The sequence below is a fragment of the Hoplias malabaricus genome, chromosome 4 (genome assembly GCF_029633855.1).
Source record: "Hoplias malabaricus isolate fHopMal1 chromosome 4, fHopMal1.hap1, whole genome shotgun sequence".
In the NCBI taxonomy this organism is placed as follows: Eukaryota; Metazoa; Chordata; class Actinopteri; order Characiformes; family Erythrinidae; genus Hoplias; species Hoplias malabaricus.
Genome location: NC_089803.1, coordinates 6,139,489 through 6,283,667, shown reverse-complemented (window position 1 = coordinate 6,283,667; position 144,179 = coordinate 6,139,489). Strand labels below are relative to the sequence as shown.

Here is a 144,179-nt window from a genome sequence, read left to right as displayed (position 1 = left end):
TTTTGTCTGATGTAGACAGTAGAATTGAATGTTATAAAGGAGACATCTAATGAATGTCTAAAGAAAATGCAGTAAAGGAGGTTCTTAACACCCATCTTGCACGCTAACCATGGGTGCCAATATGTAAGGATTGAATATATGGAAGATAATATTCATGTCATTAGGTAACTAGATTGATTGTAGTAAATACTTTTTTGAAAACATAATTCATTTGAATAAAAATAAGAGTAAATATTTTAAACTTTTATTTAATTGTGATTGAACGTCTTTCAGTGTGGACCATATAGAGTCTCCAGAACCCAGCGGTGTGTCTGTGAAGAGTGATGTGTCCATGACAGAACCTCTAAAGATGAGCATGGGAGAGGGAGAACCCACCTGTGTGTCTCAGAAGAATGCTTCATCCATTACAGAACCTCCAGAACCAAGTAGAGGAGAGGGAGAACCCAGCTGTGTGTCTCGAAAGAGTGCTTCATCCATGACAGAACCTCCAGAGATAAGCAGTGAAGGGGGAGGACCCAGCTATGCGACTTTTACGAATAACCGGTAATTGTCTGACCCTGCTGATTTTAACAATGAACCTGTGCCTAATGTAGGGTGAGTTAGTACAGTTTAGTTATGAGTCTGTTCTTACACATCACAATATATTGAAAAAGCATTGATTTAATAGGGATTAGTAATGAAGTGAATTGGTAATGAATAGGTTAGTTTATATCTTAATAACTCTAGCTGTGTATGAACTGCTAATAAATTAGTAAGCTGTCCTCTCATCAGGAAACAGTTGATTTATTTCAGTAATTCCTTTCAAAAAGAGAAACTTGTATATTATACTCATTCATTAAACACATCCTGATATATTTCAAGTGTTTATTTCTTTTAATTTGATGATTATAATTGACAACTAATGAAAACCCCAAATTCAGTATTTCAGAAAATTAGAATATTACTAAAGAACATTACAAAAAAAATGATTTTTAGAAAAAAAACGCTGGCCAACTGAAAAGTATGAACATGAAAAGTATGAGCATGTACAGCACTCAATACTTAGCTGGGGCTCCTTTTCCCGAATTACTCTTCTGCTCTTCTGCATTGTTGGGTCTGGCATATTGCATCTTCCTCTTCACAATACCCCATAGATTTTCTATAGGGTTATGGTCAGGTGAGTTTGCTGGACAATTAAGAACAGGGATATTATTGTCCTTTAACCAGGTACTGGTAGCTTTAGCACTGTGTGCAAGTCCTGTTGGAAAATGCATCTTCATAAAGTTGGTCAGCAGCAGGAAGCATGAAGTGCTCTAAAACTTCCTGGTAGACAGCTGCGTTGACCTTGGACCTCAGAAAACACAGTGGACCAACACCAGCAGATGACATGGCAACCCAAACCATCACTGACTGTGGAAACTTTACACTGGACCTCAAGCAATGTGGATTCGGGGCCTCTCCTCACTTCCTCCAGACTCTGGAACCTTGATTTCCAAAGGAAATGCAAAATTTACTTTCATCAGAGAACATAACTTTGGACCACTCAGCAGCAGTCCAGTCCTTTTTGGAAGTTAAACTAGCTTCTGACTCTGTCTCTTGTTCAAGAGTGGCTTGACACAAGGAATGTGACAGCTGAAACCCATGTCTTGCATACGTCTGTGCATGGTGGTTCTTCAAGCACTGACTCCAGCTGCAGTCCAGTCTTTAGGAATCTCCCCCAAATTTTTAATGGGTTTGTTTCACAATCCTCTCCAGGGTGCGGTTATCCCTATTGCTTGTACACTTTTTTCTACCACATGTTTTCCTTCCCTTCACCTCTCTATTAATGTGTTTGGACACAGAACTCGGTGAACATCCAGCCTCCTTATATTGACCTTTTGTGTCTTGCCCTGATTGTGTAAGGTGTCAATGGTTGTCTTTTAGACAACTGTCAAGTCAGCAGTCTTCCCCATGATTGTGTATCCTACAGAACTAGACTGAGAGACTAGTTTTAAAGGCCTTTGCATTTAAAGGTCTTTGCAGGTGTTTTGAGTTAATTATCTGATTAGAGTGTGGCACCAGGTATCTTCAATATTGAACCTTTTCACAATATTCAAATTTTCTGAGATACTAAATGTGGGGTTTTCATTAGTTGTCAATTATAATAATCAAATTAAAAGAAATAAACACTTGACATATATCAGTCTGTGTGTAATGAATGAGTATAATGTACAAGTTTCACTTTTTGAATGGAACTACTGAAATAAATCAACTTTTTCATGATATTCTAATTTTATGACCATCACCTGTACCTTGTTAGTTGCTGGTTCACTAAAAGTGCTAAGCTTCTATGCCATGATGTTCTTTGACTATAAAGGTCTTGTTATGGTGCCTTAAAATGATAATTTCTAGTGTCTTTACCTGTCCAATTTCAGGTTGGACAAGGAGGCAATCATGTTGGGTGATATTACATGTAATATAGTGGGATTAGCTCTAAATAATAATTATTAATTAATTACTATGCTCATTGACCAGCTGAAGGGTTCTTGGCTCTGAAATTGAATCTGACCAGAAAGTGAGAGTAGTGAACACATAAATAGATAAACCAAGGATTGATTTTATCAGAGTATATTAAATGTAATATCAAGTATTGAATATTGATTATATACTGAACAAAAATATAAACGCAACACTTCCACACCTGTGAGGTGGATGGATTATCTTGACAAAGGACAAATGCTCACTAAAACAGATTTAGACAAATTTGTGTACAATCTTTGAGAGAAAAAAGGCCTTTTGTGTACATAGAAAATGTCTTACATCTTTGAGGTCAGCCCATGAAAAATGGGAGCAAAAACAAAAGTGTTGCATTTATATTTTTGTTAATTATACATTCATATAATGAAATGGACTACATTATATGAGGGAGGAGGGAGATTAAAACATGAGGGAATTTTCTGTGATAACTACCCTAAATTCTAAAAGTGAACTATAGTTTATCCAGAAATATACTTGACATCAACCTCTGAGTTTTGAAATGGACCAGGTGACCTTATTTTATCCCTGGAGATGTGCAAGCAGAGGACTTCACAGACATGCAGGGCTTTCTGGAACTCCTTGTAGCCATGGGCCTTGTTGCAATGCAGCAAAGTTCATCCACTCTTCCTCTTCATCCCAGGGCTTTGCTCAGGGACACAGCCTTAGTAGGGGACCACTCTGAGGGAGCTGGTGGTGTCCTCCATCACAGGTTCTGCATCCTTTGGTGAATCACAGGCATGTCTGTCCTAGGCAACAGAGTCTGAAGCTTGTTCCACAACTTTCAGGTCTGAAGCCTTCTTCATGCTCAGGGCATGTTGTCGAGCATCACTGGACTAAATGACAACTTCATAATTTGTTAATATAAACAGAGAAATAAAAATGGAATCGCTATTGCCTTGAGGCAATGGCTGTAAACTTATTTTAAGTAGGTAAATTCACACTGGAATGAATCCCTTATTCTCCTCTTTCAATTAATTCTGCTCTCTTATTTTCTGGACTGAACTAGTCTACAATGCATTCTATTGAACTACATTTCCTTCTCTAATCTGAGTTCTCTGAGAAACTGAACCGAACCGGTCAGCACCCCATATTCAAATCTCTTCTCTTCTGTCTTCAGATTAGAGTCATGCTGAATCCTTTCTCTTCCTTCTTAGCATTACTTCTGAAAATGCTCACTGACTGCTTTGCATAAAAAAAAATGCTTCAGCACCAATGGTTTAAACTAGGCATTATAACTAATGCCTTAAAGCCCCGATTGTTCCTTAGTGATTGAGGGTGGAGAATCCCCTCCCTTATTCTAATTCTGATTGGAGGTTTTTGGAGGTCTTCAGACTAAAACTTCCCTAAAGTGAAGACATCACAAGTAATTTATGTCCTTTGACAGGACAAAGGAAAAATATGAAGCTTGTGTTTGTGCCTTTCTTGGCTGTTTATGCAGCTGCAATAAGTCTTCACAAAGCTCTTTCCTTTTCTTTCCTTCATGTGAAGTATTGCATTAGGAAAGGATATAAATTTAATTACTGTATTCTCTGTATGTTGTGATGACACTATATATTTGATGACATGTCACTATAATTAATGTTTCTCTCTAATCATTGTGTCTTTTATGACCAATGTTTTGTTTTCTATCAGAGTGCAGAACTCAGCTCAACTTACCAGGAGAAATATGTCCTTATTCGAGGTGCGTGTCTGTATGTGTGTTTAAGTACTGTTATATATTGATATTTGTTAGGTTAGCAACACCAGCTTTTGTTTTTTCATTTGTAGCTGAATAAATCTAAATCGAAATGTTCCATTTAAATTCTGTTGATGCCACTAGTTGAGACTTTTTGTTCATTTAATAATATAAAATTATTATAATGACTTTATATGTAAACAAATCAGTATGTTCATTTAAGTGTAGTTTTGTGTGAGACTGAATGAGTAAACATGCACAGAAATGAATCAATAATGCCAAATAAATATTATTCTACACCACTCAACTATAATCAGGAACTGGAGAACAAAGTGATCTCTCTGGTAAAGAAACACCTTAAAAAGTTTGCCAAGGACCTGAATCTGGAATGCCCATCATGCACTGAGAGCGAGATGGAGGAAGATGAGGATCAAACCAGTGTCAGAGAGGGAGTGCTGAAGATCACTTTGACTGTCCTGAGGACAATGAACCAAACCGACCTTGCTAACAAGCTACAGAGCAGTAATACTTTAGATCACTCATTCAATTCAATTTTAAATTATACATATTTTCTTAATTAAATTATTGTTTACGCTTTTTGTTATTTAAACTACACACACACATATCTTTGTGCTAATGAATTTTTAACATGTATTAATAGTGCTGCTTCTTTCTGCAGAACTGGCTCCTCCTTGTCACCAAAGACTCAAATCAACACTTAGGGAAAAGTTTCAGAAAATGAATGAAGGAATCGTAAAACCTGGAACCCCAACCCTTCTGAATGATATCTACACAGAGCTCTACATCACAGAGGGAGGAAGTAGAGAGGTCAACAATGAACATGAGATGAGACAGATTACAATAGCATCCAGAAGACAAACAACACATGAAAAAGCTATCAAATGCACTGACCTCTTTAAAGACAACCCCATCAGAACAGTGCTGACTAAAGGAATGGCTGGAATTGGAAAAACAGTCTCTGTGCAGAAGTTCATTCTGGACTGGGCGGAAGGAAAAGAAAACCAGGACATCCTCTTCATATTTCCTCTTCCTTTCAGAGAGCTGAACTTGATGATGAGACAGAAACTTAGTCTGTTGGCTCTACTTCACCATTTTTTCACAGACATTAAAGAATTAAATCCATCTGATTACTATCAATACAAAATCCTGCTCATTTTCGATGGCTTAGATGAATGTCGACTTCCTCTAGATTTCAAGAACAATGAGAAAGTTTCCGATGTAACACAGTCAGCCTCAGTGGATGTGTTACTTACGAACCTCATCAAGGGAAATCTGCTTCCCTCTGCTCTCCTGTGGATAACTACTCGACCAGCTGCAGTCAACCAACTACCTTCAGAATTAATCAATCTGGTAACAGAAGTACAAGGGTTCAGTGATCCTCAGATTGAGGAATACTTCAGGAAAAGGATCAGTGATCACAGCCTTACAGAAACCATTATCTCCCACGTGAAGTCCTCAAGAAGACTCTACATCATGTGTCACATCCCCGTTTTCTGTTGGATTGCAGTCACTGTTCTAGTGGAGGTGCTGGGTAAAGCAGAGACTGGAGAAATCCCTAAGACACTGACAGAAATGTTCACACATTTTCTGCTCTTTCAAATCAAACACAGCAGCCAAAAATACCAAGGACACAGTGATCTTGATCATACTCAGACAAGGCAGATTATTCTGGCACTGGGAAAACTGGCTTTCCAACAACTGGAAAAAGGCAACCTGATATTTTATGAGGATGAGCTGAGAGAGTGTGCCACTGATGACAAAGTTATTTTGGCCTCTGGAGTTTGCACACAAATATTCAAAGAGGAGTTGGGTAATGTTTTCAACTTTGTGCACCTGAGTGTTCAGGAGTTTCTGGCTGCTATATATGCCTTTATCTGCTTCGTCTCCAACAACAGCAATGTACTGCAACAGCAAGCCAGAGGATTGTTATGTTCCTACAGGAAGTTAACAATGTCTGACTTCCTCCAGTCTGCAGTGGACAAAGCTTTAGAAAGTGAGAGTGGACACTTGGACCTTTTCCTCTGCTTCCTTCTGGGCCTCTCCCTGAAGTCCAATCAGACTCTTCTTCAAGATCTACTTACAGAGTCAGGAAACTGCTCTTACAATACACATGAAATAGTACAATACATCAAGCAGAGGATTAGGGAGAATCCCTCTCCAGAGAAATCCATTAGTCTGTTCCATTGTCTGAATGAACTGAATGATGATTCTCTGGTACAGGAAGTTCAAACGTACTTGACCAGAGAAGGTTCCAGTAGTTTTAGTGGAGCTAAGCTCTCTCCTGATCAGTGGTCAGCTGTGGCATTTGTCTTACTGAATTCAGAGAAGGAAATATCTGAATTTGACCTAAGGCAATATGACAGATCAGAAGATTGCCTTTTAAGGCTGTTGCCAGTAATCAAAGCATCCAAAAATATTAAGTAAGTATTTTCTTTTATAAATGTTTTGTTGATACAATTACGAAATATACATTCCTTACAGGGCGGCATGATGGAGCAGCAGGTAGTGTTACACTCAGACAGCTCCAGGGACCTGGAGGTTGTGGGTTCGAGTCCTGCTCCAGGTGACTGTTTGTGAGGAGTTTAGGAGTTCTTTGTGTCTGGGTAGTTTTCCTCTAGGTGCTCCAGTTTCAGCCCACGGTCCAAAAAAATACGTTGGTAGGTTGTTTGGTGACTCAAGAGTGTCCATAGGTTTGAATGAGTGAGTGTGTGCCGTCCTGTGCAGGACTGGTGCCCCCTCCAAGTTTTGTCCCTGCCTTGCACCCAGTGATTCTGGGTAGGCTCCGGACACACTGTGAGCCTGCACTGGATAAGCAGTTATAGACAATGAATGAACGAATGAACATTCCTTATAATATTCCATGAATTATTGTTTTTTTTTCTTCTCAGGAGGACTTCTCATTTGTGTATACATTATATAGCATTATATATTTTATGAAGGAAATCTTTTTTCAATTTCCAGTTTGATTGGTTTGTCATTTGTTATATTCACAAACTATTTTAGTTTCTGTTCTACCTAGTACATTATAGTTAAATTTGCAAATCACCTTAGAAAACAATCATTTCATGATACAAGCATTACTAAAAAGATGGCCTAATTGATTGGCCAGCATGGACATTAGAGTTTAATGTTACATACTATCAGAGGTGGATAGTAACGCTCTACATTTACTCTGTTGAATATACTTGATTCATTTTTGGATAAATTGTTCTTATAAGAGTAGTTTTAATGCAGTATATTTTTGCTTTTGCTTGAGTATAATTCTGAAGAAGAAGCAGTACTTTTACTCTAAGACTGTTATCTACATTCTGCTGGCTATTTGCTACTTATTTTTATTGCTTCATCCAATCCACAATTTATTTATTTATTTGTTTGTTATTTGAACAGGGACACTGTCACATGACTGCATCTCATAAATCAAATGTTTACACTGGCGATGTTTGACTCAGTTTCATCACATGACCTCACACAAAATCCCTGTGGCCAACACAGGCAGAAAAGAGCACAGAAGCACAGTAAAATGGCATGCATTTCAAAAGCACTTGAAGAGACACAGCACCCCTAGCCCCACATAAAATAAGTTATTGTGGCTGAATTTAATTTATGTTAATATGTAAAGATATAAATTATTATCGTTTTAGTTATTTAAGAGATATTTCTCCAGCTCTGATTTGTTCATTGCTGTTTAATATTTTTATGCATTCAGGTCTATTCTTTGACATCCTGATTATTAAACAAAGATGTTATTGATCAGTTACTCAGTACTTGATTAGTTTCTTCACTTAGTAACTTTTACTCGTAATCAAATAATTAATTGGGTGAATACTTTTTACCTTTACTTGAGTCAAATTATTCTAACATAACAATACTCTTACTTGAGTAAAATTTTAGGCTATACTCTACCCACCTCTGCTTGCTAGTTACAAATTTATATAACACATATGACACATAATATGATATAAAATACAGTAAGACAACAGCAGATTTCAGGAAAAGTAACACATTTCAATTCCAAAAGTCTTTTTTCTAGATAGATAGATAGAGATAGATAGACTTTATTGTCATTGCACATGTACAACAAAATTGAGCACCAATCCTTAAAGTGCATAACAACAAAAACAGTAGAAACATGCAGTTTTTTTTTACAATATAAATAACAAATTATTGCACTAGCCCTGAGTAGTTGAAGAGATTAATGTGCATGTGTTTGCTGTGTATTGCACAGGCCCTGAGTGGCTTAAGAGGTTTGTGTGTTCAGTTCCCGTACAGCACTGGGGTAAAAGCTGTTTTTCAGTCTGTTTGTCCTGGATGTGATGGACCTGAAGCATTTTCCTGAGGGCAACTGTTAAAAGAAATGGTGTCCAGAGTGGGAGGAGTCTTTCAGTATATTGGCTGCCCTGCTGAGGCAGCGGGAGCTGAATAGATCCTCCAGCCTGGGCAGTGGACAGCCGAATATCTTCTGGGCCATGTTGAGCACTCTCTGTAGAGCTCTCCTTTCTGCCACTGAGCAGATGCTGTACCATGTTGAGATGCAGTAGGTCAGTACACTCTTGATGGCACAGCAGTGGTAGGACACCAGCAGCTTCTCCTGAAGGTTGTTTTTCCTGAGAGTTCTCAGGAAATAGAGTCTCTGCTGTGCCTTTCTAACCACAGCTGTGGTGTTGGTGGTCCAGGAGAGATCTTCAGAGATGTGCATACCCAGAAGTCTGAAGGAAGGGACTCTTTCCACACAGTCCCCATTTATGATGAGTGGTGTGGGGTCTATGCATTTCCTCCGGAAGTCTATGACCAGTGCTTTTGTTTTGGTGGAGTTCAGGGAGAGATTGTTCTCTGCACACCACTCCTCCAGTCCCAGGACTTCATCCCTGTAGGCGGTCTCATCTCCACCAGATATGAGTCCCACCACGGTTGTGTCATCTGCGAACTTGATAATCATGTTGCTGGAGTGGGTGGGGTTGCAGTCGTGGGTGTAGAATGCGTAAAGGAGAGGACTCAGCATGCAGCCCTTTGGAGCTCCAGTGCTGAGTGTTACCCTGGAGGACTGATGGCGGCCTAATCTAACAGACTGGGTGCGGTTTGTTAAAAAGTCCTTAATCCAGATGCATGTGGATTGAGAAAGTCCAAGGTCTATGAGTTTGGTCACCAGTCTGCTGGGGGTTACCGTATTAAAGGTGGAGCTAAAGTCTATAAATAGTATTCTTACATAGTTTCCCTGGTGTTCCAAGTGTGTGAGTGCTGTGTGACGGGTAGTATTTCATCAGTGGACCTGTTTGCTTTGTAAGCAAACTGATGTGGATCCAAGCTGGGAGGGAGAGTGGCTCTGATGTGCTGTAGAACCAGTCTCTCAAAGCACTTCATTATAACCGGTGTGAGTGCGACTGGACGGTAGTCATTGAGGTCACTGATGGTGTTCTTTTTGGGCAGCGGGATGATGGTGGCAGACTTCAGACATGGTGGTATGATGGATTTTGATAGGGACAGGTTGAAGATTTTTGTGAAAATGCCACAGAGCTGGTCTGCACATATTTTCAGCACCTTTCCTGTCACACCATCCGGACCAGCAGCTTTCCTGGTGTTCACTGCTTTAAGTACACGTCTCACCTCTTGTTCTTGCACCGTGAGCATGTGGTTATTGGAGACTGGTGGAGGTCTTGTGTTTGTCTCCACTGCTTCCACCTCATAGCGAGCAAACATACAAACGAAAACACAAAAACCAGCACCTAATCGGAGAGCGTTGAGCCGCTGCGTCTATGAGCACCGCCATCTTGCCTTGTCTGTAATAATTGAACAAGATTTTTTTTTCAATTAGACATTTAAACAAACATTCCATTTCAATTCTAGGCTGATGAGTTGCAATCTTACCATGGAATCCTGTGAAGCCCTCTGCTCTGTGCTACAATCAACACACTCCTCTTTAACAGAAATGGACCTCAGTAACAATGACCTGCAGGATGCAGGAGTAGAGCTGCTATCTGACGGGCTGAAGAGTTCACATTGTAAACTAGAGATACTCAGGTAAATTTTCTCTAAATATATTCTTAAATATTTCAAGCCTTTGTTTGAATGTTTTAATGTGGAGACAAGCAAAATCCCCTTGCAGCTTAACTGTCCCCCTAATCCTAACTTGGGTTATCAACTTGGCTGTCAAAAATGTCCAGGGAAGGAAACAGACAGGCTTTAACAGTTAGATTACACTTTATTAAAACACAGAATACAAAAAGGGGAAGACAAATATTTGGACAGTCCAATCCCTCAGTCCATCAGAAGGTCCAAAAACAGTCAATAAACAAACCAGTCCGGTGCTTCTCCACTCAAGACATAAAAGAAAGGAGAAAAACACAAAAGGGTGCAGTCAACCTCTAAAATGGTTATTAAGCAAAGAGCTTTCTAACACTCTAAATGAATGAAATTACTTAAAAAAAAAATAAATAAATGTCCCCACATGCTTCCAAATACCCAGTAAATAAAATGGTATCACCGAAACTCCTGTCACAGCAAGTATTTTAAGACTTAACCACAGAAAACAAAAGCAAGTTTAAATAAAGTACACACCACAGTACACTCATACACTACAACCTAAATTGGACAGCACTTTTACACGAGGGACAAAATTTACCCATATTTTTGGACTGAGGGAAGGGCAGTTAGTTCCTCAAAAAATAAATATTAAAATATTTTATAATGATAAATTCAATCAATTTTAAGATCACCAAAGATATCACCAAAATGTACTATAAAACCATAAAAGCTCTGCACTGCAACACCTATACTTGGGGAATACTGCTAAGCCATTCAGGGACACAGATGACTCAAAAGAGGAAGTGAAATGAAGGAGAATTAGAGAGGGTTAGCGTCCTCAACCCCCCCTTTTTCCTTCACAGCACGTGATCCTGTTTCCCTCTATACTTCTGTCTGCATGTGGCTGGTTCCACTCCTCACACCATTCTAAAGGATCCCCTCCCTCTTGAGCTTCTCTCGCTTTGGCCAGTTCAAGCATCTCCACTGTTCTGCAGTGAATTGCTGTAACAGACAACATGCTCACCATGCTCAGACATCACCCACTCTCAACACTGAATCATTTATGATGAATATAGGTACTTATCTCAACAAGTCACTCATATGCTTGATCACACAGCTTCTCTGATGAGTCAAACAAACCCTCACCTCCCCCTACCACTTCTGTAACTTGTTCTCGTGCCTCACACACCAGCCACTATTTTCCAGGGCCAGCTCCCCTTATGGATTATTCCTGGAGATGTACTCCCCCTGCTTCTTTGCCTATATAGCTATTTTGCTATTCCGTTTTTTTTTGTCAGGGCCTCTTTCAGTTGCATTTAAACAGTAATTATGTGACATAGCCATATTCAATATGTTGTTTTATTTTCTAAAGAACCTTTGCTACTGAAATATGTAATCACTTGAGGTTTTCATGCTGACCGATAAATCAATTTTTCTATAAATTTTACCTAGCGCCTGCTTTTTTTTTTTTTTTTTTCATATTTCTCAATGTACAGCCTTGAAATCATACTCCCACATCGGATATCTTGACACAGATTGTTAGTGTGAGGTGTCTGTTAGTTGAAAACGTACAAATTTTTTATGCTAATTTATTACATGTCATATGACTGTGACAAAATAAATTTGTAGCATCAGACGGACATATTTTTCTTGATATTCTAAGCTCTGGGATGTATGACTGATAACGTTCTGACAGTCACAGCAGGCCCAGACTTTCAGGAATTTAGTTCAGGGCAAATATGAGCAATATCCCAACAAATAAAAAACATTTTGGTACTTTGGCAGTTTTCTCAGATGCTGATAATATTTACAATTATTATTATTATTATTATTATTATTATTATTATTATAATAATACTTGTTACTTAATAATACTTGTTTATTTAGAAAACACACAATAAATAATTATTTAAGCTTTTTAGTTTATATTTGTTGATCTAATGCAGTATTATTTGATGTGAAACCTACAAAAACCTTGAAAAACTATAAATCAATAATAGGAATATGCTTTCGCTGATGACTCATATTTTTCTGCCCAGAGACAGCGTGGGTTGACGTTATGTGAGTTAAAACGAAACTGAAAGTAAACACCATCTTTCTTGTCCCTTTACAGCGTCTTTTTTTCTGATTTTAGCGAATATCATTAGAATCTTTCATGACAAGGACATAAGACAAAAATTTTGAAGGAGCGCCTTTATTTTTAGGTGGTTTTTCATACTGGATTACTCCCAGAGGCTTCACAGCACCGCGATAAGAGCGCTATTTTTAGAAACGGTAGGATCTGCGCTTTCTAACGGTATACGGAACTCACAGACGCATTCAGACATTCAAGACTTACAAAGCTGATTATATAAGGTGTGTTTTTCACCCCGCAAAATGCGGGATTCGTGTTAAAAATGTGTTAAAACCTGCTTCCGGTGTGACCGTACTCTGCTAGAGTGATCACTCTACTACTTTTAAAAGGTTCCGCTTTTGTGCGTTACTTCCTTTCCACCAATCAGTTTTCTTGGGCTCAAAAAAAGGAAAAGGTATCAAGTTTGTCACCACTGAAAACCTCTCACCACATGTATTCACATCAGCCCATACAAACATGGTAAACAGATCTGTAATCACTTATCTGTCGGATGTTACAGGGACTGATGGAATCTTTTCCTCAGGCCTAGCCTTACAAAAATCACAACATGACCAAAAACGTACAAAATCTTTTACCGTACTCACCATCCCTATAGCTTATAAAACTGACAAATACGTTAGCATTTTCATGGCCTGGACAATACTTTATTTGAGGTTATAATTGGCTGTATAATTGAACTGTGCTACCCACCTCAGCTTGACTGCTCTTAGTACATGGACACAGTGAACTGCATACCCCACAAATAATCCTTAAATTTCTCTACCACCTACCAATGTGTGTTTTTGGACCATTGGAGGAAACCGGTTCACCCAGAAGAAACCCAAGTGGACACAGGGAGAACCCACCAAACTCCTCACAGACAGTCACATGGAGTGGGATTAAAACTCACAACCTCCAGTTCCTGGAGCTGTGTGACTGTGACACTACCTGCTGCGCCACCATGCAAAAATAATGGCCTGCTGGAATTTTATCTCACATTCTGATGTCCACTCAATCTGAGGACAACTCTTCCTCTTTTGCTTACCTGTACCTCCCAGCACCACATTTAGTGGCTTAGAAAAATCCTTAATAAACTTCCTGTAATAACCGACAAAGCCTAAAAATGATCAAACCTGACTGTCCTTGCAGCCACCCATTCCTGGACAACAGGAACCTTTTCAGGATCTGGTGAATCTCCTTGACAACTCACAATGCCCCAAGAACTTGACCTCCCTCTGTAGGAGCTAACACTTTTTTGGTCAAAGTTTCAGGCCATACTGTTCTAGTGACTGGAACACTGCATCCAGTTTGGCCAGGTAAGCTGCAAAATCTACACAAATATGATCATTACATCGTCCAAATAAACAGGGTGGATTCAGCTAACAGACCACTTAGACACCTCTGCATTAACCTAAGAAATGTGGCCGGTGCATTACAAAGACCGAATTGCATATGCTATCATTCCTATAACCTAAAAGGTTTTGTGGAAGTGGTCTTATTCCTATCACGCTCGTCCATTTTCACTTGCCAATAATCACTAGCATCCTGCCTAGTTATGTGGTTTAGCTTAAGATAATCTATACAAAAATTCTCTTAATTGGCACATCTGCTCATCGGGCAGTTCATCTTCGGAGGGGTGTACTTCTGACCCTACCTGGATAATGCCTACATCAACAATGCCAGTGCCCACTTCTGTTAGTACAATATCCTTCTGTTCGTGTACTTGTTGTGTGTCCACTAGGAACATTCTGTCTAGCCTCTGATTTCTATAAAGCATAACAGGAACAGAATTAATGTTTTGCACTCTAGTGTAGTAAGCTCATTCTACTTCTTCATACACTTCTTCCCCACCAGACTCAACCATAACACAACCTCCATGGTACGTTCCCCTGCAACTTGGCCCACTACACATCTTTACTGGAGGCAGGAACAATCACCGCATAACAACAAGCCACATGTGCAGAATCATACTTCTCTTGCTGACATAGAGTCATTTTGATTCAATTGCAATCAGTGAAAATGTTCTTCCAGCCTGCTCAGCGACTTCAATCTTCTTGACTGTGAAGGCAAAATCTAATCACTTTGAAAAAGCTCCTCCCAACAGTCAGAAATCATACCCAATATGGCCCGCTGTGTTCCTAAACAAAATCACCCCTACCTATCTATCTATCTATCTATATATATATATATATATACCCGAGTCAGTGGCGGATGCTGGTCTTTCAAGGAGGGGAAGCTCAATTTCGGCCTACATCATAAAATGTGTTGGTTTATTTATACGTACATTCTACCCTCCGTTCCTTTTCAAGAAAATGATCTGTGACCCTGTCATACCAACAAGGCGTCTTTTCCAGGGACTTGACTAGTGTCCTCTCAATAGCCAGCAGAGCTAGGCTGCTTAAACGGCCTTGGCCCATGTGAAGTGTGTCCGCCTGTGAGTGCTTTGTAACGGTGGAGGGGCTCAGCAGCACCCGCTGGACAGAAACTGCGATAGAAGTCAGAAAGAGTGATAGAAGTCAGTCTCCAAACACAAGCAGCTACAAAAAACCCACCAGAAATAGAAGCTCGATTTGTCGCTAGTCATTTTTAACAAAGAAAGGGCCGCTAAGAGGTTTAAGAAAGTCTGGTTCAACTCAGAACAGAGTGAAAATGTAATGCTCCCATGGATCTTTACACCAAAGGATCGCTGATTTGCTTATTTCGCTGTCAATCAAAAAGGGATTCCGCCTCAGACAGATCATCCAATCATCATGCAGAAGCTGAGCGTCCGGGCCAGCCCACTGCCCCATAGACCCCCAGAGACGCTGAGCGTCCGATGGGCGGGACAAAGCCCAGCATTTAACCAATCGCTCATCTCGTTTCGCTGCACTTCGCTGCTTCGCTATTGTACTCTGTGGACGCTCAGCGTCCGCACTGTTTAAAGGACCGTGAATCTGCGGGAAAGCCGCGTCTTTACCAGTGATAAGAAGCTGATTCTGAACAAAAGTTGAGTACGTTGTAGTGCATATTTATTCAATGATATGTACACACAACAGTATATATTTGGTAACTTATTTTTTGACATTTTAGGGGAAGCTGAACTTCCCTTGCAGTCTTAGAGCCTCTGACCTGTGTATATATATTAGCATTAGCTGCCCTCAAGATAAGCCACAGAATCTCCTTGACTCCTCCCAGTTCAGCAAACAAAGTGACCTGGGAACCAATACCCACTAAGAATTAGAAGAAGCAGCATTACATCTCGTGTCTACTTTTACCTCTATTAAAGGGAATAGACATAGCAGCATGTGAAACCAATAGGGGGTCTATGAGGGGTCAACTTCTGGCCTAAAATTTCTACCAATGTGTCCAGCCTGTCCACACTTAGTAAAAATTGGTCGTCCCTGTGGCAGATCTATCTGAGGGCCTATTACTCCTCCACCTACCTGCAGGGGGATTATTTTCCTGGGAAGAGCACTGGTGACTATGCAGTTCCTCAAGAAGAATCTTAGATATTTCTGATAGCTGCTCCTTAACCTCTTCCATGACTTCACTCCGGAGCTTCAATTTCCAATCACCTGTCAACTATGGGACAAAGAAAAGCACCTTTTAAAAAATTTGGTAGCAGGATTTGGTATTGCAGATGATAGCTTGCCTAGTTAATAAGTTTGACTTTTGGAAATGGTATATGAACCAATTGTCTAAAGGTCTAAAAAGGAGGTGAACCATCCATCAACCTTTCCCCAGGTGAAGATGTTAGATTTGAAGTATGTCATAGAGAGGCTGTAACAGGAACTTCATGCAGAGGAGCTCAGCATGCCATAATTCTGCCAAGAAGATCTTGTGATCCAATGCCTTTTCAAATCTCAGCCATGCTCCCTGTTTATTCATGTTTATCATCTGGACTACACTCAGCACTTTGAACCTGAATCTCACCTCTGTTAGTGAAAATGGTGCTTGTCTTTACCCTCAGCTTGGTCATAACAGGTTGACGTAGAATGGCCCTACTCTTCCTGAAATCAATGTCTTCTGCTTCCACAGGTGTGATTCTGCCTTGTCCATCCTGTTCTTCCATTTCCTTCATATTTTTTAACCCGTGTGCCAGCCTGGGAGACTTTTGGGGTCACAGGACTGCCTATACTGCAGCACATTCATTGCACAAGTTACTATGTATATGAAATATTTTTGAGTACTAGCCACATTAAACTGACACATAAAACTGAAGTTTGCTGACTGACTGGGAACTAACCTCATCAGAGTTAAAAAATGAAAGACTGAGATTCAGATTAAAATGTAATTATTGGGAAATTATCTGTTGACTAGAAATCTGATATCAAATAAAACTTATTTTGTGGTGAAGAAGAAAAATAATTATTGGTTTACCTCAAATGCTGAGTGCAATCAGTTTCATTTTTTTTTCTGCACAGGAATAAATTACATTACATGCATGCTAGGTCCAAGTTATTCTCAGTACAACATTCTTGTTGTGTTTTTGTTCAGTCCACAGTTGATATAAGAATGTGAATTCTGTAGGATTTATTGCCTGTGTTATTTGTTCTATAGCTCTCCTGGTATTTGTTTTGTGCAAAGTTGTAAATGTAATATCTTTTATCTTTCTTGCAGGTTGTCTGGATGCATGATTACAGATGCTGGTTGTTCATTTCTTGCTTCAGCTCTGAAATCAAACCCTTCATACCTGAGAGAACTTGATCTGACCTATAATCACCCAGGGGAGTCTGGAGTGAAACTGTTGTCTGATCTACTTCGGGATCCACTTTATAGACTGGAAAAGCTACTGTAAGTTACAGATTTGCTTTCTGTATATTGTACCAATGTTAGGAAACGAAATAAGTCAGCATCTGAGTAGAACAGGGACAGATATCAACAATCTAGTCAACAATTATTAGTGGAAAATCCCCATATAAAATAGATGCTTGACTTTCTATTTAAGTGATTATGTAACAATAAAAGTGGTGTGTCCTTTCAGCCCCAAGTTTATTAAGCCATTGGGTAGTTACACTACAGCAAGTGTAATAAAAGATTGAAAATGTAAACAAAGTCCCATTCCAGTATTCACTGTTGATGCAAACATGTTTTTTTAAGCATATTTGTGCTACAATAAATGTGTATTTGCTATGGACCATGCCTGCGAAGACTAAAAATTGTGATGTGAACGCAGATATAATTTTTGGGCTGGAGTTCAGGGTTGTTTATAATGTTTGTGAAGCTAAGTGCCACCACCCCACCCCTTCATCTGATAGGTGTATGCAAGCAAAGTGAAAGGTGGAGATGGGACGGAGGTAGGAGGGAGTTTGTCTGACACAATGTTGAGGGAAGGAGTTTGGCTTTGCTACTACTCTCAAAATGTTATTATTACATGAGTCCAATTTGCTAGTACAGACCATGCACATGAAGGCTGAAATGGGGAGGTGAACTTGGATGCAATTTTTGGGCAGGAGTTGAGGGTGGCTTCAGAATGGGTTTATGTGCCGCAGAATGGTCATGGATGCAAGTGCCTGTCTAAAAATGACAAGTGAGAAGGCTGTTTGATGAGGATCTGTTTGGTGCTCTGGATCCTGAGTAGTTGAGCAGAAGGGGATTAGTGAGTTTCAAGGATTTACTGCCTTTAATAATCTGAAGAGTGATCTAGAGTGATGAAACTGAGAAGCCCTAAAGGGAAGCTAATATTTGGCACTGTTAGTGGGAGAAGAGCCGTGACTGCACACGGATCCAGTGGGGCAGAACCAGAATAAGCTGAAGAGCTTGGAGCTGCTGGAGTAGCATGGAAAGTGGGCATGGCAATGGTTGAATGCTGCTTCAAAGCACAAGGCACCAGATCAGTAGATGAGAGACCAGAAGCAGAAGAGCGAGCTCACATTCTGAAGCAACAAAGTTAAGGTCCGTTACAAGAACAGCAAAACAGAGTGAAGCAAGTTGATCTGTCATATAAATTGCGGGCTTGGGGAAGGAGTTCTAGCATAGACCTACTCCCAAAATTTACAAAATTAAATTACATAACTGCAAATAGTATTAGATATATAGTAGATTTGATTACTAAAAGTTCAGCAATACCTGAATATTTTTTAATGTTTTAGTGTAGATAAATCTTTCTTATGATGATACAATGGTTTGGGCATGTGTTTACAGCTACACTGAATACTAAACTTTTCTATTGCAGTAGTTATGGGAGAATATCCTTTTCTTGAATAATGTTTATTGTTTAGTACAAAACAGGTCACTTTTGTTTGTGTTTTTTCTTCTTAAGGATGGAACATGGGGGGCCAATCAGGATGAAACGTGGACTGAAGAAATGTATACATACACACACACACACACACACACACACACACACACACACACACACACATTTTTAAATATATAATCAATGCTTACTTATCTAGAGTTTTCAAAACTACACACATTTCATGTCACCATAAATGTGATGAATTGGTTTAGATGAGCATTTACTTCTATTTATAATTTAGAAAAAAAAAAAACTTATTTTCTATATTAGATTTACAATGGGCCAAATACTTATATACACTTAGTATTGGTGGCTTGCAATTTTACTTGTTTGTGAGTTGTATTTCATTATGCCAACTAACTTCTGAGTTCCTCCATTCCCCATGTTTCAAACATGAAATCGCTGATGTTTATGGCCATAGAGTTCAAAGGGTGCCTGAAAGTTTGACTCAAGATAAGCATTTATAAAGTTTGCAAATACAAACCAGATTCCAAAAAAGTTGGGACACTAAAGAAATTGTGAATAAAAACTGAATGCAATGATGTGAAGATGGGAAATGTCAATATTTTATTCGTAACAGAACATAGATGACAGATCAAAAGTTTAATCTGAGTAAATATAACATTTTAAAGGAAAAATATGTTGATTCAAAATTTCATAGTGTCAACAAATCCCCAAGAATTTGGGACAAGTAGCAATAAGTGGCTGGAAAAAGGAAATTGAGCATATAACGAACAGCTGGAAGACAAATTAACACTAATTATTACCAATACCAATTCCACCATTGTTGCGCAGAAAGATAGTACAGTAATACCAGAATGGTGTTACCCAGCGTAAAATAGCAAAGACTTTTAAGTTATCATCATAAACCATGCATAACATCATCAAAAGATTCAGAGAATCTGGAACAATTGCTGTGCGTAAGGGTCAAGGCTGTGAAACTCTACTGGAGGCTCGTGATCTCCGGGCCCATAAACGTCACTGCACCTCAAACAGGAATGCCACTGTCAAGATAATAAAAGAATGGGCTCAGGAGTACTTCCAGAAAGTATTGTCAGTGAACACAATCCACCGTGCCATCTGCCGTTGCCAGCTGAATCTCTACAGTGCAAAGAGGAAGCCATTTCTAAGCAAGCTCCACAAGCTTAGACGTTTGCACTGGGCCAGGGGTCTTTTAAAATGGAGTGTGGCAAAATGGAAGACTGTTCTGTGGTCAGATGAGTCACGATTTGAAGTTCTTTATGGAACACTGGGACGCCATGTCATCTGGACCAGAGAGGACAAGGATAACCCAAGTTGTTATCAACGCTCCGTTCAGAAGCCTGCATCACTGATGGTATGGGGTTGCATGAGTGCTTGTGGCATGGGCAGCTTGCATGTCTGGAAAGGCACCATTAATGCAGAGAACTATGTCCAGGTTCTAGAACAACATATGCTCCCATCTAGACGTCATCTCTTTCAGGGAAGACCCTGCATTTTTCAACAAGATAATGCCAGACCACATTCTGCAGCAATCACAACATCATGGCTACGTAGGAGAAGAATCCGAGTACTGAAATGGCCAGCCTGCAGTCCAGATCTTTCACCTATAGAGAACATTTGGCGCATCATAAAGAGGAAGGTGCGACAAAGAAGGCCCAAGACGATTGAACAGTTAGAGGACTGTATTAGACATGAATGGGAGCGCATTCCTATTTCTAAACTTGAGAAACTGGTCTCCTCTGTCCCCAGACGTCTGTTGAGTGTTGTAAGAAGAAGAAGGGGGGGGGGGGGGGTTGGGATTTGTTGACGCCATGAAATTTTGAAACAACACATTTTTCCCTTAAAAAGATACATTCTCTCAGTATAAACTTTTGATCTATGATTTGTGTTCTATTCTGAATAAAATATTAGATATTGGCACCTCCACATCATTGCATTCAGTTTTTATTTACAATTTGTTTAGTGTCCCAACTTTTTTGGAATCCGGTTTGTACTTACGCATTGTATGTAGAATATTAATCCGTTGAAAACTGATGCATGAAGCAAATCCTGAAATAAGTTTCTAAGCAAGTATTGTGAAATTACTTGAAAATGAATAAGCCCTAATTTAACTAACACATTAATGGAGTGGTTAAATGAAATATGTGAAAAACTATGTTTGAATATCTTTAGCCTATGCCTATGTAATCTTGTGACCTTAAGTTGATATACCGTACTGTGTGTATGTTTGTGTGTTGACAGATGCCTGTGAACTCACTCTGGACCCAAACACTGCGCACACCTATCTTTATTTGTCTGAGGACAACAAAAAGGTGGAGTGTCTTAGAGTGAAGCAGCCATATCCTCATCATCAGGACAGATTTGATTATTTCCCTCAGGTTCTGAGTGTGGAGAGTTTTAGTGGGCGCTGTTACTGGGAGGTAGAGTTTAGTGGATCTGAGGTTGCTATTTCAGTTTCATACAGAGGAATCAAGAGGAAAGGAGACGGTTTAGACTGTCTACTGGGATCCAATAATCAGTCATGGAGGTTAGACTGCTCTAATGATCGATACTTTGTGAAACATGATAACCAGGAAATAGCTGTGTCTGTGCCCCCTTCTTCCTCCAAGAGGGTGGGAGTGTATCTGGACTGGGAGGAAGGCACACTCTCCTTCTACAAAGTCTCAACTAACAAACGCAGAATGTCTCAAAAACGTCCCATTATGTTCTCTGAGCCACACAGACAAACACAGCATATTGCCAACATCCCATTAACCGAGGCAAAAAAACCCACATTGACCTGGGCACGAGCACCCCGCTCTCAACACACACATTCATTCAAAAACACATTTCCCAAATCACGTGCACCCAGGAACCCACGTATTGAAGAATACACACACACACTGACACACTTATACACATTCCATACCCAATTCACAGAGCCACTCTACAGTGGGTTTTGGGTTTGGGGTAATGACTTCTCTGTGCGTGTTTGTACAAAAGAATGACCTCTACAAGTGTTTTAGAGATACTGCTGTCATTAACATGAGCTGGACTTTAGTTTAGAACTAAGTATGAATCATGCCTGATTTATCTTTTAAAGCATAATGTATACACCTGAGCATTTTATCTCTTCTACTAAATATTCTGTTTTTATTCTTGCTTTCTTTAACTGTTTTCAGGGTCAATACCGAAATTTTGTAAAAAATCTATGCATGTTGCTCACTTACAGGAACTTTTAGGCAGTAGATGGATTATGCTGCTTTAAATCCGATTATACCTTTATTTCAAAATTTTAGGCACATGCCAAAATTTAAAGATTTAGAGATTTAAAACCTATTTATCTGAGGAGAATGAGGATATTTGCTCACAAAACACTTTGATATTAAAATAAAACATAAAATTGATAATGATAATTTGTGTATTTGTTGTTTTAAATCTTTCCACACTTCTCCTCATGGCAGTCCCGTATTATCTGAGATTAACACACAATCCATAGTTTTTATGGCTAATCAATTTTTAATTATGTCAAATAATGTGTTCTGTTGATTTAACAAATTCATATGATCAAAGAGATAATCTGGAAACAAATTTTGTTCTTTACACCCTCTCAACACAACTACTACTTTTTTAAAAAAGTGTATTTTATTGTATTTATATTTTTATATTTATTTTAATATATATTTGTTGTCCAATGAAAAGCATATCTGCATTTTTGTACATGTACATACTACATCATTTGATGTGAAAATTGCATAATGAATGGACCAATAGAAACACGCCAGTTACTTGGTATAAAATATTTTTACATTCACTTCCATTGAAATGTAAGAAGGTATTTCCTTGTCCTTTTCAGGATATGTCCTTCTCTTGTTTTGATCTCATTTCCACTTTGTTCTCATGTGTTGTTTTGATTTGGTTTCCTCCTCCTTTTGTGTCTTTAGCCATGCCCCTCATCTATGAACCTTGATTGAGATTGCTCCCAGGTGCCCTTAGATTGGTGTTCATTATGTTTCCTACTCCTGTCTGGTTGTTTTTGTGTTACTAAGTTTTAGTGTGTTTTGTTCATTAAAATTAGTTTATTTATCAAATCTACATTTACACATGTGCTTTCTCTTGTCCCATGCACCCTTTGACACTCCTGTAAATTTGCTATTTTCCTTGGACAGTGAGGATATATCATTTTATTCATGCACCACACTTATTAAGAAAATAAATTGTTTTACATAGTAATGATTTTAAGATATTTGCTCATTACCGCACAATCCTTGAAGTTTGTACTGCATGATTCTGCAAAAAGTACAGGAATCTGCATAGAAGTTAAAGACATTAATTTCTGATAAAACCTTGTCATATTGAGCTGTTTGACTACCTCTATAGTATGAGGACCCTGGCTTCAGCATTTTTAACTTGTTGAAATATACTTACATTTCTGCTTGTACATCCTGACAGTAGTATGTTACAGTAGTCAAGCCTTGAAGTAATAAAGGCATGTACTAATGTTTCTGTGTCCTGCAGGGATAAGGCCTTTCTTATCCTGGCAAATGTTGCATATGTAGTGGATATTACTAAATATTATATTATATTCATTATTAATGGGGAAACTATATCAGGTTTATTCAATTTCAATGACTGTGTATGATTGTTTTTATTGTTATTATTATTTACTCTATGGAAAGTAATATAAATAATGTTATCATTATGAATTACATTTGCAGACAGAAAATCAGACAGAAACGAAAGAAAAATAAGAATTAGAGGTGCAAAACATTTTACAGCATTTCATTAAATCCCTAGTGGAAGTCTTGCATGGTACCCATGGTAAACAGTTCGCCTGGGAATGTTCCTGCTTGAATTTTAGGTTTCTGTACACTGTGAACATTAATCATAGTGCATGCTCACAGTGTAACATCAGTCTAATCAGTTACAAGTCAGGTGGCAGAGAACTGAAATCAAGTCTGATGATGAAATAGCTTTAAATTTTTTAATATAACTTGTAAAGAAGCTTGCTTTTGCTGAAAATCAGACTTAAAGTTTCTGTATGTGAGCACTTTATCTCTTGAGTTCCACAAGATTTTTTTTTTTTTTTTTTTTTTTTTTACATTTTATGTAGCTGTATTAGGCTAGATAACATTTATAGATGACAGAAAAAATAAGGGAGCCCAACATTTCCATGCAGTATTTTATAAAGTATTAAAATATTGCAATTACAATTATCCATGGATTACGCTACAAATGGCATTTTTAAAGCAGCAAAACCTCTGAAATGAAAATCAAGACACTTAAAGGCTAAGCACCAGCTATATTAAAGTATCAAACAAATAAATACAGTGAAATTTGAGTTCCTAACTTGTCAGAAAACATGTTATTTCTTACTAATTCAAGGAATAAGGTTTAAAAGACCGTTGGTCCACCCCCCAACGGTGTTCAGAAACTCTAATAGGCGTATTGCATGTGACATAGATGGTGGACAACAAGTTGCACTTAATTTAATGCCAAATGACAAAAAGGTGTTGCTTTTGGCTGCAATAATTCAATGTACAGTGGGACATCTGTGCACAAATTGCCCAAAGATCCCAAAATATCACTGGACTAAATTTGTCAACTTTAAACGAGCACCAAGCCGCCTCAACAATGGAGGCACGGAACATGGCCCATTCGGACTCAATGTCACCAGCCTCCCCCGGGATGCAGTCAAAGTTCTGCCGGATGTGGGAGTTGAAGATCTTTCTGACAGGTTCCTCTACCAAATATTCCCAGCAAACCCTCAGCACATGTTTAGGCCTGCCAGGTCTGTCCGGCATCATCCCCCGCCATCTGATCCAACTCACCACCAGGTGGTGATCAGTTGACAGCTCAGCACATCTCTTCACCCGAGTGTCCAGAACATATGGCCGCAGGTCCGATGATACGACTATAAAGTCAATCATCAAAATGCAGCCTAGGGTATCCTGATGCCAGATGTACTTGTGGACACCCTTATGCTCGAACATGGTGTTCATAATGGAAAAACTGTGATGGGCACAGAAATCTAATAACTGAACACCACTTGGGTTCAGATCAGTGGGGCCCTTCCTCCCAATCACACCCCTCCAGGTCTCACTGCCATTACCCACGTGAGCGTTGAAGTCCCTCAGAGAGGTTATGTTCCATGTTTGAAAGTCCAGTTTCGGTAAACGAGGATCAGAATGCCAGGGCCCCCGAACCCCAGCTGCCACCCAATCCACCAGACCCGGATTACTACCTCTCCCACAGGTAGTGGGCCCATGGGAGAGCCTTTCAAAATATGAGACTTAAAACAAGAGGGTAATTTATTTATAGGCAAAATTGGCAAATTTTCCCCTACCTCTTTGCTTGGCAGAAGTCAGACACTTTTAGAACACTTTCCACCAGGAATCCCATTGTGAGTGTGAAAAAATGGATTTTCAAACATAAAAAACTCTGTAAGAGTTTAAGAAGATTTGAAGAATTAAATGTACATAAGGGATGTGTGTGTATGCCAATTTTTTGGCATGCTAGTGTATGTCTAAATCTGGATTTAAACTTTGCTGGATCATCATGGTTGTGTTCTGAATTGCATTGACCCCGAGTTCCCTTGTAGTCTGTTGCATATCTCCTGTGTTGTCTTTTCCTTTAATACCTGGGTTGTCTCTGTCCTCTTCTCCACTCCTGTCTTTTCCCTGAAATCCTGAGTTATCGCTGTCCTCTTCTCCTGTGCCGTCTTTTTCCTGAAATCCTGAGTTATCTCTGTCCTCTTTTCCTGTGCCGTCTTTTTCCTGAAATCCTGAGTTATCTCTGTCCTCTTCTCCTGGGTTGTCTCTGCCAATACGTTTTGGGTCTGAGTGGCTTGGTACACTTGTTGCTTGTTATTGGCAGGCTAAGTCATTCGGTATATTGGCTACTTGTGTTGTTTGGGCAGGAAGGCAATAGCATGCAGAAAACCACAAATCTATATGCCTATTGATATAATGCATGCACATAATAAACTATCATTCTAATCATGGACATGTCTGCACAATGACTAGTCTGATTCAAAGTGAGCAGATGCAGACAGGAATGTGAATGGATTAAGCACTGGCACTGATGCTAGATGGTGTGGGCAAGCTTAGGCATGAGTGAGGCTAGATTTTGAGGGTGGGCACAGGCGTGATTGTGGCAAAGTGCGCAAACAGTCAAATACTTCTGTGACTGAATACTTTCTGAATCCACAGACATGTACAGAGTTGTACTTACCAAGTGAACTGAACAGAAACAAGCAGTCTTCCTCTCTCTCTCCTTGTACAAGTGGGCATGCAAGATATTCCTTTTCCCCTCCTAGGAAGGCCTCAGTAAATTAAGAAGTTCCAAAAAGTTAATTAAATCAATCTGTCACTCCCCCTTGCCCTCAGAGCAGCAATACAGTACATTTCCCCTCCTATTAGAACAGCACTGTTACACTACACAGTACATTTTTGCCTTAAGTGCAGCATTAAGCAATAAAATAGTAATTAAAATATTAAATAAGCATAAGTTACCCTCCAAAAACACAGTACCCAAGAACATTTCTCTCCATGTATACTTCTGATAGGCAGCACTCCTGCCCCAAAAGCAGCACCCACCCCACACTGTTTAGTATGATAAGGGCTAATAAGCCAAGTTATCTACTGGGTTTTCTATGGTCCACAATACTCAGTTATTTTCAAATAATTCAATCCCAAATATATAAGGATGCCTAGCATGGGGTTGCATGTAAACACGTAGCTAACATAGCTACCAGTCAACACTGATTTCACTGTCATTGCAATTAGCTTATTTTGCTATAGCTAACTAAGCTCTCAGATGCAAGCTTCATTTCTTGTTTCTCCACCAAATCATGCTAGTAAAGTTATGTCTGAAATGTTACCAAAGGGACATAATTTTACTTGCTGGCTGATATCAGTGAAACTACTGTTAACTATGAGGCAAATCAGCTAAAATGCACTCATTTAGTTTGCTTAATTGAAGCTCAAATAACCAAATGAAAATGAAATTCTAACATTTTGTGAAAATATGCTCCAATTTTCTCAGCTGCACAACCACTATCTTGGCCTGCGGGAGTGTTATTTATTATTATTATTTTTTGCCTTTCAAATTTTTGTTACACCTATTTTGCCCCACCCCCACTACAATTTGACTGGTTATCTCCGTGAAACAATATTTCTTTCTGCCCTCAGAACAAGTTTGTGTAACTAAAACTCCCATCTGCCATTTTTGCCCAGTCTCTTTCTTATGGTGGAGTCGCTGACCTTAATCAAGGAAAGTGAGGCTTGCAGTTATTGGATGTTGTGGGTTCTTTTGTGACCTCTTGGATAAGTCATCACTGCGCTCTTGGGGTAAATTTTTGATCAGCCGGCCACTCTTGGGTAGGTTCACTGCTGTTCCATGTTTTCACCATTTGTAGATAATGACTCTCATTGTGGTTCACTGAAGTCCCAAAACTTTAGAAATGGCTTCATAACCTTTTCCAGCCAGATAGAAAATAATTGAGGTCTTTCTCATTTGTTTCTGAATTTCTTTGGATCTTTGCATGATGTTTCGCTTTTGAGGATCATTTGTCCTACTTTGCTTTGTCAGGTAGGTCTTATTTAAGTGATTTCTTGATTTAGAACAGGTGTGGCAGTAATCAGGCCTGGGTGGGGCTAGAGAAATTGAACTCAGGTGATAAACCACAGTTATGTTTTAACTGAGGGGCAAACACTTTTTCACACAGGGCCATGTTATTTTGGATTTTTTTCTCCCTTAATATTAAAAACCTTCATTTAAAACCTGCATTTTTTTTGTTTATTGTGTTGCCTTTGACTAATATTTAAATTTGTTTGCTGATCAGAAACATGTAAAAGTGACAAATATGCAAAAAAATAAGAAGTCATGAAGGGGCAAACACTTTTTAACACCATTGTATGTGAAGTTACCATTGATGTGGAGGATCATATTTGTATTTTGGGGGACATATGCTACCATCAAGACAATGACCTTTCTCCGTAACTCTATGTCTTTTTCATTAAGACTATGATAGGCCTTGTTACAACACCATAGCTTCAAAAGTATAACGTAATTCCGCCTGACTGGCTTGCTTACGGTCCAGATTTATCTCTTATTGGAAATGTATGCCTCATCATGTAGAGTCTACCACAGGATTCTGAGCAGCACAGGTATTGTATAAACCACGAACGGGCAAATATCTAATTGTAAAAATTTGACAATTAAACACCAATTTCTAAATCATTAAAACATGTAATTATCATAAAGGTTGTTGTGTAAAAATGCCCCTGTCTTTTTTTGCATGTTGCATGCATCGATTTATACATTTGTTTATATTCATCAAATAAATTTAAATTTGTCATTGAAAAATAATGAAAATTGTTTCTCTCCTCCCTGTTTTTTTAAAGAAATGGTGAAGTGAATTAACATATTACAGATTTAATTTATTTGTATATGTAAATGTACAGTACAGTAAACGTAAATGTATAGATGTAGTATCCACTATCATTTTCCTGCTTACGTCAACATGTCTGTAGGCCTCTGTCATTGACTGCACACTTTGCACAGCCAGAAGGGCTTTCTAAGATTAAAATTCCATCCTCCAGTTTCAGAACTTTAAAACAAACCAAAGCTCATCCTGGACAACATTTTACTCAATCCTGTGTGTCAAATCTGAAATAGTGAATATATCTGCATTGCTATACCAGTTTTACCTAATAAGAAATCAGGATATTTAGCTATTTTAAATTTGTAAATATAGAATAAATAACAATCATTTATATGACAGTTAATTATCATGCAAATCAAATCCATTAGAATGTGCATATATTAAAACAAAACAACAACAGCAAAAAATGTTTTATATCATTTGATTTGTTGTTTCTGTACCAGTTTTAAATAAACATAAGGTTTAAATGATATGCATATCTTTTAATTCTGGTTTTTAAAAATGTAAAGATTTAAAGAATGAAATTGCTGCAAAATCTGCTGAGACATCCGGAACCAAACTTGATTGTTCAAACTAGCACACTATGTAGAAGATCAAAACAATTAAAAAAAAATTATGCATTCCCCACTCTAATCTCAAATTTAGCAGGATATCAGTAGTGATGGGGCCTTGTATTCTGTGAGACATGTGATTGTTTCATTTTGAGTGTCGCTAACGCATAAAGAGGGTTCAAGCCTTGCGGCACTTTGAGGCTTTTATTCATGTTTATATCAGCTAGCACTGACCTTTTTATGCACTCCAGCCTTCAGTACTATGTGAAAATGTATTCTCTAAAGATGGGAATATTGTATCAGAAAAAAAAGGAATCACCTGTACCCCAGTACATTTAAAAGTTTTTGAATAATAATCAATAAGTTGTATTTGTTCTTTTACTCATAGTGCTATGTTACAGTTGACTGTTCTTCACTCGCAGTTCCAAGCACCGAGTATTCAGTATCAGTGTAATTCATTGATTAATTTATTTTTGAGTGTTCACCATCACAAACATTACACTCAACTAATAATATTTCTATGCAAACACACACTTATGTTCATTCAGACAGAATGGCAAAGACATAGACATTCAACGATACCCTGGCTCAGGTTTAATATAGCCTTTGCACAGCAGGTGTCACTAGTGAGAATGATTCAATGTAATGAATCTTTTTGTGAACCTTTGGGCTGGAAAGCCCCATTGGTTCATAAAATCTCATATTGCCATCACTATCAGTTATCAGACCAAAGCCCAGTCCTGTGTTTTCTTTAGGATTTTTGCAGCAGTTGTGGCAGGCTGTGATGATATCAGTTTCATCTGCCCCATCACCAAGACTGGAGATTCACATTAATGAATGTATTCCTGTATTACTGCCTACCTTGTTTCTCTGATCCTGTTCCTGAGGGAATGGCGGCGGCACATTTTCTGTCTTTCTTTGTACTAGCCGAAGGGCCCCTGGTGAAGTATAGAGGGAGAGGGAGAGCTGAATCCAGGAATATGTACAAACCGGATTCCAAAAAAGTTGGGACACTAAAATTGTGAATAAAAACTGAATGCAATGATGTGGAGGTGCCAACATCTAATATTTTATTCAGAATAGAACACAAATCACAGATCAAAAGTTTAAACTGAGAGAATGTATCATTTTAAGGGAAAAATGTGTTGTTTCAAAATTTCATGGCGTCAACAAATCCCAAAAAAGTTATGACAATGCCATTTTTTACCACTGTGTGGCATGCCCCCTTCTTCTTACAACACTCACCAGACGTCTGGGGACAGAGGAGACCAGTTTCTCAAGTTTAGAAATAGGAATGCTCTCCCATTCATGTCTAATACAGTCCTCTAACTGTTCAATCATCTTGGGCCTTCTTTGTCACACCTTCCTCTTTATGATGCGCCAAATGTTCTCTATAGGTGAAAGATCTGGACTGCAGGCTGGCCATTTCAGTACCCAGATCCTACGTAGCCATGATGTTGTTATTGCTGCAGAATGTGGTCTGGCATCATCATGTTGAAAAATGCAGGGTCTTCCCTGAAAGAGATGATGTCTAGATGGGAGCATATGTTGTTCTAGAACCTGAACATAGTTCTCTGCATTAATGGTACCTTTCCAGACATGCAAGCTGCCCATGCCACAAGCACTCATGCAACCCCATACCATCAGTGATGCAGGCTTCTGAATGGAGCGTTGATAACAACTTGGGTTATCCTTGTCCTCTCTGGTCCGGATGACATGGCGTCCCAGTGTTCCATAAAGAACTTAAAATCGTGACTCATCTGACCACAGAACAGTTTTCCATTTTGCCACACTCCATTTTAAAAGACCCCTGGCCCAGTGCAAACGTCTGAGCTTGTGGAGCGTGCTTAGAAATGGCTTCCTCTTTGCACTGTAGAGATTCAGCTGGCAACGGCAGATGGCACGGTGGATTGTGTTCACTGACAATGCTTTCTGGAAGTATTCCTGAGCCCATTCTGTTATTTCCTTGACAGTGGCATTCTTGTTTGAGGTGTAGTGACGTTTAAGGGCCCAGAGATCATGAGAATCCAGTAGAGTTTCACGGCCTTGACCCTTACACACAGAAATTGTTCCAGATTCTCTGAATCTTTTGATGATGTTATGCACGGTTTATGATGATAATTTAAAAGTCTTTGCTATTTTACGCTGGGTAACACCATTCTGGTATTGCTGTACTATCTTTCTGCGCAACAATGGTGGAATTGGTGATCCTCTTACCATCTTGGCTTCAGAGAGACACTGACACTCTGAGAAGCTCTTTTTATACCCAATCATGTTGTCAATTGACCTAATTAGTGTTAATTGGTCTTCCAGTTGTTCGTTATATGCTCAATTTCCTTTTTCCAGCCACTTGTTTATGGCTACTTGTTTTTGGGATTTGTTGACACTGTGAAATTTTGAATCAACATATTTTTCCTTTAAAACGTTACATTTACTCAGATTAAACTTTTGATCTGTCATCTATGTTCTGTTACAGATAAAATATTGACATTTGCCATCTCCACATCATTGCATTCAGTTTTTATTCACAATTTGTTTAGTGTCCCAACTATCCTACTATCCAACTATTTTGGAATCCGGTCTGTAAAAGAGAAAAAGTAAACCAGTAACAAGTTAAAAACTATATATATATATATATATATAGGTAAATTATCTGGTGTAGTAGAAATAGGATGTGTATTTAATATCTGTCAACTGTTGTATTGTGTGTATAAATGTCTTCCTGTTGCTAACTTTGTTACCTCATAGCCAGAGTTGGGTTAGTCCAATTAGAAGAGGGGCAAGGCTCAGTTACTAAAAGGGGACAGAAACCTGCAGTAAGGAAGAGCTGGGGGAATAGACACAAGGTTGTAGACCTACAGCACAGTGTCTAATAGACTTCACAGTCTCTGAGCTTCAAAGTCTCTCTGACTTGGTCAGTGAAAGTGGATGGGACTGTGATTCTGACAAACTGGTCAGTTTGGTCCTAACCTGCTGTTTTTAATTATATTCTTTTTGTTATGGTACCGCTCTTACTATGACATCATCATGTATTTTTATGGAATAAATTAGCACTGCGTGAGTCACTTTCACATCCCTCCTGCTCACCTTTTCACAAATGCTCACCACACTCCAATTTAGACATCAAGCTTTCTCAGGCTCAAGCTTTCTCGTCCATTTAAATAGGAAAGGCCTCTCTCTTCTGCATAGAACTGTGTATGTGTGTGTGTAGAAGCCCAACTCCACTTTGACGTACTGATACCTAGAATAGCTGTGAGTATTTATGGACTCCACAGTGTTCCACAGTGAGTCTTTCCTGTGTGTTTTGTAATAGTTTTTGTGATGTCCAACACAGGTCACCATAGTTCAGCACCAGCATGTCTCTAAGTCTTGTATCGCTTGTTACAAGTTGAAATCTCTCTGGTGTTTTGTCTTTTTGATAATGTAACAAAGTTCTGAGGCAGTGGCAACAGTAATTTTGCTGCAAAAAGCAGAATTGTGGTGTTTATTAGTTGTTATTGTTAAAAAAAAGCTATTTTAGCACTTCAAATGGAATTCTGATTATATTCCTTATTTGAGTGTTCTAGTTTTACTACTGTAATGCTGCGGAATTGCAAGTGGAAATGCAAAGTGGGATTTATACAAGAGGTTGTTTACACATTTAATAATATTAAAAAGACATTGCGCCTATGTTTTTACTTAATGCAACTCAGAGCTATTAATCTGTCAAGTGGAAACACTGGACTGATTTGGACATCGGTAATTTACTTGATGATACTCAAATCTGGACCGGGGCAAAAAACCTGAACATGCTAACACAGATGCTGCCCCATGCCTGAAAATCTCTAGCTGTATGCTACATGTGTGTAAAGGGAAATAAGGTTTATATGGGGACATGGCCTATGTTTCATAATCACTTGCTTAATATAGCTGCTTACATTTCATTTGTATATACTTTTAGTAGATGGTTCTACACTCACCAAAAACATAAGTATTCAGACAAAGATGTCTTCCAAAGTGGTTAGGAGTTAGTTCTAGGTTTATTAAATACAAATCAAAAATGCTAAAAAGTGTTAAAAAAAATAAATAAGTAAAAGGGAAAAAAAATCTAAAGATCAAAAGCAAATAGTGGCCAAAGCCAAAAACCAGGAAATCGATATTGATATTAATTTATATTGGGCAATCTTTAAATAACTCACTGGAAGAAGCCATAGAAAAATGGTAAAAATATGGGTTAATTGCTGTCTCATGTAGTAATTGATCCTCATTCTGACCTTTTCCAGGTATAAAATGATTCATGCTCCTTGAGGATTAAGCAGAGAGCTGGACTTATATGGAGTTGGATTAAACTGTATATTCTACTTTTGGCCACAAGAGGGAAGCACAGTCAAAACATATCAGTACCATAGAACTGACTTTTTTTTATTTGGACTGTCAGTTTTGTACATTCACCAAATGTCAAGCAGTAGGATTAAAACTACACATTTATATAAAAAACCCAGATACAATCAAGTCATAAAACAAAAAATTATAGATAAAATAATACAATAATAAAAACGTGTACAAGCAACTGGTGTGTTCATGCCTTGCACAGTGATTCCAGGTCAGTTTCAGTAGTCAGGTACCCTAAGCAACTGAAATCTGTGAAGAATTCTACAAGCACATATAAATGAAAAAAAGATAGAGAGCAGTGAAGTAAAACATGTTTTGCATTAACAGTACTGAATCTTCCCCTTTCTCCCAGAATAGAGCAGCATGTTCACCAGATGTTCAGCTTAATTTTATCAGCTTGTCTTTTCTCAGACCTGTCAGAAACTAACTGAAGAACAATAGGTGTTTGTCCCAAATATGGCACATCTGCATTTCTCTTAGGGGTCACCACTGGATTTAAATAGTGGTGTTGATTAAGAACCAAATTTCAGATGTTTTGTGGACTACGGGCCATAACCCATGTCAAGCCAACTCATGACCACTGGCCCATATACCCCAGTGGCACAGATTAAACACATTGGTGAGGCGATCATGGGTGTGGATAAATCACATATTTTACAATGACTTGAATCAGATTTTTAGGACCAGAAATATCTGTTTTAAAACACAATATTGGGTAGACTTCCACCCAATAAACAGCATTAAAACTTGAGTAGCTTACAGAAAATGACCTCACACTGCAGTCTGTAGAACGATAAATGCAGTCACATCTCTGCATGATGCTTTTCCTCCAATAAAATGGAATACTGTATTGAATGTATTTTTTTTGCTGCATCTGTGAAAAAAGTTGACCTATTAGAATGGCATTAACAAGTCCTTCTTTTTGCAGCACTGGAATGTCATTCCCACATAGTTGCATAGAGTTTGGTATGAGTAGAACATAACACGCATTCCATGATCATAGATTTGGCATTACTGTGATAGATTTTCCTGATTAACTCACGGTGGTGAGAATGAGTTTTAGCCACTAAACTACTGAGAGTCCAAAACTGATTCCCACTGATGAAGAATCTATAACTCACTCTCTTTAGTGTAAAGTCCATTCTACCTACAGCTTTTATGAAGCCAAGATTTTAATCCAAGTAATCTTGAGGAATGTTTGCTTTTCAATGCTGGTAGTGGAACACAGGAATGGAGAAAGTCTCCAACGTCCAAATATTCTCTGTGCTCCAGAGTCTCTCTGTAATATTATTTGTGCTCCAGAGTCTTTCTGTAATATTCTGCTCTACTACTCTACAGTAGTCTGCTCTTGAGTCTCTCCTGTTGGTTAATTCTACCCAGACAAAGTCCCAGAACGGCTATCCAAGGTTTCACTTTCTAGTTTCCCCCTGTAGATAGCTGTCCCATTACATTTCTCATGTTAATTTACTTTGTATAACAAAATTTAGTTTTGATTTGTTTGTTGTTTTTGGGAATAAACTTATCATTGATGTTTTTGCTGCATAATAAATAAAAGGCTTGTATGATTTACAGTGGTTGTTTGTGCTTTGTCTGGGTACAGTGCATGAGGGAAGGGATTTGTCCATCTTATATTTGGACTAACATGTCCAGCCATAACAAAATACCAAATTTAAAGTGAAACACCACATGTTTGAAATATCCTTCAACACCTTTGACAAGGTTGAAATGGAATGGAGGATGAGGTCTGACTTGTTTCTCTCTGTCTAAGGATAACTAAGTTCAGCCATATTATCCGTTTAGAAGAACAGGATGTGTGTTCAGGTGTGATCTGGAGTTAAATGTTTCACTGGATTCTGAAATATGATGAATTACAGCAAAACATCTGTCTTGTAGCTTCTGCTGCTGTAGATAAAAACAGATGACATCCAGTTGAACTGTCTCACTGAAGGCATCTAGACAAAGCTCAGCAAAAGGTAACAATGTTCTCCCTCTTTCACATATCAATATAAAAGATTCTCTGTTTTTGGTTATTAACTGAACTCACAAATGGGACGAGAAGACAGTCAGTGTTTCTTGCTGTGGGTGAAATCATATTTGATTTATATTTTATGTCACACCCTCGTCCTGTCTCTGGTCAGTCCGCCTCATGTTCCTGACAGTTTGAGTCTGAAATCATCATGATGTGACTGAACACAGCAGGACAGTGTCTGAAAACTGGAAAATTATGGCTGGCGTCTAGAAATGAAGGTGCTCTGTAAATGGTATTGTTTCCAGAAGGAGGTTGGAACTTTATCGTGAGTTGATTGTGATTTTTACCCTTTGTTTTTCAGCACTAGGGGGCTCTGTGAGTTTGTGTGGTCTGGTATTTCATGTTGGAGTTGTTTGTGCCCCTGAAGATTCTGAATTTATTTGCAGCGAAATGATCCTGTCTTTGTGCCCTATTTAAAGTATTGGATCCCTCTGCTTAAGTAGCTTTCTACTGCCGGCGTGTGTCTAAGGCTACTACATGGCAGTGTGATTGGATTTGTACAATTGTACATGGTGAGTGTGGCTGAAAAACCTCAACTCACAATGAACCATCACAATTTCTGCCAAACTGTAGATGTGACAAATTCTGAACCTTAATATTTAATGGATTCTAACTTTTTATATATTCATACATTTATTTACCAGAACCAATGTGTCTGAGGTAGAGAATGTGCTTGGAATTTTGCTTGGAAGATTGTATGTCATTATCTAGAAATTACACAAAAATTTCCCCACCTCCAATTAATGAATGAATGAATGAACCTTAGTGAATGAATGAATGAACCTGTATTGTAATTGTACATTTTACTTATACAACGAAATTGGGTTACAGCCCCTTCTCCCCTTGGTGCAATTAAGAGACAATTAAACAAAACCATAACTGTTTATACATTAACTATTTGGTATTTAAGAGCATTTAAAATCATAAAATAAATAATTGCCTATGAGTTCTCCAATGTACACAGTCCACAACTGCAATTGCTTATGTAACTTTAGCAGCATCCGTTATTGCCCTGAACCCGTTTAAACAAAACCAGAACTGTTTATACCTGAACTATTTGGTGTTTGTTTAATAAAGATATGGCCCTGTTGTAAAAACTGTCCCTCAAACGGTTTGTCCTTGTTTTAAATTGTCTGTAACGTCTGCCAGAAGGCAGCAGTTTAAACATCTGGTGTCCTGGGTGTGTACAGTCCTTGATAATAGTGTAAGCCCTCCTGAGGCAGCGCGTGCTGTAAAAGTCCTCCAGGGAGGGGAGAGAATTTTTTTATCATCAGCTATTGAATGATCTTGGCTATGAATATTTTATATTTATAACTTGTTAAGGACATGTACTGGGAAGAGAATCACAATTACACAATTATACTAATATACACATATATAGTTTAGTTAGGTGAGTGAACACACTCCCTAGACATATTTAGAAATTTCCATTACCTCCCTGACCACCGGTAAGAGCCTTCACCCTGTCCAATGTCTCTCTCTACCAGCTATGAGCCCTGTGTGTGTGTGTGTTTGTGTGTGTTTCCCCTGACCTTACTCACACTGCTGGCAGCCTGCTGCAGGCCCTCTCCCAGCTCCTCTGACACCTCTCTGGGTGGTTGCTGAAAAAGCCTACAACACCTTCTTTGAATATATAAGATAATATTTTCTGGATTAATAGGGCATATCTGGTGGTATTTGACTCACATTTTGGGTGCACTTGGCCAGGTGTGTATGGTCTTCTGGGCATTAGGAGCCCTAAGTGGATCTTTGCTGGTTATCTTTGTTGGTTTCCCACTTTTTGTTTAAGACCTGTGTTTGTTTTTTTTAGAAAGGCATAGCTAAAACATTCATTATCTGTAACCACTTATCCAGTTCAGGGTTGCGGTGGGTCCAGAGCATACCTGGAATCATTGGGCGCAAGGCAGGAATACATCCTGAAGGGGGCACCAGTCCTTCATAGGGCAACACACACACACACATTCACAGTGAATTTTGAGTTGCCAATCCACCTATCAACGTGTGTTTTTGGACTGTGTGAGGAAACCTGAGCACCCGGAGGAAACCCATGCGGACACGGGGAGAACACACCAATTCCTCACAGACAGTCACCCGGAGCAGGAATTGAACCCACAACCTTCAGGTCCCTGGACCTGTGTGATTGCGACACTACCTGCTGTGCCACCGTGCCGCCCTTCTTTAGAAAATAAAACAACATATTGAATATGGCTATGTCACATAATTACTGTTTAAATACAACTGAAATAGGCACTGAAAAAACAGAATAGCTATATACATAGGGTCCATAGGTTTAACACATATATTCATAACACTTAAGTTGCAGATTTATTTAGAACAGCAGCACTCTTCATTCATTATCTGTAACCGCTTGTCCAGTTCAGGGTCGCGGTGGGTCCAGAGCCTACCTGGAAACATTGGGCGCAAGGCAGGAATACACCCTGGAGGGGGCGCCAGTCCTTCCCAGGGCAACACAGACACACATTCACTCACACACTTTTAAGTCGCAAATCCAACGTGTGTTTTTGGACTGTGGGAGGAAACCGGAGCACCCAGAGGAAACCCACTCGGACACGGGGAGAACACACCAAACTCTTCTGGAGCTGTGTGACTGCGACACTACCAGCTGCGCCACCATGCCGCCCCAGCAGCACTCTTGCCTTTAATTAACCACAAACAATAAAAATCAAGGACTAAGATGCAAACTATGATAGCATTAATGAAAAAAAATGTTTAATTAGACATCTCATATTAATTAACTAATTTTGTAGTGATTATTATATCCACTGTGGCAGTCTTGGGTTGTGGTGAGATAGATGAAATATTATTGATTAATCTCAAATGTTGAATGCAATCAGTTCTATTTCTTATCTGCACAGGAATAAATTACATTATATTCACACACCCCAGTTACTCTCAGTAGAACAAAAAGCTCTTAAATGTACTTAAATGTAATTGATATAAAAAAAGTAAATTCTGTAAATATTGCCTGTGTTTTTTGTACTAAAACACTCCTGTTATTTGTTTTGTGCAAAGGTGTATATGTAACCGTTTTTATCTTTATTTCTGGATTTTTATATTTTTATTTGTTTGTCTGGATGTATGATTACAGACAAAGGCTGTTCTTTTCTTTCTTCAGCTCTGAAATCCAACACCTCACACCTCAAAGAACTTATAACCTATAATAACCCAGGGGTGTCTGGAGTGAAACTGCTGTCTGATCTACTTCAGGATCCACTCTATAGTCTGGAGAATCTACTGCGAGTTACTGACTTGTTTTATCTGTATTTTGTAGCTAAATTAATGAAGGAAATAAGTCATCATCTGGCTGAAACAGGAACAGGTCATGGCAATCCAGTTAACAATTATTAGTGGAGAATCCCCTAGTAAAGTTGATGTTTGACTTTATGAGAAAGTGTTTATGTAACAATAAAACCTGTGCTTCCATTCAGCCCCAGGTTTATTAAGTTAATGGAAATTTGCACTGATCTAGTATCAATATTTACTGAATTAAATTGATATTTCCTGATTATTTATTCCCGCGACCCTGAATTGGATAAGCGGTTACAGATAATGAAAGAATGATTATTTATTCATTAAATATTGAACATATAAATATAGGTAAAACTAACTTTTCTGTTCCAGATTTATGTGCCCCAATTGATTTCACATCTGTACCATTTAGTGTCGAATAAACTATTTTTAATAGTATTAATATATATATATAGAATAAACTATTATACAGTACACAGTGAAATGAGACTGCGTTTCTCCAGGACCAAGGTGCTACATAAGACAATACACAACATTAAAGTGCAACTAGTGCAAAGCTAGTGCAACATAAAACAGTGCATACACATTAAAGTGCAAAAGATATGGCTAATAAAATACAAAACAATGTCCATTCAGTACAATACAATACAATGCAATACAAGACAATGCAAAACCATAAGTACGGAGGGGGTGAGGGAGAGAGACACTGCAATTTAAAGTGTATTTGTGCTGTAAACGGTAACTGGATGTAACCATGACGTAAACAGGATATGTGTAAACAGTACACTAATTTTCAGTCCAACAGACCAGTGTTTGTGTGAAGAAGTGTGTGTGTGCTTCTTCAGTCCAGTCTCAGTCTCTAGGTGTTCAGGAGTCTGATAGCATGTGGGAAGAAGCTGTTACGGAGTCTGGATGTGAGGGCTCGGATGCTTCGATACCTTTTTCCAGATGGCAGTAGGTTGAGGAGTGTGTGTGAAGGGTGTGTGTGATCTCCCACAATGCTGAGTGCTTTGCGGGTGCAGCGAGTGGTGTAGATGTCTGTAATAGAGGGAAGAGACACACCGATAATCTTCTCAGCTGTCCTCACGATCCGCTGGAGGGACTTGCGATCTGCCACAGTGCAGTTTCCAAACCAGACAGTGATGCAGCTGGTCATGATGCTCTCGATGACTCCTCTTTAGAAAGTGGTGAGAATTGGAGGGGGGAGATGAGCCTTCTTCAGCCTTCACACAAAGTAGAGGCATTGCTGGGCTTTCTTTTTGATGTTACTGGTGTTAGTAGACCAGGTGAGATCATCCGCTAGGTGAACACCATGGAATTTGGTATTCCTGACAATCTCCACAGCAGAGTTATCGATGTTCAGCGGCGAGTGCTCACCCCTTGTTTTTGTGAAGTCTACAACCATCTCTTTGGTTTTGTCCACGTTCAGAGACAGGTTGTTGACTTCACACCAGTCAGTTAGCCGCTGCACCTCCTCTCTGTATGCTGACTCATCGTTTTTACTGATGAGACCCACCACAGTCGTGTCATCAGCGAACTTGATGGCACAGTCATGGGTCAGCATTGTGAACAGCAGTGGACTGAGCACGCAGCCCTGGAGTATCTGGAGTTACTCTTGATAAGAGTGTCTGCAAAATGCTGTAAATATTACTGAGCACAGCTTGGATTGTGTCCCTCCTCACCTCCAGAGTGTTTTCCAGCACCTCTTTGATGCCACCCAAATGAAATTCTACATGGCTTCTCATAACTCCTCCCATGCTCTGGATTTGGATTTTGCAACTGCCACAGCTGCATTCTTTTTTGTCTGCTGGTACCGTGGAGTCTGGATTTCCCTGAGACAGCCAAGTTTGAAAAGCCTCTTTCTTCCATTTGACAGCTTCTCGCACCCTGGTGTCCACTAAAAGGTTCTTGGGTTGCCACCATAACAGGCACCAACAAATTTGGAGCACATCTATATGCAGCCACTTTCACAGTTGAAGTCCAGAACAGGGTACATTCAGACTCCATGGCCCCTATGTCTCCATTGATTTCCCCCCAGCAAAACCATAGTGTCAGTGCATGGAATCCTCTCCAGAACTCTACACACTACCTCCATGAAGGCTGAATACTCTGAGCTGCTTATAGATGCACATGCACACACAGCATTAAAAGTTTTCCTCACTGCGAACCAAAGCTGCAATGAGGTCACCCTCTCGTTTATCGGGACAAAATCCAACTGTAAAGGCACCAGCCAGGGACTTTTGAGGCCTCTCTCCTGAGTAAGAGAAGACCAACCTCTATTGAGGAGTTTGGTTCCAGAGCCCACACTCTGTGTAGAGGTGAGCCCAACTATTTCTAGCTGATATCTCTCAACCTTCTGCACCAGCTCTGGGTCATTCTCCCACAGTGGTTATGTTACATGTGCCTAGAACCAGATTCTTCTGCCAAGTTCCACAACACCAGGGACCCATTCGCACCCGCAAATGACCTAAATATTTATGCATTTTAATATTCAGTTCCAAGCAGATCTCAAATGTCTTGATATGGCATGCTAACACTAAAATATAAACGGTTAAAAATATTTAAATCCAGACTGATCTAATGTGGTAAACATTGTTAGTAATTTAACTCATTACTGTATATTCAAGTGTCCTGCTAATCAGAAGTCACTATGAACCAGCTATAAATTTACAGAGAGCAGGCCAGGATGCAACTGCATTATTGAATTTAGCTATCATTTATACATTAATAAGCACTCCCTAAAGGTACCTCAGTGGCTATGATAGGTGAATTAGTAATACTTTACGTATGGTCTTGCAAATTCCTTAATAAATAAAAAACAAATCTTTTTTTTTAATGTAGGTTGCTCATTATAAACTATTTCCAAAACATTAATAAGTGCTTGTAATTGAGAATGGGTATGTTCTACTTTAGTTTTACAATTACAATAAAAATTATTTTCAGTCTAATATCCAGTGAAATGTTACACCTGAAGATAAAAGAAGCTGCTGTAAATACACAATATGCTCCTTGATATCTACAATAATAGTGAATATGACATGCAGTTAAAACTGTAGCTGAAGCTAGTGTTTATAAAACTGATAAAACTGCCTAATAATCAGATGCTAACAAATGTAGTCTCATTGAACTGAGAGCTGAAGCTGTGTTTCACAGTGAGGAATTATGTCACACAACCACACACAAACCACAAATTAAAACACATTAGCAGTTTTTTTAAAGCTACATAAGAAATGTATTATGGCTGGTAAAATTTAAAAACATTATGGTGTATTTTTGAGATTTAGCATGTTAATAAATGATTTCCCTCATGCCTAGACAAATAAAGTCTAGGAATAAATAGTCAAATATTATTAGTTATTTATATAATTGCTTTATTTTGACAACACATCAACATATTTGTTTGAAAAGATAAACATATAAAAATGTAATGAATGCAGTTGAAAAATGATAAGACAGCAACAAACAGTACAGGACTGTATTTACTGAGACACTAATTCTTTAGACTGTATTGTGACAGCAGCTGTTGTGTAGATCTGAGCATTAATCAGAGACATGTTTGAACACACTAAAGATGAAGAGGAGCTCTATCAGCTCCAACACAGGTGTGGACCCTCACTGTCCAGTGCACTGATCTCTCTTCAGTGTTTCACTGACAGTAGTCTGGCCTCCTTTGGTGGCCTCACAGGTCACTGTCTTCTTCATCCACTCGGTCTCCTGGAGGGTCAGGGTGCTGCTCCAGCTGTAGAGGCCAGTGTCCTTCTGCAGAAGCCCAGGACTCTGACTAAACCCCGAGGTCAGAGGGTTTCCACCCACCTTCCAGCTCAGCTTCCAGTCTGAGGGGAAGCCCTTGTTGGCCAAACACACCAGTGTGGTCTTCCCCTGCCCCAGACTGGAGGAGGGCAGGACTGTGAGGGTGGGGCGGGTCGGAGCTAGGACACACACACACACACACACACACACACACACACACACACACAGTTTCATTTCCCTTATTTCTAACACAGCACAAATGACTTCAGTGATGCAGTAAAAATCACACTCTAATTACAACCTTCAACTCAACCACTTTCACATATAAACTCATATTTACAATTACATTCAGAGGAGGATTTCAGTTTCATTAAATATTACAGAGTTTACACTTACAAACATCTACAGAACATTATGATTTCACCAGGCGTCCCCAAACATTTGCATATTACTGTTTTTCTAACAGAGCAGAACTGAGTTCAGTGAAGCATTAAAATAACGCTCTAATTATAACCTTAAACTGAACCGCTTCGAATATGAACTAATATTTACAATTACATTAATAGATACATTTCATTCAGAATACTTTTTAAACTATTTCTTTCATTTAATTCATTATAATTGTAATATTACACACATCCCATGATGTGAAAGTTTAAAACATGATTTGATTTCCTCCAAAACAGTAAATAATCAATAACTAAATCAAGCTGCAGTCTCCATGTACTACGTCTTCAAAGCTTTAGAACAGAAAACACTGCTCATAATAACCTCCACATTGTGGCGTCCAGATGGAGACAGAACGGCTCTAATCACCCAACACTGACTCTACAATCCAGCTTTACATTTGATCTTTTTAAAAGGAAATGTCATCACTGAACACTTCACAGGAAACCTTTAGGAAATATTTGTATTTTAAAGAAAAGAAATCCAGTTCAGAAACAGGAGCTGGTGGTGAAACCTAAAGCTCCACACTCTCCACACTTCAGAGCAGTTCTAATTAAATACATTCACATTTGGATTATCATTTATTCAGAAGATCATCAAGTGCATCTCTACTGTTGTCCAGAATCATTTAAATTAAAGATTCCTTTTGAATAAAGAGTAAAAGTGGACTTACTTCCAACATCCAGTTTTGTTCCTCCACCAAAAGCCCACCACAGTGATACAAACTCGTTTACTGGCCGTACAAAAACCTCCTGCTCTAAACACACCACTCTCTTCAGCCTTTACACACACTATTTCTGAACTAGAACACAATATTAATGGATTCTGCAGCTATTAATAATGGAAAACACTCCCAAACTGTAGAAGCTACAGATTCTCAACAAGGATTATTTTATAAACATTAAAATGTCTAAACCCAGGACACACTTTGTTCTTTTGTATTTCCACAACAGACAAACACTTGATATAAAAGTATAAAACTACATGTAGAAACATGTTTTCATCTCAGATTCCAATTACAATCACAGATACAATCATATCAACTAATATTAAAACCAGATCCAATTAATGACAATAATAAAAACATGCTCCACTCTCTGTGTTGGTGATTATATGTTCACTTTCATCAGAAGTGTTCATAAATAATTCAATCAGTAAAAATTAGAGCTGCTGTTGAAAACTGTTCAACATTCATTAATAGTTTAAAAGATTCTTACTGTTATCATTGTGTTTCCTCCACCCAAAAGTCCTCCAGCCCTGATCCAGACAGATGGAGCCGCAGTAGCAGCTGCAGAAAACCTCAAATGAAAGGCAGAGACAGTTAGAGTTTAGGATTTTAAACATGAGACTCCACACTGAGCAGAAATGTTTGATCAAACAATATCAAATAAATATGATGATCTTTCCTCAGTGTTGTTAGAAAGATGATTTCCATAGAGAGGGTCCACTTTGCATCATGAGCCCATGCTTCAGTGCTCTGCTAGTGTTTATAGTCCTGTGAGTTTAACACTTCATGACTGAGAGCTGCTGCCCCACAAACTTCACCCACAGCAACCATGACTTTGGTCTCCATCTTCATCTGGACACTGGCGCTCTGGACGAGAGGTAACACACATGAATGTGTTTTGTGGAGATTTCTATGTGTGATGTAAGAATAGCATTTTTTTTTATTTAAGTCTGATTTGGAATTGAAAAGGATGGTGATATTTCTACATATCAATTCTAAATGTTATGGAAAAATAATGAATTAATTTAAATATTTTTATTGCTTTTTATCTTAGGATCAAATGGTCAAGTCACTGTGACTCAGAGTCCAGAAGTGACAACTGTTTCTATGGGACAAACTGTTTCCATTAAGTGCAGAACCAGCGCTGCAGTATATTGGGATAGTTCTTATGGTGACCATATGGGCTGGTATCAGCAGAAACCTGGAGAAGCTCCTAAACCCCTGGTCTACTTTGTTAACACTAGACAGTCAGGTATTTCAGATCGTTTCAGTGGCAGTGGATCTGGATCTGACTTCACTCTGACCATCAGTAACGTCCAGACTGAAGATGCAGGAGATTATTACTGTCAGAGTGCACACAGTGGACCAGTGTTCACACAGTGAAATAGAGTCGTACAAAAACCTCCCTCAGTCAGAGACTGCACAGAGACGGCACTGCTGCAGCTGCACCCTACTGCAGGTGCTGAGGGGGAGGATGATACACACAATAACACACTCTGTGGAGGAGAGACACACACCTCACTAACACACACCTCCACACACAATAACACACTCTGGAGGAGAGACACACCTCACTAACACACACCTCCACACACAATAACACACTCTGTGGAGGAGAGACACACACTTCACTAACACACACCTCCACACACAATAACACACTCTGTGGAGGAGAGACACACACCTCACTAACACACACCTCCACACACACAATAACACACTCTGTGGCAGAGAGACACACTTCACTTTGAAGTACAGACAGATAGATAGATAAATAGATAGATAGGTAGATCACAGTTTGAATTCCCATTATAAGTAACACACTTATGCTCTTACTCAAATAAGACACTAATGTTAAGTGTAATCCTGGCTAATACAGCCATTATATGGAGCTATATTAGGGTCAAAAGTTTTGTTCATTTAAAAAAAAAATCTGAAACTGAAAATTCAAATCTTGAGATTGAACTTTGAAAAATACAACAATGTTTAATTTAAAGCACAATTTAAGGTGGAACGGAAAATCAGACTACGAACCTGGGGAATAAGGTGCTTATTCGGATTCTATTTCAGCTCACTACAGCTCTGTCCTGATGGAGTGGACTTCATTACCAGCAAAGTGCTGGGAAAATAAAGTGTGGCTGTGGAACTTCACACTCCAACAGTTTAGGAGTTTATAGCTCTTTTACTGAGATTGGTGCCGAATGTTGTCTAAAAGAGCTCACTATAAAGGACTTTGTCACTAAAGTCAATGTTTTACACTGAGTATTGTGTATAACGTGAGTATTCATTTATATTTCTCATAGTCAACACTGAGGAAGGTCCTCCGCCTTCATTGCTATGCTGTCAGTCATTAGACCACGCCCCTCTCTGCTGATGTCCCACCTCCCACGCGAGAAAAGGGCCAGAAGTGTGAAACTGAAAAACTAAGATCCAAAAGTTAAAAAAAAGGATCTGAAAGTGAAAATAAGATCTGTGACTGAAAAAAATGTTATGAAACAAACAAATAAATAAATAAATCAGAATCTGAAAACATAAAATCTGCAACTGAAAAATATAAGACTTCAAATATCAAAATATACAGGAAAGTGAAAAATGAAAATAAATGATTTATTAAAAAAAAAAAAATTGAATCAGAATTCTATTTAAACTGAAAAAAATCATCCTACCCTTATTTTAATTCTGAATACATTGTTGTATTTTTCAAAGTTCAATCTCAAGATTTGAACTTTCAGTTTCAGATTTTTTATTCAAATAACAAAACTTTTGACTCTAATATAGCTCCATACCATTAGACATTGTATAATCTACAGACTGTAAACAACCTGTCGTTGACCGTCCTGAAAAGCTGAACTGATCCTCAACAACATGTGAATACATCTGTCTTTCAACAAATGTGTCATCAACACAATCAACACCCTGTAGGTTTAGTAACTAAGAACGCAAGACATTTTAATGAGGCTGTCAACAAACTGTCCACATAAACTTTATAGACACTTTATGGCCTTCAATTAATTTTAGATTTATTCAGATAAAATTGTTTTAATATCAACCACCTATCATTAATTACTCATACGTAATAGGTACATGGTGCATTATTGGTGAGTCCCATTTCTTAGATTTTACAAATTCCCCTTCTGTTCAAATGTCCTCCTGACCCTTGGCACTGAGGTACAGTCTGTAATGTTTAAAATTTCTACGATACGGAACCACAATTCAAGAGTTTGATATGTCTTCAAAACACAAAAATAAACCAGCACTTGAGTGGTTCTCTACTGTCGGTCTGCTGTGATAACAGAGATCTGCTGTGTTCAGTTCCACAGTAAATTTTGCAGTAGCCACAGGTGCTAGAGCATTGCTTTCCCATTTATTGTGGAACTGGAATTCCAAGATATCAGCAACATACTAGCTTTGTTAAATGTTGATATTACATATATTCTGCTTGTCATGAAGGAGCATAGTGCACTGAAATTACATTAAACTCAGATAATACACTGGTGATCATAGTTTTTATAGAAGAAAATACTGACATTTGTGGCTTTCTTTTTTTTGCTTGTGCCACCATCTTGCCACTGATTCACAAATCATTCATTGCCCTTCATTTGAAGTGTGTCCCTGGAAAATCTCAGTTTCAAGTTGAATATAAAACACTCTACTCTAAAATTACATTACTCTTCATGTTGTACATTTTAATCAGGTATAAATAAACATATTTACATTTCTTTTTTTAACAAATTAAATTCCATGACAAAAATAAGCACATGTAATTCAGCTAAAAGAAAGAATACATTCGTCATAAAAATATAATGAGTATACAGTTCTTTACATGTGAAAAAATCACATCAGGAGCACGAGCATTTTAAATAACTGCACCAGGTTTGACACTTTGAACTAAATGTGTACACTGCAATGATTGCTGAAGAGTTTTATACAAATTCAGAAGTTATGTTTATGGTTTTGATATCCCTGTCTACATGTAATTATTGCTTTAATCACAGAACACATCTTGCACATCTTGTCAAAACACATGACCAACATGCACATCACAATGTCTAGGCTTTATAATATTTTAAATGTTCTAAGTTAACATCAAAGGAATATTTCTTAGTCTGTGTGACTAAATATACACATGTGTTGTTAAATTAGACACATCTCATTTGAATAAGTCCCATTCAGTGTGTTTTTAGAGATTTTAGAGTTTTCTAGATCTGTATAATCCAGCTGTCCTCTGTGAGCATTTGTTTTGAGGAAATACTCACCATTTGCATTCGACCATCACCACGGGCAGACATTTCCTCCATAATCATATTTAATTTCATCTCCTTTTCTGATGTCTTCTATTGCAAACAAGCAGAGGGCTTCCATTGACATCAGTCTTCTTCATTGTACAGTTGGGGTGCTTGTGATCATCACTTACCAGTCTTCCTAATGATCCATCTTCTTTTGCATCATCAGTACTTTATAAATGTGACAGGAAGTAAAAATACAATTAAATACATATTAACTATGAATTTTCTAAAAAAATGTATGAATCTTATTTTAATCCCCTATTACCCTCATGTTTCCCCCACACATGTGCCTTATGTACATGGACAAACATGAATTGTATATTTGTAATTAATGTTCCTAATGTAGACACAGATAAAACCATAATGACACTGCTGACCACTGACTGCATGTTCCATATGGAAAATAACCCACAATGGAATGGTAAGGCAAAAGGTCCAATAATTAAATTCATTTTTGCCTATATCCCCACTTTAGAACAGATCCTCCTGTTCAGCTTACCACCATATTTTGTTATTTCACTTAAATTCTAACATGAACACAGTGCAGAGAGTGTGGTAAACTTTTCTTCTCCTTTGCGATTCACTGTATTCAATATTTTCACCTCTATATCACAACATCACCCTTTGAAATTGAAGTTAAGGAGAAGACACCATGACCTGTCAATTATTGAATACATTGACAAAGGTTCTATAGTGCAGTTAAAAGCATCAGTTTTCTGATTTCTGATTGAAGTAAAGCAATAGGTGTTAATGCACATGGTAAGCACAGACTATCCTACATGTGGGAGCCCTTTTTGTGCAATTCAGCCTTATGCTACAGAGTGGCATCAGATGATCATTTACCTGAACACGTATCAATGCATGCACAAAATATATCATTCATTCTTTCAACTTCAGTAACTGCTTTGTCCAGCTTTGTCACACTGGACCCAGAGCACACACAGAATAACTGGGTGCAGGGCACAAAATAATATGAAATGCTATTATTGTTATTATAACTGAAGTCAAATGTACATACACTTACACTAAAGTCATTAAACCTTAAAAAATATGTGCCCTCTACATACTCAATGTCAACAAACTATAGTGTTACCAAGTTGTTTAGGACATCTACTTATTTACTTTTGACAGCATTCAGGGTGTGGAGCTCAGCAGACCTCAGTGAAGTGATGTAAATGACAGATAAGGATTAATAATTTTTTTCTTTTTTTTAATTTATGATCTATCATAACAAAACAGTGCACTTTGCTCTTTTGTACATAAACTTACTTTTGATGGGATCGGTGTACATCTGCTCTAGCTGATTAGTTGTGTGAGTCTTTGTAGTTACATAATAGATGGCATCTTTAAGTGGCCTGATTCTTCCTGCCATTTTTGAATCTACAAGAAATGTTTCAGTTATGATTTAACACAAACTTGAAGTTAAGAATAAATCCACTGGACGGACACATTTTCTCTCCCAAATGATTAATCAAATATGAGAGGGAACATTCCAAATGTGATTTTATCATGCAGTATACAGACGGATCGCAAAACCAGGAGGATGGGGGATACATTTGTGCCCTACAGGTGTTACATAAATGTATTCTACTGTAACATTAAATACAGATAAATATAGTAAAAAATTAAATCCTCACTTCAACATTATGTTCATGTTTTGAAGACATTAATAAACATTAATAAAAAATACAACTACATAAACAATGACTATACTTCATCTGTGTAAATGTGTGTGTTATATGCTTTAGATTATTTTAGGCTGAGATACACTATTGTGTGTTCTTCCAAGATTTTTTAAAACAAATGTTTGGCTCCATTTAATTCTGTAACAGTTTCTACGCTTCTGACTAAATATTGCATCACTGCTGTGATGATCTGAAGGAAACCACATAAACATCAGAGATGTCAGGCGCTGATGTTTTTGTGGCTTCCTTCAGATCACTTATATGTTACATAATTCCTTGGGAGAGACTCCTAAGGTGGTGTAGTTAATATTTAACCTGAATGTGGGATATAACTGCTTTAATTGAAGCTATATAATATAATTTTGGGAGTAGGATTACGAATGAACTCCTCCCCTCAGCTCTATATATACCCTGCGAACTCACATAATTACTATGTCTGACAGACTGTCACCCACCTCCACCCTGTCTCAACCATTTTTTCTTGTATTCATCTTCATACACATCAATAAGCCACCCTGAACTCCTTCCCAAACACATCTGAGTTCACCTCCCTGATTCAGCCTTTACAGGCGTGGTCCATACGAGCAAATATTGGATAGCCCTTGGTGGCCACAGGTTTGGCGTAGTCAACCGGAACCTTGACAGACAGAGATTGGTGTATTGGTTGCAGAGTGTTTCATTTTATTATGTTGTAAATTGTGTTGTGTTTAGCACTATTATTTTAGCATTTTCTTAGAATAAAACCAGTCTGTTTTTCTTCAACTGAATTTTTAAAAACTAAACAGTGGTTCAACAACAGGAGATTCATCCCAAACTGTGTAATTATTCATTCATTCATTTTCTGTAAGTGCTTATCCAGTTCAGGGTCGCGGTGGGTCCAGAGCCTACCTGGAATCATTGGGGCGCAAGGTGGGAATACATCCTGGAGGGGCGCCAGTCCTTCACAGGGCAACACACACACTCCCATATTCACTCACACCTACAGACACTTTTGAGTCGCCAATCCACCTCTGTTTTTGGACTGTGGGAGGAAACCGGAGCACCTGGAGGAAACCCACGCGGACACGGGGAGAACACACCAACTCCTCACAGACAGTCACCCGGAGCGGGAATCGAACCCACAACCTCCAGGCCCCTGGAGCTGTGTGACTGCGACACTACCTGCTGCGCCACCGTGCCTCCCACTGTCTAATTATTTCTACTCAATTTGAACCCGTTTTAGAGAGAGAAGTTTGATCTACTGCCTTTTCTCAGTTTATTCTGTAAGATTCAATCATAACCATTTAAAGTTTAATCCTGGATTCTTGAGGCTACACATGTTCTGGATAACTGCTGTAACAAGGTGACGTCACCCATGAAAGACTTGAATTAACAATGAATTAACAAATGAAACACTGGGACTAGGGGCGGCACGGTGGTACAGCAGGCAGTGTCGCAGTCACACAGCTCCAGGGGCTGGAGGTTGTGGGTTCGATTCCGGCTCCAGGTGACTGTCTGTGAGGAGTGTGGTGTGTTCTCCCCGTGTCCTTGTGGGTTTCCTCCGGGTGACTGTCTGTGAGGAGTTGGCGTGTTCTCCCCGTGTCCTTGTGGGTTTCCTCTGGGTGCTTCGGTTTCCTCCCACAGTCCAAAAACACACGTTGGTAGGTGGATTAGCGACTCAAAAGTGTGTGTGTGTGTGTGTGTTGCCCTGTGAAGGACTGGCACCCCCTCCAGGGTCTATTCCTGCCTTGCGCCCAAATATTCCAGGTAGGCTCTGGACCCACCGCGACCCTGAACTGGATAAGCGCTTACAGATAATGAATGAATGAACACTAGGATTATGACACTGTGAGACTTCTCTTCAGCACTAAGGAACTGAAAACAAGCTCCAAACATCTGAACTCAACACAGCATTTTACACACACCAGTAAAGAGAGAGAGAGAGAGAAAGAGAGAGAGAGAGCAGTGAGGTGAAACTCAGATTTACATGAACAGAGCAGCACCTTCACCAGATGTTCAGCTTCATTTCGTCAACTTGTCCGACTTGAGGGTTCTCAGACCTGTCCGACTCAACACTTCTCCAACATGTCCGACTCTATGGTCCTCCACCGTGTCTGACAATGTCTTTTTATGGTCTAATATAAGTCAGGCCAGACTGGACCAGTACTGAACGTTTTGGGACATGACTGGTCCATTTGTGGTCACTGGGAGAACTTTCCTAACCCTTAATTTAACTTTCACTTTACCCTTAAAACTTATTCATAAAACTATAATATTTCTAAATGAAGATCAATCTCTGAACTAAACCTTGTTTTCTAAACAATCTAAACATTTCTATGTGTTTATTATGGAGGTGTTTGATGGAGGCATTTCCATAGAGAGGGTCCACTTTGCATCATGAGCCCATGCTTCAATGCTCTGCTAGTGTTTATATTTTAATTTGACAAGTATATTTTAAGAATTATATAAAATTTTATTTGCCTTTGTCAAAAATATGTATGTATATTAATGTATTAATACAATTCATCTACTCTATTTTAGGATCCAGTGGTCAGGTGACAGGTGACTCAGACTCCAGCAATAAAAAGTGTTTCTACAGGACAATCAGTCACACACACCAGTAAAGAGAGAGAGAGAGAGAGAGAGAGAGAGAGAGAGAGAGAGCAAGAGAGAGTGAGAGAGAGCAGTGAGGTGAAACTCAGATTTACATGAACAGTCCTGAGTCATCCTCTTTCTCCCAGAATAGAGCAGCACCTTCACCAGATGTTCAGCTTCATTTAGTCAACTTGTCCAACTTGAGGGTTCTCAGACCTGTCCGACTCAACACTTCTCCAACATGTCCGACTCTATGGTCCTCCACCGTGTCTGACAATGTCTTTTTATGGACTAATATAGTATATAATATACTGTCTGTGAGGAGTTGGTTTCCTCTGGGTGCTCCGGATTTCTCCCACAGTCCAAAAACACACATTGGTAGGTGGATTGGCGACTCAAAAGTGTCCGTAGGTGTGACTGTGTGAGTGAATGTGTGTGTGTATGTCTGTGTTTCCCTGTGAAGGACTGGCGCCCCCTCTATGGTGTATTCCCGCATTGCGCCCAATGATTCCAGGTAGGCTGGATCCACCGCGACCCTGGACTGGATAAGTGGTTACAGATAATGAATGAATGAATGAATGAATGAATGTTAATTTACATTATGTTTTATATAAATGTGACATCCAGTCAGGATATCAGCAGTGAGTTTTCCTCACTGTGGAACAGGGATTTACATCAGAAGGTGGAGTATCTCAATAGGAGCAGATAAACACACACATCATACACACTACACCAGAGGCGATTGCTCTAAGACTGCAAGGAAAGCTCAGCTTCCCCTAAAATGTCAAAAAATAAGTGATCAAATATATACTGTTGTGTGTACATGTCATTGAATAAATATGCACTACAACGCGCTCAACTTTTGTTCAGAATCAGCTTCTTATCACTGGTAAAGACGCGGCTTTCCTCTCAATCATTCCCTTCACGGTGATTTAAACAGTGAGGACGCTGAGTGTCCACAGAGTTTAATAGTGAAGCAGCGAAGTGCAGTGAAACGAGATGAGTCATTGGATAAATGCTGGGCTTTGTCCTGCCCATCGGACGCTCAGCATCTCTGGGGGTCTATGGGGCAGTGGGCTGGCCTCGGCTGGCCCGGACGCTCAGCTTCTGCATGATGATTGGATAATCTGTCCGAGGCTGAATCCCTTTTTGATTGACAGCGAAATGAGCGAATCAGCAATCCTTTGGTGTAAAGATCCGTGGGAGCATTAAATTTTCATTCTGTTCTGAGTTGAACCAGATTTTTGGCGCCAGATGACTGGCGACAAATCGAGCTTCTACTTCTGGTGGGTTTTTTGTAGCTGCTTGTGTTTGGAGACTGACTTCTATCACTCTTTCTGACTTCTATCTCAGTTTCTGTCCAGCGGGTGCTGCTGAGCCCCTCCACCGTCACAAAGCACTCACAGGCGGACGCACTTCACATGGGCCAAGCAGCCTAGCTCTGCTGGCCTTTGAGAGGACACTAGTCAAGTCCCTGGAAAAGACGGCTTGTTGATACGACAGGGTCACAGATCATTTTCTTGAAAAGGAACGGAGGGTAGAATTTATGTATAAATAAACCGACACATTTTATGATGCAGGCCGAAATTGAGCTTCCCCTCCTTGAAAGACCAGCATCCGCACTGCACTACACACAATCTCTACACAAACTTGCAAATTGCAAAAACGTCACCCAACACTGAATGAACAGCTAAACTCACTGTTCAAGGGTAAAGCATCTCCTTTTAAGAACTGTATGATGTTAAAGCATTGAGTTTGTATTTCTCACAAACACAGTTCTCAGGACTGTAGAACAGCTCAGTTCTTTGAGCTTTTAACTGCATACAGTAATGCCTTTGTGTGTGAAATCACTCTGAACAAACAAATCTTTCGTCTCATCAGGAAAATCTACATATTCTCTACAGTAAAGCAGGTGACACAGGTCTGGATTCTTCAGGGGAAAAGCCTACAGAATGCCATGTCTCATTTCTAAACACACAACAGTACGCTTGGAGCATGGAAATAAACCAGACGTTTGAGCAAGGGGTTTCAGACCAAAAAATCCTAACATCAGTTAAAAAGCTACAAATGTTGATCAAATGTTGATGGATCCTGCAACAAAACAATGAATGAAGCCATAAAGAAAAGTCCCCTGAAGCATGGTTTAAAACGAGGGTGTGAAGTTTTGCCATGGCCTTCCAAGTCTGCAGGTTTGAGGAAGGCAGTTCCTGTGACAGTCCGTCAGTGCAGTAGAACTGGAGCAAATGTGTAACACAAGGCCCAAATAACATAGAAATATTAAAGCACTCCTCAGAACAAGCACAGAGAGTTCGGAGTAGGACTTTTATGGGTAGGGTGGATAAACAAGATCTGACAATGTATTTCACAATGTTGGAATGCAAACCTTTAATCGTATATTATTTTCCGAACAAAGGCTATTGACAATATTTCTTAATTGTGATAATTGAAGAACAGCTGGGGACTCTACGTTTTCATTAATTACTGACTTTCTAAATATACCTATGCTCATCTTACTCCAGTAATTTCAAAATGAATACACATGTTCACAATCGACTGTTTGAATGAAAGGTTTACTTATCTGTTCTGATACAAACTCTGTAATTCTGCTTTATGACAATATCATTTATAAAAAGCGCTATTTAAATACGTTTTGAGTAGATTTTTTTTAAGAGTAAAAAAAAAACATCAACAATTTTTGTGTTAATGAACAAGTTTTATTTTTAGCAAACAATTAGGATTTTATGTTACGAGGGAAAGTTAATGACTGCAGTTTAAGGAAGAAAAATAATCAACAAACAGTGTAAGAGTGTATATATCGAGAGTTTAACTCTGTACTAAGCTGCTCCAGAAGCTGATGTGAAGATCTGAGCATTAATCAGAGACATGTTTGAACACACTGAAGATGAAGAGGAGCTCTATCAGCTCCAACACAGGCGTAGACCCTCACTGTCCAGTGCACTGATCTCTCTTCAGTGTTTCACTGACAGTAGTCTGGCCTCCTTTGGTGGCCTCACAGGTCACTGTCTTCTTCATCCACTCGTCCTCCTGGAGGGTTAGGGTGCTGCACCAGCTGTAGAGCAGCACCCTGCTCAGCAGCAAAAAATCTTGGTGTCATAATTGACCCGGATTTATCATTTGATTTGGAGATTAGAAATGCCTTATCCCTTCAGGATGCAAAAACATCAGTACATGCCTTTATTACTTCAAGGCTTGACTACTGTAACACACTACTGTCAGGATGCACCAGCAGCAATTTAAGAAAACTTCAACTAGTTCAAAATGCTGCAGCCAGGGTCCTCACTAAAACTAGAAAATTTGAACATTTTGGCTGCCTGTTAAATTCCGCATCGACTACAAAATTCTGTTATTAACATATAAAGCTCTACATGGGCTTGCTCATGAATACCTTCTAGATACTATTTCCTATTATGAGCCTCCACGTTTACTCACATCACAGAATACTGGATTTTTAATTGTTCCCAGAATTCAGAAGGCCTCAGCTGGGGGAAGAGCCTTTTCTTATAAAGCCCCCAAACTCTGAAATGATCTTCCAGAAAATGTCCGGGACTCAGACACAGTCGCAATCTTCAAATCTAGGCTAAAAACTCATTTGTTTAGTCTATCTTTTGGTAACTAATGCTCCCCCATAGATAAAGGCGGCAGATCCGGGGGGTGCATGGACACAGGGAATTATAGTAAACTGAGACGCTGGTGTCGTCCGCCACTTCACGCAATCACTCAGGTTTGTTGACGGTGGAGCGGAGGGATGCCAGTGTTTCAGGATGCTCCCGTGTCTGTGTGTCCTTCTGGTTCTCTCCTTTTAGTTAAAGCTGTCATAGTCAGATCTGCTGGAATCATTAGCCACACTCTGGAAATGTTCACATTTTCTGCTTTACAAACACCACACAGTTCAAAACTAATTCCATCCCTTTACCTTTTTCAGAGTAAATGACTGCCCACCTGTCTGTCTGGACACTGATCGATGACTGCCGAGATCCTCCTCCATGCTTCAGACCAGCTACCCACACTCCAGCAACCACCAAGTGCCTTGAAGCTGCCCCTACACTGAAGTCCTCACGGACTCCTAACTATTATCACCAGTAGATTGACCAGAGGAGGATGGGTCACCCCTTGTGAGCCTTGGTTCCTCCCAAGATTTCCTTCTCAGCTGGGGGAGTTTTTCCTTGCCACTGTCGCTCCTGGCTTGCTCACTTGAGGGTTTTACTTTATTTTTTAAATTTCATGTCAAATCTTGTCTTACTGGAATTCTATGAAGCTGCTTTGTGACAACATCAGTTGTGAAAAGCGCTATACAAATAAATGTGATTTGATTTGATTTGATTTAGAGGCCAGTGTCCTTCTGCAGAAGCCCAGGACTCTGTTGCTCACAATAATAAACTCATCCTTCAACATTGGATATGTACCAAAACCTCTTAAACTAGCGGTAATCAAACCAATTATTAAAAAACCCAACCTTGACCCTCTTGTACTCGCAAACTACAGGCCAATATCAAACCTCCCTTTTATTGCTAAGATTCTAGAAAAAGTCGTGTCACAGCAGTTGTACTCTTATCTACAAAACAATGACATTCATGACACTTTTCAGTCTGGATTTAGACCAAATCACAGCACAGAAACGTCTCTAACAAGAGTAACTAATGACTTACTCCTTTCACATGATAAGGGCTATATCTCTATTCTGGTGCTGCTTGACCTTAGTGCAGCGTTTGATACCATAGATAATGTGATGCTTCTTGATAGGCTGGAAAATCTGGTAGGAATAAAAGGATCTGCCGTCTCTTGGTTCAGATCTTATTTATCTGATCGTTATCAATTTGTTTGTCTGAATAATAAATACTCTAATCATACTTTAGTTAAATATGGTGTTCCACAAGGGTCAGTGCTTGGCCCTGTATTGTTCACACTCTACATGCTGCCACTGGGTAGACTAATCCGTAAGCATGGGATTCAATTCCACTGTTATGCTGATGACACACAACTGTATATATCAGCCAAACCTAATGATGTTGCTTGTCTACGTAAAATAACAGAATGTCTAACTGAAATTAATCAGCACAAGGGCAGTGTATATAGGTGATTCAATCATTTACTTTTTGATTTGCTTTTGCATGTAGCTAAATGTCTGAATTGTATAGGCTTTGATTGAGAGCTGAGAAACAATCACTGGAATGGAATAAACCTGAAACTGATGATTCTGATTTCAATCTTATGACCTAGAAATGGAGGAGGACCTTGAAACTTTCCTGAGGTCAAGAGGAATGTCAGAGAGGACGTGGATAAAATGAAAAGGGACAAGGTACAGTCATCACATTCCTAAGAAATTCTGTGTTGGATTTCTTCAAATGAAACCAGACATATATCGTCACTGTCCAATCAAATATAATTGCACTCCACAAGGTATGGTGCCAGCATAAGCCCACATGTGTTAAACCACAGACAGAAGCACGTTTACAACACTGTGTATTGATTATTAATTTTAATTATTTTATAGCTGATGTTTTTGGTAATGTTAGATCTGAAAGATTTTGGCATTAAACCAAACCCAACACAAAGAATAACAATGTTTAATGTAAAAATACTATAATTTAATAATGATGATAAAGCTGGTTCTCTCTGAGACTGTTCATCTGTGTGCTCTGTGAGGCCAGAGAAAGCTTATTAGTGACACTGAAGAAGCCCGTGTAGTTCAGCAGATTTCTGATAAACATTACACATTACATTACACACATTTATGTGAACAAAGGCTCTTACAAAACTGAATCTTATTATAAAAGCACCTGTGGATCCAAAGGCAGGGGCCTTAGACAGTGATGGTTTTTAAACTTTTGTAATCAATTTGATTTATTAGCACACAGGGCAACTGTGAGAGAGGACCAGCTCAGGTTCTAAGACCTGAATCCTGAGGTTGTTATTTGGTAAAACTTGGCTGGAAAATGATGAAAGCTGTTAATAATATAAGAAATGATTATTATTCAGCAACATAAAAAATCATATCATTTGGAAATAATAATTAAGCGTTTTAGTTTATATGTGTTGATCTAATGCAATTTTATTTGATGTGAAATCTACAAAAACCTTGAAAAACTATGAATCAATAATAGAAATATGTTTTTGCTGAAGACTCATATTTTTCTGCCCAGAGACAGTGTGGGTTGACGTCATGTGAGTCAAAACGAAACTGAAAGTAAACAGTCTTTCTTGTCCCTTTGCAGAGTCCTTATTTATTATTATAGTGAATATGATTAGAATCCTTCATGACAAGAACATAACACATATTGAAGGAGCGCCTTGTTTTTTAGGTGGTTTTTCACACTGGATTACTCCCAGAGGCTTCAAAGCACTGTGATGAGAGTGTTATTTATAGAAATGGTAGGATCTGTGGTTTCTAAAGGTATGCGGAGCACACAGACACATTCAGACATTCAAGAATAATAACGCTGACAATTTAAGTTGTGCTTTTTACCCCATAATATGCGGAGTTCGTGTCCAAGTTAAAGGAGAAAGCCTTTTTGACCTGAAACAGTGTAACACAGGTCCAAAGAAAAGAGGCCACCTTTTGTTGTGTAGTATGAGTGGTCGACACTTTACACTCTAACGTCTGTAGATTTCTTATAACGAGATACCTGGTGTATCTCTGTAAAAATCATTAAATGAAATGTGAAGCTCTGTAGCAGCTGCACATGAGTTTGAGTTCAACATTGTCAATGCCAAATGTGGAGAACAATGTAAAAAAAAATAAATAAATCATAAAAAACGGTCAAATGACTGGCAGCAATGGCTGCCAAACTAAAACCATAAAATTAAAGTCAAATATCCTATTTTAAATTCTGTGGAAATCAATAAATTTACAGAAAATGTATATAGGAAAATACTGTTATTTTACACAGTTTTCCTGAATTATTACGATAAACATATTTCAATATATTGATGTCACTACAAGTTCCACAAAGAAATACCATTATTTTAGAGATTTTTCCTGAATTATTATTAAAAAAACACTTTCAATATAGTGATGGCACTAAAAGTTCTGCAAGAAATACAATTATTTTACAGATTTTTCCAGAAATATTATGATTAAACACTTTCAATAAAATAATAATGCTGCAAGGTCAGCAGAGAAATACTGTTAATGTACAGCAACACTCAGAGAACATTCACATATTATTGTTACCTTCACATTCATCCTAACTCAGCAGATGAACACAATTAAATTGAAATCAATTTCTAATGTGTTGATCAGAAATTAGAAATCAACTCAAATAAGCACTAAATTAAGCAGATAAAGTATTATGTACTAATTCAAATTAAAGAAAATACATGTTATTAATTCTCTAACATCATTGGTTGAGAGTTAACAGTTTATGCACAAATGTTGTCAAGAACTGTTCAGGTTTTAAATATAAACAGCTGTAGACTGGCTGTTTACAATCCAAAACAACAGGTTCTCAGACATTCTTTACAAGAAAATTAGGCAATATAACTATATACCTCCATCATGTAATTGGTTTTATTATCTTAATACTAATATCTCCTCCTTCCCTGACCCCAGTCAAGACTCAAAACAAGACTAAAAACACAAATTCTATTTCAAAAATCAACATGTATGCAATTATCATTTCCAAAGAAGAACATGAGCATAAAGACTGAACTCTGACAACATTTGTCAGACTCTGGCAAAATTTGTGTTCATTATATGCATTCAAATTAATCAGGATTTCCAGGACCAAGTCAAATGTACATTCAAATTGTCAGGAACACAGAGATCAAGGGAATAAATGAGTTCAAAAATCATTATGAATGCAAAAATGTTGAGCACCTGAATGTCCTCTATAATAATGACAAAGTCCTGTGGCTCAGCATCATTTTCATTATAATTACTTTGAATCATGTAAATCCCCATGACTCTTTACTCAGTGTCTTTCTCCACTTCACCAATAGCAGCAGCCTGAACACAAATACAAACACACAACCCTGATGTGAAACAAAACTTACACTAAGATTATCAATGACAACTCAGAAAAGTGGATGTTTGCTGATGTTAATTATGTGCCTATAACTCTAGCAATATTACAGTGCTTATATACTGAAGTAATTTCTATGATTTGATATAACTGATCATTCTCTGATTCATCACTTACTTAGATTCTGAATCTCTGAATGTAGAATATTTATTGATGTTGAAATTACATCATAAATTTCATCCTTGGAAAAAATGGATGTCTGGGGGCACAAATGTGCAGGTTACTGAAGCTCCATTTTTAAAGGGACAAAAATTAGGTGAACATGTGGCTGTGAGAATTTTTTTAGAAAATGTATCAAGTCCTGGCAAGTTCACCTTATCAGATCCCTTTGAAAACCTAAAGAGCTTTGTTTATGCGTCTAAACATCAGATTCCTTCCAAGACTGAACACTGCAAATCCATTTCAACAAGAGCATTATGTATTCATATTAAACAACTGAATAAATGACTGTGACATCTGTGATTTAGGCACAAAAAAGTGACTCAAGTTAAAAAAAAAACAAATTTGTACTGTGAGCTCTGGCTCTGGGCTGTGCTGCTGCTGCTCTGGTCTCTGGGCTGTGCTGCTACACTAGTCTCTGGTCTGTGCTGCTACACTGGTCTCTGGGCTGTGCTGCTGCTACACTGGTCTCTGGTCTGTGCTGCTACACTGGTCTCTGGTCTGTGCTGCTACAACACTGGTCTCTGGGCTGTGCTGCTGCATCTGCTCCTGCTCTTTCTCTGTGCTGCGCTGTTGCAGCTCTGGATGTGTTGTTAACAAATCACAGGCCAAACTTTTTATGCATTATTTTACTTTACGTTTCTAGTATACAGGAAAGACAATGGATTCCATTAGGACTAAATAAGGTGTGATGTACAAAATCCTTACAATGACCCCAATAATGATTTTTAATAAATTTACACAAACCATGCCTGTGCTTGTAAGATGTGTTGTCTCCTTCATCCATTCACTTTTTTCTGAAGATCTGCATTAGCTTAACTGAAATGTGGTCCAGCTGCAACAAGACCTTTAATTGCAGAGCCTTTTCTGCATTCACCTGGAAAGGTTTTCACAAATATACAGTAGCTTATCTATATTACTACCATAAATCTATATTATAAAAAAAAAGCTCTTCAACCATGGGTTGATATTATCACTGTCCAATCAACACCATTAATCTCCCAAAATAGTAATTTTACAGGTGTCAGGGTGTGACCAAAAACAAGGCTAAGAGACACATTGAGGAGTCATGTCTAGACATTTATTGACGCTTGCAAATTTAAAGTTTATGCAACAAGCACAGCTTCTAGCCTGTGAGCTTGAGAGAACAGGGAAAAAAAAAACATCCTTGACAGTATAATCATTCCTCTTTTAACACTATGGATCAGACCATTTAACATTCGAGGTACATTCCCCAGTAAGAGTGAATGTGAAGAACTCCTCTTAGCTGGACATCACTACTTCACATTCAATCTCACACTTTGCATAAACTATCACAATAAATATCAATGGAAGAAATGTTGTAAAATACCCACTAGCTCTTTGTACAACCATGGTTTACCCCCTAGAAAAGTTCCAAGTAGTACAGTCCAGATTACCCAGAATTCCAGGCATTTCTATAAAGACATGCTCAGTAAGCCCACACTTTCTCTAAACCAACGCCCACTGACCCACGCTGCAGACATGGCTCCTGGGAATTAAACAAAGAAGTCTGCAGAAATGTTATGGTGAGGTTAATAAAAATGTTAAAACTGTCCCATCTTATGGTCTGACTCTTCTTTACTAGCATGCACAGCTAGTATAGAACAGATAAGTTTAAAAGATGTTTAATTATTGACCATTTACCTGAAATAAATGATTTGAATAAGATTTTAACCTTTTATGAGCTAATCACTTTAAAGGATTTTTTAATGAAAAACATTTACTTTGAAATGAGTAAATATGACCAATGTATACATTCTGGGCAATCTTAAAATCAGAGCTAGGACTATTACTGCAATCTACCTAACAATAAACAATGTACTCTGAACTTGTGCTGAACAAAGTAAAATTCATACTTTTAAAAAAATTAGTTATTTTCTATAAAACTAGGACTTTTTTACAGTGTAGCTTTGTTCTTTGGAGCAGGGTAACTGTTCTCTGGAGTGACAGATCCCCATCAACACTTTGTGAGGAGTTGGAGTAGTGTTTGTGTTTGAGTAGTAGGAGGGGTATTACTGCAGCAAAGGGGCACCATGTCTTTGGCTGAGATGGTGCAGTACTAGTGCCCAGAGTGAGACCCCAAATCCCTGATGGTTTGAAGAGGACATGTCTGGGATGTTGGACTGGTGTAAAATGGAGAGCTAGAAGGAGGAAGTATAAACACTACCTTCCCTTTGTTGTAATGGGGAATGTGAGGTCACTGGTGAATAAGATGGATAAGCTCAGAGTACTGATAAGGGAATACCGGGAATTCAGCACTATGTTTTTCACTAAGACATGGCTGCAGGAACATATTCCAGACTCCAACACCACCGTTCCTGACTTTCAGACTGTGACTGCAGACAAAATGGTGAGAAGAAAGGAGGGGGACAGCAGTGTTTGTTAAAAACAGATGGTGTAATCTCAGATGTTACAGTGAAGGAGTGTTTCTGTCGTCTGGATATTGAACCCTGAGCTGTGAGTTTTCCTCCATATTATCTGCTGAGGGAGGTCACATGACAATCTTTGTTGTTGTTTACAGTCTGTCATAGGCTGTTGGTGACACGTAATGTGATGTCATCAGGTCAGTCACAGCCAGACTCCAAACACAACACTCAAACTGCATTCATCATGATTTCTGTTGATTTTAATCTCACTTCACTCTCTGCCACACTTCTAACACTTCAACAGTTTGTTACAAAAACCAGAGTGTTATGGGTCTTATTTGGTCCCCAGTGTCAGTTCTGTGGATGGCCCGTGACTACTGTTTGTGTAGAGGGAGTCAGGTCTATTAATTGTGATTTATTTGTTTATGTTTGCATAGGGAAACTAGTTTTGGGGTTTGGAGTTAGACTTGGGTTATGTTTGTAACTTTGGTCACGGCTTACCCCTGGAAACATGGCCTTAGTTTCTATTGTTTGTTTGTTGGCTTATTTAATTCTGTATGATTTTGTCTATTAAAAATATTTTGTAAATATACATTGCTTAAGTGAATACAAACTGTGTGGTATATGTGAGTCTCTTGGTAATTCTCATTAATTTATTTTTCTGGACATTTCCTACACTGACATGTCACACATAATGTGAAGGAAATAAATCGCTGGATGTATTATATGCAAATGTGAAAGACGCATACTGCTCCACCACCTTCCCCACACTTGGAAGATCAGAACGTAATCTGGTATTTCTCACCTCCACTTACACACCTGTTTTTCAGCAGTAACCTGTGACAAGGACTGTTAGGAGGTGGTCACAGGAAATGAATGAGGCACTTCAGGGGTGTTTTGAAGACATGGACTGGGATGTACTCTGTGAATCCCATGAAGGTGTCATCAATTCCATGACAAATTGTGTATCAGTGTGGATTAACTTCTGTGTGAATAACACCATACTCATCAAGACAGTGTGATTCTTCCTCAATAACAAACCCTGGGTCACCAATGACCTAAAGGAGCTATTGAATTAGAAGAGAAGAGCCTTCAGGGATGGGCTTCTTACCCACATGCCCCCACAGCTAATTCCCTCTCACACACAACAAACATAAAAAGGAAAAAAAAAAACACAGCACAGACATTCATTAATTCATTGTCTGTAAGCGACAATGTGGGTCCAGAGCTTACCCAGAATCCAGTAAGACAGGAACACACTCTGGAGAGGGCACTCCTCCACAGAGTGTGTTATTGTGTGTGGAGGTGTGTGTTAGTGAGGTGTGTGTCTCTCCTCCACAGAGTGTGTTATTGTGTGTGGAGGTGTGTGTTAGTGAGGTGTGTGTCTCTCCTCCACAGAGTGTGTTATTGTGTGTGGAGGTGTGTGTTAGTGAGGTGTGTATCTCTCCTCCACAGAGTGTGTTATTGTGTGTGGAGGTGTGTGTTAGTGAGGTGTGTATCTCTCCTCCACAGAGTGTGTTATTGTGTGTGGAGGTGTGTGTTAGTGAGGTGAGTATCTCTCCTCCACAGAGTGTGTTATTGTGTGTTTGGAGGTGTGTGTTAGTGAGGTGTGTATCTCTCCTCCACAGAGTGTGTTATTGTGTGTGGAGGTGTGTGTCTCTCCTCCACAGAGTGTGTTATTGTGTGTATCATCCTCCCCCTCAGCACCTGCAGTAGGGTGCAGCTGCAGCAGTGCAGTCTCTGTGCAGTCTCTGACTGAGGGAGGTTTTTGTACGACTCTATTTCACTGTGTGAACCACCAGCTACCACTGATCTTGTGTCCACTCTGACAGTAATAATCTCCTGCATCTTCAGTCTGGACGTTACTGATGGTCAGAGTGAAGTCAGATCCAGATCCACTGCCACTGAAACGATCTGAAATACCTGACTGTCTCCTGTTAGCACTGTAGATCAGGAGTTTAGGAACTTCTCCAGATTTCTGCTGATACCAGGCCATATGGTCACCATAAGAACTATCCCAATATACTGCAGGGCTGGTTCTACACTCAATGGAAACAGTTTGTCCTGTAGAAACAGTTGTCACTTCTGGACTCTGAGTCACAGTGACTTGACCATTTGATCCTAAGATAAAAAGCAATAAAATTATTTAAATTAATTCATTATTTTTCCATAGCATTTAGAATTTATATGTAGAAATATCACAATCCTTTTCAAATCCAAATCAGACTTAAAAATTGCATTACAATTATGTGATGTTGTGTTATAAATTAGAAGTTAATCATGTGTGTTACCTCTCGTCCAGAGCGCCAGAGTCCAGATGAAGATGGAGACCAAAGTCATGGTTGCTGTGGGTGAAGTTTGTGGGGCAGCAGCTCTCAGTCATGAAGTGTTAAACTCACAGGACTATAAACACTAGCAGAGCACTGAAGCATGGGCTCATGATGCAAAGTGGACCCTCTCTATGGAAATGAAGAAAAGTACCTACATTTTTTTTATTAATATCGTGGATTAGCTGTGTATCATTAGTTCTTTTTACATTCAGTTGAGAATCCAAAATCAGAAAATAATACAATAGAATATTATGTTATTGTTGCTTTATGAATCTAGTGTCAAAAATCTAATAACGGGTTGTGATATGTATTTCTGTCTCTATGATCTGATCACAATTAGGAAATAAACAAACGTGTCTGTCTTTTGTGGACTTTTCTATTTATTTGTGCACTTTTTAATCAAAATGACATATTTGATTGAAATCATTATTTTTACATTTTAAAAACTGCAGTGTTTGGAAATTTGATGAAAAGCTGCAGAGCTTCAGGGAGAGAATGTCCCCATAGCGTCAGAATGTTGTTTTTGTTCCGTCATCCTAAGGAGCTTGTGTGTGTGTGTGTGTGTCTTACCTATGACCTGCCCCACCCTGGGGCAGGAGAAGACCACACTGGTGTGTTTGGCCAACAAGGGCTTCCCCTCAGACTGGAAGCTGAGCTGGAAGGTGGGTGGAAATCCTCTGACCTCGGGGTTTAGTCAGAGCTCTGGGCTTCTGCAGAAGGACACTGGCCTCTACAGCTGGAGCAGCACCCTGACCCTCCAGGAGGACGAGTGGATGAAGAAGACAGTGACCTGTGAGGCCACCAAAGGAGGCCAGACTACTGTCAGTGAAACACTGAAGAGAGATCAGTGCACTGGACAGTGAGGGTCCACACCTGTGTTGGAGCTGATAGAGCTCCTCTTCATCTTCAGTGTGTTCAAACATGTCTCTGATTAATGCTCAGATCTTCACATCAGCTTCTGACACAATACTGTCTAAAAAATTAGTGTCTCAGTTAATACAGTCCTGTACTGTTTATTACTTTTTAAACTTTTCAGCTGTTTTAATTTCACTTTTAAATGTTCAAATATAAAGATTCAAATAAAATGTTGATGTGTTCTTAAAATAAAGCAATTTAATCAATGACCAACCATTTTTGTTCGTTAATTCATTGACTTTCTTTGTCTAGACATGAAGTAAATAATTTATTAATATGGTAAATCTTGAAAATGAATCATAATAAACAATGTTTTTCAATACATTACTTGTGTAGATGTAAAAACAGACAGTATTCTCTTAAGTTGGAGCTTTTTATATATTTTTCTCTGATATTTTATCATTCCAAACTGCAACTAAATGAAAGCTGTGAAACGATCTCCTCAGATCCCAGATCAATGAGACTATATATTTAGCTTCTGATTACTAGGCAGTTTTATCAGTGAGGTGTGTGGACTGTTGCAGGGCTATGTCGGTGATTGTGCTGGTCATTAGAATGTAAAAGACTCAGCACTGGGCTTTAGGGTCTTTATGTAATTGCCCAAAATGTACATTAATATTTTAGTTTTAAACATATAAAATACTTTATTATCCTTTGACTTATCCAGCAGTAGAATTCATAGAAGACGTAAATACTTCTGGTTAAGACAAATATTTGCCTATTAATAAAGTGATATCACATAAAATGACACATTAATTGTCTAGTAGGAAGCTATGACTTTTAGTAAGCTTCAATCTAGAGTATATTTTAGCAGCTGTTCTCAGATCAGTGAAACTTTCATGACCAGCATAAATGAGAAGAAGTGCACCCTGCCTGGGAGAGGGTTACCGGGACCTACCTCTGGAGCCAGGCCTGGGGTAGTGTCTGACAGTGAGTGCCTGGTGGCTGGGGAGCCCACATAACCAGGCTGGGCTCAAAGAGGTTTTAGAAAACATTCATACAGCTCAAGAGGTGCAGAGGGACTCTGTCCAAGCTGTGCTCAGTAAGGATGCTGAAACTCTGAACTCAACTTAGCCTATTGTGAGGCATTAGTTTGAACACTTTGAAGACCTCCTAATCTCAAGAGACATGCCAGTGATTTTATTTGTGTTAATCTATTTTTTATTTATTTATTATAAATGCAAAATTTCAATCGGATAGTACATAAAACCCCTAGAGTGGGATCTATCAAAATAAAATACCTAGAAAATTCTTTTGTCATTTGGGGTGAGTTTTTTTCCCCGGTGATATATGTCTGAGGAAGGAGGAGGTGGTCAGTGATTCTGTAGGTGGGTAAAACAGGTGCAGATTTATTTTGGGATAAAACAGCACCTATGCATGGCCAAGCATGATACTGTAGGTGAGACAAGGCCAACCCCTTGTACAGGACACACAGGGTCAGGAGCTGGATCAGGGCAACACCAGGAGAGCAGCAGGAACAGGACATCTCAAAGCATGAGAGAGACAGGAGAAAGAAACCAGACAACGGGTACAAATAAAGTGGATAGTAGGTTCATGATAAAGCAGGGGCAAAAAAAGCTTCCATGGGCCAGGCAAGAGAACCCAGCAACAGACAATAGGACAGAAAGAGAGACTGCATTCTTGTTGGTGGTTACCAGAAAGATAACCAAAAAAAGCTGTAACTATGGTAGTAAGACAGGGCTAAAGCAAAGTATGAAATGTAATATGAAAACCAGCTCTAACACCCGTAGAGAAAGAGTAACCTGAAAGTGAGTGATTGGCCAAAAGATTGTGTGAAAAGGTAGGTTTTCAATCTAGATTTAAAGATTGAGAGTGTGTCTGAGCCCGGAAGTAAACAGAAGTCTATTCCAGAGTTGACTAGCTTTGTGAGAATAGGCTCTTCCTCCGTCAGTGTTTTTCTTAATACGAGGAACTAAGACTAAAAGGGCATCCTGTGAATGAAGGGGTGGCAGGGGGTGAAGGTTCATCTACAAGAGCCAATGTAACTTTGAACTGATTTTGAATTTTAAGTCGAATGCAATCAATTTTATCATTAAAAAAACTCATAAAGTCATTACTACAGAAATCAAAGGGGATGTTGCCAAATAGTTTTGACACAGTGCTAAAAAGGAATCTAGGGTTGATTTTGTTGTTTTCTAAAAGGGAAAAGATATACTATGATCTGATTGTTATGATGAAATGAATATCAAATGATAACATTTACAGAAGATAATTATTAAATCTAATGTTTTGTCTCAATCATTTTCATGGCCATTAATTGTTTATTGTAGATTAAATTTGAGCTGTAACAACCAAAACACAACCAATTATAAAAATATAAATAAAAACAGTGTTCTACATTTTATATAGCTTTTAAGTCTTCTAATATCTTTTCACATTACAGACACACTGTGAAATTAAAAATTCATGGGTTAAAATTGATGTTCAACAACATGCAGTGGAACTGCACAGGTGTGGTGTCAGGAAACGCGGAGGGAGGACTGACGGAGGCTGACGCACTTGCTAAAACACAGTAACTTTTATTTACAATACAAGATAACTATACAAAGACAGACTAAGATAACTACAGAGAATACTTAAACAAAGAAAGACTGAGACAGTGAAACTTGGAAACCATGACTTGGACAGAGAAAGTGTAGCAGGTAGAGCTGTCACTGGGCCATTAGTTATTTTTGGGCTTGTGCAGCCACCGTAGTTCAGGAGCAGTCTTCCCCCCCCCCCCTTTCTCTCCTGGGTCATGCTGTTGCTCATTAGCTCCAGTGTATATATACACGCAGTTAGCATGTGGTAGGCTAAGCTTCCACTTTTTATTCTATTCTTTGGGTCGCGGTACTGCGGTGCTTGCTGCTGAGCGTCTTGGACGATCTTACTGGAAAGAAGACAGGTGCCACACTCCCTGTCGATTCACCACGTTGCTTGCCGTTAGCGGCAGCTCTAATCCGGGACAGTGCATATAAGGCAGTTGGTGAGTATGATTGTTTGGACAGTGGACATTAGGAGCTACCGTCACCTATTTTAATGAAGTGAACGACTAAATAGGAGGGAATTTAACAGGAGAATGTTGTATTTAGATGTATGTTGGTGTGCCTGAGAACGAGTGGGCTTTCAAGCTGCATCAAGGTACAAATTCCATTCTTTTAGTTAGGCTGGTGAATGTTTTTAGTTATAGATGGGTTTAAGGGTTTGAGGCACAGAGGGTATGTGTGCTTAGCACATGGCTAGCTTTATCCCACCTATTATGACGGTTTTATATTTTTATGATTAAAATGCTCCTTTTATTAGGTGCTCTGGGGTGTCGCCATTGGAGGTGGCCCAGGTGGTGTGGAGCAGAGCTTCTCCTAGTCTCCTGCTGTTTTGCCTGTGTGGATACATTTTGGGGTCAAACCACTTATCTTGTTTTATCTGGTTGTCTCTTTTATTTTGATTATTTGCCCTTGTGGGTTTTTCTTGTTTGTTATTGAGTTCTTTTGTTTTTCTTGCCTTTTAAATTAACCCTTTTATTTTGGATGGTGTTCGGGCTGTGGGTATTAGTCTTTTTAAGCGTGTGATCTGCCTGTTTAACGTACTTGTGTATTTTTACCTGTTCTTGCAGAGCAACCTGGTATGAGTGTCCCTTTGGTTGACTGGTTATCCTTTTTTTACATTTTTTTTTTCCTGGGCACTCGATCTGTTGTGTGTGAAGTCACTACCCCAAGGGGGTTCTTTTTGGTAACCTGTGTGTGGGTTGTATAGTCTCTAGTATTGGAACTCTGTATAGGATAGCGTCTGCTGGAACCCAGTTAAAATGTACGCAAATGGTAGGATCATTATGATGAGCGAATCTAGTTAATAACCTTGTAGGGGTTATTTTTAGTAGTCAGTAGGTAAAACCCCACTGTATTCTTTTGTTTTATTATTTTTTTTAAAACTTATTAATAAAATCGTTATTTTAAATGTTGCAAGACAACTGAGAGTAAAGGACTTTGTATGCTGAACTCCATTTCGTGTCTCTTCTCTTTTTCGGAACGTACCTGTGTGCTTTTGGGAAAGTACTTGGGGTTATTTCCTAGGGTGAAATTCCCTAGGTGGCGTAGTCGGGCTTACACTAATCTAAGCACTAGCCAAGGCCACAAAAGGGAACTGGATTGACAGGGAACTGGACTGACAGGGAACTGGACAGAGAAACCTAGGAAGAGGGAGCTAAACATACAGAGAGAGAGAAACAGACTAATCTTAGACAGAGCTAAATAGACACCTGAACAGCTAGAACTAAACTGACAAAGAAAGCTAAACAGACTAAGCTTAAACATAGACATAAACAGAGTTAACACACAAACAGACAAAAGAGATACAAAGACTGACTTGGAGGGCTTGAGAAATAGACAAGACAGACAGACCAGAGAGCACAAAACAAAGGTGAAATGTCTGACAAGTGGAAGTGAGAGAAGGGGACTTAAATGCAAAACACAGACGAAATGCACCTGAGACAGATAACGAGGGGCAGGCTAACAAATGAGACACAGACGAGGAGGCGGAACAAAGGCGGGACTAGTGCAACAAAAAACAGAGCCATGTGCTGAGAGAGTACATGTCGGGGAAAACAGACATGACAGGACGAGGGCGTGACATGTGGGAGTAACAAAAGTAACCAGTAGGGAATTAGATTCATTTACATTTTAGAAAACAGTTAATATTTGTGTTGTTGTATTTTTTCTTTCTGTTACTTTATGGAATTGATGCTGTAAAAGAAGACATATGATTAGGAAGATCTGTGAATGATGATCACGAGCACCCCAACTGTAGAATGAAGAAGATTGATGTCAACTGAAGCCATCTGTTTCTCTGCAATAAAATACATCAAAAAAGTTAATGGTATGCATATGATTATGGTGGAAATGATTGGCCAAGGCGATTAATGGTATGTAAATAATCACTGAGATTTCTCAGATGCAGAATAACGCTATCATAACTAATAATAGCTGCTTTATTGTAAATCTGCCTTTCTCCTCATACAAATGCTCACAGAGGACAGCTGGTTTAAGCAGATCTAGAAAACTCTTATAAAATCCCTAAAAACACGCTAAATATGACAATTTAAGATGTGGCTATTTTAGGATTTAATTAATCATGAAGTCTATTGTGATGTGCATGTTGGCCATGTGTTTTGACAAGATGTGCTCTGTGACAAAAATCCAATAAATTATAGGTGAACAGGGATAACAAAACATACACTGATTATCAATTATTGCAGTGCACGCATTGCCAGATTTAAAATGTCAAACCTGGTGCAGTTGTTTGGGCAAATGTCATTTTCATTTACAGTCATTATATTTAAAATGCTCATGTGCTTCTGATGTGCTTTCTTCAGATGTAAAGGACTGTATACTCATTAGCCACTAATGACACTGTGAGCCCTGAGGGTGTCACGTGACTAGGCTCACTGGTGTTCCTAATGTGTGCTCCTTTATAAGCTCCCTTTGTATCCTTAGTGTTGGCTGTTCAGTGTAGCTTGTTGGAGAGTTGTGTTCATGTGTCTCTGTGTCATTAAATGTCCACTTCAGCGTATGTCTCTCTTGTCTCTTTCACTCCACTAGCGTGACGTGTATATTTGTGCATTGCAATATCTGGATGTAGCCCAGAGACGGTGTACCAATAAGCGTCAGCCTTTGTGTTCAGACTTTCTGGTGTGAAGACATTCTGGGGTAAAGGCATAACGTGTCTCCCAATCGTGTCCCCCAAGCGAGGCCACAAACAAACAAACAAAGCCTAATATTTCTCTTTCCACAATGAGTCTCTACCACATCTCTGCTCGTAGGGGCTTTTACTTCTTTTTACTTACTACTTTACAGTGGCTCCCACCAAGGCTGTAAGAAACCTGGGTGTCATGGTTGATGACCAGCTGACCTTCGCAGATCACTTTACCACTGTAGCTCGATCATGCCACTTCTCCCTATTCAACATAAAGAAGATTAGGCCATACCTAACTCAACATGCAACACAGCTCCTTGTTCAGACGTTAGTAATCCCCCATCTTGACTATTGCAACGCCCTCCTGACAGGTCTTCCGGCCTGTGCTGTGAGATTGCTACAGATGATCCAGAATGCTGCAGCACGCCTGGTTTTCAACCAGCCTAAAAGAGCGCATGTCACACCCCTATTAGTTGAGCTGCATTGGCTACCCTTAGCTGCTCGCATCAAATTTAAATCACTAATGATGGCCTTCAGAGTATTCACTGGTTCTGCTCCCATCTACCTCAATAGACTCTTAAAACCATACATTAGCGCCCGCCCTCTCCGTTCCTCAAAGGAGCGCCAACTAACACGGCCAACCCCCCGTACAGGTCAGTCGAGGCTATTCTCATCTCCAGTACCACGCTGGTGGAATGAGCTTCCAAGCACTATCAGAGCAACAGAAACCCTCTCCGCATTCAAGAAATCCTTGAAGACCCAGCTCTTCTGAGAGTATCTCTTGCACTGAAAGTCTGTCTTTAATGCACTTATTACTTCCTGGCATATTGCACTCAATGTAAGGTAATCTGTATAAATTGTGCTGTAGTTTGTATGTTAGATCCTCTTTTGTAAGATGCTTTGGATAAAAGCGTCTGCCAAATGCGTAAATGTAAACATAAATGGCTAGTAGGACAACTTGGGGATGAATAACATGAGAGACATGCACTCGTAGATCTTTCTCGGTTTTCTTATTTGCCAGGATATTCTTGAATCTAGTGATGAGAGTCTTTCTTCTGGAGATGAATTTATACCAAACTCTGAAGAAGATGCTGATTCTTCTGAGTTGGATAATGACAACAATGCAACGTCCTCGGATGTGGGGCAGATGCTCATGCTTAAGAGGACAATATCAGATGAAACTATTCAGGAAGGAGCACTCTGTGGATTTGGGTGAAATGTTTAATTGCTTGTTAAACAATATTTCTAAAAAGATGCATAGCAAGGCAGCATGTACGGAATTGACATCAATACAGGTCCATTCAAGCAACAAAAATTACTGTTTTGTCTGCAAAAAAGCCACAAACCAAACTTGCCCCGCATTTCAGAGTACATAGTACAGAGTCAAAAGTTGCTCAAGTCCTTTCCCTTCCCAAAGGTTCAAGAAAACAGAAAATAATGCTAGAAAACTTAGAAATAAGGGCAATTTTCAATGTAGTAGTTCTGCAATATCACAGGGATTGGGCTCTTTAAAAGTGAAATGAAAGTCCCGAACTAAGGGTGATTCAACTAAATATGAATTCTGCATGTATTGTAGTGGCATTTTTGTTAGGAAGGAACTATGGAGACATGCAAGGAGATGCCATTACAGGGATAACTCAGATGAAGAAAATCATGGCAAGAGGATTTTGGATTAGGTGCAGCATGCTCTTCACTGATGCCGAACATATCAGAGGGAGTTTGGAGAATGTTGAGAAACATCAATCAGGATGAGGTCACAGCAGTTGTGAGACATGACTGCATTTTACAGTTGGCCCAGTCCTTGTTTAGCAAACATGGCCATGATACTACAAAACATGAGTATATAAGACAACAACTTAGTGAACTAGGAAGACTGGTCATTACCCTTCACAATAAAGCATCAATTCATAACTTGGAAGAAGCAATAAAACCAGCTAATTTTGAAAAAGTGATCTTGTGTCAAGGAAACGGCAGGATATGATCAGGAGAGGAACACCTATAGTTCACCAAGCCTTGCACTAAAACTTGGGCACTCCTTGCACAAAGTCTGTGATATAGTTCACTGTAGAGCACTGATGTCAGATGATGATGAGCTGAGAAAATCAGCCAAAGCATTTGAGAAGCTGCTTGAATCAAAATGGTCTGAAAACCTTTCTGCCTCTGCCCTGACAATTTTGCAGGAAAGCAAATTCAATAAACCTTCAACAATTCCTGTAGCTGAGGATGTACAGAAATTGCACAAATACCTTGAGTGTAAGGCACAGCATGCAATCTGTGAATTCAAGAATGTTCCATCACCAAGTGTATATGCAGAGCTAGCCAAAGTCACGTTACCACAGGTGATCTTATTCAACAGGAGGCATGCTGGAGAGGTGTCCAAAATGACGCTTGAGAACTTTTTAAGTTGTGATCAAGCAAAAGTCCATGATGATGTTGCTCTGGGTCTTACAGAATTGGAACAGAAACTCTGCCAGCATTTTAGCAGAGTTGAGTTGAAAGGCAAACGAGGTTGCAGGGTAGCTGTTCTCCTTAGCCCTGACGTGGTGCAAGCACTCTCAATGATTGCTGAAAAAAGACAGGACTGTCATGTTCCTATAGAAAATGTTTTGCTTTTTGGGATTCCCAAATGTTTAAGTCATTATAGGGGACAGGACTGCCTTCGATATTTTGCTGGTGGCTGTGGTGCTAAAAATCCTGAACACCTTAGATCAACTCAACTGAGGAAACATGTGGCTACTGTTTCCCAGATCTTGAATTTAAAGAACAATGAACTTGACCAGCTTGCTGACTTCATGGGTCATAATATCAGAATTCACAGGGAATATTATCGATTGCCAGAATCCACTGTGCAAGTGGCCAAAAGTTCTAAACTGTTAATTGCCATGGAAAAAGGCCAGCTACCCAAACTCATGAAAACTCTGGATGAAATTTCAGGTATTTATTTTTAGACAGATTTCATATTGGTGAAAAATAAATGGATATATTAGCTTTCATCACCTTTTGTATAACGGTTTATTATTATTATTATTATTATTATTATTATTATTATTATTAGTTTTTAATATAAGCACCATGATAGAAATAGCAGAGAATGTAATAGTCAAATGATACCTTTTATAGCAAAGAGGTTTTGTACAATTTAATGTTTTTCAGATTTAAGTGTCACAGACAGCAGTAGTGGTGAGGATTTTGAAAACAAATCTTCAGACAAATTTTCAGGTAGTTATACCTTTACTAAGCAATATAAGGTTTACTCATAGCATTACATTTTATTAAAATAATAATAATAATAATAATACATTTTATTTATAAAGTCAATATGAATAAAACAAAATTAAGACACAGGACAAAATATATCAAAGGACAAACAGGGCAGTAAAAAAAGATACAAAACAACTCAGACAAAAAGTAAAACAAGGGTGCACACAGGCTAGCGAGCAGCATCAAGCCGCAGGGTTAAACTGAGTCCCAAGATTGACAGTCATTGTTGTAGATGTAGTGGACCAGTACCAGAGTCCACAAACACGAGGAGCACATCCTCCATCCCATGAGCCTTTTGAACATTTTGAAATGTGAGGGAAAGAAGTATTGTGTGGTGGTAGTGGACATGTTCCCCAAATGGGTGGAACGTTTCCCTTCCAGCAAGCAAGATGCACAGGCTGTAGCAAAGATTCTAGTGCAACACGTTATTCCACGTTGGGGTATTCCCTGACGCAATCCCTGTGGGAAAACTCATTCCACCATGGTTAAAAGAGCTTGAAGGCTGGTGGGTGGACGTAGCTAGGTCCCAGGGGCAGTTTCAGAGCACCAAATCAGTGACCAATGGAGATTCAATGTGAACGCCTTCTTCTAAGGCCGTGAAACTCTACTGGATGCTCGTGATCTCCGGGCCCTTAAACGTCACTGCACCTCAAACAGGAATGTCACTGTCAAGGAAATAACAGAATGGGCTCAGGAATACTTCCTGAAAGCATTGTCAGTGAACACAATCCACCGTGCCATCCGCCGTTGCCAGCTGAAACTCTACAGTGCAAAGAGGAAGCCATTTCTAAGCAAGCTCCACAAGCACAGACGTTTGCACTGGGCCAGGGGTCTTTTAAAATGGAGTGTGGCAAAATGGAAGACTGTTCTGTGGTCAGATGAGTTACGATTTGAAGTTCTTTATGGAACACTGGGACGCCATGTCATCCGGACCAGAGAGGACAAGGATAACCCAAGTTGTTATTAACGCTCCGTTCAGAGGCCTGCATCACTGATGGTATGGGGTTGCATGAGTGCTTGTGGCATGAGCAGAGAACTATGTTCAGGTTCTAGAACAACATATGCTCCCATCTAGACGTCCTCTCTTTCAGGAAAGACCCTGTATTTTCATAAAGATAATGCCAGACTACATTCTGCAGCAATCACAACATCATGGCTACATAGGAGAAGGATCCGGGTACTGAAATGGCCAGCCTGCAGTCCAGATCTTTCACCTACAGAGAACATTTTGGCGCATCATAAAGAGGAAGGTGTGACAAAGAAGGCCCAAGACGATTGAACAGGTAGAGGCCTGTATTAGACATGAATGGGAGAGCATTTCTATTTCTAAACTTGAAAAACTGGTCTCCTCTGTCCCCAGACGTCTGTTGAGTGTTGTAAGAAGAAGGGAGGATGCCACACAGTGGTAAAAAATGGCCTTGTCCCAACTTTTTTGGGATTTGTTGACACCATGAAATTTTGAAACAACATATTTTTTCCCTTAAAATTATACATTCTCTCAGTTTAAACTTTTTATCTGTGATTTGTGTTCTATTCTGAATATAATATTAGATGTTGGCACCTCCACATCATTGCATTCAGTTTTTATTCACAATTTGTTTAGTGTCCCAACTTTTTTGGAATCCGGTTTGTATTTTTTTCTGTTTCACAGCATAGATTATAGGAATTTTGCTTGCATATATATATCTACCACCATGTCCACTGTGAAGGCATCATCTGTAACAGCCTTTTCACCATTGATCACTGATACAACAGAATGCGGATGAAGCAACTGTACAGAGTACTTTCTGACCGCAACTCAGAAGGGGTCAAGGAGCAAAGATTCCAGTATGTACAGGTAGGTGTTCAATACTGCAGTCTACTCCACAGTACAAGTCTATATTTCTGTACCACTTACATTCAGAAAGATTTTTTCATAGAGAATGTTTCAACTGGACCATCCACATAAATATATTTATATAGATGAAGCTGGGTTCAATCTCACCAAAAGGAGCAGGAGAGGCAGGAATGTGATTGGTCAACAAGCCATTGGTGCAGTCCCTGGCCAGTGTGGTTATGTGCTGCCATCAGCAATCATGGGGTTCTCCACCATCATGCCACATTGGGGCCATACAACACTCAATGTCTCTTGGCATTTTTGAGTGATCTTTTATATATTGTGTTAGGGCATGAGCAGCAGGATCATGAACACACAGGGCATACTGTCTATGTCATTGTGTGGTACAATGTGAGTTTTCACCATGCCGTCCAGGTCAGACAATGGTTCAATGGTCCAGGAGTTCTGTCCTGTAATGACATAGGGGCCATGGAACTGTCCTGTAATGACATAGGGGTGGATGCATGCCAAGCATGGATCTGGCATACTAGGAGTTATTTCCCACGCTGCCTGGCCAGGGAGAATGTGGCTTGTGATGTAGATGAAGTCCTGTGGCCTGACCCAGCACATCGACATGATGCTGCATCATTTTTTACACAGTACATACATACTCATTTTTGTTAAACAAGAGTTTTGTTTTGAAACTGCATTTTCCTTTGTGGACAATAAAGATTATTTCTATAGCTTCATGATCTGATCATTATGTTTTCCTTTTTTTTGGTGTTGTGTATGATGACTGTTCAGTGCTGTTTTTCATTTTGATTGACTCGAGGCTTGATTTGACAACATTGTTTGGTTTTGAGCACTGCTTGAATGGTTTTGAGGTAATAGCTTGTTTTGCTGGAAGAGTCAGAGGTTTGGTGAATTTAGTGTGTGGGTTTTGTGTTTATAGTTTGGCGAAATGGATGCATGGTTTCAGGAAATTTGTCTTGGCAATTGAGAAAAACTGTAATAAAGTTTAGATTTTAAAAAGTTCAAATGTCAGAGATAAGATTTCATCATTCACACAATGTTCCTTTTTAAAGACAGTGTATAATGTGGAGTGACAACCATTGTCAGAGCTATGGAAGAGCAAGCTTATTTTGATATGAATCTGTAGTGTTGTGGGTCTGAGTGAGATTTGGAGGAGAAATTAGATTAACCCTTTGGCTGAGACCTACATTGGTAATGCAGTCTGTGTAAACAGTATTTAAATGACTACAATTGTCACAAACTTAATTTAAAAAATGTAACTTGAGGGGTACAGTTTGGGTACACACTTTACAAACAAAATGTAGGTGAGTGTTTGTGCATGTTGTGTTTGTAAAATTTTGAGGTATTTGTGCCATGTGTGTCTGTGGAGTGTGCACTGATTGTGTTGTTTGTGAAGTGTGCAGTATGTGTTTGTGATTTGTTTGTGTTATGTGCATTGTTTGTGTAGTGTGCTGTGGTTTTGAAGTGATTGTGTTTTGTGTAGTGTGCAGTGTTTGTGTGGTGTATGTTTGTGCAGTTTGCAGTGATTGTAGAGTGTGCAATGTTTATGTGGTGTGTGTCTGTGTTATTTGCTGTGTTTGGATTATTATGTTTAGTATGTGATGAAGTCAAGTGGCATTGATTATCACCAAGATGATGGACACATATTACACCCTAACATTGAATATTATTAAATAAGAACATACAGATATTGGAGTACTTACCTCTGGTCCTATAGGGGTAGACACACTGCTGGGTGAGCCTTTCTCTGGTGGCTAGAAATTTCCATGATTATCCTGGGTAAGTTTGGAGGGGTAATCACCTGAAAGAAACATATAGGAAAGATAAAGAGTAATTAACCCTCTGAAGTCAGAAGCCTTTCAGCAATGTCTGGGGTGATCTGACATGCCTTGACATTTTAACCTAAAAATGTCTGTTCCCAAAAACTTACACATGCTAATATTCAGCACAAACCCAATAACAAAAATATGCTAGAAATATGTATGTCAGTCTTCTGTTTTTTGTTCATTTCCACATGTTGTGTTGTGGTCATAATCCTCTAAAAAGTGCTGATGGACTAGCGTGCTATTATCATATGAATATGAATGGGTGGGGGGCTGTGTCTGTGCCTATAGCAACAACCAGAGGGTCCAGTCAGATTACAGTGAGTGTAGAACACTTGTGTGACATGGTCCAAAAAATTGTAAAAGCACAAGAGGAAAGGGAGAAGATTTCCAGAGAGAGACAGTGAAGCAGGAACAGAGGTATGGCTCACTGCAACACATATTTGGGCTTCTGCAATCAGAAATGCAGTGCAACCAAAGCGAGTTTTCAGCAGGGTAAAATGAAGCACTGGAAGTGTAAGCAGACAAGGGCATTTGAGAAACCTCTCCTTCATCTCTCTGAATAAATAGCATGATTTGTGTTAGTGAGACCTTTGCTAATTGTGATCAGTGCTGAGAGGAAGGCTCTTTTAACACCATCTTATGGTAACGGTTCTCCTGCTTATCAAGATAAGTTAAGTTTCACATCTTCAGTGAACGAAAGCAACTGTGGAGAACTCCACCTTGACTCTTCTAGCTAAAAGATATTTATGCCATTTGGAGCCATAGATTTTTTGTAAGTTGTTAGCCTGTTTTGCAGCTGGTATTTTTTTTTTTTTCCATTTCCTTCAATGGTGGCACTGCTTTCAACAAGCATGGCAATCCTGTTCAAGCTGTGTCCGAGTTTTACAGCCACACTTGGTGATTCGTATTTGTCCGTGTCTTTGTGGTAACCAGCTGTGTGCTTAACTGCATTGACTATGTACTTGACATTTTAAGGAAGATTGATATATTTAACACATGTAAGATGTGTAAACTCTTGTGTGCATATAAGAAGTCATCTGAGCTCCCTGAGCTTTTGAATGTATTCATGCATTTTATGTGTGATCCATACTTATTATACAGATGCATTCCAAACTCAATAATACACTGGTCATTCCTGACAACAAGTGACACTTTATCTTGATTCATGGCACTTTTAAGTTTCCAAACATCAGTTACACCTGATGAGGGAGGTGTTGCGAAAGAGCACCGAGCCAGGACTCTGTTTTTTCCAGGTTTAGGTTTGGTTCCTCCTAGCTTGAATTTTCACAATTTAACATGTCCCACAATGTTTTCTTTGAAAACAACCCCTGGCAGTATATACAAGAAATGAAATCTTCACCTTCTGAGAGTGGTTTTGGTAACTTGCGAAGAATAAGTTTTCCTTTCCCTGCTTTCAACACATCAGAATTGTGCTCAAAATTACTTTTGTTATGCACATACTTTAATTGCTTTTGCCTTTCTCTGTAAGACTTAGTGCCTTTGCTACCTCTATTTCATTGGAATGTTTACACTCCAGGTGTCTTGCAAGTTTTGAAAAAGCTAAGCCACGTAACAAGCAATGCTGTTTTTGTTATACATTCTCCCAGCATTACTCTTTTTGCTTATAGCATGAATAACCACCAAGTGAGTAGTTCTTTCTTGGTCAACAAATGACGTAGTGTCAGAAGGAAGTGAATCATGGATGAGAGAGAGCTGAGTGCTCCTTACTAGAGCTGTGATATATGGCCTACATATCAGAGTTTGGATCACCTCTGTAAAGTGCTGGTTAGCCTGTACATGCAATGTCTTAACACCTGTTCACAAAGCTGTGGTGTGACTGAAAAAGCACTCTACAAGGAGAATAGTCTGGAGCTTAGCTTGGAGTTACAAATTAAACAGCGGACAAAGCCACTGATGTGCTTTCATCGCTGGCATCAGATGCAGATAGAGCAGAATTGCCAGATTCTTTAGGGAGAGTTTGGTATCTTTCACGACTTGGCCAAGAACCACCTACTACTGCAGGAAAAGAAAATTGACTGAAACACAGAAGGACCAGTTGTAAGTTGTGTATTTTGTATTTTGGAATGACTTGTAGGAAGAAGCAGTTTTTGATTCACATCAGAGCTTCACAAGAGCCAGTACAAAACCACACATGGACAGATAGCCAGGCACAGGCAGAATACTGAGAGTCAGGCCAGCTTAATGCACGGAAGGTATCAGACTGTCTACTTATGGGTGGAGTGTCTGTGGCTGAGACTAATCATTACTCACAAACAGAGCTAAAATGAAAAACTAGGCTTAAATTGAATGTTTTAAACAAAATGATACATTTATGAGAAGATATACAATTTTGGGGAAATAAGTATTTTGAAAGAAATATAAACATGAAGAGAGGTCACATTAATATGGGCTTTAAGAGACTATAAATGACAACAGTGAGCCACTTGAAGCAGGTCACAGCAGCTCTCTTTGCTTGTAGCAGTAGGTGAAGGAGACGCCTATTCTATTTGAGGACTCTAATGACTGGAAGATTGGACACATCATTTTCCTTCAGCTAAGTGTTTATACCTCTAGATATAGCCCTTCTGGGCTTTAGAGTATTTCATTGGGTGGGTCTCAGTTTTTCCTTGTTTCCACTTTACCATTTTTTTGCAATAAAATCCAGTTACTCACATCTGTCTCTAGCATTCATTTGAAACTAGGCTATGTTTTCATGGATTTTGCAAATTACTGGGAGATTGCATTCTCACCCTAGAAATAAAAATCTGGGGAAAGCTGCACCAGCCCTTCCCTTACAGACTGAATATCATTTCTTTTGAGCCCATTTTGTGTTTTTTTTTCTTACACAAACTACATTTACCGAAACTAAGCTTAATTATGAAAATAGTGAACCATTATATAGTTTACAAATAAATATATTTCAATTTCAGATTTTCAGCTATTTATTAACACTTAAATTGAATAGTAATTTTTTCGAGGTCACATGACCACCACTTGCTGCTTCATGTACCACTAGTTGTACCTGTAACACCCCAGACAGTGAGCATATATTGGTCCACTGGTGTAAAATTGTTGGCAAATCACTGACTGTAGACTGCTGGTCCACCATTGAACCACTAAGATTACTGGCCTGTGTACAGGATATAACTATTTTTTTATCTACACATACATATTTTAAACTCAAAGAGACTTTTACTCTGGAAAACAAACTAATACAAATATTATTAACAAATATGATATATATAATAATGCCTGATATAAAATGATTATGTTCAAAATGTTGATACTGTCCTGGATTACTATTATTTACTAATATAATTTATAAAGAATAACGACATAATCAAATGAAGGAAAAATGTGTAAATTGTACTGTAAATGGAAAATGTGGTATTATGTCTAAAATTCTGTTTAATCACCTGTGGTCCGCCCAGAAAATGCTGTGCAAAACATCAGTGGGCCTCCAATTTTGCCCTCAGTGGGCCAAATGTGGTCCACTCTCTCCTTGCTATCAGGGACAGTTTGAGAACCACTGGATTTGAGTAAAACAACACAATTGACTAACTTTATCAGTTTGAGATTGCACTGATTTGATACAATACTACAGCCATTTCAGATTATTTTTGAGGTACAAAGTACTATTAATAGACAGGACGGGCCAAGGAAAACTAGTGATTAGACTACCTTAATTAGATATTTAAGCAAAATCATACATTGACATCATTTTTTACATATAGTAAACCTGTTCTGTCATATTGTTGATTATTTAAGTTTATGATAGATCATTTTATTATTCATTCATTCATTATCTGTTACCGCTTATCCAATTCAGGGTCGCTGTGGGTCCAGAGCCTACCTGGAATCATTGGACGCAAGGTGGGAATATACCCTGGAGGGGGCGCCAGTCCTTCACAGGGCAACACAGACACACACACACATTCACTCACACACTCACACCTACGGACACTTTTGAGTCGCCAATCCACCTACCAACGTTTGTTTTTGGACTGTGGGAGGAAACCGGAGCACCCGGAGGAAACCCACACGGACACGGGGAGAACACACCACACTCCTCACAGTCACCCGGAGCGGGAATCGAACCCACAACCTCCAGGTCCCTGGAGCTGTGTGACTGCGACACTACCTGCTGCGCCACCCATGATAATTTTATTATATTTATGATAAAAATAATATTATTAATATTATGATAAAAATGTTTTAACAGACACCAAACCAACAGCTGTCAAACACTGCAAAATTGACACATTTTTTGTCCAACAGCAGAATATAAAAACCCCATATACAAATGCACCTGTGGATCTGAGGATATTAATGACTGACAAAGCAGTACATGCAAGTGAACAACCTGAATACAAAGTGCCACCTGAATACAAAATTCATGCATGGTATTGACATCGGCAGTTGACATAAAGAGTGACCTAGTGAGCCTCTATAAGCTCACTCTTATTATCCTTCCAAGATATTTCTAAAGATGACAAATTGTGATTTCTGCCAAAAAAAAAAAAAAATTAAATACGTTAAGTGTCCCCATTAAGCCAAACAAAAAACTGTTTTCAGGTACATTTAATGCATATAGACATCATTTATTATATATATTTGTTCTTAAATTTGAAGATTATTCCCTGAATTGAAAATGTATTGTTTACATTAAACTTTTTACCACCTGTAAGGCCTCAATCAACAACAATGATCTATCACACCTTTATCAGACGACAGGTGAAATCGCTCCTGAGATAACTTCAGCTGACCACAATGAGCTGCAGCACTACCATTACTATTTCAATCACTATATGGATATGAAAGCAATTTTAAATACCTCCAAATCAGAAGCATTGTGGCTGATAACAGGACTAGAACTTGAGTGGCTTTTATGTACCGTATTATGGAAACAAATCTGTCTCATCACACTTTGAAATATTACCACCTTTGAAATTGTAGCACTGAATTTTTTTTGCACTGGAATTATGCATAGAACCCGTCAATTTCAAGAACACATTTTCACTGTTATTATTCAAGGTTAATAAATTCAGATAAAAAAATTCAAGCTCAAAAAAATTCAAACAATATATTTTGAAGTTGCTCAAATCCGGTAAACAAAATTCAGATACCAAAATACGAGTTACAAAAAATTCAGATACACATCTGGGACACCAAGGATGAGCAATCGATTCATTTGGATTTTCTCTTTCACCTTAAATACTGCACTATTTGCATTCTGTCGATGCTAGATGGCAAAATATGAACACAACTTCCATACCATGGAAAAACTACACGTTTAGATTCCTTCCGCAGATATTATCTCTTTATTTTCAAAGTGTCTCAAAAATCTGAAAGGTTCACTAAAGACACAATATAACAGACTATTGATATCCAGAAGATGAAGAAAAATTTTATTTAAAAAAAAAATAAGTGCTACAAATTCAAAGGTGGTAATATTTCAAAATCCGATGAGACAGATTTGCTTCCGTACCGTATCCATCACGTCAGCATTGTCTTCACATGCAGGCTACAGAGATTTCAAACACCACAGTTAAATATTTCAATAAACATATCGCTCAAGTACATCATTACAAATTCAACTAGATCCTCAGTGACATCAGTCATGAAGTAACATGCGCTGTAGTTCAGAAACACTGTCTGTATGTTGACCTGTGAGTACTTATTCATGACAGCACACATAGGATCTGTGGCCTTAAGCCTATGATGAGTGTTACCCAGTGTCCTGTGGTTGTCACACCCCAACGTTTGGAACCAGTACCCAAGCTGAGATTGTTGGAAACCGTTGGTTGGTTAACACCCCCTTAAGTAAATGTAGAGTTTCACCTTAAACATTGACGCAGTTTCATTTAGGTGCTTGTGGCTACTGCAACATTTAAGTTGGAACTGGAAATTGTAATTAAAGCTGTAAAATAAGCAGATGTATTCAGCTTCATATAACAGAGTTGGAGATGTGTGATAATGTGATTGGTACCTTACATTTAGCTTCATTAACACTCTCTCAGTAAAAGAACATGATTAGGGAAGGAATATGCTAGAGTAGATGAGCAGGACAGGGGGCATGATCACAGAATGGATGTTATTAAGTGATATATGAATATATTATTACTTTTTTGCATAAAATGATTTGTGAATGGATGTACTGAATATAACTGTTTAAATAATGCCTTCTTGGCCTCCAGTGGGCAGCAGCAACATTTCAGGAGGGGACTGATTAAAAAAATACTGAATATGGCCATTGGCCTGAATAATAAAACAATCCATATCTTTAGGGAACTCTCAGAGAAACTCATGTGGCTGAACTGGACATCCATCTGGAGAAAGATCTGCACATCTCTGGACTTACATCTTGAACTCTCTTAGTGAGGTGTGTGTGTGTGTGTGTGTGGAGGTGTGTGTTAGTGAGGTGTGTGTCTCTCCTCCACAGAGTGTGTTATTGTGTGTGGAGGTGTGTGTTAGTGAGGTGTGTGTCTCTCCTCCACAGAGTGTGTTATTGTGTGTGTGGAGGTGTGTGTGTTAATGAGGTGTGGGTCTCTCCTCCACAGAGTGTGTTATTGTGTGGAGGTGTGTGTTAGTGGGGTGTGTGTCTCTCCTGCACAGAGTGTGTTATTGTGTGTGGAGGTGTGTGTTAGTGAGGTGTGTGTCTCTCCTCCACAGAGTGTGTTATTGTGTGTGTGGAGGTGTGAGTTAGTGAGGTGTGTGTCTCTCCTCCACAGAGTGTGTTATTGTGTGTATCATCCTCCCCCTCAGCACCTGCAGTAGGGTGCAGCTGCAGCAGTGCCGTCTCTGTGCAGTCTCTGACTGAGGGAGGTTTTTGTACGACTCTATTTCACTGTGTGAACACTGGTCCACTGTGTGCACTCTGACAGTAATAATCTCCTGCATCTTCAGTCTGGACGTTACTGATGGTCAGAATGAAGTCAGATCCAGATCCACTGCCAGTGAAACGATCTGAAATACCTGACTGTCTAGTGGTAGCCACAGAGATCAGGAGTTTAGGAACTTCTCCAGGTTTCTGCTGATACCAGGCCATACGGTCACCATTGTGAACTCCAATACTGGTTCTACAGTTGATGGTGACTGATTGTCCTGTAGACATTTTTCACTGAAGGAATCTGAGTAACAGTCACCTGACCACTGGACCCTAATGGAAAATGAAATAAAGTGTGAATCAATATTAATAGTAATAATAATAGAACAATTTAAAATAATAAGTAATATTTTCATATAATTGACAAGTATCTATGAAAAAAAAAAAAATTATATATATATATATATATAAAGTTGGGTACTTTGTAAAATAACTATATTCTACAGTACTTCATCTAATATTTAAAAATATTTATGTTTAAAACCTTTTTTATTTCAGTTTAGTTCTATTTTAATTGATATGTTCTCAGGTTGATTTACTGTAACATCTAAAAGGTAAATACATACACTATTTTTGATCAGATCTACAGATCTCCTAGATAATCCAGTGTGTTACCTCTCGTCCAGAGCGCCAGTGTCCAGATGAAGATGGAGACCAAAGTCATGGTTGCTGTGGGTGAAGTGTGTGGGGCAGCAGCTCTCAGTCATGAAGTGTTAAACTCACAGGACTATAAACACTAGCAGAGCACTGAAGCATGGGCTCATGATGCAAAGTGGATCCTCTCTATGGAAATGCCTCCATCAAACACCTCCATAATAAACACATAGAAATGTTTAGATTGTTTAGAAAACAAGGTTTAGTTCAGAGATAGATCTTCATTTAGAAATGTTAGAGTTTTATGAATAAGTTTTGAGGGTAAAGTGTGTAAACCCCTCACACACAGATTTTACAGTGTTATCACTAACAGTGTGATGAGTGATGTAGGTTTATGGACAATGACTCTTCACTGAAATGTAGCACTGTGTCACACATTCAGTGAAGGAGCAAAACTCAGTCTGAAAATGAAGGGACTTTTATTCTGTTTAAACATGAGACTTATTTAATCTTTCTCATCACTTTTACTGAAAAAGACCCACATACAGTAAATTCAGACTAACACTGTGTTACAATTGTATTTGAAGAGTTTTAAAATTAAATATAAATAGCAAATACAAACCAGAGTTATTTTTCTAAACTGAATGTGATTCATTGTTCATTCATTCATTCATTCATTATCTGTAACCGCTTATCCAATTTAGGGTCGCGGGGGGTCCAGAGCCTACCTGGAATCATTGGGCGCAAGGCGGGAATACACCCTGGAGGGGGTGCCAGTCCTTCACAGGGCAACACAGACACACACACATTCATTCACACACTCACACCTACGGACACTTTTTGAGTCGCCAATCCACCTGCAACGTGTGTTTTTGGACTGTGGGAGGAAGCCGGAGCACCCGGAGGAAACCCACGCGGACACGGGCAGAACACACCAACTCCTCACAGACAGTCACCCGGAGCGGGAATCGAACCCACAACCTCCAGGCCCCTGGAGCTGTGTGACTGCGACACCTACCTGCTGCGCCACCGTGCCACGTGATTCATTATTTTAGTGTGTAATTCAAATAATGTCACATTTATATAAAACATAATGTAAATGAACAGTTAGGTTTATTACATATAACATTAAAATTAGTGCTTGTGTCACAATAAGAGTCTGAATTTTATAAACATTGATATTCAGTAATAAACTCCTTTCAAATTCACACTGATTTGTGCTGAGAGAAATATCCCCAGCACTGATTCAGATCATGATGGGCAGCTTGTTTGGGGTCAGTTTGATTCCTCCGTATGAAGACATTAACATGTTTTAATTACAGTTTTAAAACAGTTCTGAAACAGTTTTAAAAACTCTTCATCTGATGATAGTTAAATTAAGAGTTAGGAAAGTTCTCATAGTGACCACGAATGGACCAGTTGCGTCGGACAGGTCTGAGAACCCTCAAGTCGGACAAGTTGACTAAATGAAGCTGAACATCTGGTGAAGGTGCTGCTCTATTCTGGAAGAAAGATGAGGTTTCAGGACTGCTCATGTAAATCTGAGTTTCACCTCACTGCTCTCTCTCTCTCTCTGACTCACTGCTCTCTCTCTCTCTCTCTCTCTCTCTCTCTCTCTCTCTCTCTCTCTTTCTCTCTCTTTACTGGTGTGTGTAAAATGCTGTGTAGAGTTCAGTTGTTTGGAGCTTGGTTTCAGTTCCTTAGTGCTGATGAGAACTGTCACAGTGTCATAATCCTAGTGTTTCATTTGTTAATTCATTGTTCAGCGGGTGGTGATCGAGTCTTTCATGGGTGACACCACTTTTTTACAGGAACTTTACAAAAACATGAACAGCATTGAGGATCCAAGATTAAACCTTAAACCACCATGGCTGAATCCTAGACAATGAACTATGGGAGATGGCATCAGATAAAATACCTGCCCAAATCTGGTTCATTGTGTAGAGGAATGAATATATACGGAGGGTTGAAATCTCTTGCTATTGAACCAGTTATTGTCTCATTAAAGATATTTCAGTTTAAGGAATCTTGGAATTGATAGTGCTGCTATCATGAGTTGAGAAGATATTGGAAACAGAAGCTGTTAAATCTCTAGGAAGAATGTATCACTTTGTAAGTTATGTTTTTGTTTTAGAGAAACAGACAAAATGAAACTACCCCCTGCTGGACCTATCAGGGAGAAAAAGATAACAGTTTCATACAGAAACAAAGTTCTATGAACCAGCTGCATCTTGTGCTTGTTAAAACAGAAAAAAATGTCCTTGATACATTTAAAATTTCCCTTCACACTCCATATGAGTGCTGTAGTTCACACCATTTTCTCTGCTTCTGATAGAAGATGTCTTACAGTTTCCCCCTGTTCATCAACACTGTGCCACATGTAAACGTACCCTGGACACTTTTTTTTTCTGACCACTTCTCCCACCACTCCCATTAATGCTTGAGATTTTTCCCTTTTGTGTTTCACAATAAAATTCATTAGTTATGATTACTGAACAGTCTGCATGTTGCAAGTTGTTGCACTAATGAAAATAGGGGAGAAGAAGTGGGTACTATCCTTTTCACTGTGTCAGTGGGTCCTGTTTCACCACCCTGCCTCTCCGCCGCCCGTCACTTCTAGTGGTGTGTTGATCTCTCTGATCCACGTTTGGCTGGAAAGCTGGCCCACTGCCTGCAAATCCTCTCCCCTGCCTCTGCTTCACCCTCGACCCCTCCCTTGTCATGACTTGATCCAAAGTGTCTGCCCGATTTTTTTCTTTCTTCTTCGTTTGGGTGTTGAGAAGTCATTTGTGATGCTTGGCGTGGTCTTCTAAAACTCTGAGGGGTTGTCTGGAATACCCCACACAATGTTGTTTAATAGTGCTGGAAAGTTCTGGCTTTAGACCCAGTAGGAAACTATTGTGCAGATGTGCTTCCCACGGGGTCACGTGTTCTACATCAACCGCTCTTGCTGCAGGTGCGACCAGTCCGTTGAAGTCTGTGTGAACTCTGGTCAAGTGAACCATATAGTCCTGAACAGTCTCTCCTTGGTTGGGTGGGCCGCTGAAGGGCGAGCTAATATTTAATATGCGAGTGGGATGTTTCCTTTCAGCCTATGGTCCAGTTCCCTGAGTAGCTGCTGAACATCAGGGTAGAGTTCAGGCGATGGTGGTGGTGGAAGTGGAGGAAAGTCGTCTGTTTCATCATGTCCCAATGGTTGGACTCACAGGAGGTTGCTTTACAGCCGCTTGCTCGTGTGCTGCTTCAGCTGGGTTCTGGTTTGGAAAAAAAGCAGGATTTAAGTATCTAGGGGTGTACATAGGGGACAGGGATTTTATGAATAAAAACTCTTAGGGGGTTCTTGAAACAGTGAAGAGATGTCTATTGAAATGGAACTGGCTGGTTTTTAGAATGCCCAATAGGGGACGTGTACTGGTCATAAACAACCTTGCTGCGTCTTCGCTGTAGGCACAAACTGGCCTGTGTAGACCCACCCCCAAATCTGCTGGCAGATATCCAATCGGTGCTGGTGGATTTTGTTTGGGACGGCCTGTACTGGGTGCCACAAACACTCCTTCACCTGCCTCAGGATGAGGGTAGACAGGGCTGATCCATCTGGCCAGTAGAACTGCTGCCTTTAGACTGCAGTTTATTGAGACTTCTTTCTGGCCCTGAGGACACCGTATGGAGTGCACCTGTCAGCAGTGTACTACATACAGTGGGGTGTACAGGCCTGGATAGGGCCCTGTTTTTATTGGATGTTAAGAGACTCGACCTTACTGGAATTCTTGCATTTTACAGGGGACTTTTTAAAATATGGGAGTTTTTTTTTTACCTTGCTCAAGGAGAACTGCTCCTCTTTGTGCTAGTTATTGGAAGCACCTTTGATTCACAGAGCCCGTCTGGCCAAACCTCCCACGATCCTGATCCTATTAGGAATCACAAAGCTGTGGCAGCTGGGGGAGTTCGCCAGTCCTGGGCTCACTGACAGGGAGACTTTGGATACATGGCTGGGAATGAAATCCCTACGTGTGGCACGTCAAATCTTTCAAAGGTGGAGATCAGCCCTCACCACTGAGGACCGGTTCCTCCTGAAGGACTGTGCTACAGGAGCTGAACTCGTGAAGGGGGAACCATTCCGTAAGTGCTCCATCACTCTGAACCTGGGTGACTATTGGGGCCTGCTCCTGGAGTGTAAGGGGGAAGCCAGAATGGTCTTGGGGTTGGTCAGTGGAAAGCTTTTATATAGAGCCTGTTTAAAGTTCTAAATAAGAAAAGGTTGGATGATAGGACTGACCCTCCGTGGCACAGGGAGCTGGTGTTAGATAACGACACAAAGCCAGAATGGAGGGTTTTATACAAACCACCTTTGACCAAAGAAGTTGCTGAACTTCAATGGAGAATCCTCCAAGGCATTATCTCTGTGAACTCTTTCTTTTTTAAACCCAGGAGTTTCACACGAGTGTCCTTTCTGTACTCAAAGAGAGACAGTGTTTCATGCTTTTACACAATGTTTTAGGCTGCATTCTCTTTTTAGTGTTTTACAGAATGTATTCATATATTTTAATGTCACTTTTACACCACTGCTTTTTATCCTCTGAGTTGAATATGTCAGAAACCAAAGACTCAAGTGTCAGTTGATGAATTTTGTCCTTGGTCAAGCAGAACTCGCAGTACACTTGGGCAGAAAGACACCGTACAGATTTTCTCGAGGCTGGTTAGAGTGAGGATAAGAATAGATTTCAATTTTTTATAAAAGCATGAATGACTTGGACTTTGAGTCAGAGTGGTGTTATGGGGACATGGTCTGCTCAGTGGAGGAGGGGGAGCTCTACACCTGATTTTATTTGAATAGCTTTCTGTTTTAAAGGTGATTTTTATTTGCTTTTTTGCACATTTATTTGAACTGGTTTATTTATAATATTTATTACTGTGATTTAACGGGTATAAGGTACCTTGAATACATATTGAATCAGTGTCTATCAAATCAGCAGCCCACACTGCAAATTAAACATCTCCATCTGAATTTTGAGGAATATCTACAGATGCAGAAATATTCATAGTTCAGTTGTAGATTATTCATTGATCAGTTGACCCTGAAAAGTTGTTGTTTTCCCAAAGTGACTGAAAGGTGTTTATGTGAATATCTGATTAATAAACAAAAGAAAATAACCACGACACTGTGACAGGCTGTTAATACCTCTACAGACAGAACTGGAATTGAGCCTCCACCAACTGAACACAGAGAGAGAGAAATAGACTTTTAACACACCTTTATTATAAACCAATCCTCATTTCAAAACTGTACCAAACCCCAATGGTCATAAGAGGGATGATGCCCACTAGAAAAAATGGGATTATAAAGTAATACCCTTTAACTATAATTCGTTTTCAGTTCGTTTGTTGGAGACAAAAGTTTTCCACAATCACAATTTTATTTTCAGAAAGACTTGATTTCATTTCAATGGTTCACAAATTCAAACATTGACCTAACTCACTAAAATACTTAGCTGCAGCTATTAAATTAAGGGCAAACGACTCGCTAAGCTCTCCTACCCCCCTTTTTATAGAGCTAAAGTTACCATCCAAACAATTGATCGATGCCATTACCCTTCCATGACTATTACATGTGAAAAAAATAGAAACACCATCTGCCACAAAGGCAGGCTGTCCAGTGTTGAGTCCTTAATACAATAAAAGAACACAGTTAGAGTCACTCTCAGTTTGGGTAGGATGGACACTCTCCCCCTTAAACAACAGCAGGATGCTGGCCTGAATTTGTCAGCTGGACTGTCACAGTTCTCCTGCAAGTGTAACTGAACTCTCCAGGGGCTTTGTGTAAGCAATAGTTCAAAAAGAAATGGTACTTGGTTTGTGCTTTTGACAGTGACACAATTGTAAAGAAGTTTGCTAAGTTTACATTTGAAGTAAAAATAATATGCTAAATGGGGCATCACTGTGGTGTAGCAGGTAGTGTCTTAGTCACACTGCTCCAGGCTCCTGAGGTTGTAGGTTTGAGTCCTGCTCCGGTTGATTGTCTGTGAGGAGTTTGGTGTGTTCTCCCAGTGTCCATGTGGGTTTCCTCCTGGTGCTCCTGTTTCCTCCCATGCTTCAAAAACACACGTTGGTAGGTGAATTGGTGACCAAAAAGTGTCCATAGGTGTGAATGTGTGAGTGTGTGAAGGAAAGGTGACCCTCCAGGGTGTTTTCCCACTTTGTTCCCAGTAATTGTGGGTAGGATCTGGACCCACCGCGACCCTGAACTGGATAAGCAGTTTCAGACAATGAATTAACGAATTTTTCTTGTGTCTTTGTTGAACAGTTTTAGCTTTAATTCTTTTTAGTTTAATGTTTATTCTGAGAATGTCTATGTATTTTATTTGGTTCTACTTCATATTTCCTTAACTCTTAGTTTTGTTAATGTGTGTGGACAGTCATAAAAGCATTTCACTGCAAGTTGTACCGTGTATAACTATGTATATGACAATTGAACTTTGATTTGATTTGATTTTGAAATGTGCACAAAGCTGTGTGTGTGTTTCTTGTTGCTGGTGTGTAAGCCTTTGCCGTAGTAGAACTATCTTCTACTGTGTATTCAGAGGTGTGTGTGTGGATTGTGTACTTTACACATATGTCTGTGTAACTCACCTTGTGTTTAACACAAAATGTAACTGCACTTGTTGCAGAGCTGGTACTGTGTGTGTGTCAGGGATGATGTAGAACTTAAACTGTGGCGACCAGCACCAATGAGAAGCCTTACATTTCAGACCACACTCACTGACAATCAAACTACCCCATAGCACAAACAAGAGACAATCTCTAGCTCCCCCCCCTGTACAGGACATAGTCCAATAGGAGACTGATAATGTTCTGGATGCTGTAGGAATCTCTTAGACCTTCAGGAGACCACCATAAATATCCAGTGGACAGAAGTGGACACCTACCTGCAGATATGACGTGTTTAGCACTGAACACTCTACTGAGAAACTGAGGTGATCATCTCTTACAAGTTCAATAAACAGAGCATTAGATTTAGAGAGAGATCATTAACATTTCAGTGGTTCAACAAACTGTGAAAATGAACTGTGTGTGTGATCATGTTGGAGACATTCCTCCACAGAGTGTGTTATTGTGTGTGGAGGTGTGTGTTAGTGAGGTGTGTGTCTCTCCTCCACAGAGTGTGTTATTGTGTGTGGAGGTGTGTGTTAGTGAGGTGTGTGTCTCTCCTCCACAGAGTGTGTTATTGTGTGTGGAGGTGTGTGTTAGTGAGGTGTGTGTCTCTCCTCCACAGAGTGTGTTATTGTGTGTATCATCCTCCCCCTCAGCACCTGCAGTAGAGTGCAGCTGCAGCAGTGCAGTCTCCGACTGAGGGAGGTTTTTGTACGACTCTTTTTCACCGTGTTAACTCTAGGCCACTGATCCAGCGAAAAGTCTGACAGTAATAATCTCCTGCATCTTCAGTCTGGACGTTACTGATGGTCAGAGTGAAGTCAGATCCAGATCCACTGCCACTGAAACGATCTGAAACACCTGACTGTCTTCTGGAGGCCCCATGTATCAGGAGTTTAGGAGCTTCTCCAGGTTTCTGCTGATACCAGTGTAATCCTTCTTTTCCATCACTCCAGCGATACACTGCAGGGCTGGTTCTACAGTTGATGGTGACTGATTGTCCTGTAGAAACAGTTTTAACTGAAGGAGTCTGAGTCACAGTCACCTGACCACTGGACCCTAAAGGAAGGAGTAAATATAAATAGTATAAATAAGTTAATGTGTATAAGTACACTTAGAAAACTGTACATATTTTTCTTTAATTGTTAAAGAATCTTGTCAAATTATTCAAAATGTGCTCAGGTGTTTTAATTAATTAATGATTCATATTATTGTTATTATTATTACTATTTATTTTGCTTGTATTTATTTAACTTTATATGTACATGTGTTCACTGTAACTGCAAATCATAAGATTTAAATTACGTGTTTTATATCAGAAACAAATATCCATAAAGAAAATCAGTGATGTTACCTCTCGTCCAGAGCGCCAGTGTCCAGATGAAGATGGAGACCAAAGTCATGGTTGCTGTGGGTGAAGTTTGTGGGGCAGCAGCTCTCAGTCATGAAGTGTTAAACTCACAGGACTATAAACACTAGCAGAGCACTGAAGCATGGGCTCATGATGCAAACTGGAGCCTCTCTATGGAAATCATCTTTCTAACAACACTGAGGAAAGATCATCATATTTATTTTGGTGAAGGAAACTATGATAACAATAAGAATATTTGGTAAAACTTGTTTTAAGGTCTGCTTCTTAACAGTCTATTAGCAAGCAGTTTATTAATGATTAATAAGCAGTTAATAGTCACAATTAGCATATTTTATGAAAGAGAATTTACAAACATTATAAAGGTATTTATACAGTGTGTTGAATACTTTTAACTTAACAGACATTCAGAGTAATCACTTTATTACAGTTATAGTTTTTAAGCTGCAAGGAATCTTCACTATTATTGTAGATATGAAGGAGCACTGTGTGTTTACAGCAGTTTCTTTTACCTTCATGGTGTAACATTTCACTGGATATTGGACTGAAAGTCTTTATTTAGCAATTGTAAAACTAAAGTAGAATGTACACATTCTCTATTACAAGCATTTACTGTTGTGGAAGTAGTTCATAATGAGTAACATACATTAATAAAGTATTTATTAAGGAACTTGCAAGACCATATCTACAGTGTTACTAATTCACCCTTTATAACTACAGACGTACCCTTAGGAAGTGCTTATTAATGCTAGAATTCATAACAAAAATGCAGTGATGAAGTTCCATCCTGACCTGCTCTTTGTAAATGTATTACTGGTTTATAGTGACTTCTGATCAACAGGACACCTGAATATACACTAATCCTACCATGTACAAGTACTGCAGATGAGTTCATTTACTAGCAATGACTACCACATTAGACCAGTCTGGATTTAAATATTTTAACCTGTTTATATTGTAGGATCAGCATGTCATATCCAGACAGTTGAAGTCTGCTTTTAACTGAATATTACAGCATAAATGTTTAGGACATTATAATAATAATATAATATATAAACAGTTAATAACCTATTTAAGCAATCTTAAAATACATTAAATAAATACATAGCATTTTACACATTTGTGAGTTCTTACAGCAGATGTGTTACTCTTGGTTTTGGTTATTTCTTTGTCATTAGTGAGTTACCTGCTTGTTAAATGTTAATTAACTGTTAAGAAGCCAACGTTAGAAATAGTGTTACCAAATCTTTAGCCCGTAAGAACCCGAACATTTGATGAGGTCTGGAAAATTCCCTACACAGCTTTATCCTTCACTTTAAATCATGACGTCCCTAAGTGACATTTACTGAGCATTCTGAATGCAGTCACGTGACAGTGTGTGAATTTGTGTTTGTTTGACCTCATTTATAGAATGACGGTGTGATTGGTGAATACATAGAAATGTTTATTTTAAAAACATACCTGTGTTTATAAAAGGTGTGTTCCAAACCTTTTAACATTTGAACTGCTTTAGTCACCTGTCCTGTGTTACATACTGTACGACCCGCTCGGATCACTTTTCAGGGACAAAATGTGCAAATACAAGTTTAGAAAATGGTTGCTGTGATGTTTGTTATGTTGTGATTTCAACCCAAAATTAATTACAAATTACAGAAAGAAATGTTAAAAAATGTTCTATGTTGTTTTTTTGGCCTGTTTCATATTTCTCACAATTTGACTTTATGGTGAACTGGGTCTGGGCTGTTATGAGTTAAACTATAATGCATGTCTAATAACCCAACACTGACTCTACAATCCAGCTTTACATTTAATACAAAAGCCTGCTCTAAACACAGCTCACTTCACTCTTTACACAAACTATTTCTGAACTACAACACAATATTAATGGATTCTGCAGCTGTTAATAATGGAAAACACTCCCACACTGTAGAAGCTACAGATTCTTAGAGCAGTTCTGTCTCCGTCTGGACAGTGATGCTTCCCTTCCCAATGCACTGAACAAATTCTACACATGGTTTGAGGTGCAGAACGACACAATGCTGAAGAAGACCACCCTTCCTCCCAATGAAGAGTCAATGTGAGGAAAACTCTATGTAAAATGAACCCAGGAAAAGCTGCTGGAGCAGACTACATTCATGGCTGAGTGTTCAGAGGATGTGCAGACCAGCTAACATATCTTCACTGACCATCTTCAACACCTCCCAAAGCAGCGCCATCATCCCAATGTGCTTCAAGCCAACCACCATCATCCTCGTGTCAAAGATGTCTCCTGTGTCCTGCCTCAGTGAATACTGTCCCAATGCACTCACTCCCATCATCATGAAGTGTTCCAGATGATTGTCATGAGGCAGTCCTCTAGCATCTAGCGTTGTTGCACATGTTGCCCTCGTGCACTTTAGCCCTGTGTGAGATGTTGTGTGTTTGTCGGTCCTGGAGGAAAGTTGTGTTGTTTCACTGTGTACTGTAAACTGTATGTCGTTGGAATGATAATAACATTCACTTGACTTGACTCATATGGTTTATGGTTTCACTGCTAATAGGCAAAACTGTGAATAAAACATCTGTAATTATAGCAAAAATAAAAATATAAGTTATTTAATACTGTTGCTGTTAGCAGTGTTTTAAGAAATTGTTTACTTCTCTGGTTTTATAAAACGATGAAACACACACATGAAGTGGACATTTATGTACACAGTGGATTTTTTGATGTCAAGCCACTTTAAATTTGATAGAACAACAACATCAGTAAAATGAAATATAGGGCAGCAATAGAAAAACTGTGTAAACACTTATTTCCTCTTAAAACACTATTGGTACTCGAGTATTTAAATGAGGTGTAGTTTAAAGCCTTTTCACAACTTGATGACTTCTTTGAAGAACATTAACGATGGTTACATGTGGCATGGTGTGGGAATATCATAATCTGACTTATCAGGCATTGAGAGCTCAGGGTGTGTACAACCTGTCTACATTTTTTACCTGAAAACATATAGAAATCTGCAAATAGATTTAAAGTTAAATAAGTCTGAGAACCCTCAAGTCGGACAAGTTGACTAAATGAAGCTGAACATCTGGTGAAGGTGCTGCTCTATTCTGGGAGAAAGAGGACGACTCAGGACTGTTCATGTAAATCTGAGTTTCACCTCACTGCTCTCTCTCTCTCTCTCTCTCTCTCTCTCTCTCTCTCTCTCTCTCTCTCTCTTTACTGGTGTGTGTAAAATGATGTGTAGAGTTCAGTTGTTTGGAGCTTGGTTTCAGTCCCTTAGTGCTGATGAGAACTGTCACAGTGTCATAGTCCTAGTGTTTCATTTGTTAATTCATTGTTCAGCAGGTGGTGGTCAAGTCTTTCATGGGTGACACCACTGTGTTACAGCAATGTTACAGAATATGAAAAGTGTTAATTATTCAAAATTAAATGTAACAGTGTTTTGGGTGAATCTTAGAGAATACACTATGGGAGATGCCAGCAGATCTAATGTCTGTCCAAGACTGGTTCAGAGCAGGTGGAAATAATGAGACACTGAGTGGTTTCTTCTGCTATTGAAGCAGTGTGTAATTTAAGAAAGTTCAGTTGAAGAAAAACAGAAACAGAATCTTAGAAAATGGTGGTGCTGCTCTCACACATTGTGAAGGTGATGGAAACAGATGATGTTTAAGCTCCATGATGAATGTATCAGTTTACACTGATGTCTTTTTGTCTCAGTGAAAAAGACTAAACAACCAGTAAAAATGCCTCCTGCTGGTCTTACACTAACACTGGACTCTGCCTAAGACTGCACCAAGAGAAACACTAGAGTAACACTAAATATACATTTCAATTTACAGTAACTGTACATTTATAATAACAATAAAATAACACTTACACCACACTTTTATTAACTCTAAGTAAAAGGACATGTCTGGGGAGGACAGAATGTAGTGGGGGAGCTGAGCAGGACAGGGGCCTGATCACAGAATGGCTGTGTGATTATGTGTTAGATTGATATTGTCCACATTGCACCAGCTACATTTCAGTGGGAGGTTCATCACTACTCTGCCTTTCAGCTAAGATCAAGTTTAGTATCAGTTCTCTAGGTTTAATATCTGATACCTCCTCTATATTATAATTATGAAATAAATAGATTTTTAGAGCAAAGGGATGGAAGAGGGTCTTCATAGATTCATTCTTTTCATCTACACGTTATTACAGAACCTCCAGGAACTCTGCACTTCTTTCTCTTGGGGGCAGCCATGCTGTAATGGTTAGAGAAGTGGGCTTGGGACAGGAGTGTCCTTGGTTTGATTCCCACAAACATCAGGAGAACTGGGGACAGGGGGCTTGAAGGAACATCACTGTGTCCTCCCTCTAAATCACAGCTGATTTGCCCTGTACCTGGGACAGTCTTCTCCAGTTAATGGATGCAGAATGTGACGACGTAGGTGTGGATTCATTTAGAGGCTGGATTCAACAGACCACAGGATCCATTGTCCATTTCTAATCAATGGAGAACACTGCCTGTGATGTAGAGGTCGTCCTGTGGCTTGACCCAGCCCAGAGACATGATGCTGAGGCAGAGGGAATAACTGACACTGCACACTGTAAATACAAATAAATATAGTCCAATGTGTGTGATTCTTTAGCATTGTTTGTGGTTCTGGTGAATTGCCAATAGATGTTTAGCCCCAAAATAGAACCTTTACTTGTTGGAGAATGAGTTCAGCTGTAGATTCAGTGCTGAGTGTTGTCCTTGAGTTTGACTGAGTCAAGATGAACATATTTACACAGATGATGAAGGTAATGAACCTCTCAAGAATGACTTTAAAAAGGTTTTGGAATAATAATAATAATAATAATAATAATAATAATAATAATAATAATAATAATAATGAAGAAGAAGAAGAAGAAGAAAATAATAAAATAATAATAAAACACTTCCTCTAATATGCTACACAATTTCTGTGTACTTTAAACCGGTCTAATTTTAGAAGAACTGACTTGATCCACATAATAGACTTAAGCAAGACACTACAGTTCAGGGACATAGTCTTTCCTTTTTATACTTAACTTTTAAAGTTCTACTGGAAACAAATGTAGTGATTTTACTGTGTGAATAAAGTAAAATACTATTTAAACAAATCGTGTAAAGTGTGTAATTAATGTGTGGAGACTGTATGTTGAATGCGTATAGTGTGTATAAAGTGTGTATACACTGTGTTTAGACTGGTTGTAAAGTGTGTAATGTGCTGAGTGTGTTAATCTGCTCCTGGTTCATGTCAAATCTTGTCTTGTCTTACTGGAATTCTGTGAAGCTGCTTTGTGACAACATCAGTTGTGAAAAGCGCTATATAAATAAATTTGATTTGATTTGATTTGATTTGTGAGATACTCCGTCTCCTGATGTAAATCCCTGTTCCACAGTGAAGAAAACTCCCCAAAGAGAGAACACTCTTCAGTACTGTAGTGTTCTGGAGCTGATGAGTTCAGTTGAGTGCAGCTTTAGCAGCTGTTCTCAGATCAGTGAGTGTTTTGGACTCAGAGCAGTTCCTCTACAGCTGAAGGAGGTTTTAGTACGACACTCTAACACTGTGTGAACGGAGAGCTGTAACCCTGCTGACAGTAATAATCTCCTGCATCTTCAGGCTTTACTCCAGTGATTTTTAGAGTAAAGTCTGTACCAGATCCACTCCCACTGAAACGATCTGAGACTCCAGACTGACGGGTGGATGCTTTATAGATCAGGAGTTTAGGAGCTTCTCCAGGTTTCTGCTGATACCAGTGGAGATAGCTGCTTACACTCTCACTGGATCTGCAGCTGATAGTAACAGTGTCTCCTGGAGAAACAGACTGAGATCCTGGAGACTGTGTCAGGATTTTATCTCCAAATGAATCTGTAATGGAAAAATAAATATATAGATATTAATGGACACAAACATTGTATTTCAGAGGTAAAAATAAAGGAAATATCATTAAAAGCCTAAATGTTGCCTTCAAATGTACATAAAAACAATACATTACATATATATGGCTTTTAATTCTGTGGAGAAGTGAGACGATGGTTATCAAATGAAAATGTAATTTTCTTTCCTACATTTCTTGCCAATGCACAGCATATAACACATGTCCATGTTCTAAAACAAGTCACATGAGTTTAATAAAACTAGTTCAAGATCTCAGAACATAATCAGACCTTTAACATCATACTCTAACCCCAACTGGAAGACTGCAGACAGGGGGCGTTGTATTTAGAAGTTGTTTGCAGTGAGTGCTCAGATTTGTCAAAAGAGAGATTTCAGTTTGAACTGCTACGACTGTCAGGTGAGAAGGCTCTGAATGAGTGGGAGGAGCCAAAGCAGCATGTTAAAATGTAGATACAAGACAAGGCTCCATTTTAGGACCTTTACTATTCATATTATACATGCTGCCACTGGGCAGAGTTATTAGCAGGCATGGCATTACCTTCCACAGTTATGCAGATGACACACAGTTATACATATCAGCCAAACCAGATGACAAACCTACATTAAAGAAAATGGAGGACTGTGTTAAAGAAGTGAAGCATTGGATGTCATACAATTTCCTTCTGCTAAACAGCGACAAAACCGAGGTTCTCCTTCTAGGTCCAAAACCTGCTATAAATAAGGTATCAGATTTAATACATAATTTTGACTTCCCTGTTCTCCCGAGCTCATCAGCTAAAAATCTGGGTGTTATAATTGATTCAGATCTATCATTTGATCAGCATATAGGTAACATTACAAAAACAGCTTTCCTACATCTTCGGAACCTCGCTAAGTTAAGAAATTCCTTATCCCTCCCAGATGTGGAAAAATTAGTTCACGCTTTTATTACATCAAGATTAGATTATTGCAATGCACTTTTATCAGGATGCTCCAGCAGAAACTTGAGTAAACTCCAGTTAATTCAAAATGCTGCAGCCAGGGTCCTCACTAAAACTAGAAAATTTGATCATATCAGTCCAGTATTATCGGCCCTTCACTGGCTTCCAGTTAAATTCCGTATTGATTACAAAATGCTTTTACTCACGTATAAATCCTTACATGGTCTCGCCCCTGAATACTTGCAAGACCTCATCACAAACTATGAACCACCAAGATTACTCAGATCTCAGGGCGCCGGCCTCTTACTAGTACCCAGAATTCATAAGACGTCAGCGGGGGGGAAAGCCTTCTCCTACAAAGCCCCTCAGCTCTGGAACAATCTTCCAGCTAGTGTTCGGGACGCAGACACAGTCACTATGTTTAAGTCTAGGCTCAAAACACACTTGTTCAGTTCAGCCTTTGGCAACTAACCTCTGTCTAGTTTAAGGTTGTCATTTCAGGAACTCATGGACATGGAGAATCAGGGTAAACCTGGATGATGTGCTCACAATTTCTCTTGCTTGGAACGAAAGGATGTCTTTGCCTGAGCTCCTTCTGGTTTCCCTACTCCCAGTCTGTTACAGTCTGATCCGTCACTACACTAAAGAAAATATTCACATGCTCTTATTCTCTGTTGCACTCAACTAAACTAACTGCTTCCCTTTTACTGTTTTACTGTTTTCTGAGAGAATGGTGGCCCACTGATGGAAGATTGTTTGCTGGATTCTCCTGCAGACCAGACCAGACCAGACCAGCTGCTCACCTTATTATTATTATTATTATTATTATTATAATTATGTAGCATAATGACACTTCATTGGTGATTCAATCTATAGTTTGATCAGAGGAGGATGGGTCCCCTTTGTGAGTCTTGGTTCCTCCCAAGGTTTCTTCCTCCAGCCTCGAGGGAGTTTTTCCTTGCCACTGTCGCCTTCGGCTTGCTTGCATTGGGCTTTGATTTAAATGTTCTGTTTTGAAACTGTGAAGCTGCTTTGTGACAACGTCAGTTGTAAAAAGCGCTATACAAATAAATTTGATTTGATGATTTGAAGTATCTCTATAATAAGAGTTAGTCTTGAGGAAGGAGATTATAAATGACTCTGAAGAAAACACTGGAAACATTGTTTTAACAGCTTTTTTTATTTTATATTTTAAAATGAAAGGAAAATCATATTAAAATGCAGGTATACATTTTTCTGTGAATATTTTACTCTCAAAGAGACAATCACATCAAGTGGAGCTGTGAGTGCGGATTTGTGTCGTCACACTGAAAACTCCCACTGTTACACCAGGAAACTCAAAACGTTTGTGGTGACGTTGACTGTCTCTAGGTGTGGCACTATCCCACAAGTACCCAAGATTTACACTAATGTGCACACCTAAATCTGTATAAAGCATCGACTACACCACCCCTATATTATGGGGAAGGGGACCCCTCGCTAGGCCACTCAATTAAAAGAGTGTGAGAGCCAGCCAGTAATGCACATGCATCAGTCAGGATATCAAGTCTCGATACAAACTTTATTTCAGTTAATTAGTATATATATAAATGTTGTAAACACTATTGGAAACTGTGTGGGGTTTAAGCTGATGTACAGACACTACATAACATAGCACAGGCCCAAAACAGTGTTGCCAAGGAAGTGCCCAAACCCACGGAGCCCTTTTCACAAAAACATCACTAATGGACACACAGACTACCACCGACCACGCAAAACCAAGATCACAGACTGAGGTCACCAACAAGATTACACCACTAAAATAAAAGGGCACAACCAGAGCACCAGGGTGACCCACTCCTTGACCACAAAATAAAGAAAAGAACAAACAGCAACATAAACGACCTGTAAAATGTCATTACAATACGTTACAGATAACAGCATTAAGGTCTAAAGCTAAACCTCAAAACAGTGTTATTAATAAAAATGTAAAACAGTAACGGGTGGCTCAGCTATAAGCTGGATGAACACAGTCCAATTACAGTCCATGTGATGCACAAGATAAAAACAATACAATAAACAGTGAAGGGAAAACAGTGGCCCACAAGTGCCCCGACTGCTGCCCCACTCCAGATAAAACAATATGACTGAGGTATAACTGTTCTGTAGCTGTAACCCAATGAATGTGCAAGCAGCGTTGAACCAGCACCGGTTAAGTCACTGCTAACACCAATCCACACCAGCCATTAATTCAGCTGCCTGTGCTTCTCCACTTCTCAACTGGTCAGCTGCTCCCACCAGTGCACATACACAGACTAAGTTCCTCCAACAGCAACGCACCAAACAATTCCCACCGTCCCTTTGTTTGACCAAAGTGGAAGTGAACTCACCTGGGTGTGCTCACTTTTATCTTCCCCTGGGGATCAATACACTCCCTACCTGGGTTCCACCCTCTCTACAGTGGGTGTGTCCCATGTTAGTGAGATCTTTCAAACCAGACAGGCACCACTTCATCAATGAACTAATCTTTAAGGTGCAGGAGTTCATGTTATTATTAACTTTACTATTAAACAATATTAGGCATTCAGCCATACCACACGTTCATCAGATTTTATGGTCTGACACAATTTAACTAATTTCAGCAGCACCTCATTCACAACATTTCATTTACAGATGCTGTTTTACTCCATAATCCTACACCACTAAGAGATTTATAGATCAGTGACAGTTTAGGAGACATAATGGATTAATTCAGCAGTCTGTGAATATTGGGGGAAGAGAGATAGCCTTCCAACCGAGATCAACCAGGTCCAAATATCCATCTGCACTCACTGATGATGACTTGAAAGCCCACTTTAGAATTGGTCCAGTAAAATGAATTGAATAAAATAAAAAAATGTTGCATTTCAAACCCATGTCCTCTACCAGAAATGTGAATTAATCCATGCAGCTTTCCTCTCTCTCTCTCTCTCTCTCTCTCTCTCTCTGATGACCTCTTTCCATCACACCAGTGATATACTCCTAGTGAAGGATGTGCTGATGGGAACAAAGGAGGGGCCAGCACTGAGAGCAGGAAGAGAAGAAGAGGGACTGAAAGTGACTGTTGTTTGTTTTGCGTTGAGAAGAAAAGCTGGTCATTTGGGGTGTGTTACAGTGTGTCATTCTGGTGTGTAAATAAAAGACCATTCAGACAAACTGCTGCTGCCCCCAGAGTCCTCCTCCCTACAGAGGCTTGGTCACTGACACATTTATTCTTTTTTATTCATAAATAATCAGTGCCTAAATATTTGTTTGCTATTCCTCAGTAAACTAAACTACCGTTATGGGAGATGTGTGATGATTTAGCAGCAGATGATGAACCATTAGTTAAATATTCAGTTTGACAGAAGCTGATGAACTAGTGACCAATCTGTAGAAATGCCTTCTGAGCGTCAGACTGAGTTCTTAGGTGTAACAGTCTGCACTTGGACTTTTACCAGTGCTGTATGACCCCCCTAAAGAAATTAGAGACCAGACCTGCTGAGAATCTGAAGGGAGAAACCCTCAGCTGAAGTCCAGGTTGTTTTCAGTCTCATGGTTCTGATGATGTGTGGAATCTCGAGGGTAGGACGAGAGAACCAGAATGGAGCCTGTATTGTGATAATGTAGACCGTATTACGAGAGAAATGTACAAACAAACAACACAACACATGTTGGAGATGATGATGGAGACAGATTTAAACTGAACTGTGAGATTAGCAGCTATTGTCTTCTTCTCCAGACGTCCTTTAACTCAAAAACACTAATGAAAGATCACTGAAGTTTTTAGACACACAACTTAGTTTTAGAAGTTCGGTCACTCCACAATGACTGTGGTGTGGTTCTCTTTTATCATCCAGTGGATTAAAGGAGCAACAAAAACAACCCGTGCTGCATCGCCTCTCAACATTAATGTTATGGTTGTTTACTTAAAGTAACTTTAGGTATTCAGTCCTTCACCAGTGACACACAGCTGCCACAGAACTCAGCAAAATAAAACACTCGCTCCTCACAGATCACACCATTAAAGAAGCTTTCCGTTCCACCTTAAATGGTGCAGCAGGTGTACGGTGTATGCTCTAGTGTTTAAGGTGGAACGGGACACAGGTGAATTAAAAGCTGACTGCAGCCTCATGCAGGTGTGAGAAGTGAGTGTGTGTTGTACACAGTTGTGTTGGTGCTGGGTCTGCGCTGGTGAGAGATTTAAAATATAGACAAAACACAACTAAATTCCAACAAGAAGTTTCAGAACAGGAAGCTGTCTCAGTCTTGTCCTGAACACAGGCTTTGGCTCATAAGCCTTTTTCAGTCACATTATTGCTTTTATTTGTCCCTCTTCAACAATAATGTTGGTATTTAATTTATGTTCCTCATGATTTATCAGTAAAAGTAACAATGGTTATTGATTTATCAGCTTTATTAGTGATCGTAGAGCTCCCTGTGTATGACATCACTTCCTGTCCTCCATCTGCAGATCAGGCAGTGACATGATGTCATCTGTAAACAACCTATAGGTGGTGATGAGGGATGTGTGTGTTAGTGAGGTGTGTGTGAAAAGGTCAGATGGGACAGGGACATGGACTGTTTGATTCTGATTGAGTTGATTATATTGTAAATTCTTGTTTAAGTTTAGAGAGTGAGAGGAAATGTTGATCAGTCTCCTCTCATTAGAGAACAGTGTGACATGAATTTAGATTAATTATCAGTAGCTGTGGTGCTCAGGTGTGGAGCCCAGGTGTTGGAGCTGTGTAAGTTCTGTACACTGATTATAGGACAGTGCACCAGTAGGTGGTGATAGACATCTTAACAATAATGAACTGATCAGCCATTTGACGTCCCTTTTGTCGACCTGGACTGGAGTGGACAGCATGGACACCAAGCTGGAGGGAATGGACCTGTGAAGGTGTGTGTTAATGATGTGTGTGTCTCTCCTCCACAGAGTGTGTTATTGTGTGTGGAGGTGTGTGTTAGTGAGGTGTGTGTTTCTCCTCCACAGAGTGTGTTATTGTGTGTGGAGGTGTGTGTTAGTGAGGTGTGTGTCTCTCCTCCACAGAGTGTGTTATTGTGTGTGGAGGTGTGTGTCTCTCCTCCACAGAGTGTGTTATTGTGTGTGGAGGTGTGTGTTAGTGAGGTGTGTGTGTCTCCTCCACAGAGTGTGTTATTGTGTGTGGAGGTGTGTGTTAGTGAGATGTGTGTGTCTCCTCCACAGAGTGTGTTATTGTGTGTGGAGGTGTGTGTTAGTGAGGTGTGTGTCTCTCCTCCACAGAGTGTGTTATTGTGTGTGGAGGTGTGTGTTAGTGATGTGTGTGTCTCTCCTCCACAGAGTGTGTTATTGTGTGTGGAGGGGTGTGTCTCTCCTCCACAGAGTGTGTTATTGTGTGTGGAGGTGTGTATTAGTGAGGTGTGTGTCTCTCCTCCACAGAGTGTGTTATTGTGTGTGGAGGTGTGTGTTAGTGAGGTGTGTGTCTCTCCTCCACAGAGTGTGTTATTGTGTGTGGAGGTGTGTGTTAGTGAGGTGTGTGTCTCTCTTCCACAGAGTGTGTTATTGTGTGTATCATCCTCCCCCTCAGCACCTGCAGTAGGGTGCAGCTGCAGCAGTGCAGTCTCTGTGCAGTCTCAGACTGAGGGAGGTTTTTGTACGACTCTATTTCACCGCTGATCTTGTGTACACTCTGACAGTAATAATCTCCTGCATCTTCAGTCTGGACGTTACTGATGGTCAGAGTGAAGTCAGATCCAGATCCACTGCCACTGAAACGATATGAAATACCTGACTGTCTCCTGTTAGACAAGTAGATCAGGCGTTTAGGAGCTTCACCAGGTTTCTGCTGATACCAGGCAAGAAAGTCACCATTAGAATCAGTGTAGACATTAGGGCTGGTTCTACAGTTGATGGTGACTGATTGTCCTGTAGAAACAGTTTTCACTGGAGGAGTCTGAGTCACAGTCACCTGACCACTGGACCCTAAAGGAAAATCAAATAAAATGTGTAAACAACTTATAATAATAATAATAAAACTATTTACAATGGTATATGTAACATTTTTATGTAATAAAAAAAGTATATTTTAAATAATATACAAGTTGGATACTTTAGATGAAGTAGAATTTAAATTATTTCATAATCTTTTAAATTATTTATGTTTGAGTTTAATTATTTAATAAATTGAACTGCTATGTTCTAAGGTTTGTTTACTGTAATTTCTAAAGGTAAATACATATACTATTTCTGCTCAGATGTATACATCTCTTGAAAAGGTAACTGAGTGTGTTACCTCTCATCCAGAGCGCCAGTGTCCAGATGAAGATGGAGACCAAAGTCATGGTTGCTGTGGGTGAAGTTTGTGGGGCAGCAGCTCTCAGTCATGAAGTGTTAAACTCACAGGACTATAAACACTAGCAGAGCACTGAAGCATGGGCTCATGATGCAAAGTGGACCCTCTCTATGGAAATGCCTCCATCAAACACCTCCATAATAAACACATAGAAATGTTTAGATTGTTTAGAAAACAAGGTTTAGTTCAGAGATAGATATTCATTTAGAAATGTTAGAGTTTTATGAATAAGTTTTGAGTGTAAAGTGTGTAAACCCCTCACACACAGATTTTACAGTGTTATCACTAACAGTGTGATGAGTGATGTAGGTTTATGGACAATGACTCTTCACTGAATTGTAGCACTGTGTCACACATTCAGTGAAGGAGCAAAACTCAGTCTGAAAATGAAGGGACTTTTATTCTGTTTAAACATGAGTCTTATTTATTCTTTCTCACCACTTTTACTGAAAAAGACCCACATACAGTAAATTCAGACTAACACTGTGTTACAATTGTATTTTAAGAGTTTTAAAGTTAAATATAAATAACAAATACAAACCAGAGTTATTTTTCTAAACTGAATGTGATTCATTGTTTTAGTTTGTAATTCAAATAATATCACATTTATATAAAACATAATGTAAATGAACAGACAGGTTTATTACATATAACATTAAAATTAGTGCTTGTGTCACAATAAGAGTCTGGATTTTATAAACATTGATATTCAGTAATAAACTTCTTTCAAATTCACACTGATTTGTGCTGAGAGAAATATCCCCAGCACTGATTCAGATCATGATGGGCAGCTTGTTTGGGGTCAGTTTGATTCCTCCGTATGAAGACATTAACATGTTTTAATTACAGTTTTAAAACAGTTCTGAAACAGTTTTAAAAACTCTTCATCTGATGATAGTTAAATTAAGAGTTAGGAAAGTTCTCCCAGTGTCCACGAATAGACCAGTCACATCCCAAGACGTTCAGTACTGGTCCAGTCTGGTCTGACCTATATTAGTCCATAAAAAGACATTGTAGGACAGAGTGGAGGACCATAGAGTCGGACGTGTTGGAGAAGTGTTGAGTCAGACAGGTCTGAGAACCCTCAAGTCAGACAAGTTGACTAAATGAAGTTGAACATCTGGTGAAGGTGCTGCTCTATTCTGGGAGAAAGAGGATGACTCAGGACTGTTCATGTAAATCTGAGTTTCACCTCACTGCTCTCTCTCTCTCACTCTCTTTCTCTCTTTACTGGTGTGTGTAAAATGCTGTGTAGAGTTCAGTTGTGTTGGTGTTGGTTTCAGTTCCTCAGTGATGATGAAAACTGTCACAGTGCCATAGTCCTAGTGTTTCAATTGTTAATTCATTGTTCAGCAGGTGATGATCAAGTCTTTTTTGGGTGACATCAAATCAAATCAAATCAAATCAGGTTTATTGTCACATCATATAACAGTAGTGTAAGGTGATTGAAAAACTTGCGTGCATAGTCTCTCAAAGAAAATAAAAAAATAAAAATAAAAATAAAAATGATACCAAATACACAGTACACATACTACACTCAATATTGCACTTTTGAAATATACAAGGGTTGTTCTATATTACTAGGACAAAATTAAATGTATACATGTGGATTGAGTTTGTAAGATGGATTATTGCTGTGACTGTTGTCCAGATCACTGTGCTACATCCTGATGGCCTGGGGACCTGGACTGCATACTTCTGTACCTCCTGCCACTGGGCAGCAGTGAGAACAGAGTAGTCTGTGGGGGTGGAGTCCTTTATGATTCTCCTGGTCTTCCTCAGACAGCAGCTGCTGTATAGATCCAGGATTTTTATGAGCTGAATCCTGGTGATGTGCTGGGTTTTGTGCACTACCCTCTGCAGAGGTTTCCCCTCGAGAGCGGTGCAGTTCCAGTACCAGGTGGTGATACAGCCTGTCAGAATGCTCTCCACAGTGCATGGGTAGACTGTCCTGAGAATGCAGGGGTTCATGCCAAACCTCCTCAGCCATCTGAGGTAGAAGAGGTGAGGTTGTGCTTTCTTCAACACCTGTGTGGTATGTTCTGACTGTGTGAAGTTCTCTGTGATGGGAGCTTGAAGCTGCCACTGGGTTACAGCAATTTTCTAGAATATATGAAGAGAGCCTGGAGCTGTGTGACTGCGACACTACCTGCTGCACCACCATGCCACCCGGAAACCACATATAAATTATGTAAAAACAACAACCTCTAAAATAATTGCAGTATTATATCAAATTAAAAATGTTCTGAATGAGCAATCACTTCATATACTGTACTGTTCTTTCATAGTTCCATACATTCGTGGAGGTATGGGGAAACACATATAAAACCATAACTAAACCAATTATCATGCTACAATAGAAAGCTATAAGAATTGGAAATCAAAAGGATTATTATGAACCAACCAACAAACTAGTTATTAAATTACAGGCTTTAAAATTCAGTGATCTAGTTAACTTTAATATTGCACAAATAATGTACAAAGCAAAATACAATTTACTTCCCAACTGTGTTCAGAAGTTGTTTGAAATTAAAGAGATCAAATATGAACTGAGTGTATGATATGAACAGGTATGTTTACAAAAACAAAACCAAGGACAAATATATAAAATAGATGTATATCCATTAATTTTTGGAATAGTTTTGATAAGGAACTATGCTCACTTGGCAAGTTTTAAAAAATGTTAAAAAAATAAGGTGGTAAGCACTTATAAAACCAAGGAATGATTATTGTTAAATAACTAAATGGATATATAAGTGTGTGTTTGTGTGTGTATGTATGTATATTTTTATGTTTTTTTATGTGTAAAAGGAATGTTAATTAGCTAAGTACAAAGGGTAGGCACAATAAGCTAATGCTTCATCTTATACCTTTTTGGTTTGTAATAGTTTTGTTTTGACTGTCATGTTTATTAATTTATTATTTGTTACCATTATTGTTGTCTTATATATACTGTTGTTTTATATATATATACTGTTGTATATATATACTGTATTCATTTTGAAAACCGAAATAAACACTAACTAACTAAATTCAGGACAGTGGAGGAGTGGAGAACTACTAAGAGAAGATAAAACGCATATTACTAAATTATTCATGGCATTCATAAGAGGTGTTTATATGCCATGTATTAAAGTAACTTACAAATAAAAGTCTACAATTATTTTCCTCAACTTTGCTGAAAGACCCAAAAAAAAAAAAAAAAAAAAAACACACACACACAAAAAAACAAACGATTGAGTCATTAAACACCACCAGGAGAAAGTTATTTTTCAATTGGTTTTAAATGTCCACTGACACTTAGCAGACACTTGTGCTGGCCAGGCTCACAACATTCAAAAACCTTTTGGTCCTGAAGAGGTAAACACAAATACAAACATCAAACCCCCACTAAAGACAATGTCCATTAAAATCTACATTTATTTGTTAAAATATATATAAAAAAATATTTTGGACATTAGATCAGATCATGCCTTATTGTCTCCCTCTTTGATAACATTTATAATAAATAAAGTTAAACATGAAAAACTAAGAAAACGTAAACAAAATGCATCAAGTTACTGTAACATCTTGAATCTCTGTCGGGACTGGGTGGACTGAGTTAGGCGGATGCAAACGCTATAACACAGCACTTTATTTAGAACACATATAATGAACTGAGACACTTAAAAGATACTTAAACAGAGATCCTGAGACAAAGAGAGAGAGCTAGGTAAGGATACTGAGATATATGGAGACCTAGATTGAGAGAGATACATAACAGACCTAGACTGAGAGACAGATACAAAGACACCTAGACTGGGAGACAGATACAAAGAGACCCACACTGGGAGACAGATACAAAGAGACCTAGATTGGGAGACAGATACAAAGAGTCCCACACTGGGAGACAGATACAAAGACACCTATACTGGGAGACAGATACAAAGACACCTAGACTGGGAGACAGATACAAAGACACCTAGACTGGGAGACAGATACAAAGAGACCCACACTGGGAGACAGATACAAAGAGACCCACACTGGTAGACAGATACAAAGAGACCTAGACTGAGATAGTGAAACTTCAATATAGACAGATGATACTTAGGCATGTTAGCTGAAGCTGAGATACTTATAAATCTAGAGAGACAGGGAATTACTAACTGACTACAAAGAGAGGGAAATACTAACGGACTAGAGAAATAGAAAAATGCTAACATTAGAGAGAGAGAGGCAAGTACTAACAGACTAAGAAGAGAGTTGCATACTAACAGTCTAGAGAGAAAGAGAGATACTAACATTAGAGAGAAACAAACAGACAAACCAAATGAGCACAAAGAGTAGAATAAACAGACATGAGACATAATGAGACAGTTCCTACTAACTAGGAACACCTGGGAAAGATAATGAGGGGGCAGAACTACAAAGGAGGCATCATGAGTGGGTGGAGCTAAGGCGGAGACAAGGGAGACAGGAACAAAACAAAACAAAGAGACGTGCTTCTACGCACATGACAAACAAAGGAAACAATGACAGAGCAGGAACACACTAGACAGGGCAATTCATGAAAGTCTTATTCGGAATCTGATGATATGACAACATTAGTGCTTCCTGTATTTTCCGGCTTTAAAAAGACAATATAAACATAGTCAGATCTGTGGAATTCTACAAGTGAAGGTAAGTCCAATTGTACTGAAAGGGCATAAAATATTTAGTTAATTTGACAAATTCACACATCAACAGTCAGTGAAACATGTGCTGAGGAGGAACACGGTTCCAAAGTTAATTTACTATTTTTTTATTTTTTTTTTTATCTTTCTACAGATCTGTGTTTCTTTTTTTCAAAAGGGCCATTTTCTCTGAAGTATTAGAGATGACTCGCCAGCTCTTGATGATGCACAGCTCTCAGGCTGGGGCGAGTATGAGGCATAAGAGAAGATTCAGTATAAAATGTGTCAGTTCTGCATTATTATATCTAACAATCAAGTTGGTTTCCTCCCACAGTCCGAAAACACACGTTGGTAGGTGGATTGGCGACTCAAAAGTGACCATAGGTGTGAGTGTGTGAGTGTGTGTGTGTTGCACTGTGAAGGACTGGCGCCCCCGCCAGGGTGTATTCCTGCCTTGTGCCCAATGATTCCAGGTAGGCTCTGGACCCACCGTGACCCTGAATTGGATAAGCAGTTACAGAAAATGGATGGATGGATGGATGGACAGATGTGTTCAGCATTGTGATGTATTTCCTGCTTCCTGCTGTTTGACTCCTGTCCGCAGTGTTTTTTTGAAAAGGAACTGTACTTGGCTTGTGCTTTTGACAGGGAACCATTATTGGGAGGAAAAGAGGCTACATAAAGCTAAATTATTAAAAAGAAAAAAATAAATAAATGTCTGTGATGGGCTGGTGCTCCATCCAAAGTAGGGTGGCCAGACATTTGGCTTTAGTTCGGACAGTCTTGTTTTTCTGCTCCCTGTCCTCTGTCTGGCTCAGTGCCTGGATGGACACCTATTAGTCCTCCTATTGGAGGGCAGCCGAGGTTGCATACATCTTTTTGCATGTTATTGGTTCATGAACATGTCACAACAAATACACTGAATTCAATTGGTTTAACAGCATCGCCATGTGATATCATAACCACCAACCAGCTAACCTCAGAAAGCCCGCCCTCTAAGTGCTAGTCAATTATTAAGTTCTAACAACAACCGCAATGCTGTGAATGTGAGCACCGCATGGAGAAATGAGAGTAATTGTCTTGAGGTGGATAGTGTCAAAACAGAGCTGCAGATCTGTATGAACTTCACAGAAGGGTGTAAAGAGATGGCTAATAACAAACTCATGGAGACAGCAAGGAAAGGACTTACGTATGGCAAGTACACAGGTGTAGTGTGATATGATGAATGTGTATTAATTTCAAATAAGAAATTTGACTTTCTGAGATTTGATTCTAACACCCAGACTTTAGCTGGCTCTCAGAGACATCCCCTCCTTGCACCAGCAGTTGGAATCTGAGATAACACAGAGCAGAGTCATAAAAAACACTCCCCAGGGACCCTTTTTATGACCCAAGGCCACACAGGGTCAAGAGAAGAATCTTTTGGGAGATCAAAAAGATCAGTTTATGCTCTGTATAAAACTGCTTATTGAAGAACTTCTCAAACTATAGAATTAAACCTTAATTCCCACTGGTTTAAACAACAAGTTGCCTATGGGCACAACTGTTTGAAATTAATACCATTGGACAATCAAAATGGGTGGGATTAATTTACATGTGTTTAAAGTTATTTCTTTTTTTATATTAACTTATGTAGAACCAAGGTAGCCACATATTATGTGTATATTTGGTTAATAATTATGTAAAACATGGTTGTCTTAATAATATTACTTTGTGTTAACATATAATCTTTTATATTGCAAAGTATGATTCAGAATCCTGGGACATTCATTCAAAAAGGGATGGTTTTCAAGTCTTTATCTTGTCAAGCGTCATAAATTTTATTTTCTGTACAAAGGTACAGAAAACAGCCAATCAGGAGCAAGAGAGGCTCCGATCCTCAGTCTTAGAGATCCAATCAGATATTCAAGGCAGGTTTTCGAATTTCTGGTTAAAAAGCCCAGTGGCGCCAAATGAGAAAGGCTTCTTTCCCCACTTAGCCTCCTCTTTTCACACACCTTTGCTTCACTTCACATTTTTTCTCTTTTATCCTTTTTCAAGGCTAAAGAGGAAAATGACTCCTGTTTTGAAATGACTCTGCAGGCTCCTCTGCAGGCGTCAGACTCTCATGGCTTTCTTAAATAGTCTTGGGCCCTTCAAGCGTGGTCCAGATATAACAGAAGTTCTATTTAACTTTTATCTCTTATAGAAAACTATAGTTTAAGGAAAGCTGTAGCTGTAGCTGTGGCAAAATTCAATGCCACAGCCAGAGCATGAAGGAGACCTCAGACCTTCAAAGGGATAATAAAAGCTTCCGGAACAGCAATGAAGACGGCCACACGCACCCTCAGAATGACCTTCTGAGATGAGGCCCAGGAGAGACCTGCATGGATGTGTCTCTCACAAGGCAGCAGGTCAGAGATGACGGAGAATCTCCATGACGGAGGGGTCGCCGTGTCTCTGAAAAGGGGGAGAAAAGGAACGCCAGCAGCTGCAATGCTACAAGGCCCGTGTCTGCAGTTCTCCAGGAAGCCCGCGCCGGAAAACACCGCACGTCAGCGACATGCTCCCAGTCCATCTCCCGGGCTACATAAGGTCACATGGTTTTATTTATTTCATTGCTCAGGAGGTTAGTGCTGAATGCTTGCTGGGATAAACAATAGCCTTTCTAGAATTTAGGATAATTATCATAGAGAAATTTCCTCTTATATTAAAATCCATGTTCCCTCATTTATTGCTATAATTCATTTCATTATATGAATGTATAATCAATATTCATTATTCAATATTATTATTAATAAACCAGTTGTGTGATAAAACCAATCCTTGGTTGTTTGTGTGTGCACTTTTCTTGTACAGAATAATTCCTTCTATTTCACATTCAATTTCAGAGCCAAGAACTACAGTGGGTCATTAAGCATAATTCATGAATAATAATTAATTCTAGCTAATATAATATGCAGTCATCTAATATGATGACTTACTTGTCTAAGCTAAAATTGGACAGGTAAAGACACTACACAGGATTGGTGAGAAATATTCTAAATTATATTAGAGGTTTGTAGCTCAAGTTGGTTAGCTCTTTTACATAGGTTTTGATGTTACCTAATGTTGAAATTATTCTGTACACTCGTGAAAGCATTTCAGCTAGACACCATATCATACTGTGAGTTTCTTGAAATTGATGAATGCAATCTTTAGAAGGATGTTTGCCCCTGGTGGTGTGATATCCTCCTTTTTAAGGTTATAAAAGTATGCACCCTAATCCAGGGTGTGTTCCTGACTTGCAATAACTGATTCTGGGTAGGCTCCAGACCCACGTGACCCTGACCTGAATAAGGTGTTTGAATAACCTGAATATTGTGTGTGTGGAGGTGTGTGTTAGTGAGGTGTGTGTCTCTCCTCCACAGAGTGTGTTATTGTGTGTGGAGGTGTGTGTTAATGAGGTGTGTGTCTCTCCTCCACAGAGTGTGTTATTGTGTGTGGAGGTGTGTGTCTCTCCTCCACAGAGTGTGTTATTGTGTGTGGAGATGTGTGTTAGTGAGGTGTGTGTCTCTCCTCCACAAAGTGTGTTATTGTGTGTGGAGGTGTGTGTTAGTGAGGCGTGTGTCCCTCCTCCACAGAGTTTGTTATTGTGTGTGTGGAGGTGTGTGTTAGTGAGGTGTGTGTCTCTCCTCCACAGAGTGTGTAATTGTGTGTATCATCCTCCCCCTCAGCACCTGCAGTAGGGTGCAGCTGCAGCAGTGCAGTCTCTGTGCAGTCTCTGACTGAGGGAGGTTTTTGTACGACTCTATTTCACTGTGTGAACACATAGCCACTACTGATATAATGTACGCTCTGACAGTAATAATCTCCTGCATCTTCAGTCTGGACGTTACTGATGGTCAGAGTGAAGTCAGATCCAGATCCACTGCCACTGAAACGATCTGAAATACCTGACTGTTTCCTGTTAGCCCCAGAGATCAGGAGTTTAGGAGCTTCTCCAGGTTTCTGCTGATACCAGGCCATATGGTCACCATTAGAATTAGTGTGGACATTAGAGCTGGTTCTACAGTTGATGGTGACTGATTGTCCTGTAGAAACAGTTTTCACTGAAGGAGTCTGAGTCACAGTCACCTGACCACTGGACCCTAAAGGAAAATCAAATAAAATGTGTAAACAAATTGTAATAATAATAATAATAATAAAACACTTTAAAATAAACTGCGACCATGAAATGGAAAAGCAGAAAAGATGATAATGATTAACTTACAATAATATAACTGCAATTTTTATTTAATTTAAAAGTATATTCATGGGGTACTTTAGATGAAGTAAAATTTAAATTATTTCATAATCTTTTAAATTATTTATGTTTGAGTTTAATTATTTAATAAATTGAACTGCTATGTTCTAAGGTTTGTTTACTGTAATTTCTAAAGGTAAATACATATACTATTTCTCCTCAGATGTATACATCTCTTGAAAAGGTAACTGAGTGTGTTACCTCTCGTCCAGAGCGCCAGTGTCCAGATGAAGATGGAGACCAAAGTCATGGTTGCTGTGGGTGAAGTTTGTGGGGCAGCAGCTCTCAGTCATGAAGTGTTAAACTCACAGGACTATAAACACTAGCAGAGCACTGAAGCATGGGCTCATGATGCAAAGTGGACCCTCTCTATGAAAATCATCTTTCTAACAACACTGGGAAAATATCATCATATTTATGTGGGTTGAGGAAACAATGATAACAATAAAAGTCTTTGATAACACTTTATTTTAAGGGCCAATTCTTAACAGTTGATTAACTATTAGCAAGCAGTGTATTAACAAGCAGTTAACAGTCACTTATTTAAGATTAATATTATTTGAAAAATAGCATATAAACTTGTTATAAATGTATTAATAATATGAGTTGAATTCTGGCAACTAAACAGACATTCAGAGTAACCACTTTATTACAGTGATATTAAGCTGCAAGGAATATACAATATTATTGTAGATATCAAGGAGCATATTGTGTGTTTACAGCAGTTTCTTTAATCTTCATGATGCAAATGTCACTGGCCATTAGACTAAATGTCTTTATTCAGCAATTGTAAAGCTAAGTTAGAATGTACACATCCTGAATTACAAGCACTTGTTAATGTTGTGGAAGTAGTTCATAATGAGCAACCTACATTAATGAAGTATTTATTAAAGAAATTTAAGAAAACTTCAACTAGTTCAAAATGCTGCAGCCAGGGTCCTCACTAAAACTAGAACATTTGAACATATTAGCCCAGTTCTATAATCACTTCATTGGCTGCCTGTAAAATCGACTACAAAATTTTGTTATTAACATATAAAGCTCTACATGGGCTCGCTCCTGAATACCTTCAAGATACTGTTTCCTATTATGAGCCTCCACGTTTACTCAGATCACAGAATACTGGATTTTTAAATGTTCCCAGAATTCAGAAGGCCTCAGCTGGGGGAAGAACCTTTTCTTATAAAGCCCTCCAACTCTGTAATGATCTTCCAGAAAATTTTCGGGACTTAGACACAGTCACAATCTTCAAATCTAGGCTAAAAACTCATTTGTTTAGTTTATCTTTTGGTAGTTAATGCTCCCCCATAGATAAAGGTGGCAGATCCAGGGAGTCCATGGACACAGGGAATTGTAGTAAACTGAGACGTTGGTGCCGTCCCGCAATCACTCAGACTTGCGCAATCACTCAGGTTTGTTGACAGTGGAGCAGAGGGATGCCAGTGTTTCAGGATGCTCCTGTGTCTGTGTGTCCTTCTGGTTCTCTACTTTTAGTTAAAGCTGTCATAGTCAGATCTGCCGGAGTCATTAGCCACACTCTGTAAATGTTCACATTTTCTTCTTTACAAACACAAAACAGATTAAAACTAATTCCATCCCTTTACCTTTTTCCGAGTAAACGACTGCCCACCTGTCTGTCTGGACACTGATGGATGACTGTTGAGATCCTCCTCCACGCTTCAGACCAGCTGCCCACACTCCAGCAATCACCAAGTGCTTTGAAGCTGCCCCTACACTGAAGTTCTCATGGACTCCTAACTATTATTACCAGTAGATTGACCAGAGGAGGATAGGTCACCCCTTGTGAGCCTTGGTTCCTCCCAAGGTTTCTTCCTCAGCTGAGGGAGTTTTTCCATGCTACTGTCGCCCCTGGCCTCGCTCACTTGAGTTTTTTTTTACATTTCATGTCACATCTTTCTCTTACTGGAATTCTGTGAAGCTGCTTTGTGACATCATCAGTTGTAAAAAGCGCTATACAAATACATTTGACTTGATTAAAGATCTTAGAAGACCATAACTACAGTTTTACAAATTCACCCTTTATAACTATACACTTCCTGACCTGCTCTTTTTTAAATGGTTTATAGTGACTTCTGATCAACAGGACACCTGAATACACTAATCCTACCATGTACAAGTACGGCAGATGAGTTCATTTACTAGCAATGACTACCACATTAGACCAGTCTGGATTTACATATTTTAACCTGTTTATATTGTAGGGTCAGTATGCCATATCCAGACAGTTGAGGTCTGCTTTGAACTGAACATTACTGCATAAAGGTTTAGGACATTACTAAGCAGTTAATAACATATTTATACTTAAAATATATTAAATAAATGCATAGCATTTTACAAATTAGTGAGTGCCTACAACTGATGTGTTACTCTTGTTGGTTATGGTTATTTCCTTATTATTAGTGAGTTAACTGCTTGCTAAAAGTTAATTAACTGTTAAGAATAAACCTTAGAAATAGTGTAGCCATATTTGTCACAAACACTTTGAGGTCTGGAAACTTCCCTATACAGCTTTATCCTTGACGTGTATTTTATATGCATATGTTATTAAGTGTGTGCAGCACATAGAAATGTCTTAGAAGGGAATGTTTAGGTTCAGTTCCTGAAAGTTAGAGAGAAGCTATAATTCTTTTAGTGTCCTCAGTCCCAGAGCGGGGAATAATGTAAACAAGACACTATACCATTACTTTATTCATTCATTCATTCATTCATTATCTGTAACCGCTTATCCAATTCAGGGTCGCGGTGGGTCCAGAGCCTACCTGAAATCATTGGGTGTAAGGCAGGAATACACCCTGGAGGGGGCGTCAGTCCTTCACAGGGAAACACAGACACACACACACATACATTCACACCTACGGACACTTTTGAGTCGTCAATCCACCTACAATGTTACCAGTGTTTTTGGACTGTGGGAGGAAACCGGAGAAACCGGAAGAAACCCACGCAGACACGGGGAGAACACACCAACTCCTCACAGACAGTCAGCCGGAGCGGGAATCAAACCCACAACCTCCAGGCCCCTGGAGATGTGTGACTGCAACACTACCTGCTGCACCACCATGCCGCCCCCATTACTTTATATAGACACAAAATAACCTATATAAACAAGTGGCCTTTGGGGTGAAGTCAGAAGTGCATTGGCTAATGTGACAACCCTCATATGATCTACCATTTTTTGTGTGTTTTCTCTTTCTGTCATCCTCCCAGAGCAGGTGGCACTCTAATGATAAAAGGGGGAGAGATGATGGCAGAAGGAAGAGGCTGTTCCAATGATCATGTTTGTGCTATCAGTCCTCCCAATGACCAGACCAGTCCTACCTACCCATCTGTGTAGAGTACTGTGTGTTAGCTTTAGAAAACTGTTAATAATTCAGGGGCGAGTGCTCATTATGTGGCTGATCATTATCATATTTTCTTCGGAGAAACTTCAAAAAAACATGACCTTAAGGAGAGCCAATTACTATGGTTTCAGCTCCTTCTCCTTCTCAAAGAATAGATCCTGCTAAATCGTAAATCTTCATTGATACAAGAGAGCTGATTTGTCTCAAGGAATTGGAACTTCTGATTGAACGAGAGAAAAGGGAAACACAAGGTTTGAAAGTGTGTGAGTTGGAGCTACAGCAACTTCACAGAGGGGAACAGGTTGCTCAGCTACCATCCTCTCTTGTGCAGCAACCTGAAGTTCAACCTGCTCCCATTCCTGTCCCTGTGTTTTCTCCTGCTCCTGCTTCTGCTTCTGCAGCTTCTGTGATTTTGATGTGAGTAAATGCATTCGTTTACTTCCTCAGTTTCGGGAGTCTGAAATTGATTTGTATTCTATCACATTTGATTGCGTGACTACAGCTTTGCCGTGGTCATTGTTATTTCAATGCAATTTAGTTGGTAACACCCATGTCTTTGTATTAAAGCATGGGGTATGACTCTGTGAAAGCTTCTGTTTTACGAGCTTCTGTCGTAGAGTCACTACTTTCAATAAGTTGAGAAAATTGATTTTAATGGAAGAGTTTAAAGGTAGATTGCCAGAGAGAATTGTTAATTTGAACGAATGAAAGGTTTTGTCATTAGCTGATGCTGCTGTTTGATTAAAAAGTTTCGACACATAAGTCAGCTTTTTCATCATCAGCACTGTCACGCCTGTCTCTGCGGACGTCTCGCTTCCTTCCTCAGTTCAGGACGCAGTACCACTTGAGTCTGATAATGACTCAGAAGACTTCAATTCCCATGATTCAACTGATGGCCACATGACTTCACCAACCAATAGGAACTCTCTCGCACGCTCCAGGTCACCTGAGTTTTAACTCACAGCTGTTTTGTTTTAGTCATAATCACTCACTCACTATATAAACCCGGACTGTTGCATCTACCATTTGAGAAGTATTGCTAACCTTTCCTGTTACATACCGAGCGAACCTTATGAATGAAAGCCAAACCGTGTATGACCCTACCTTACGTTCTTCTCGACTCTGTTTTTGGATCCGGACTGCTATTGTTTAGTACATTGTGTTTTTGACCCCAGCCTGTATCTCACTACTCTTTGGATTGTCCCTTTTGCTGTGTTTGCCTTCTCTCTACGGTGTGCTTTGCACATCCCTGAAGTAAATCTCTTCCTGCTAAACACCCGCGAGCGTCTCTCTTGTTTACCAAGCCTGACAGAATACTTCGCCTTTAAAATGCAGACGGCGGGTTCTGGTGACTTAACAACTGCTATCGGTAACCAAGGACAGTTGTTAGGAGAACATCACTCTATATTGCAGCAATTATCGGAGTCTGTAACTCTATTGAGGCAACAGCAGAGCCAGCAACAAGAGCAAATGGCGGTGATTTCTGAACATTTAAAAAGTCTTGTTCCCCAGCGACCTTTTGCCCCTTTGCTCGAACCTCCATCAACCTCGAATGAAGTTACACCTTCTTCTGTTCCATCATCTCCCTATAGCGTGAGTAAACCGGAGAAATATGATGGGTCTATGGACAAATGTAAGGGGTTTTTGTTGCAGTGCTCATTATATTTTAATAGCTCCCCTCCATGCTCTGATTTCGCTCGGATATCATTTTTAGTATCTCGGTTGACTGGTAAAGCCCTTGATTGGGCTACGGCCGTTTGGCCTAATGTACAGAGTCTCTCTTACGATCGTTTTGAAAAAGACTTTAAAACTGTTTTTGATCGTCCTAATGAGGGGAGATCTAATGGCGAAATAATCGCAAAAATTCGTCAAGGCAGCAGATCCTGGCGGACTATGTATTAGAGTTCCGTATCCTCGCTGCTGGTAGTGGCTGGAATGAACCCGCATTACTCATTGTGTTTCGCAACGGACTTAACGGGGATATCCAGTCGGAGTTAGCCTGTAGGGATGAAAATCTCACACTGGAGGGATTATTCGACTTGGCTATTCGTCTTGACCATCTTTTAAGTACTTGTAAACCTCGCAATATTGGAAAAACATCCCAGGGCACCCACATTCCTATCCTGCGGCAACATCGCAACAGGGCGATCCCTGCACCTGTTTCTTTTACTCATCAAGCATCCGAGTATCCTACTCCCATGCAATGTGATTCGTTGCGTCTTACACCAGAAGAAAGGCTTCACCGTCAACACAATGGTTTATGCATGTACTGTGGCGCAGCTGATCACGTTCTACGTCAGTGTCCAGCTCGTCCACGCAAAAATCAGGCACCTCACCCTGGAAAGCGCGAGACGCCTCCACAGACTAAATCGGTACCATCACAAAGGGGCTTGTTTCGAGGTCATTCACTCTTCCAGTGACTATTCACTGCTCTCAGGCTTGTTCTCCTATATTTTCAGCCTTGATTGATTCGGGAGCAGAAGGAAACTTCATCACTGCGGCTGTGGTGAAAGACTTGAAGATTCCTGTTTTTTCTCTGGAAAGATCCCTACAACTGTCAGCTATTGATGGAGACCCCCTAGGAACTGGTTTGGTTTCTCAAATGACTGCTCCTGTCCTGTTAGAGACCAGTGCTCTGCATAAAGAAAAAATCAGTTTATTTGTTATAGACTCTTCAGACTATCCTGTGATTTTGGGTTTGCCATGGCTAATGAAACATAATCCAGTTATCTCTTGGTCGGAAAGGGAGGTTTTGTCTTGGTCCCCACACTGTTTCAAGCATTGTCTTTCAAGACCACAGATCAATATTCATTCAACCTCTATTGAGAGCCCTGATACTAGTACACGATGTGATATTCCTCATGAGTATAGAGACATTCTTGAAGTGTTCAGCAAGTTAAAGGCCATGTCACTTCCTCCACATCGTTCATACGATTGTGCTATAGACCTCATAGATGGAGCTAATCTTCCTAAGGCTCGGATTTATCCCCTTACACAAACCGAAAACCAAGCAATGGAGGAGTACATAAAGGAAGCGTTACAACAGGGTTTCATTCGTCCTTCCACTTCACCCGTATCGGCGGGATTCTTCTTTGTTGAGAAGAAAGATGGGGGTTTAAGACCATGCATTGACTATAGAGGCCTAAATCAAATAACCAAAAGATTTCCATACCCATTACCATTAGTGCCTGAAGCCTTGGAACAGATTAGGGGAGCAAGGGTTTTTACTAAATTAGACCTCCGTAGCGCTTATAATCTAATAAGAATCAAGGAGGGAGATGAATGGAAAACCGCTTTTTCAACTAGAATTGGACATTATGAATACCTAGTGATGCCTTTTGGTTTGGCAATAGCGCCTTCGGTGTTCCAGTCTTTTATCAATAATGTACTGAGAGATATGCTGGGTAAATTTTGCATATTTAGACGATATTTTAATTTACTCACCAGACCTTAAAACTCATGTTCAACAGGTCCGTCTAGTTCTCCATAAATTGCTAGACAATCAATTATATATAAAAGGAGAGAAATGTGAGTTCCATGTACCAAGACTCTCTTTCTTGGGATATATAATTAGTAATCAAGGGGTAGTCATGGACGACAACAAAGTAGACGCTGTTATTAACTGGCCAGTTCCCACTACTATAAAGGGTCTTCAACGATTTTTGGGGTTTGCTAATTTCTACCACCGCTTAATTAGAGATAATAGCACACTAACTGCTCCTTTGACTTCATTACTTAAAGGGTCCCCTAGAAAACTCCAGTGGAACAGTTCAGCTGACACTGCATTCCAAAAACTTAAAGAGGCGTTTACTACAGCACCAATCCTTCATCATCCTAATCCGAAGATGCCTTTCGTTGTCGAAGTAGATGCGTCCGATGTAGGTATTGGAGCGGTTCTCTCCCAACGTTCAGACGGTGCTAAGAAACTAGATCCCGTAGCCTTTTATTCCCACAAATTAACGTCTACAGAGAGAAACTATGGTATAGGGGACAGGGAATTATTAGCCATTAAATTGGCTCTCGAGGAGTGGCGTCACTGGTTGGAAGGGTCACTACATCCATTCCTAGTTTTAACGGATCATAAAAATCTAGAATACTTACGTAATGCAAAAATACTTCTCCACAGACTATTGCCAGTCCTGGGCATTCCCCAGTTATATTGGTTCCCCTGTCTGTCCCTGTCCTGATTCCTGTCTCTGTCCTTGTCCCTGTGCCCATGTCTGCCTTTGTATCTGTCCCAGTCCCTGTCACTGTATTCGTGTCTGTCCCCCTGAATGTCTTGGTCCCTGTTCCCCTGCCAAGTCCTGTCCAGTCCCTGTTTCAACCCTCTGTCCCATCTCCTGTTCAGGTCCCTACGGAATTCAGAGACTATTTAATCACCTGGGCTCATTCTTCACTTACCTCTGGTCATCCAGGAGAGACACGTACTCAGGAATTAGTAAAAGCTAGATATTGGTGGGAAAACATGTCAGTTGATGTTCACAGTGTTGTTGCGTCTTGTACAGTTTGCGCACAATGCAAGACCCCAAAGACTTTGCCTGCTGGAAAATTGCATCCATTACCTGTTCCTAACCGCCCATGGTCTCACATAGCAGTTGATTTGTTACTGATTTACCTCTTTCGCAGCAATTCACCACCATCTTAACGGTGGTAGATAGATTCTCTAGAGCTGTGAGATTTATTCCATTTTCTCAGATACCTACAGCATTCGAAACGCAGAAGCCTTGTTCAATTATGTGTTCAGACTGTTTGGAATCCCTGAAGACATTGTATCAGACCGAGGTCCACAATTTACTTCCCAGGTGTGGGCAGCATTCTTTGAACATCTGGGGGTCAATGTAAGCTTAACCTCTGGTTACCATCCTCAGTCCAATGGACAATGTGAAAGAGTGAACCAGGAACTGGGTAAATTCCTTAGATTATATTGCCACAAGAACCAGTTAGAGTGGGCTCGTTTTCTCCCCTGGGCTGAAATGGCACAGAATTCCCTGGTAAATTCCACAACAGGTATCACTCCATTGAAATGTATATTGGGTTATCAACCTCCTATCATGCCCTGGACAGCGGTGACTACCGAAGTTCCAGCTGTGGACAGCTGGATGAAAAGGAGTGAAGAGGTATGGGAATTTACTCATCAACACATTGAAAGGGTGCTAAACAGATATAAGAACTTTGCTTATCACCATAGAAAGGATACTCCACTCTATCAGCCAGGAGATCGGGTCTGGCTCTCAACACGGGACTTCAGATCTGAAGGGGGTTGTAAGAAACTGACTCCTAAATATATTGGTCCATTTAAGATTATGGAAAGGATTAATGATGTTACATATAAGTTGGACTTACCTAAAAGTATAAAGTTTCAAGGTCTTTTCATGTATCCCTTTTAAAGCCTGTGGTTCCAGGTCCTTTGGACGAGGTGATACCAGGCGAGGCACCTCCGCCTCCGGTGATCGTGGATGGAGTCCCGGTGTACCAGGTCCGTGGCTTGCTGGACTCCAGGAGGAGGAGTGGTCAACTGGAATACCTGGTAGACTGGGAGGGTTATGGTCCGGAGGAGAGGAGTTGGGTTCCTGCCCATGATGTTCTGGATCCTGCCTTAGTGTTAGAGTTCCACCATCTCCATCCAGACAAACCCTCGTCCTAGAGGATGCCCCAGGTCTCAACCACATGGCACGGGCAGGGTTCCTACTGCTCGACGTTCTGGGCGTCGTCCTGGGAGGAGTTCTTCCGGTCAATGCTTTCTTGACTCAGGTGGTTCAGGAGGCTTACCTGCTCATTCCGGTGCGAGTCGTCCTGGTCGACCTCGTCCTCCGACTGCGCCGGACTCCTTGGGGGGGGGGGGGGGGCGTACTGTCACGCCTGTCTCTGCGGACGTCTCGCTTCCTTCCTCAGTTCAGGACGCAGTACCACTTGAGTCTGGGAATGACTCAGAAGACTTCAATTCCCATGATTCAACTGATGGTCACATGACTTCACCAACCAATAGGAACCCTGTCGCACGCTCCAGGTCACCTGAGTTTTAACTCACAGCTGTTTTGTTTTAGTCATAATCACTCACTCACTATATAAACCCGGACTGTTGCATCTACCATTTGAGAAGTATTGCTAACCTTTCTGTTACATACCGAGCGAACCTTATGAATGAAAGCCAAACCATGTATGACCCTACCTTACGTTCTTCTCGACTCTGTGTTTTTGGATCCGGACTGCTATTGTTTAGTACATTGTGTTTTTGACCCCAGCCTGTATCTCACTACTCTTTGGATTGTCCCTTTTGCTGTGTTTGCCTTCTCTTTACGGTGTGCTTTGCACATCCCTGAAGTAAATCTCTTCCTGCTAAACACCCGCGAGCGTCTCTCTTGTTTACCAAGCCTGACAAGCACAGTGACAGAGTCACTACATCACAGATTGCTCCAGTGACTAGAGCTCAACATATTAATGCACAGAGAACTGATTATTTGTTAAAAACATATAGAGATTTTTTAGTTTTAAAGGAACATCTTGATAAACAATCCATAACTTTTTATTTGGATGGTGGTGTATTGATGCACAAATGGTGCTCATCAAATCCAGGTGATTTTGATTGGAATTACGCATATCAGGTTGTAGTTCCTAAAGCTTATAGAGAACAGATTTTTAGTCTGGCTTATGAGTATTGTTTGTCCGCTCATTTGGGCATAAAGACAACATATAACCACATTGTAAAGTATTTTTACTGGCCGAGTTTGAAGTCTGATGTTTAAAAATTTTGTCGTTCATGCCATCTCTCTCAAATGGTAGAAAAGCCTAACCAGTGTATTCCACCTGCTCCACTTTATCCAATACCTGTAATGAGTTTCAGCAAATAATTTTAGATTGTGTATGGCTACTATCTAAAACAAAATCTGGAAATCAGTGTTTATTGACGTTGATGTGCATTGCTACGTGTTATCCAGAAGCTTTTCCATTATGCTCATACATTCAAATGGTATCATCAAGGCTTTAGTAAGGTTTTGCTCAACTTTCGGTTTCGTTTATTAAAACTGATCAAGGTTCTAATTTTATGTCATGTGTGTTTTGTCAAGTTTTGGAACAGTTGTCTGTTAAACATAATGTATCAAGTGCTTACCATCCAGAGTCCCAGGGAGTGATTGAGTGTTTCCATCAAATTTTGAAATCTATGCTCAGAAAATCAGGTTGTGATTGGGATGAGGGCATTCCTTGGTCTTTAGGTTTTAGTTGTTCTGACCTTGTTTTTGTGCACTTTTTCGTGGACTTTGAGATTATTGAAAGAGCAATTTCTCGCTGATCAGTCAGACCAGGCATGTCCTAAAAACATGCTGGATTATGTTAGTGATTTTCGATAATGCTTGCGTCAAGCTTATTCCATGGCTAAAAACACATTGTTGATCTCAGAAAAAAATTAAAAATGGCTATGATCAGAAATCTTGTTGTAGGCAATTTAAATCTGGGGATCAGGTTTTAGCTTTGTTGACAGCTCCAGGTTCTGCACTACAAGCTAAATTTATGGGCCCTTATGACATTAAAAAAACAATTGAGTGAGATGGATTATGATGTACACACTCCGGAATAAAGATGTAAATTCTGTGTTTGTCATGTTAACCTGTTGAAATTTTATATCCCTTGGGAAGAGACCAAATGTGTTGCCATGTCCTCTGTTGTATCTGTAACCCCTACCACACATAGTCCTGAAATAGATGATTTAACCTTAAAATATTCTCCTTTGGTGTGTCCTTGACTACAAAACTCTGAGATTTTGGTAAATTTGGAAGAGTATTTAAAGAATTTGTCTAGTGAAGCCCACCATATATTGTTCAAATGATTGGTGATCATGTGGCTCTATTCTCTGATATTCCAACACAAACCACTGTGCCATTTGTGCCATCAGTCCTTCCATCTACCAGACCAGTCCTACCTACCCATCTGTGTAGAGTACTTGTGTGTTAGCTTTAACTTGTGTATATGTCCTTTAGAAAATTGTGATATATCCCCATTTTTTGACAGGTTTTCTCAGGTTTTTGGAGTACAGAGAATGGGTAGTTATTGTAATTTTATTTTTGAAATAAGGTGAGTTAATTGATCTTGTTTATTTTTAGTTGTTTTAGATTTTTGTTTTGTCTCACACCTGGAGTTGTTACTTCTTCTTTACCATCACTGAATAGCTAATGCAAATGGTCTTCATATAATCACTTTTATTCAAACTGGTGATCTCAAATGGATAACCCCCCACCCTTGTCTTGGTCTTGCAGTTGAGTTTGCGTTGGTCTTTATTAAAGATCCATCCATCCATCCATTATCTGTAACCGCTTATCCAATTTAGGGTCGCGGGGGGTCCAGAGCCTACCTGGAATCATTGGGCGCAAGGCGGGAATACACCCTGGAGGGGACGCCAGTCCTTCACAGGGCAACACAGACACACACACATTCACTCACACCTACAGACACTTTTGAGTCGCCAATCCACCTGCAACGTGTGTTTTTGGACTGTGGGAGGAAACCGGAGCACCCGGAGGAAACCCACGCAGACACGGGGAGAACACACCAACTCCTCACAGAGGGTCACCCGGAGTGGGAATCGAACCAGGCCCCTGGAGCTGTGTGACTGCGACATTACCTGCTGCGCCACCGTGCCGCCCCTTTATTAAAGATATATAATTTTTTATGTACTGCCTTATTTTCCCCTAGGCAATTTGAGGTCGTAACACTAAACTTCTCAACAAGCAGTTCATTGGTGCTTGTTCAATGCGGTTCTGTTCATTGTAATAAAACCTTTTTATTCACAATGTAAGAATGGTGTCAGCAAAAAAGTCTTCTTCATCATCTTCTTCACAACATTGAAAATCAACAACACCTTCACTTTAAATCATGACGCCCATAACTGACATTTAGTCAATGTCCTGGATGCAGTCACATGACAGTGTGTGAATTTGTGTTTGTTTGACCTCATTTACAGAATGACAGTGTGATTGGTGACTACATAGAGACCATAGAAAGGCTTATTTTAAATGGGTATTTGTGTTAATAACAGATGTGTTCCAAACCTTTAAACAGTCGAACTCCTTTAGTCACATCTACTGTATGACCCACTCTGTTCACGTTTCAAGGACAAAATGCGCAAATACAATTTTAGAAAATGGTTGCTGTGTTGTTTTTTTTTATATTACGATTACAAATTACAGCAAGAAACATGAAAATATGTTCTATGTTGTTTCTGTGGCCTGTTTTCTATTTCTCACAGTTTGGCTTTATGGTGAACTGGGTCTGGGCTTTTATGAGTTAAACTATAATGCATGTCTAATCACCTGACTCTACACACCGCAGATCAAGTGCCCAGGAAAAAGGAAAGAAATGTCCGATGAGGATAACCCGTCAACCCAAAGAAGGACACTCATGTACCAGGTTGCTCTGCAAGAACAGGTAAAATACACAATTATGTAAAACAGGCAGATCAAATGCTTAAAAAGGACTATAATCCCCACAGCCCAAACACAATCCAAAATAATAACCAAAATAAAGGGTTAATTTAAAAAGGCAAAGAAAAACTAAAGAACTCAATAACAAACAAATAAGAAAACCCACAAGGGCAAATAATCAAAATAAAAGAAACAACCAGATGAAACAAAATAAAAGTGGTTCGACCCCACAATGTATCCACAAAGGCAAAACAGCAAGAGACTAGGAGAAGCTCTGCTCCACACCACCTGGGCCACCTCCAATGGCGACACCCCAGCCCACCCATTCTCAGGCACGCGAACATACACCGACTGCTTTATATGCACTGTCCCAGATTAAAGCTGCCGCTAACGGCTAGCAACATGGTGAATCGACGGGGATAGTGGAACCTGTCTTCTTTCTGGTTAAATGTCCAAGATACTCAGCAGCAAGTACCGCGACCCAAAAGATAAAAAAGTGGGAGCTTAGCCTACCACAGGCTAACTGCGTATATCTACATTGGAGCTAATGAGCAACAGCATGACCCAGGAGAGAAGGGGTGGGGGGACTGATCCTCAACTACGGTGGCTGCCCAAGCCCAAAAATAACTAATGGCCCAGTGACAGCTCTGCTTGCTACACTTGTCATGAGGCAATCCTCTAGCATCTAGCATTGTTGCACATGTTGCCCTCGTGCACTTAGCCCTGTGTGAGATGTTCTGTGTTTGTCGGTCCTGGAGGAAAGTTGTTTTGTTTCACTGTGTACTGTAAACTGTATGTCGTTGGAGTGATAATACCATTCATTTGACTTGACTCGACTCATATGGCTTATGATTTTATTGCCAGTAGGCATAAATGTGAATGAAAACTTTGTAATTATAGCAAGAATAAAAATTTAAAAGTTATTTAATACTGTTGCTGTTAGCAGTGTTTTGAGACATTGTTTACTTCTCTGGTTTTATAATAAGATAAAACACACACATGAACTCGAAATGTATGTTCACCAGCGGAGATTGCTCTAAGACTGCAAGGGAAGTTCAGCTTCCCCTAAAATGTCAAAAAATAAGTGGTCAAATATATACTGTTGTGTGTACATGTCATTGAGTAAATATGCACTACAACGCGCTCAACTTTTGTTCAGAATCAGCTTCTTTTCACTTGTAAAGACGCGGCTTTCCTCTCAATCATTCCCGCAGTTTCAGTGCTTTAAACGCTCAGCGTCCACAGAGTTGAATTTTGAAGCAGCGAAGTGCAGCGAAACGAGACGAGTCATTGGATAAATGCTGGGCTTTGTCCTGCCCATCGGACGCTCAGCGTCTCTAGGGGTCTATGGGGCAGTGGGCTGGCCTCGGCCGGCCCGGACGCTCAGCTTCTGCATGATGATTGGATGATCTGTCTGAGGCTGAATCCCTTTTTGATTGACACCGAAATGAGCGAATCAGCGATCCTTTGGTGTAAAGACCCGTGGGAGCACAGGCGGACACACTTCACATGGGCCATGGCCATTTAAGCAGCCTAGCTCTGCTGGCCATTGAGAGGACACTAGTCAAGTCCCTGGAAAAGAAGCCTTGTTGGTACGACAGGGTCACAGATCATTTTCTTAAAAAGGAACGGAGGGTAGAATTTAAATAAACCGACACATTTTATGATGTAGGCCGAAATTGAGATTCCCCTCCTTGAAAGACCAGCATCTGCCACTGATGTACACAGTTGATGTTATGTCAAGCCACTTTATATGTCATAGAACAAAAAAAAAATTGTCAAATATAGGCCAAAACATATTATTTAAGTACAACACTACTGGTACTTGAGTATTTATATAAGGTTTGTTCTTTGAAGAATATTAACGATGGTTACATGTGGCATGGGGGGGAAATATCATAATCTGACTTATCAGGCATTGAGCTCAGGGTGTGTACACACTGTCTACATTTTTTACCTGAAAACATAGAAATCTGTCAATAGTTTTAAGGTTAAATAAGTCTCAGAACTCTCAAGTCGGACAAGTTGACTAAATGAAGCTGAACATCTGGTGAAGTGCTGCTCTATTCTGGGAGAAAGAGGACGACTCAGGACTGTTCATGTAAATCTGAGTTTCACCTCACTGCTCTCTCTCTGTCTCTCTCTCTCTTTACTGGTGTGTGTAAAATGCTGTGTAGAGTTCAGTTGTTTGGAGCTTGGTTTCAGTTCCTTAGTGCTGATGAGAACTGTCACAGTGTCATAGTCCTAGTGTTTCATTTGTTAATTCATTGTTCAGCAGGTGGTGATCAAGTCTTTCATGGGTGACACCACTGTGTTACAGCAATGTTACAGAATATGAAAAGCCTTCAGTGTCCAAGATAAAGCTTAAAACAGCTCTGAGTGAATCTTAGAGAATAAACTGAGAGATGGGGTCAGATCAAATGTCTGTTCAAGACTGGCTCAGAGTGGGTAGAAAAAACCAAACACAGATGAAGTGTCCAGTTGCTGTGTCAGAGTTTAGTTTAGAGATAACAGACACGCCTTTTAATTTTAGAACATGGTACTGCTGCTGTTAGGAGTTGAGACGTTTATGATCAGAGAAAATGCTATGGTTCTGTAATATTTCTGCCCCCTACTGCATAATAACACTGCAGTCTTTAAGAGTACACAAGGTTAACACTAGAGAAACACAGACTAAACTTACACTAAGACTACACTTGAATGAACTCTCACAGTAAAAGGACATGTCTATGGGGGACTGAATGAGGTGTGGGAGCTGAGCTGGTGTGTGTTGGTGAGGTGTGTGTCTCTCCTCCACAGAGTGTGTTATTGTGTGTGGAGGTGTGTGTTAGTGAGGTGTGTGTCTCTCCTCCACAGAGTGTGTTATTGTGTGTGGAGGTGTGTGTTGGTGAGGTGTGTGTCTCTCCTTCACAGAGTGTGTTATTGTGTGTGGAGGTGTGTGTTAGTGAGGTGTGTGTCTCTCCTCCAGAGTGTGTTATTGTGTGTGGAGGTGTGTGTTAGTGAGGTGTGTGTCTCCTCCACAGAGTGTGTTATTTATAATTAATTAATTAATTAATTAATTAATTAATATTAATATTAATTAATATTAATTATTAACCCTAGCTTTACAGAGATCCGAGTCCAAGCCTCCTATGAAAGAGCCAGGGGCAACAGTGGCAAGGAAAAACTCCCTCAGCACACGAGGAAGAAACCTTGGAAGGAACGAAGACTCATACGGGGAACCCATCCTCCTCGGGTCGACACCGGAGGCACAACAGAGAACAGAACAGAAGTAAAAGTGAAGTGATGACAGATTGAAGATAAAAATGTTCTTTGGACCGTTCTCAAAGTATTTAAAATTTACCAACTCATGAGAAAATAACAAAAAGGTCCAAAATACACCCTCCCTCTTCGGGGGAGGCGTGTCCGTCATGAGAGAATCGCAGACACCTGTCGAGTGAAGTTCAAAGCAAATCAAATTATTTATTTAACAATATTGGATCCAAGAGAACTAACACATTGAGAACAGTGTGATACCCCTCCCAAGTGAAGCTCTGACCTCACATGATCTGACTCCAACAGTTATACCCCAGATGACGTATAGCCTGGTGGTGAGGTGTTTCTGGCTGATTAGCGTATATTAATATGCATAATTTCACGTGTTAGTACTCAGCTCTTCACGTGCAATATTCAGGTGCCTGTTGTGACCCTGAAGACATTCATTATCCGGCCAGGCTGACAATGGGCCTCTCTTCTCAGCACTCTTTTCCCAAGAGACTAAAATTTAGGGAGTCAGAAATATACACTTCAAGGCCACAAACAGAAGCTACAGATCAGCGCCTCCGTGACCAACACTATGATGTCAGTGTGTTACAATCCTGGAGTGCACCTCTGTTCAAGGTTAGACGTTAAGAATGAAAAATGTGTAAATATCAAGTTATCATGCCATATAGTGAAGTTAGCTTATAATATGTCTTTAGGAGTAATTATCATATGAGTTAGTAGTGCAGAATCAAGCAAAAATGTTTAACTACATGTGTAAGTAATTCATAATGTAAATGCTGGTTAGTCATTCATATAAATGCATATAGGGTACAGGATTTCACACAATGAGTATGCTAATTTAACTAATCATCATTTAAGGATATTTGTCAACAAACACAAAGTAATAAAATTGTTTCCCACGACAAGATGAAGGGGTTATAGTAATGTAAATGTAGTATATTAGTGATGTATGAGTCTGAGGAAGGAGAAGGTGATCAGTGATTCTGTGTGAGTTAAAATTAGGTGCAGAGTTAATCTGAGATAAAACAGCATGGCCAAGCACGATATTGTAGATGAGTCAAGGCCAGGATCTTGTACAGGACACGGGCTGGATCAGGGCAACACCTGGAGAGCAGCAGGACATCTCAAAGCATGAGAGAGACGGGAGAAAGAAAACCAGACAAAGAGAACAAATAAAAATAGAGGTTAGTAGTGTCATGGTAAAGAACGGGCAAATTTGTCCTGCGAAAAAAGCTTCCACAGGTCAGGCAAGAGAACCCAGCGACAGACAGCGTGTTGGCGGTTACTACAAAGCTAACTAAAAATGCTGTAGCTATGGTGATATGACAGGGTTAATACAGAACAGTGAAAATATGAAAACCAGCCCGAACACCAATAGAGAAGGAGTAACCTGAAAGTGAATGATTAACCAAAAGCTTGTTTGAAAAGGTAGGTTTTTAATCTAGATTTAAAGATTGAGAGTGTGTCTGAGCCCCGAACATTAACCGGAGGCTATTCCAGAGTTGAGGAGCTTTGTGAGAATAGGCTCTTCCTCCTGCAGTGTTTTTCTTAAAGCGAGGAACAAAGAGTAGATGGGCATCCTGTGAACGAAGTGTACGTGACCGGCGATAAGGTATGAGAAGTTCAGTAAGATACTGCGGGCCTAAACCTTTTAGAGATTTATAAGATAAGAGGAGTATTTTGTAGTCAAGGCGACATTTTACAGGTAGCCAGTGTTGGGACGAGAGAACTGGAGTGATATGTTCGAATTTTCTAGCTCTAGTGAGCACCCTGGCTGCTGCATTGTGAACTAACTGAAGCTTGTGTAACACTTTATGTTGTCTTGTTATAAGTATTTTTCTCCACAACGTTTTATTGTTGGATTCTTTTATTTGTTTTATTTCTTTTACATGTATGTTTTATAATTTTATCTGGTTTGTTTTGTTAGTTGATTTTTATTGTGCAGCACTTTGGCTGACATTCGCTTTTTAAATGTGCTATATAAATAAACTTGACTTGACTTGACTTGACTCCCTGCCAGGAGCACATTGCAGTAGTCTAGACGTGAAGTTATAAAAGCATGCACTAGTTTCTCTGCATCTTTTAATGATAAAATATGCTGAATTTTGGCAACATTGCGTAGGAGGAAGAAGGCGGTTTTGACTGTATTGGATATGTGGGTATCAAATGTGAGAGTCGAATCAAAGAATCAAAGATGTGTGTGTCTCTCCTCCACAGAGTGTGTTATTGTGTGTGGAGGTGTGTGTTAGTGAGGTGTGTGTCTCTCCTCCACAGAGTGTGTTATTGTGTGTGGAGGTGTGTGTTGGTGAGGTGTGTGTCTCTCCTCCACAGAGTGTGTCATTGTGTGTGGAGGTGTGTGTTGGTGAGGTGTGTCTCTCTCCTCCATAGAGTGTGTTATTGTGCGTGGAGGTGTGTGTTAGTGAGGTGTGTGTCTCTCCTCCATAGAGTGTGTTATTGTGTGTGGAGGTGTGTGATAGTGAGGTGTGTGTCTCTCCTCCACAGAGTGTGTTATTGTGTGTGGAGGTGTGTGTTAGTGAGGTGTGTGTCTCTCCTCCACAGAGTGTGTTATTGTGTGTGTGGAGGTGAGTGTTAGTGAGGTGTGTTTCTCTCCTCCACAGAGTGTGTTATTGTGTGTGGAGGTGTGTGTTAGTGAGGTGTGTGTCTCTCCTCCACAGAGTGTGTTGTTGTGTGTGGAGGTGTGTGTTAGTGAGGTGTGTGTCTCTCCTCCACAGAGTGTGTTATTGTGTGTATCTTCCTCCCCCTCAGCACCTGCAGTAGGGTGCAGCTGCAGCAGTACAGTCTCTGTGCAGTCTCTGACTGAGGGAGGTTTTTGTACGACTCTATTTCACTGTGTGAACACCCAGCTACCACTGATAAAATGTCCACTCTCACAGTAATAATCTCCTGCATCTACAGTCTGGACGTTACTGATGGTCAGAGTGAAGTCAGATCCAGATCCACTGCCACTGAAACGACCTGAAATACCCGACTGTCTCCTGTTAGTCCAGTAGATCAGGAGTTTAGGAGCTTCTCCAGATTTCTGCTGATACCAGTCAAGATATTCACCATTAGAATTAATGTGGACTTTAGGGCTGGTTCTACATTTGATGGTGACTGATTGTCCTGTAGAAAGAGTTTTCACTGAAGGAGTCTGTGTCACAGTCACCTGACCACTGGACCCTAATAGAAAATTAAATAAAATGTGTAAACAAATTATAATAATATATACAATTCAACTTTGAAAACATGAAAACATTTTTTTAAATTATTAAAATATGCTTGTCAATTTAAAAAAGTAATTTCCTATAATTATTGGTTTACATTATTGTTATATTTATTGCTTTATATTTTACTTTTTTTTTTTTTTCTTCAAATTGTGAATGTGTTAGTTCAGTTGTGTTACCTCTCGTCCAGAGCGCCAGTGTCCAGATGAAGATGGAGACCAAAGTCATGGTTGCTGTGGGTGAAGTTTGTGGGGCAGCAGCTCTCAGTCATGAAGTGTTAAACTCACAGGACTATAAACACTAGCAGAGCACTGAAGCATGGGCTCATGATGCAAAGTGGACCCTCTCTATGGAAATCATCTTTCTAACAACACTGAGGAAAGATCATCATATTTATTTGATATTGTTTGATCAACCATTTCTGCTCAGTGTGGAGTCTCATGTTTAAAATCCTAAATTCTAACTGTCTCTGCCTTTCATTTGAGGTTTTCTGCAGCTGCTACTGCGGCTCCATCTGTCTGGATCAGGGCTGGAGGACTTTTGGGTGGAGGAAACACAATGATAACAGTAAGAATCTTTTAAACTATTAATGAATGTTGAACAGTTTTCAACAGCAGCTCTAATTTTTACTGATTGAATTATTTATGAACACTTCTGATGAAAGTGAACATATAATCACCAACACAGAGAGTGGAGCATGTTTTTATTATTGTCATTAATTGGATCTGGGTTTAATATTAGTTGATATGATTGTATCTGTGATTGTAATTGGAATCTGAGATGAAAACATCTTTCTACATGTAGTTTTATACTTTTATATCAAGTGTTTGTCTGTTGTGGAAATACAAAAGAACAAAGTGTGTCCTGGGTTTAGATATTTTAATGTTTATAAAATAATCCTTGTTGAGAATCTGTAGCTTCTACAGTTTGGGAGTGTTTTCCATTATTAATAATGCAGAATCCATTAATATTGTGTTCTAGTTCAGAAATAGTGTGTGTAAAGGCTGAAGAGAGCGGTGTGTTTAGAGCAGGAGGTTTTTGTACGGCCAGTAAACGAGTTTGTATCACTGTGGTGGACTTTTGGTGGAGGAACAAAACTGGATGTTGGAAGTAAGTCCACTTTTACTCTTTATTCAAAAGGAATCTTTAATTAAAATGATTCTGGACAACAGTAGAGATGCACTTGATGATCTTCTGAATAAATGATAATCCAAATGTGAATGTATTTAATTAGAACTGCTCTGAAGTGTGGAGAGTGTGGAGCTTTAGGTTTCACCACCAGCTCCTGTTTCTGAACTGGATTTCTTTTCTTTAAAATACAAATATTTCCTAAAGGTTTCCTGTGAAGTGTTCAGTGATGACATTTCTTTTTAAAAAGATCAAATGTAAAGCTGGATTGTAGAGTCAGTGTTGGGTGATTAGAGCCTTTCTGTCTCCATCTGGACGCCACAATGTGGAGGTTATTATGAGCAGTGTTTTCTGTTCTAAAGCTTTGAAGACGTAGTACATGGAGACTGCAGCTTGATTTAGTTATTGATTATTTACTGTTTTGGAGGAAATCAAATCATGTTTTAAACTTTCACATCATGGGATGTGTGTAATGTTACAATTATAATGAATTAAATGAAAGAAATAGTTTTAAAAGTATTCTGAATGAAATGTATCTATTAATGTAATTGTAAATATTAGTTCATATTTGAAGCGGTTCAGTTATAGGTTATAATTAGAGCGTTATTTTAATGCTTCACTGAACTCAGTTTTGCTCTGTTAGAAAAACAGTTATATGCAAATGTTTGGGGACGCCTGGTGAAATCATAATGTTCTGTAGATGTTTGTAAGTGAAAACTCTGTAATATTTAATGAAACTGAAATCCTCCTCTGAATGTAATTGTAAATATGAGTTTATATGTGAAAGTGGTTGAGTTGAAGGTTGTAATTAGAGTGTGATTTTTACTGCATCACTGAAGTAATTTGTGCTGTGTTACAAATAAGGGAAATGAAACTGTGTGTGTGTGTGTGTGTCCTAGCCCCGACTCGCCCCACCCTCACAGTCCTGCCTCCCTCCAGCCTGGGGAAGGGTGAGACAACATTGGTGTGTTTGGCCAACAAGGGCTTCCCCTCAGACTGGAAGCTGAGCTGGAAGGTGGATGGAAACCCTCTGACCTCTGGGTTTAGTCAGAGTCCTGGGCTTCTGCAGAAGGACACTGGCCTCTACAGCTGGAGTAGCACCCTGACCCTCCAGGAGGACGAGTGGATGAAGAAGACAGTGACCTGTGAGGCCATCAAAGGAGGCCAGACTACTGTCAGCGAAACACTGAAGAGAGATCAGTGCACTGGACAGTGAGGGTCCACACCTGTGTTGGAGCTGATAGAGCTCCTCTTCATCTTTAGTGTGTTCAAACATGTCTCTGATTAATGCTCAGATCTTCACAACAGCTGCTGTCACAATACAGTCTAAAGAATTAGTGTCTCAGTAAATACAGTCCTGTACTGTTTGTTGCTGTCTTATCATTTTTCAACTGCATTCATTACATTTTTATATGTTTATCTTTTCAAACAAATATGTTGATGTGTTGTCAAAATAAAGCAATTATATCAATAACTAACAATATTTGATTATTTATTCCTAGACTTTATTTGTCTAGGCATGAGGGAAAACATTTATTAACATGCTAAATCTTGAAAATACACCATAATGTTTTTAATTTTTACCAGCCATAATACATTTCTTATGTAGCTTTAAAAAACTGCTAATGTGTTTTAATTTGTGGTTTGTGTGTGGTTGTGTGACATAATTCCTCACTGTGAAACACAGCTTCAGCTCTCAGTTCAATGAGACTATATTTGTTAGCATCTGATTATTAGGCAGTTTTATCAGTGACATCTATAAACACTAGCTTCAGCTACAGTTTTAACTGCATGTCATATTCACTATTATTGTAGATATTAAGGACCATATTGTGTATTTACAGCAGCTTCTTTTATCTTCAGGTGTAACATTTCACTGGATATTAGACTGAAAATAGTTTTTATTGTAATTGTAGAACATACCCATTCTCGATTACAAGCACTTATTAATGTTGTGGAAATAGTTTATAATGAGCAACCTACATTAAAAAAAGTATTTATTAAGGAATTTGCAAGACCATACATAAAGCATTACTAATTCACCTATCATAGCCACTGACGTACTCTTAGGGAGTGCTTATTAATGTATAAATTATAGCAAAAATTCAATAATGCAGTTGCATCCTGGCCTGCTCTCTGTAAATATATAGCTGGTTCATAGTGACTGATTAGCAGGACACCTGAATATATACAGTAATGAGTTAAATTACTAGCAATGTTTACCACATTAGATCAGTCTGGATTTAAATATTTTTAACCGTTTATATTTTAGTGTTAGCATGCCATATCAAGACATTTGAGATCTGCTTGGAACTGAATATTAAAATGCATAAATATTTAGGTCATTTGCAGGTGCGAATGGGTCCCTGGTGTTGTGGAACTTGGCAGCGGAATCTGCTTCTAGGCACATGTAACATAACCACTGGGGGAGAATGACCCAGAGCTGGTGCGGAAGGTTGAGAGATATCAGCTAGTAATGGTTGGGCTCACCTTTACACAGAGTGTGGGCTCTGGAACCAAACTCCTCAATAGAGGTTGGTCTTCTCTTACTCAGGAGAGAGGCCTCAAAAGTCCCTGGCTGGTGCCTTTACAGTTGGATTTTGTTCAGCCTTCATGGAGGTAGTGTGTAGAGTTCTGGAGAGGATTCCATGCACTGACACTATGGTTTTGCTGGGGGGAAATCAATGGAGACATAGGGGCCATGGAGTCTGAATGTACCCTGTTCTGGACTTCAATTGTGAAAGTGGCTGCATATAGATGTGCTCCAAATTTGTTGGTGCCTGTTATGGTGGCAACCCAAGAACCTTTTAGTGGACACCAGGGTGCGAGAAGCTGTCAAATGGAAGAAAGAGGCTTTTCAAACTTGGCTGTCTCAGGGAAATCCAGACTCCACGGTACCAGCAGACAAAAAAGAATGCAGCTGTGGCAGTTGCAAAATCCAAATCCAGAGCATGGGAGGAGTTATGAGAAGCCATGTAGAATTTCATTTGGGTGGCATCAAAGAGGTTCTGGAAAACACTCTGGAGGTGAGGAGGGACTCAATCCAAGCTGTGCTCAGTAATATTTACAGCATTTTGCAGACACTCTTATCAAGAGTAACTCCAGATACTCCAGGGCTGCGTGCTCAGTCCACTGATGTTCACACTGCTGACCCATGACTGTGCAGCGATGCACAGCTCAAATCATATCTAAATATATAAGTTCGCTGATGACACGACTGTGGTGGGTCTCTTCAGTAAAAACAATGAGTCAGCATACAGAGAGGAGGTGCAGCGGCTAACTGACTGGTGTGAAGTCAACAACCTGTGTCTGAACGTGGACAAAACCAAAGAGATGGTTGTAGACTTCAGAAAAACAAGGGGTGAGCACTCGCCGCTGAACATCGACAACTCTGCTGTGGAGATTGTCAGGAATACCAAATTCCTTGGTTTTCACCTAGCGAATGATCTCACCTGATCCACTAACACCAGTAACATCAAAAAGAAAGCCCAGCAACGCCTCTACTTTCTGTGAAGGCTGAAGAAGGCTCATCCCCCCCCTCCAATTCTCACCACTTTCTATAGAGGAGTCATCGAGAGCATAATGACCAGCTGCATCACTGTCTGGTTTGGAAACTGCACTGTGGCAGATCGCAAGTCCCTCCAGTGGATCTTGAGGACAGCTGAGAAGATTATCGGCGCGTCTCTTCCCTCCATTACAGACATCTACACCACTCGCTGCACCCGCAAAGCACTCAGCATTGTGGGAGATCACACACACCCTTCACACACACTACTCAAACTACTGCCGTCTTGAAAAAGGTATCGAAGCATTCGAGCCTTCACATCCAGACTCCGTAACAGCTTCTTCCCACATGCTATCAGACTCCTGAACACCTAGAGACTGAGACTGGACTGAAGAAGCACACACACACTTCTTCACGCAAACACTGGTCTGTTGGACTGAAAATGAGTGTACTGTTTACACATATCCTGTTTACGTCATGGTTACATCCAGTTACCGTTTACAGCACAAATATACTTTAAATTGCAGTGTCTCTCTCCCTCACCCCCTCCGTACTTATGGTTTTGCATCATCTTGTATTGCATTGTATTGTATTGTACTGTATGGACATTGTTTTGTATTTTCTTAGCCGTATCTTTTGCACTTTAATGTGTATGCACTGTTTTATGTTGCACTAGCTTTGTACTTGTTGCACTTTAATGTTGTGTATTGTTTTATGTTCTATGTCTTTTGCACTTTAATGTGTGTGCACTGTTTTATGTTTGCACTAGCTTTGCACTAGTTGCACTTTAATGTTGTGTATTGTCTTATGTAGCACCTTGGTCCTGGAGGAATGTTATTTCGTTTCACTGTGTACTGTAAACACTGTATACTGCTGAAATGACAATAAACTTCTTGAACTTGAACTTGAAAATACATGTTTCCATCAACAGTGTAAGTTTAAAATAGTTTATTCGACACTAAATGGTACAGATGTGAAATCAATAGGGGCACATTAATCTGGAACAGAAAAGTTAGTTTTACCTATATTTATATGTTCAATATTTAATGAATAAATAATAATTCATTCATTATCTGTAACCGCTTATCCAATTCAGGGTCGTGGGAATAAATAATCAGGAAATATCAATTTAATTCAGTAAATATTGATACTAGATCAGTGCAAATTTCCATTAACTTAATAAACCTGGGGCTGAATGGAAGCACAGGTTTTATTGTTACATAAACACTTTCTCATAAAGTCAAACATCAACTTTATAAGGGGATTCTCCACTAATAATTGTTAACTAGATTGTCATGACCTGTCCCTGTTTCAGCCAGATGATGACTTATTTCCTTCAATAATTTAGCTACAAAATACAGATAAAACAAGTCAGTAACTCGCAGTAGTTTCTCCAGACTATAGAGTGGATCCTGAAGTAGATCAGACAGCAGTTTCACTCCAGACACCCCTGGGTTATTATAGGTTATAAGTTCTTTGAGGTGTGAAGTGTTGGATTTCAGAGCTGAAGAAAGAAAAGAACAGACTTTCTCTGTAATCATACATCCAGACAAACAAATAAAAATATAAAAATCCAGAAATAAAGATAAAAACTGTTACATATACACTTTTGCACAGAACAAATAACAGGAGTGTTATAGTACAAAAAACACAGGCAATATATTCTACAGAATTTACATTTTTATATCAATTACATTTAAGAGCTTTATGTTCTACTGAGAGTAACTGGGGTGTGTGAATATTATGTAATTTATTCCTGTGCAGATAAGAAATAGAACTGATTGCGTTCAGCATTTGAGCTTAATCAATAATATTTTATATATCTCACCACAACCCAAGACTGCCACAGTGGATCTAATAATCACTACAAAATTAGATAATTAATATGAGATCTCTAATTAAACATTTTTTTTCATTAATGCTATTATAGTTTGCATCTTAGTTCTTGATTTTTATTGTTTGTGGCAAGAGTGCTGCTGGGGCAGCATGGTGGCGCAGCAGGTAGTGTCACAGTCACACAGCTCCAAGTTGAAGTTGTGGGTTCGATTCCCACTCCGGGTGACTGTCTGTGAGGAGTTTGGTGTGTTCTCCCCGTGTCATAGTGGGTTTCCTCCGGGTGCTCCGGTTTCCTCCCACAGTCCAAAAACACACTTTGATAGGTGGATTGACAACTCAAAATTGTCAGTGTGAGTGAATGTGTGTGTGTGTGTGTTGCCCTGTGAAGGACTGGTGCCCCCTTCAGGGTGTATTCCCGCCTTGCGCCCAATGATTCCAGGTAAGCTCTGGACCCACCGCAACCCTGAACTGGATAAGCGGTTACAGATAATGAATGATTTAGCTATGCCTTTCTAAAAAGAAAAACACAGATCTTAAACAAAAAGTGGGAAACCAACAAAGATAACCAGCAAAGATCCACTTAGGGCTCCTAATGCCCAGAAGACCATACACACCTCACAAAATGTGAGTCAAATACCACCAGATATGCCCTATTAATCCAGAAAATATTATCTCATATATTCAAAGAAGGTGTTGTAGGCTTTTTCAGCAACCACCCAGAGAGGTGTCAGAGGAGCTGGGAGAGGGCCTGCAGCAGGCTGCCAGCAGTGTGAGTAAGGTCAGGGGAAACACATACACACACACACACACACACAGGGCTCATAGCTGGTAGAGAGAGACATTGGACAGGGTGAAGGCTCTCACCGGTGGTCAGGGAGGTAATGGAAATTTCTAAATATGTCTAGGGAGTGTGTTCACTCACCTAACTAAAATATATATGTGTATATTAGTATAATTGTGTAATTGTGATTCTCTTACAAGTACATGTCCTTAACAAGTTATAAATATAAAATATTCATAGCCAAGATCATTCAATAGCTGATGATAAAAAAATTCTCTCCCCTCCCTGGAGGACTTTTACAGCACTCGTTGCCTCAGGAGGGCTTACACTATTATCAAGGACTGTACACACCCAGGACACCAGATGTTTGAACTGCTGCCTAGCAGCAACACTAGCTTTAAAGCAACTGCCTAGCTTTAAAACAAGGACAAACCATTTGAGGGACAGTTTTTACAACAGGGCCGTACCTTTGTTAAACAAACACCAAATAGTTCAGGTGTAAACAGTTCTGGTTTTGTTTAAATGGGTTTAGGGCAATAACAGATGCTGCTAAAGTTACATTGTGCAATAAGCTATGCTGTAGTTGTGGACTGTGTACATAGGAGAACTCATAGGCAATTATTTCTTTTATGCTTTTAAATGCTCTTAAATACCAAATAGTTAATGTATAAACAGTTATGGTTTTGTTTAATTGTCTCTTAATTGCACCAAGGAGAGGAGAAGCTGTAACCCAATTTTGTTGTATAAGTAAAATTTACAATGACAATACAGGTTCATTCATTAATTCACTAAGGTTCATTCATTCATTAGTTGGAGGTGGGGAAATTTTTGTGTAATTTCTAGATAATGACATACAATCTTCCAAGCAAAATTCCAAGCACATTCTCTACCTCAGACACATTGGTTCTGGTAAATAAATGTATGAATATATAAAAAGTTAGAATCCATTAAATATTAAGGTTCAGAATTTGTCACATCTACAGTTTGGCAGAAATTGTGATGGTTCATTGTGAGTTAAGGTTTTTCAGCCACATTCACCATGTACAATTGTACAAATCCAATCACACAGCCATGTAGTAGCCTTAGACACACGCCGGCAGTAGAAAGCTGTTTAAGCAGAGGGATTCAATACTTTAAATAGGGCAAAAAGACAGGATCATTTCGCTGCAAATAAATTCAGAACCTTCAGGGGCACAAACAACTCCAACATGAAATACCAAACCACACAAACTCACGAGCCCCCTAGTGCTGAAAAACAAAGGGTAAAAATCACCATCAACTCAATATAAAGTTCCAACCTCCTTCTGGAAAAAATACCATTTACACAGCACCTTCATTTCTAGACCCCAGCCATAATTTTCCAGTTTTCAGACACTGTCCTGCTGTGTTCAGTCACGTCATGACGATTTCAGGCTCAAACTGTCAGGAACATGGGGCGGACTGACGGAGACAGGACAAGGGTGTGACATAAAATCTAAATCAAATATGATTTCACCCACAGCAAGAAACACTGACTGTCTTCTCAACCCGTTTGTTAGTTCAGTTAATAACCAAAAACAGAGAATCTTTTATATTGATATTTGAGAGAGGGAAAACATTGTAACCTTTTGCTGAGCTTTCTCTAGATGCCTTCAGTGAGACAGTTCAACTGGATGTCATCTGTTTTTATCTACAGCAGCAGAAGCTACAAGACAGATGTTTTGCTGTAATTCATCATATTTCAGAATCCAGTGAAACATTTAACTCCAGATCACACCTGAACACACATCCTGTTCTCAAAGGTGTTGAAGGATATTTCAAACATGTGGTGTTTCACTTTAAATTTGGTCTTTTGTTATGGCTGGACATGTTAGTCCAAATAAAAGATGGATAAATCCCTTCCCTCATGCACTGTACCCAGACAAAGCACAAACAACCACTGTAAAACATACAAGCCTGTTATACAAAGTAAATTAACATGAGAAATGTAATGGGACAGCTATCTACAGGGGGCAAATAGAAAGT

At 39.4% G+C, this 144,179-nt stretch overlaps 1 protein-coding gene, 1 non-coding gene and 2 gene segments (V, D, J or C); 2 read left to right on the top strand and 2 right to left on the bottom strand.

The window, feature by feature from the left end:
• Positions 1 to 21,692, top strand: part of LOC136694877 (NLR family CARD domain-containing protein 3-like) — a 21,968-nt gene extending 276 nt beyond the window's left edge. The window contains exons 2-10 of the mRNA XM_066668707.1: positions 274 to 543; positions 4,129 to 4,177; positions 4,489 to 4,693; positions 4,851 to 6,612; positions 10,034 to 10,207; positions 16,923 to 17,096; positions 18,565 to 18,611; positions 20,767 to 21,195; positions 21,403 to 21,692. Of these exons, the coding sequence (XP_066524804.1) occupies positions 274 to 543; positions 4,129 to 4,177; positions 4,489 to 4,693; positions 4,851 to 6,612; positions 10,034 to 10,207; positions 16,923 to 17,096; positions 18,565 to 18,611; positions 20,767 to 21,195; positions 21,403 to 21,512 (3,220 nt within the window). The 3' untranslated portion in view covers positions 21,513 to 21,692. The remainder of the gene's footprint in view (positions 1 to 273; positions 544 to 4,128; positions 4,178 to 4,488; positions 4,694 to 4,850; positions 6,613 to 10,033; positions 10,208 to 16,922; positions 17,097 to 18,564; positions 18,612 to 20,766; positions 21,196 to 21,402) is intronic.
• Positions 21,693 to 41,543: 19,851 nt separating this feature from the next.
• LOC136693763 (Ig kappa chain V-III region MOPC 321-like) lies at positions 41,544 to 116,017 on the bottom strand. The segment is given in 4 exon segments: positions 41,544 to 42,102; positions 43,044 to 43,076; positions 115,181 to 115,507; positions 115,864 to 116,017. Coding segments are annotated over 4 exon segments (726 nt in total).
• LOC136695765 (U2 spliceosomal RNA) lies at positions 97,621 to 97,810 on the top strand. The gene has a single exon (XR_010802359.1). It is a non-coding gene; the product is annotated as a U2 spliceosomal RNA (small nuclear RNA).
• Positions 116,018 to 134,546: 18,529 nt separating the features above from the next.
• Positions 134,547 to 135,153, bottom strand: LOC136694876 (immunoglobulin kappa variable 4-1-like). The segment is given in 2 exon segments: positions 134,547 to 134,881; positions 135,105 to 135,153. Coding segments are annotated over 2 exon segments (384 nt in total).
• Positions 135,154 to 144,179: the final 9,026 nt, after the last annotated feature.